The sequence below is a fragment of the Corapipo altera genome, unplaced genomic scaffold (genome assembly GCF_003945725.1).
Source record: "Corapipo altera isolate COAL_440 unplaced genomic scaffold, ASM394572v1 65, whole genome shotgun sequence".
NCBI lineage: Eukaryota > Metazoa > Chordata > Aves > Passeriformes > Pipridae > Corapipo > Corapipo altera.
In genome coordinates, this window is record NW_020884891.1 from 13,194,240 (window position 1) to 13,338,418 (window position 144,179).

The 144,179-nt window shown below is 38.1% G+C and overlaps 1 protein-coding gene and 1 long non-coding RNA gene across 4 annotated transcripts; both read left to right on the forward strand.

Annotated features, from left to right (window-relative positions):
* The first annotated feature begins 23,493 nt into the window (after positions 1–23,493).
* Positions 23,494–75,648, forward strand: LOC113948147. Its single transcript, XR_003528012.1, has 4 exons — positions 23,494–23,566; positions 57,854–57,963; positions 68,296–68,354; positions 75,578–75,648. It is a non-coding gene; the product is annotated as an uncharacterized LOC113948147 (long non-coding RNA).
* Positions 75,649–131,077: 55,429 nt separating this feature from the next.
* SLITRK4 (SLIT and NTRK like family member 4) lies at positions 131,078–140,356 on the forward strand. Of its 3 annotated transcripts, none has more exons than XM_027645410.1 (2): positions 131,078–131,152; positions 133,856–140,356. In XM_027645410.1, the coding sequence occupies exon 2, from the start codon at positions 133,906–133,908 to the stop codon at positions 136,417–136,419; it is 2,514 nt and encodes an 837-aa protein (XP_027501211.1). In that variant the 5' UTR covers positions 131,078–131,152; positions 133,856–133,905; the 3' UTR covers positions 136,420–140,356. The 3 variants fall into 3 exon arrangements, with proteins under 3 accessions (XP_027501211.1, XP_027501210.1, XP_027501212.1); XM_027645409.1 differs by lacking the exon at positions 131,078–131,152 and adding an exon at positions 131,349–131,538; XM_027645411.1 differs by lacking the exon at positions 131,078–131,152 and adding an exon at positions 131,829–132,021.
* Positions 140,357–144,179: the final 3,823 nt, after the last annotated feature.

Sequence of the window (144,179 nt, forward strand, 5' to 3'; positions counted from 1 at the left end):
CCCAGACAAGAAGAGGTCATTGCTGTAGGAACAAACTGCACATGGGACTGCATTTCTTTGAAGCAGATGGTAGCCATGTACTGCTGCAAACAGACAAAGCTGTCTTGCTGCATCCATGTGCAAATGTGATGATAAGGGCATTCTTCTGGCATGGAAGAGAAGAAGATATAGATTCCTTCAAGCTAAGTGATTTTGTGATTCTGAGTTTCCCAGCTCCTGACCAAAAAGCTGCTATGTGGAAGATAATCACAGGCATAGCTACTGATACTATCTTTGCTTAAAAAAAAAAAAAAAAAAAAGGGGACTGATCGTTCTGCTTCTTAAACAAAACAAGCAAGCAGAGAGCAGTTTTAGGAAGAAGCTTATTCTGCAGAGAGGATTTTGGAGTCAGGACCCTGAACAATGCCTGCATGCAGCCCCAGGTGAGGCCCCTACGCTTTGGAGAGAGGATGTGTCTGTATCTGTTGTCTGATTGAAAACTTCACTTTCCCAGATCCAAACTATGGGTTTGGATTTTACTCTAGCAGGAAAAGTCCTAAAATGTGAGGTGTTGCACCACCTGATTGCAGACACACTGGTCATTCCTCATGTGTCTGACCTTTGTTATTTCCTTGAGATGAAAAAAATGCCAAAATTTTCAGTAGTTATTTATCAAACTAATAAGGCAAAGCAGCTGGGCTAAACTGCTGTGCAACAAACATAAAGGAAAAGAAAGTTTTTCCAGTTGGCTGAAATGACCTTTTGATTTAGGGCTGAGATTGCCTGTGTCCTCAGACTGGTAAAAATGTCATTAGCCAATAGTCCATTCCTCAAAAGTTGAAACAGCAGGGGAGTAATTTGCATTAGACTATCTAATAGATCATGAAAGGTCATCGTTAAAGCCTACGCCTTCTTTTTTTTTCTTTATTTTTTTCATCTTGGATCATAAACATAAAACCTGCACATAAAATTCCCTGCCTTATTTCTGACATCCCACAGAGATTTGATTCACCAAAGTCTTATTCTATCTAATCTGACAAGAGTCCAGACTGCTTTATGCATAATAAATAAAGGTATTTGTGACATAACACAACCTGTGGTCCCATGCCCTCTGCTATTTTTCTGGGACATACGGAATGTTAAAGGTTTTTGGACTTCTGTTTTTTTGGGTTCTCTTCCTAAGATAGTTGTGCTCAGGTGGCTGAAGAAAAGTGTAATTATCTGACATGACAAGCAGTAGCTCATTTGAATCCTAAATGAAATGTCAGTCAAAATAAATGACAGCCTTATGGAGTGATAGTACCCTCACTGAGACTAAGGTTTGAACTGAATTTTCATTATGAACTATTGATGATGGATACAAGATTTTCAGGACTCAAAAGGGAACTTTTGAAATCCTAGTACTCAGATAAGCAGCAAAATCCTCTTACAAGTAGTGAGGGTGCTCCCTCAGATGCTACAAGGCTGAAGGAGGCACAAGGGCTTAATGAAATTTTTAGGTTCTCTTGAGGTCAAAGATAATATTTGATGTGGTGTAATTCTTATTCTTGTAACTCTCATTCTTCTGGAAGTGACATAATTCTTATTTGGCAGCCACATAATGGACTGTAGGTACGAGCTATGTTAGAATCTGGTTTAAGGTAGTGCAGGGCTTTTTGTGTTGGCTCTTCCAAAACAGATGTTTGACTTAGTGAAGATCTTGCGAGTTCTAACAGCCAAAAGAAAAAAAATTGCACTATTACCCTGACCACAGCAATCTTTCATTGTTAAATACAGCATTGTGTACCTACAGATTTTTTTCAAATACTTTCAGTAAATTTTTGTTATTATCTGACTGCACATCATTGGGTCAGTTCACATCCTTTATGTAAAAGTGGAACAGATCTGAAACAAACATTGGGATTTCTCGTGCCTTACATCCCTTCATAAAAGTGTGTGTGACTGAGCAGCAGAGAATCAGGACTGATTGCATTTTCCCAGCAGGCTTGGGAACCACGTGGTGCCACATGTGTCTCGGGGCCACACAATTATTATCTCCAAACTAGGCAGGTAATAAATCTTCATGCAACTTCCATAGCTGATTATTACTGTAATCAGGAAGAAATCTTTTTCCAGCATCAGAGTCATAATGTTTTCTGTCGTAGCATTAAGTTGCTATAATGTAAATTATATTGTCAATGTCAATAGAAAAAGGATTCCAACTTTAATATGCAGTAGGTTGAGGCACTAATGGGAAGCTCTCTGGTGTGGGCTGGAAAAAATTCCAGACACTGTCTTCATGATGAGAGTGTTTGTCTCCTCAGAATGTCATCTGGTAGACAACTATCACCAGGGTGGTTGTGTTTATCAATATACTTTTATCAAAGGCAGTGGACATAAGGCCTAATAAGGTTGTTAGAGGTGTGTGGCAAAGTAAAGCACTTTAGTTCATATTTGCTTCATTAATCCAGGTCCTTAGTGTTCTTTGGTAAATTGACAGATTCAGATATACCAAGATATCTAAGCATTTGTATTTAATTCAGTGGGAGTTAGTTTCTCTAAGTTATGTCATCTGTGAGAATCTGGAACTTGCCTCCCTGGGCCTTTGTTCCCCCGAAAGGAGAAGAGGAAGAGAACCTATGGGAGAGGGGGGAGAATCAATGTGTCAGCCATCAGAAGGGGCTCAAACACTGTAGAGGTTGAGAGGTATTCAAGATAGAGTAATAACATTAATAAACTGATTAATGACAAATGATGTCTTGGTCCCAGCTATCCAGTGCAACTTGGAATAGGTTTTTGATTTGGACTGTGGGGTCATTCTAGTACTTTGTAGAGCTTATACTCTCTTGGAAACCTTCCCTACCTGTGTACTACCCTAAGAAAACTTAATGGAAAATTCAGTTTTTCAGGCTGGAGGCATCCAGTAACCCCTTTGGAATTATTAGCTGCACGTGTTTTAGAGCCAAACATTTCAAAGATTTTCTCTCTTAACTGAAACAACCTGGGATTAATTGTCATATTTGGTGGCCACAGCCATGCCCTCCTTTTTTTCTTTTTTCCCTATAAGCAAACCAGCACTGTTGAAAAGTGAATGCATCAGTAATGTTTCCACTTGCTTTTGATAGTATTGTCACCATTGGTAGTGGTGATGACATTTTTTTGGAGACCTGCCCTGTGATTAGGTCCACTTGGACCCATTATCAAGGTTTAAGGGATTATGCAACCTACTTCCTTCTTGTTATATTCCCTTGTTACACATTATCCATCTGGCTTGGTAGAAGCTGCCTCCTAACAGTTTTTCATAACTATGCCAAATTTCTGTTCCCATGGAAACTGTTTTAAGAGTGCTTTAAAATTTGAGAGGTACCATTTGCTATATAGAATGGATCCTATTTCCATTTTCTTCAGCCTTTGTATTTTCTTTTTATTACTGGTTAGTGTTGCCACTTGTTCTGAACCAAGAGGAAAGTTGTGAGTTTGGACACCAGTCTTGTATCTCAGTTTCCACTTCTTTACCTCGTGAAAAACAGCCCTTAAAGGGTTTATAGTTGCTTTATTGCACCATTTAAGAGCCAGCAAGGAAATTGCACACATTAATAGGAGGTAGAACAACAACAGTTTCAAAAAGGTGTAGTTTTAAGTTCTTTAAAGGGCATTCTGGAAACCACTAATATTGCTTTCACTACCCATGATTAGATAGGATTATTAAATATGAAAGGAATTGTTGTGATGGTATCTCAAAGTATGTGCAGCATGTATACATGCACAGAGCTTTCTATGCAGGCCCTTTTCACAAAAACGTTTTCAGAGCTATTCAGCTTTGAAAGGTGTTACCTAGCAATTCCACGGAAGAAATAAATCTTTGTTTTCCATTTACAGGAAACTGATCTGCTGCATTTGTTAAATATTTTCTAGAAAGAGATTAAATGTTACAGTGCTGAGGTCTACTCAACCATTACACTAAACCAATGCATTACTTCATAATCCCATCCTGGATTCCACTCACGTAGCCACAGACTTGTGACTAAAGAGCAGAAAAAAACCATTCAAATTTCAGAGATGTCTTTCACTCGTGAAGAGAGCAAAGGTTTTGAATAGTTCTGTGCTTACACGTTGCCGTAAGATGCTATTTGTAGCATCCCATAAAAATGTCATCTGTCTTCTGCTGTCTGTTGACACATTTTCTATGAATTATTTACATATATGCAAGTTTCAGAGAAGACTCTGTGAGGATCAGGAGGGAAGAGGTAACCTGGCATGACCGTATCTCTATTTGGACTTAATATTAAAAGATTTAATATGTGATGTATTTCCTAACCAACATAAAAAATGCTGCTCACTGCTAAAACAAAGGTTTGCTCAAGGTGCTTAGTGGGTAGAATACTAATTTCCAGACCATTGTTGTTTCCAGAACCTTAGTTCCTCCCATGAATCCTTCTTTTGGAAAAGCACTTAATGAAGGAGTTGAATTAGAGCCCAATTAAAAGGTGCTATGAGGCTTATGAATGTTCTTGAATATTTTAATGGACATTTCATGGACATATTTTCATGAAATTAGGAATCAGAAGGGTTTTGCTAAATCTCCAGTTGTTGGAGCAATCCATGCTCTCTACTGTTTTTCATCAAGAAACCGACACAGGAAATTGTGGGTGTATTGGATTTGTGAAGGTTTCAAAAGCTGATTCACTCTTTGCTTTAGCCAGAAAAAGACAAAACAAACTACTTTTGCATATTTCTCTCTTTTGTCTGTAGCATCTTCTAATAAGAGCTGTTTCTTCTGAGAATCTTGGAATCCCTTCCCTTCTCTCTTGCACAGTTTCTTTTACAGTCAAATTTCTGCTCTCTTCTGTTCTCCTCTTCTACCATAAAAAGGCAAAGAAACCTGCCTGTTGTAAACCTCACTTTATGGAGAGATTCTGAGACCAGTCTCACTGAAGTTACATTTCCCCTCCAGCCAGTTTTGATTGATTCCCTCTTCTAAAAGATCAGAATTTAAACATGCTTTACCCTGGGCTTTCTTGAGAGTGTTACCATTTAAATAGATTATAATAAAAATGGAGAGATATTCTATTGTTTAGCACAAGATACCAGTAGAAAGGCAGAAGAGGAGGTAGTGAAGATGTAAGCTCAAAATGGAGTTTGCATACTGAAACAGAGTCTCTGATCTCAAAAAATATCTTGTACTGGGATTTCTCAAGTCATCGAATTGGTGCACCAAACTAAAGGTCAACAACTGCTATTTAATCTGTTGGGAAGCTGGGATCTGGTATAAATCTGAAGGGCAAGACAATATAATTAATTATTAACCTTTAAAAAATTGTGTAAACAGAGAAAAATAATGATTTCAGCAAGCCCTTGAGTAAAATTAGGGATTTTCATGCCTGCCACAAAATGTTAAGAACATATAAGTCTGAGCAGAATGTAAAATCAAACATTTTTCAGCACACTTGGAGACTTACGTGAATTGTTTATTAGATCACTGCTACAAATCCCTCAGAAAAAACCCTCAACCTTCATGGAGCTTTAAGTATGTCTAATTAACTGAATGAGACAGGAACTCTTAAATAACAGGTGCAAACAATTAAGTAATCACTCGGGCTGTTGTGAAAAATAAGATTTAAATAAGATCCAACCTGATTTTTGCAGTTTTGTTGAGGAAAAGAAAGAGATGGATCCTTAGAAGTGCAATATATGCCCTTTTTAAATAGGACAAGTAAACATATATCAACACCACTTGTTATCTCAGTGAAGGGGTAGAGGGCAGGATGGGACTTGGAGTCCAAGGGGAGTATCAGATGCACAGCTTGTACTTCTGCATCTTTTCCTACCATATCATGTGGAAATTCCAGGCATGTCTTATACAGTTGTTAAAGTTTAGGAGGAAGAGAAAGAAAATAAAGCACAATGAAGTCCCAGAATAACTAAAAAATAATTTCTCGCCAAAAATACAGGAAGAACAAGTGTAGGAAGAAAACTGCAGTTAGTGAACACCAGTCACGAGTCAAGATTTGTTCTATAGCCTGGTGTGCATTACTGGAGGATATCATCTCTGAGCTGTTCCTGTGGGAAGTGCCCAAGAGCAGGGAGGAGCATCTATATGAAAAAGTTAATTGATGGACCTGTTATATGGCAAAACCCAGCACTGTACAACTGAAAGAACTGAAAGCCATTTGTTCTTAATTTAAATTACACTTTACAGACTTTTCAGTCCCTTTCCTGTGCCACAGCAGTATCTGCTTTAACACAAATTAAAAGACGCAAAAACATAATAAAAGCAGTTCATATGAGAATAGTTGAGAAATTTTTGGTGATGTTCAAATGCACAGGAAGATCACCCAAGTGTGAAAATTAAATTAAGAGTAAAAGCCGGGGGAAGAACGAATAGTTCCAGCTAAGGTTGAGCTAGAAAACATTCTTTAGAGTAGAATGGGAGAATGTATTGTAATCACTAAGGCTTGGCTGGGTACACTGCTGGGGGAGAGAAAAAAACAAAACTGCAATGTATTTTTAGTAACAAAAATATCTTCAGGAAGCTTCCTTTCAGAACTGACTGCTGTTCTCATCAATTCGTGTCCTCACGTGCTGTTTTGATGTGGTAATCAATGCCCAGCACATGGCAGTATCCATATTGTACAGCAAAAGTCCCCTCCTGTGTATGAAGGCACGTGGTCCTAGAGACATCTGTGTTCCATGAACAAAAAGCAAAATTGAGTGTACAACAATAAAATGAATGTTGTGTTAGCATTGTGGAAAGGGTGTTGTGAGCAGCACACATGAGAGATGCCTCTCTACGGTGTATGAACAGCAGAGTTGCCTGACAGTGTTTCAACTTCAGTGGCAATCACTGGATTTTCAAAGCAATGTAAGTCTTTGACCTGATTCAGGCTCTACTTGTAGTAATAAAAGGGCTTTCTAAGTTATCAGTGTGTGGGTAGGGATGCCACTTCACTTGTGGGCAGTTTCTTACAATGTTTTAGAGGAAACACTTCTTTGAAACAGTTTAATTTCCCCTAAAGTGTTCTGTTGTTCCATCTCAGCTGTGTGCTATATTGTGTAGGGGCAATTAGGATACTGGGAATGAAGCCCTCTCTCCTACCCATGGGCACTGCACTCACCAGTTCTGGTCCTCTGCAGTGGAGCAGACATGTAATGTGAGTTTGTGTGAGAACAGAAATCTGGCTGTTCTTGAGCCCTCTCCCTTGACTTGGAAAGTGAGGGCTGATTTCCACACTCTGCCTCCTTCTTTCTATACCAGCCTTAGCAAGACTCTGGAGCAAAGGCAGCCCACCAGACTTGGAGCAGCAGTGTTGATTGTGGCTGTGGAGTGGAAGGCAAATTTCATAAAGGTGGAGAGCTGGTAGAACCTGGTAGGATGCTCTGTGCCAAGAGAGTAGTAGGACAAGTCACTGAAGCCAACACTGCTGGACATGCTGGGCATTTACTATCAGGGTTCACATCCCAAGCCTGAAAAGACTTGCCAAGGTTTAACTTTGTAGACCCCTTTATCCTGCTGTTGGCACAGACTGGCCATTTAGAGACATGTAATTTTTGAAGGATCAGAGCTCTAATTCCCAACAGATAAAACCACTGCCAAAGGAAACAACTGAGCCATGTTCAGAGATTAAGATTCAGAAGGTGGCATGCCAGTAAGAGAGGAAAAATAGAGGGATTCAGAGCTACTTAAAATGGCTTCTCTTTCCATTTGAAGCATGTTTCATCCTGTTTGTGTTTGGATATATTTTACAAAAATGCAAATCTGGCCAAAGATCTGGATTTCTATACGTACAAGATATGAATCAGAGCTTTAACCCGTTCTTGGAGAGTGCTGTAAATATGCCAGCATATTTACCTCCCAAACTTTTTTATTTTCCATTTAGGTACATTTCATTTAATTATCACAATTGTAGCAATTAAAGAACAGCAGGTTTTCTCATTTAAAGTACTGTTCCCTTTAAGGGATAGTTGTAAGCATAACTTAGGAGCAAATGCTGGGAAATATTGTTATTCTATAGGAAAAGAATACATTATCATACTGCAATTACATAATCATGAGTGCAAGTAAATGGCAAATGGCTTGGAAAAAATTGTGGGTAGAAACTGCTTCCAAATAAAAAATAACCATTCCTAAGTAACATATCTAATTGTTTATATGCTTGACCAATCCCTATGGAATAGATGCATAGGGAAGAATTTACTAATTGCCCCAGCTGCTCTAAATTCAGAAAATAAAAAGGAAAACTGAAAATGAGATAGAAGATAAAACCTGAAGTGCCATTAAATTACAAAAACATTTCTTCATAGTATGTCATTTTAGTGACTTGACTGTGGCATAACTGCCCTCTCAGGGTCCTGGTGGATTTAGCTGTAGGGGACAATTCTAAGCAAGGTTGAAGCTACTTAGTAGTACCTATGCTAGGATATGAAAGTGATTTTTAAAAAAATTTAAATTTAAAGAAATAAAAACCACCTCTTTTTATACCAAGCAAAGACTTTAATGCAAGACTTCTGTGAATAGATGCAGAAGTTTCACATTGGGTTTCAATTTTTTTGTTTACAGAGACAGCGAGTTACCAAAAATCCAAAAGTGCCCTACTCGTCACTTCTACCTTAGGTATGAGAGTTAAGAAAATAGAAGAAACCTCTTCTCTTATCCCTCCATGTACCTAGTCAGAAGCTTTTTCCTTGGGCAAGGAGGTGACTCTAGAATAGGGCAAAAGGATGCTTTAGATACGGAAACATTTAGAATGAAGAGCTTAATTTCCAGGCATCAGCTTCATACAGTGTTTGAGTAGGGAGGTCTGATTGTAATGATGGGAATGGAAGAAACACCAGACTCCTGTCCAGAGCAAAATACTGATCCCAGGTGAGTACCCAGCCTACTGAGTCTTCTGTGCCAGCTGGACCACGTCAGTAATGGCCATTTCCCAGAAAGGGATACAGACATGTGCCAAGATTCAGCCTTTGGCTGTTTCCCTGTGGAGCCAGCCAATATTTCCACCTGTTCACCACATGGTAGTATTGGAACTGATAGAAGAAGCTAATAGTAGTCAGCTACCCGCAGATGATTGTCATCTGTGTCTTGTTAAATTCGGTTCCTAAACCCATAAACTTCCTATAGCACTACCTAGGAACTGGGAAGTGTTTGACTGGCTTCCTTGCTTATCACTTGTCCGAGTCAAATCACAGGTAAACATGAGCAAACAGAAGGAAAAACTATTCATTCTTTCTTTCTTTTTTTTTTAATAATATTCCATGAAGGAATTGTATGTACAACATTGGAACTTGTAGCTTCCTTGGGTCTATAAAGGAGAAAGCTGTACAAAACTCTAAGGTGAGGCTGAATTCCCCTTGCCTTTGATCTCAGCACAATGAGTTTCAAGGACATTCAGTCCTGAGAAGTTTGGAGGTTGCATGAACATAAAATCATAGTGCAAAACCAATTTGACTACTGAGTCTCACCTGGATTAATTTCAGAACCTTGTGAAATGGCAAATTTAACATGTCTTTACAGCTAGGGTTGTAAAATGGGCTAGATTTAATTGTAGCTGGATATTAGACTGAAATTCCTATAGGAGTGAATGGGAGGTGTCTTTATGTGGTTTCATATATTATTGTCCACATGGTGGATTTTTATTACTGATGTCAGAATACTTTAGGATGTTTCATGTTTTCAAATTAGATCAGTAGACAAAACATACTGACACAGTCTAGGGATGGAGCTTTCAAAATAAATGTCTTGATTCACACTGTTTTAACTGAAAGATATAGTGACACTAAAGTCAGATATTGTATACTTCTACTCTTTGGTCTTTTGAAGTCTAGAACCAGGTTGGAAGAAAATAAGTGAAGGTAGTTGCGAGTTTTTGAGCCTTGTTTTGTTGCTGCTCAGTGACATTGATTTCAGAGGTGTCTTTCAAGAGAATGTTTGTATCAACAAGTGAGAGAGGTTGTGTTTGCTGTGACATCATTGCCACTGAAAGCATGTCAGTTATACAATGCCTTTTCATAAGCCTTTAAGGGGAAAAAAAAATCCCTGTCTGAAATTTAACTGAGAGTTTGATTTATATATAAGATAGCACAAAAAATATTAACCTTTCAATGTCTTTATTCTGCCGCAAGCTGGGTTTGATTTAATTGATTGCCTCATTGCACTGTTCTGTGAGTAGTTGGCAGCCTCTTGCTCCTGTACCCAGCTGAAGTAAAGCAGAATTTAAGCCTCCATTTGTCAGACAAGCCCACCAGTGCTTGTTTGAGCCTCTTGTGTACAACTCACATCAGCTAAGATAATCTCTCTAATGTGATGGAAATTACTTCACCTGACAAAATCTGCTTTTGGCAAGGTTACCAGAATGAAAAGTGACTGAGTGTGAAAGTATGAATAGGAGCTGAAACCATATGTCTAACTAGTTAAAGGAACTCATACTGTCAAAAGAATGAAAAGGATGGACTGCATGAGGGGCCCGGAAGATGAAGCCAGGCAATTTCAGGTCAACACTGTGCTGATTTTGGGGTAGCCTCGTACCAAAGTGCTCATCTGGAAACAATACGTGCCTGATTTCAAGCATTGTGCTTTCCTGCAGTGCTCAGGAGTCCAGAATTCAATGGAAGTGTGTGGTCCTTTGGTGCAGCATCAGCAAAAGAGCCAGTCAAAAACAGTGTCACTTTGGAAAACCGTCTCTAGGTGTTGTTATAAAAACAATTTGTTAATGTTGGGTGGTCTCACAACAAAATAATAATAATAGTAATAATAATGTAAAGAACAAGAAAAAAAATGTCTCTGGTGATTCAGATTTCAATGTACAAAATTACATCTAACTGCTGTATTGAGATGCAAGAATTATACCTGGGCAAAGCGAGGCAAGTTTTGCTTTTTCAAAGCACTGCACAGACCAGTTTAGTCCATACTGTTGGCTTGAGTAGTATTGAGTATTTCAATAATAACATCAATTGTAGAGTCAAAGAATAGTTTAGATTGAAAGGGACCTTAAAAGTTCCAACTCCTTTGCAATGAGCACATTATTATAATTTGTCCTTCTTCCACTGCTGAACACCAGAAAGCCTAGGGTACAAGTTACTCCTGCTCATACTGCATTTCATGTCTACCTTTCAGCTGTCCCAAAATACACAATATTCTAAGTTCTGTGTTTCAGGAGGAAAGAGCTAGGGAATTCTTTTTTTCCTCTGGAATGGTTGGGAAAAGCTCCAAGGCTTATTTAATTCTTTTTGTTCTGCAGTTGTACTGTCCATCAGCTGCTTGATCTTACACCGTGGAGGACACTGTGATTTTTCTTTTGTCTGTGATGGAAAATAATCAAATTCCATAAGACAATTCACGTGTGCGTTTTATTTCCAGTTGCATCTGAGAAGGCAACACATGTGATGATAATTTGGTGGTTTGATGAGTGGGGAAACATCCAGAACAATATTTGGCTCTGCAAATCCCATTTGTTTAACCACTTTACATTGGATAAGTGACTATTTCATGATATAACAGCTCCCAGGTAGGAGGAGAATCACGGGTTGTACACACTCTTTGGCATCTTTACGTGGCATTTTTGGAGGTAGACGTAGAAACTCTCTGAAGTGATGAGAGTTCTTGTGACTCCCCCTGATGTGGCAGCAAGCCCAGCTCGGTGTACCACCCTCCCAGCAGAGCTTGGCCTCAGTCTCAAGCCAAATGCGTACGTGGCTTCCGGCTGATCCGTGGCACAGGCAGCTTTCCATCTGTCTGCTCAGTTCTGGATGGACATGCCAACAACAGTAGCATGCAGTAAACAGACAGCAACAATTCTTGAGGTAGTTTTGCTGGAAGTGCCTGAATATTGAGATTATAGAATTAGACAAAGGGATATTTGTTCATTTGGTTCAATCGCCCCCTGCTTTGAGTGCATAGCTAAGACAAGCAGACAGGAGAATGAATTTCATCTGATGCTGTAAATGCAAATATGTGACTCCTAAGAAAGCTTTTACAAGAACTGCTGTATTAGTCCAGCACTGAGGGCCATCTTGGCTATTATATTCTTTGCAGTTCCAACCAGAGACACTAAAACAGAGAATGCCATAAATATCCTGTGTGTAGAATGATTCTTCTCTGCTTCCACTTTCTACCGATCAGTGATTTGGGGATAGGGAAAGACAGATGATGTTTCTGACACTTTTGATGAAGGAAACATTGATGTTGGCCTATTTCTTCTAATAAGGACATTGCATTTTCAGCTTGCTTGTAATTTCATTGCGAAGTTCAAAGGTTAAAAGTGTAGAGACAATTGAAGGTTAGAACACTGACCTTGAATAAAGAGAAAGGAAACCTGCAACTTCACTGATTGCTAATTTAATAGTGCCATGCTTTCTGTTGACATTGTTAAAAACAAAGCAAATAAAGCCTCCCTTCCTCCAAAGTGCAGAGTACATAATTCCTAGTATTTATGTTTGATACCTGAAGCCTCTAAGTTCCCTTATTAATGTGCTGAATTAAATGTATAGTAAGCATTTTATAAGTCTTCTATAGCTACAGGTCACCTGTGTGCTTAGTGTATTGTACAGGTAATTTTTGATATAGTTCAAGCAAGATCACTTGTTTTACTGTCCATTTTCTGTGCTTGTTTCTGTAACACTTGCATGATTTTTCCAATAAGATGCTGAGAACTGCCTGATTATCTGAGTGTACTTGAACGTAACATAAATTGGTTACTCTTATCACATATTAGGAATTGCATGGTGTTTTGTGGATCTAGGCCAGTAACTGTGCTAATATTATCTATTTATCATTCTGCAGTAGCTCCAAGGTACCTCTATAGAAGACCAGAGCTTTTTTCCTGCTACCTGCTGCAAAAGTTTAGTGAAAAATGCACTTATTTACTTTTCTTAAATCACAAAGAGTATTTAGCAGCTGCTTGCTTGTGGGTATGTCACGTTTTAAACTGCAAAGGAACACATTTTCAAGTATTTTAATGCTGTTTTACTATTTCCTGCTTCTATATCTCTTTCTGTAGGGCTTTTTCATGTTATTGCTTTCTGCTGTCTGATGCAATAACCACTGTTTCATTTCAAAAATGAAACTAGCAGGACTATAAGTGCCAGTATTTTTTCTGAAGTAGTGTTATTGTACGTTAATTTTACTGTTTGCTTATACAATAGATGGAGACTTGGCATATTTTGTGCATTCAACTTCTGTTTTTACTTTAGTCCTGAGACTCACTGCTGCTCAGGAGTCCTATCTTCTTTTTCACTCTGTTTCTTGCACTGAATGGATTTTCCTGTTGTGGAACCAGAGGTATGGAAAGATCGTGTTGAACATGTGTGACTTGGAACATCTGTCATTCTTTTCAGCTCTGCTTCTGTCCTCTTTTAGAAAGTAAAGACATGTAATGAACACACAATATCAGTGAAAAACACATATAAAAATGAATATTTTTGGTTTTATTTTCAAGTATGAAGTACAAATGAACATGACATTACATCATTATCTACATTTTAGTCTGGGCAACCAACAGTGTGTCAAATGTTTGCACTGGACTGAAGTATCACCTGTCCCACAAGCGCATAAGAGAATATATATATTTGTAAAGGAACTGTAAAGTAGGTGTGAATCAAAAGGACTTCATATCATTATGTTTATATTTAATAGTGCTACAGCAGCAAACATAACAAAACCAGCAGATGAACATAACTGTCAGTATTCTGAGACTGTAACCTTGAAAAATTAAACCATCAAACAAAGAGAAATTTTTCATGAGATTTCTGTATATCTATAAACAACTCCTAAATTCATAAAATTAATAGTTTGGGTCAGGGATTTAATGCAACAGACATATCCAGATCAAAGTAATTCACTATAGTCTTGATGAAAGATCTAAATAATAATAGAGAGTTGTGTATGCATCTGTAACACCTATTAAGCTTGTTAAATACACCTAAATTCAGATTTTTGATGGGTGTGCTTGGACTAGAAGGAATGTGGGTTTTAGTTAGTTATCTTTACTTTAAGAAGGATCATTACAAAGCCTTTAGTGTTTCTTGAGCATGCAGAAAACACCACTATTAGATAGATACCTTTATGACTTTGAAAGGTAAACCCTGTTAATTGTTAGGGAATAAGCTCTGCATGTGCACACAAAATTATGATGTAGCAACGTGAACGGGGGTCCTGCCACCCCGGGAGGGAGGGAGCCGTGGTGCTTTGCTGAGCTTTTTCTTCCTCCCCATCTGCAGCATCCATCCCTCCCAGCAGAGGCTGCTCTCTTAGGTAGCAAGGAAGGAAAGGGAACTCAGCCACCTGCCTTAGCTGAGACAATACAATTAACCCAGCTAGTGAACTGTCACAGCATGACAAACTCGGCATCTAATGGCCAGAGAGATAGTTAAGACTCTTCCAGCAGGCTAATTTCTAAAAGATTCTGGGTTTTGGTATGTTCCTTGGACGTGGCAATGAGGAAGAATCTCCTGGCCAGACTCTAATAATTGTCCTGCCGTAATGGGCCTGTCAGCACTTTTTTCACCCTGGTGAAAGCAACTCCCTCCTCCCAGGGACAGGTTAAACATCACAGCACCCTCAATGCTGGGAGTGCTGTCAGCTCACAGCTGTATTTCATACAAGTGTCTGAAGGGGAGCAACTCTTGCCGTGTGTCTCCAGCTGCCAAGGAAAGCCCAAACATGACCACGGCTGAGCAAGTCCAGGGTGATGAAGGACCTCGAGGAATGACATGGAGCCTCTTGTTGAGACTGAGGGGGGACCATGGTACATGTCTTACAATTTTCTGAGTGAAAGATGATGCCCTAATGTCGTGCTAATACATAGGAAGGCATTGTTGCTCATGTCACAGAGATCTTGCAACTGGCTGGATGAGAAAGATTTTGAGAAAAGAGTATCCCTGCTCAAGGGCAGCTAATAAAACACGTTCTTCTGGCTAAAATTTCAGTAATCAAAGTAAAAAAATTATATTAATCAAAAAATTACATCACTATATTCCATTTTAGTCTTTATTTTAATCACTTGCTAAGTAATGGTTAGATTGTGATTAGCTTGGAATACAGAATTATGAATTATTTTATCTTTTCGCTACATAAGAATAAAAAGTATGTTTTGCCAGAGGTTTGGGGTTTTTTCCTCCTCTTTTTAGGTAGCAATTTTTAAGCAAATAGAGATAATCTAAGTGCTGAGCAATATTAATTGCATATGCTGACATTTTAAAGAAATAAAAATCAAATCTTCCTTTGAAAAAAGCATAGTGAAATCAGTGGAGATTAATTAATGAGAATTAATCTGGCCTAGTGAATCCTGAGGGAATAAGTATTCAAAAAGAATATCCCAATAACCTTAATTTAAATAGATCTTGGCATAAAATTAATTTTTAATTTCCCAATAAATTTTACAATATTTCAGGTCCTGAATTGGAATGAATATTTAAAAAAACTTATTTTCTACCAAACAAATTTAAACTATTGGGGGGATCAATTGAAACATTTCTGCATGACGAGAACAGAATATTTAATTAATTTTGACTTTTCAGAACTTTTGTTCTAAAAAAAAAATAAGCTGTATGTTTTTGTTTAAATAATTCAAAAGGAAAAATAAAAATTTCAGTTTTCAGGTGCTCCTTTTATATTCTGGATACAATTTCAACAGGATAGCATTAAATTTTTAATTCATATTTTGTTAAAATGACAACATTTTTTATCAGATTTTGTTTTAAGAGATTTAGTGCCTGGATTTTATTGAATAAAACAATCAGCCCTGAGGTCTATTTTAGGGATTTTATTTTTGTTTATAGAATCTGTCAAAGAAAAATCGACCATAAATTCATGCTTTCTGAAACACAACAATTATTTTAAGAATGTTGACCTCTGAGATAATGGGCCAAGTTTTCAGCTGATGTCAACAGATGTCACTTCACAAAAGACAAAGCCTCTGACCCGGAGTTGATGAGGGTTTGGTATCCTGGAATTTCAAGTATATGTCAGTGGATTTTCTGATGAAGCCTCTTTATTCCTGGAGAGTTGGTTGTAATTCATAAAAATATACACCCTGTCAAAAAAAAAAAATAGAAGGAATGATTTGGCACAGAAGTGCTGTTGCAATAATAAATGTCAGAGACTTCATTCTCTGTGCAAAAGGAACTGTGCAATCAATGTTTGCCACAGAAGTTCCCAGACCATGGTCCACAGAGCCCTTGCCTGTGGTCTGGGGAGAGGCAGCTGGTCAGAGGGAGCTGACTCTCCTGGCTTCAAGCTGACAAAAGATGTTAGAACATAACTAAAATAAATTACTCCCCTTTGCCTTTGAAGTAGTTGCTGCAGGGAAAGGGGAAAAATGTCCATGAACCTGTGTGGCAGCACTGCTGGCTGGAAAAGCGTGAGGAATTCAGTGCTTTCAGGCCACCTTTGTTTATGCCGATGAGATTTCACTTTCTAACACTGAAATCCCAAGTTGAAATTGCTGTGTGTTCCTGTTAGGTAGCTCTAAACCTTCTTAATAAGCTCATTGCAGAATCAGGCTGAAAGAGACCTCATTTATAAATGAGCAGGTTTTTTTTGCTGTGGAAGACTTTGTCAGCAGATTTAAGGGTGCCTATAAACACAAAATGGATCTTTACCTAATGAGTTACCTTCCTCCTTGTCCTTTATTTTCTGCATTGGCTGTCAATCCTATAAAGAAGTTGTTTTCACCAGTGAATGAACGTTTGTCATATTAATTGATAAACCATCCAACAGAAACCTGAAATTCTTTATTGCCAAAGATGATGTTATCACTTTTTTTACTTCTTAGAGCTTGGCCCACTTTCACTGCCCTGAGTAATCCCAGGGGTGAAGAAAAGAAAAAAACCCTTTAACAGAAAACATAAGTACTCATGGACCTCATATCACCAGCATCAGCATCTAGATGAGTTGGGTGCTCAGATGTAGACTTCTGAATTTCCAATGAACTCTAAAGAAATATTATCATCAGTGGAGCTCTGTTTCCATCTGCAGTTTCCATACCCAGATGTGTGCATAGCCAGTTGATTCCATTATATCCATCTCCTCTGTACTGAAGAACTTGATGTTAGCTTCTGCATTTGCATCTTCCCTGCTGTTGTTAGCAAGGTTCTGTGAGCACTGGATGCTGTGAATCATTAGCTAACCTACTTTTTATCAGCTTTTATCTGGTGCCTTCTGGCTTCTTCAGAATATGAGCTTTTCTCTATATGTGCCTCTCTCACTCTCTCTTTCTCTCTGCTTGGTTTTCAAAGATGTTTTTCTCTCCAAAATATTAGTGAGAACCAGAGGGACAACAACATCAAAGTCAGTATATATTTCTTCTTTGTTTTTGCAGTTGTGCTTGCCCTTAGGTAATGTTTTGGAATGATTAATTGATAATTATAAGGGAGGTTGTAAGGAAAATACTATAAGGTATGTTCCTTTGGAAATAGAAGTACTTCGTGGTTTTAATACTGGTTTCATGGAGAGAATTACCTGTACAGACCTGGGACCTCAGGTTGTGTCAACTGTAGTCTTAAAGCTGATGGATACTTGCATAGAGGTGAGTTGCTGATATCTGAAAAAGATTCTTCTCTGCAATAAATAATTCTGTCTGTATAGTCTGCTAATATTGTCAGTAAAGCTCCTATGTGTGGCTGTTCAATGCATCCCATCACAAGAGCTTGCTATCAGCATTTCTTAGCTTTTTTAAACTTGTCACTCAGTATGAAAATTGCATTGTCAGGTATCTGCCCAAGGCTGTATTTTTCCTGTGTCAACCAGAATGATTCAGCTGTTTCAGGGAATGAATTTAGTAGAAAATATGTTTTATCCTCCTTTAATATATAGATTGAGACAGGCTAAGACCTATATCTTTAGGTAGGCATTAGAGACTTAGCTAAAGTGCTGCTCTGATGGCAGAGAAGTGCCTTCTCTTGTCTTCATTAGAAAAAAAATAAGTTTTGTTAATTTATGAATCTAGTAGGGAAAAGAAAACCAGTACATACTAATCTTCAAACAGACTACACAGATCTTGTTCCAGCCCAAGGCACCAGGATCAGAGGACACAGTTACCCTGCTTTATGTAATGTGAAATGAGGTGTCAGTGGGAGAAAACACTTGGTAAAATAGAAGAGAGAAAAATTACAATCTGGTGAGAGAGAGAAGTTGTTCCTAGAAACTGGAGAATCAGACAAGTTCTAATTGGATAGAGAAACTAGAATGGAATAAGGTAGGAAGCTGAGAATAGAGAATAGGAAGTAGAAAACACAGAGTGTGAGTGTGAATTATGAGGAATTTGGTATCAAACTTCAGGATAATTCACATTGAGTTATTTTGGTGCTGGATCAAGGTTCTGGCACTCAAGTGTGTCTTGTGTCACACTTGACATCCCCAGTGTAGCAACTTCCATGCTCGGTTACTCCTTGGCCACTTTTCCCTGGCAGCAGCTCCTGCCAAACGCGGTCTCTCGTGACATCCATGCTCTGGCAGGGAGCTGAGCTGTCACAGCTGAATCCCTACCATCCTGGAAAGCCAGGCTCCCCTGGTCTCCCGTGCTGCTGCCCCTCCTGTGGAGAGTGGAGAGGGCACTGGCCCTGGCAGCTGCAGCATCTTCCCATCTGTGCTGCCCGGCCTCCAGAGGCACCGGCAGCCGCTGCCACGTCCCAGTTCGGGGCAGGAGGAGGGAGAGCCTTTTTGCCTAATTGAGCAGTGCTCGCTGCTGGGCAGCCTCATCTGCTCTGGGGAAAAGACTTGGCTGGCAGAAGCCTCCAGCAGGCTGGATTTGGTGTCCCAGGCCACCCCAGACTACATCTCTTTAGACTTTATTTACTGTGCCTTGTGCAAACCTTAGAGTGAAGCCAAGATCCTTAATGTCCTCATGGGCTTTTCTCTGACCCTCAGCACTATTGTTGCTGAATACTCAGGCAAGAGAAAGTCAAACTCTGGTTGTGCTGGCCACTTTGGGGACAGCATTTCCTGATTCATGTGTACTTGACTCTATAACCCTAATACCCTTGTAACATAGAGGTTATCTCCATGTTCTGAGCCTAGAGCTGTAGTGGGTTCCTATTGATAAATCTCCATAAAAATGTCGAACTAAGTTTATAGAAGTCCCCTTGTGGCCTGTTTTTATAGTACATATACTACTTACATAGGGGACACTGTTATTTGAACAAAAAGTTTCATGGTTATTTTGGATACATAATTAATATGATTGGAAACTCACTGCAGAGTGATGAATAGTTATAGTTCCCTTAGTGCAAATATTTTAAAAATGAATTTTTGTATTTTATCCACAAGCAGGATGCTATGGTAAAAAATTAATCTAATTCTCAAATTGTGTTAATGCAAACGAGAAAGAATCAGAGATTGGCATCTCATAAGCACAATATATTTTAGTTTTTTCCCGGTGATGTGGTTAGAACTCCTAGGTATACACTTAAATTTACTATAATAAAGTTTTGTTTTATTAGTAATTTTTATTTATTTACATTTCGGGCTAAAGATGTCTGTGTAGATCTATTGAAATGGGTGCTACTCTGGAGGCAAGCACAGTTCTAAGAAACCAATCAACTGTTTTGAAACTAGCAAGCTTCATCTCCAAACTATGTCTATTTACAGAGCAGTGGTGTATCATTAATTAAAATTTGATGATGTTTCAAACACTGCTAGTTGCCACAGAAGCTTCCTTCCTTAATTCCTTAATTCCTTCCTATAAGACTGGTTCTATTAGAGGAGAAAAGATGAACTTAGGAGCTCCCGACAAATTCGGTAACAAGATTTTTTTTCGCTACTAAAAGAAACAAATAAGGGCAGGGGAAGGGAGCTGGCAGGTTTATAAATTAAAATAACACCGGATTCAGTTGTGAAATAGCACCAATGTAGGCCAAGAGCTGCCTAGTCAGCTCACACAGGGAACGTGGCACTTGAGCATTGCTCTCCCCTTCTCCTCCCTCCAGCGACGTCCATCCCTCTCTCTGCAGCACAGCCAGAGCTGCACTGCTCTCCTCCTTCTACACTGATAAGGCAGATGCAGTAGATTCCCTTTGGCTATACTCATCATGCTGGACTTTTAAATTCCATATTCCCCTCATGGGTGCATATGCTGTGTTTTAAGAAGGCCATGCTGAATGTCACCACTATGGAAATGAAGGCACCATCTTCATAGCTCAGCTGCTGCTAACAGAGCGTGACTGAACAGCACTGCAGAGCCAACTGATCAAAAGGAAACCCTGACAAGCCTCATTGTGTATTTAAAAAAAGGAAAAAAAATCCTTACAGGTCTGTCTTTAGCTGGTTTAGGAATGTGTATTCCAGAGGCAGTGAAACAGGAGTCTAATGCTATGTTTATTTACGTACTCCAAAGGTTCATAATAAACATTGATTAGATCTGCTGGAAGAATAAAAGGCATAAAACCTAAAACATTCTTTGTAGAGGAATAGACTTTCATAAAACACCTTGAATTAATGCCAAGATGTAAAACAGTCTTCATATGTGCATATGCTGCAGTAAGGCTCATGGAAATGGCACAAGGAGAAGCTTTTTGTGCTGCAAAAGAGAAAAGTCCTGCATGGCCCTTTCTTGTAGTCTAAATTAGTTTATTGAAAGGTTTCTTTCAGTTCTATTATTTTTAAATTATACTTTTCATTTGTAAGATATGTCATACCACTGAATCTCAGGGCATTTTGCCTGCATTTATGAAATCTCAAGACAACCTTAAAATTGTTGGTTTTCTCTTCCAACAGGGATCTTCTCTTGCTGTGTTTGTGCCTGAGAGAGCATAACTGAGCCCTAATTTTTGGGTGCCACACCGGGCCCTACTGTAGTACAAATTATTGTCAGTAACATTCATAATACTGTTTTAAAAATCACTCTGAGATAAATATTTGGATTACCATTTTAGAACTGAAGAAAGTGAATTACCTTTATCTCAGACATTTGTGAATCAGATGAGGAAAAATGTAAAGTTTACAGCAATGAGTAGACTTTTATCATGCAGAAATTGATGCTGACTGAGACATTAGCTAGGGGATGCATTGATGTGACAGAAATTTGGGAAACCACTTTGTTGCTTGAGGCAAAGATGTACATAAACCCAGAATGTGTGTTTTGGCTAACCAGGTAAAATTAAAAATTGTTGAAAGCTATTGAGACTTTTTCCTTAGTGTTAATTATGTGCAGTAGAATTAAGTGAATAACCTTAATATACACTTAAGGAAGATTTTAAATTATGGACCCTGACACTAGATCTGATTCTGTGTGAAAACCACAATGAGGTATTTTTTAATATTTCTAATCTTTGTGAATAAAAATTGTTATTAGTCAAATGTCAAATAAATATCAAAGTTATTAAAGCTCTATTTCTATGTTTGCTTTTCACAAAAAATCAACAACTGAGAAATATCAAACTGTGAGATTCTGTATTTCAGTTCATCTGTAGATACGATTTCTTATGTGATTTTTAGAGTGGATATCACAGACTGCCTAGAATGAAGAATCTCTGTTTGTGGTTTTTTTAAAGATCATAAAGTGACTGGTGATGGTGGGATCTGGGATAAAGGCTCTTCTGTGCTGCCTTGCCTTGTCTCTCCAGTGATGGGAAAATTGATAAGGGTCCCATTCCCTGCCCCATATCCATGACCTTGTAAGGAAGAGGCAGTGAGGAGCTCGACAGCTTGAACATATTAGAGATGCAAAAAATTAACCATGGCAGAGGTAAGGGCATAATTATCTTGTGGGAGAGTCATTAGGAGAAAGAAATCTATGATTTTTGGGAAATGACAGACCAGAAGAAATGCCTTGTTCTGCAAGTGAACAGATTTATCTTGTTCCCAGTGATATGTGCATCCTTTATTGATGGTGGTGCATTTTCCTAATACTGCACACTGATGCATGTCACAGCCTGTTCTCTTGTAATGTTAGTAGACAATATGCAGGCATTAAATGAAAACTTCTTGTTCCTTAGTGCAGTTTTGCTTAGGAAAAAAACAACCAATTAAATGTAATAGTTTTGGTGACTCCTTATAAGCTGCATCCAATGCAAGATATCTGTTACTACCAGGACAAAACACTTATTGTAAGAAAAGCTGAGGGAAAAAAAAAATCAAATAATGTCACCTGAAATGTCTGAGTTACTTGTAAGGCCATACAACCTACCTGTCTCTATCATCAAACTTCTTTACAGTCACAGCAGCATTGATATTTAGCCTTTGTGCTTGAAACAAACAGTCTTTTATTCTAGAATAGTCACACTAGCAATCCTATTAAGCTACCTTGGGTGACTTAGCATAACATTGAACTGTTTTACTGCATGCCTTTGTGAAATTAATATATTTTGAGCTGAGAGATGATCATGGTGAAATAGAAATAAATATTTGAATAGGTAAGGTAAAAACAGAAATGCTGAAAAAGGAAAGTAGAAATGGAAAACTTTCATTCATGAAAATAACAAGCTCATCTAATTTTAAACAGCTGAGATGTACAGAGAAGAAATGCCTTCAAATTTTGGAAGCTAAGCTAGAAATAATATTATAATAAATGAACCTTAATATTATTGATAATCAATATGACTTTGAGTAGCATGGCTCAGAAATGATCAGACCACTTATTTTCAATCAGCTGTAATATGGACAATATCATGAAAGAAAGAGGAAAACGTAATTAGCCCGAGATATTGTTCATTTGTCATACTTTTAAAATGGAATTTTTGCAGAATTACTTGTGTTTGTCTAATATGTGCTTTGAAGTCTATTAGTTTGCACAAGAAAATAGTTCTCCTGGGTAACTCCCTTACAGGAGCCAAACTTTAGAGGGCTGTCTGTGCCAGAGTAAGTTAGACATGAGGTATACGTTGATTAGAAGCCTTTTAGGAGCTGTCCTTGCTTCAAACAGCCTGTGTGTGGCTGATGCAATGAGTCCCACCTCAGCCATCCAGGTTAAACTCCAAGGAAGTGTAAGAAACACAAGGATAGTTACTCTGTGGTCGTACAGCTCTTTCTAGAAGCCCCAGAAAGGTAATCCAATGCAGGACCATCTGCTCTACTTTTGCCTAGAGTGCTGTGCCCAGCCCTGCAGGTGGCTGGTACAGGGATATATGCACACCTTGAGCTTTATTATCAGCAGGCAGACCTATTGCACATGGGGAACAGGCTTCCATGGTGCTTCCCCTAAAGCAAACACATGCCCATTGATTAAAGGGATTCAAGTCATAAAAGCAAACATGAGGAGCATGGGGGAGCTTTGGAGGGCTGGAATCCTCCTAGGGGATCAAGTTGAGGATTGTTCTCTCCTCTGTCTTGAAAATCAGAAGAAAAATATAAATAACTTCTTTTTTTGTGATATTTGAAGTGCTGAATCTTGCATGGTGGAATTACAGTGTTGCAACACTGGGAGCTGTGATGATTTGATGTTTGGGACTGCCCAAGGTTAAGAAAAATTGTAAAGTTCCAAGGGATTCAAAAGCAATACTCAGAGTCCTGCAGTTGCACAGAGGCAAGCCCTGAGAACAAGCAATACACTTGATTATGTTACATATTGCTGCACTTGAGAACTGACTTAATTCCACATGTCTTGCCTCCAGAGTCTTCAGAGACAGTTGATCTTTTTTGACTTCTCGTGGAGGAGAATAGCCTCTGGATGCAGTTGGACAGGTAAGCTGATGACATTTTAAAGGAACTCCATATTTGAAAACCTAGAGTCTTTTTTTTTTAAAAAAAAAAAAGAAAACAAAAAGCAAATATAATAGTAACAACTTGTTTGGTAAAAATATGAGCTCCCAGCAAAAGAACTTTTCAAAGAGCACTCCTTTGTGTTTTCAGAGTAGAGTTGGACTAATGAGGTGTGGATAGTAGGGGACCATAGTTTATGAATGGATGACCCTTCCTTAAGCAATGTAAAGTTTGTATATGTATTGGTAGGTTCTCACAAGTCATCCAGACAAATCTGTGACCCAGTTTTGCAGTCTCTAATTGACTGAAACCAACGGCAGTTTCTCTTTCTCAAAAGAAGACTGGAGCAGAAAACTTTCTAATAAAAAACCAAGTCTTAACTGTCTCAAAAGGGTTGGATTTCAGTATTCCAAACTGAAAAACTGAATGTCTCCGGTGGGTTGGTTGTGCAATGAAATGGTATTCAAGGAATGAAAAAGGTTGTCAGATTCTGGCTGGTGCCCAGTGGTGCATGTTTACTGAAGCCACGTGTATCTCACAGGAAACGTTGAGATATCTGTTAGTACCATTCTACCATTAACATAAAAAAGCAATAGCTAAAAATATCTTATTGACATTTTATTTTCAAGGAAAAAATAAAGACAGACAGTGTGGGGGTGTTTGTACATGTGAGAGATGGATCACATGGATGATTTGAAATTCATGTAATTTCTAAAGAAAGGTTATTCAATCCATGGCCTGTGGCCACTGCTGGACCCTCAGACAAGAGAAAGCCATTCACACAGTAATTACACTCTGCTAACTGCTGACTATCCTAGCTCATTTGCAAGTTGTAAATCCAGTGATTGTGCTGAGAACTATAAAATAATGTTGTCTTTAATTCAGTTGTCTGAAGTACTAAGAGTACGAACAGCCTTACCTTCATGGCTAGTAAGCGTAACAAAAGAAGGCAGATGAAGAGCCAGGAACAAATCTGAAGATTTTTATATCAATATTTCCATAGAAGCTCAATCAGGCTGTGATGGTGCATTTCCAAAGTGGAAACTTGCCTGTTTTTATCCTGGTGTGAGAGAAGTGAAACTCCCAGCAAGAAAGGTGTTTGAGCTCTGTGTTACCAAAAGTGATTACACGGTGATTGGGGTTGGAAGGGACCTTAAAGATCACCTTCCACTAGACCAAGTCTGAATTCTGTTCTTTGTGACTGAAACATGATTTAGCGCACAGGAACTGAAAAAATATGTCTTTTCCATATACATCCTGGACAAATGCAGTGATATCTTTTAAAGCCAGAAATAAACCAAATTTGTAATGCGTAAAAATGTCACACTTTAACAGTTCTGCTGTTGTGTATGAGAGATTGCTATAGTTGTCTGAGCCCTACAGACAGCACTTTTTTACCATTCAGGAAATCCTCTTCTATTAATATACTAAACAGAGAAATGAGAAGTGCCTTATTTATACAATGATTTTAGAATAATTTGCAAGGAACCTTCCTAAATAAAGCTCATAAACTGTCACCACCTCTTCCAAAGCAGACTTGCTCTATATTTATATCCTCATAAATGGGACCAGACTCTGACACAGTGAATCTGTATCACTGAAATGCTGAGAAATCAGCAGGATGTTTCTGCTGACTCAGGCCCCTTGTACAGTTGTTTGCTGTCCCTATGCAAAGTATTGTGCATGAAATATTAGAACTCAAGACTGGACTGTTTTCTAAACTATCTGTCAAACCAAAAAAGCCTCTCTAAAGTTTCTTGGCTTTGTGTGTGTGGGTGTAATACATAGATCTCCAAATGGGATACTGTTCCTTTTGCTGCCCTGGGTGTGTGTATAGTTATGACACCACTCTCCAGGTCTGCACAGCATCACAGCCACCCCTTTCAGCTGGTTCATCCTGGCAATCAGAAGCGTCACAATCTACACCTCTTTTACAGAAATTATCTTTTTCCTGTGTTCTCATTTTTCTCCTTGCATAGATTGCTGTAGTAGCATTTCCTACCCTCGGTGGAATTTTCATGAGGCAAAGCTGAATTTTTATCTTAGCTGTGCAAGTAATTTTGCTGGATATCCTCCTGTTTTCTATTTCTGGACCAACAGTGCTGTAAGCTACTTAGATAAATGCTAAACCAGGTCTTGAGGTAGTGTTTGGTAAGGCTGAAAGTGATGTTTCCTCTTTTGTAGTATGGTATCTAGTCTATCATTGTGCAAATGTCAGGTGTTTTGTTATAGCAAGAGTGAAAGAAAAATAAACATCGTGGTGGTGGAAAAAAGGAAACGTGAAATCAAATAACTTGTAACATGTTAATCAAAATATACCTGATTTGAACTAAAATAGCCTTATAATGATTTTACTGCAGCTGCTAAAATCATTGTGTTTAATAGAATATTATGCAGACTGAGAAAAGATACTTTTGCTTTTGGGTGCATTTATTTCTGCAAAGAAAAAGTGTTTTGCTTTCCTCTGCCATATACCAGGATACGTCCACATGTGAAAAGAGAAAATCTCTTTCTTTTTTCCTGTTGTACATTTTATGCTTCTGAATTACTTAAATATGTCCTAAAATGAGATTTCTGTGCTGTGTCCTATTTGCATTCAGGAAGGCTGAAACTATTTGTGGTGTAAGGCATCTGTGCTGAGCTACATTGAGAGCCAGCAGCGAGTGGAGGCAAAATGTTGTGTGTGAGTAGCATCACACCTGAGTGGCAGAGGTGCCACTGGTCTGGCTGTGGTTTAAACCACCTTTTGGTCTGACTGTAGTTTAAACCATCCCTTACTGGAATGGCCTGATTTTTTTTTAATTGATTATGAACTTGGACTTTCAGGCAAGCATTGATATTAGACGTCAGCACGATCTTCTGCATTTCAAACTCTTCTGGGGGAAACATATACGAGCAAGTACTTATGTATGCATAAGTATCAAATTTAATCTATGCAGGAGGGGGGCTTTGCAATGAAATGTTGCTCCTAATGAAGTCATACTGTTATTCCTTGGACAGAACCAATCCCTTCCCTTTGATGAAACTCTTTTTAGCTGCAGGGCCTGGCATGTCCTGGATCTGTGTGGGGAGATGGGCAGCCAGCCAGCTGCTGCCTTTGAGAGTCCACTGAGACTCCAGCAGAGCAGAACTTCTGATGTAATGTAAACAGATAAAGTTAACAAAAATTTATGACTGATGTTTGGGGTTTAATCATTCATGATTTAATATAATCAGATATATGCTACATTAATTAAATCAGATTCCAGACGTATGCATCCCTAAAGAGAAACATTGATAGGGCAAAGAATTTGGTATGTTTTCCGAATGTTTTTTTTGCATTTCAGAGTGAAACCTATGTGATTTTTTGGAGAAAATCCACTTAAAATTAGACATCAATTGTTTGGGGTTTTTATCCTAACTATATTTCTGGAGAGTTTCACTGCACAGGGAATATGATGGTTATTTTTGTATGCTTAAGGGTAACTTATATGGATATTTAGTGACTTACATAGAGCACAGTTCTGTCTTTGTTCACCTATGATCTGCAAATTGTTGCAAATGTAATTCTTCATGAATAGGAATTTCAGATGTGTCTTATTCATATCTATAAATGAAGATACAACAAGCAACAGGTTTGGTGCAAAAGCTGGACTTTATGTACTACTTTATCATGTTCTATCACAAAGAAAAGCATCTATATCTAGTGTCTTGCTTCTTGTGATCACAGACACAGTAAAGATTGAGAATCCTGGGGTTCAGGAATATTAATCAGTCTAAAATACAGTCTGACTATGTCTTATCATGCATCTTTCTGAGTGTAGCTGACCTCCACCTGGAAAATGTTTCTTTTTCTTATTGTTTCTTGGTAAAAACTGTATTGCCACAAACAGGCCACAAACATCTGGCCTGTTATTTAGAAATAAATAAGGAGGATTTGTGGGACAATCATCTAAAATGTTAACATGTTATTTTTTTCTGTGTTTCAAGTGAATAGAGTGGACATCCTTCCTGGCCTCCTGGAGAATGCAAGTCCTCTAGGCCCTGGCATATGCAACTGCAATTGGTGTCTGAGACTTTATGGGAGTAGATCGTATTGGCATTGTTTGTGCATTCAACTGCATTCAGTGGAATCATACCTATGAAATGAGGAAGTTTTGTTCTTACCTTGAAGTATATGTAAAGCAGAAACTGAAGAATATTGTCCTTAAGAACAGCAAGAGTAAAATTATGCGACTTTTTAAATGAGTAGGCTTATTGCTTATGCAATTTGGTAGTAAACCAGAGCTCTGCATCCATGTCACTATAATCAGTTTTTCACTCCACACCTCAGAAGTCTGATTTTATTTGGATTTTATTAAATGGTCTTAAAATACCTTGCTTCCTTCCAGCTAAATCAAATACTGGTTGATTCCCAATCCTCCACTTCATCTTAATTTAAATTTAACATGTCTTTTTGGTCCCAGTTGGGTTAAAGTTTCTAATCTGTAGCTCAACCTTTGCTATTCTAGTGTGTATATATTGCAGAATCCTCCTTCTTTGCTATATGATGATCCAGATCTAAGATTTAGCAGACTTGTCTTACAAAAATATAATTCAATACATTCACATACCAGTGATAAGTTTGCAGACAATTTCCTTCTTTTGAAATCTTTGTATGAAAAGAGCTATTAAAGTGGCAGCTACATTTGGGTTGCTCACTGTATGGTGAGATTTTTGCATTCTTCTGCATAGAATTAAAGTCATTCTGCTGTTTTACTGGAATATCTTTTGGAAAAAGGCATAGATGACAACATTTAGCATTGACATTCTTAATATTCCTTGGGACCAAAATCTTGGCTATGATGAAGTCAACAGCAAAGCTCCTGTTGGTTGGATCTGAACTTGATTTGATGAGTGAATGCAAAGGAAGCACCTGGTACTGATGGTGAGGGAAGGAATTAATTAATAGACTTAGAAGGAAAAAGAAGATTTTACTTAGTGTTTGAAGAAACCATCAGAGCTTTGCTTATTACAGCAAATAGAGTGTCCTAGAGTAGGAGGACAAGAGGAAGCTCTTAATATGAAGACTTTGAGAAAATGTTGAAATTCATGTTGTTTGTGTATACTCTATAGAGGAAGGTCTGAAGAATTGAGCTATTTCCATTGGCTGGATGTTAAGACTGAATTCTGACTTATTCCCTGTCTCTACAAATTTTAAAATAAGGATTGATGTTGACTTTAAAGATAAATTTGATTTCCAAATTATAAGTGCTTATTAGAAGACAAGAATTTTTAGTGAATTCAACGGTGTGAAGCTATTATAATCTTCTAACATAACATATAAGAGTACAAAAATTGGCTGGATTTTATTACCAATTGATGGTTGTCCTGATTTTACATGGAATAGAGTTAATTTTCTTCTTAGTGTCTGGTACAGTGCTGTGATTTGGATTTAGTATGAGAATAAATTGATAACACACTGACGTTGATGTTTAGTGCTGGCTCTCAGTCAAGGACTTTTGAGGTTCCCATGCTCTGGCAGGGAGCAGGTGCACCAGAAACCAGGAAGGGGCATGGGCAGGAGAGCTGACCCAGCCTGTCCAAAGGGATATTCCATGCCATGGAACATCAAACCCAGAATATAAACTGGGGGGAGTTGGCTGGGGGGACTCCGATCGTTACTCGAGTACAAACTGAGCTTTGGTCAGCAGACATTGAGCTGCTGTATGTTGCATCACTTCTTTCTCATGGGTTTTATTCCTCTCTCTTCCTTTTATTAGTATTATTAGTAGTATTAGCATATTTTGGTTTGTTTCAGTTATTAAATTGATCTTATCCCAACCCACAGGTTTAGCTTTTCTTTCCCATTCCCCTCCCCACGGGGAGCGGAGGCCGGGGGAGGATGGTGTTCTGCTGGGGTTAAACCATGACAATGCTACACTAATTAGCTGGAAACTCACTTTATTTGCTGTAATCCAGCTATCAAATCCTCTCCCCCACAAGTACTCTCGAAATGCCAACCATTCTGCCAAGCTGTTTCTTATGCTTATTGTACTTCTGGCATCCTTTCTTCCACGTAGGAGGAAAAATATTGTCCTAAACAGTACACTTCATGGATCCTGTAAATAATATTAGAACAAAGCTTGCATTCCAGTCAGACTTGGGGGTTTTTTTGGTTTTTTTTTTTTTATAATTGATTTTCTTCTCTTTCTTTACTTTCAGTTTTAGGAATGGGTCAAAGGGGGTTAATTTCACACCAAAATATTAACGTGCATGTTCTTGACAGAACAAGACAGTACTTTTGAGAAACACCTTTATTAGTCAGAACTGGTCTAGTATTCTTCCTAGTCCAGTAATGTAGTGGTCTGAGTAGAATTTCATGCAGTGTGTAGAGGATCTCTTTGCATTTACAGATCCTTTTAAAAAGCATGAAGAAGAAATAATTTTGCCTTTTCTCCATAGAAATTCTAATATTGAATTATTTACCGTGGTTTCTTTGGCTTCAGGTTTAGCAAAGAATAGGTAGTGCAAGAATTAAGAACATCTACAACTGTATTATGAGCTCATCATCTGGAAACTGGTAGGACAGAAAATCTGAAATATTTAGTGTAAACCTAGTTTAATTGGATTTAACTCAATATGCTATCAGCTCATATTTCTAATACACAAGATGAATGAAAATCAAATAAAAAGTTGTAATAATTTATGAAAATGAAGAAAGTAGTTGTGGCTCCCAGTCTGATGACAAGTAGTGGGAACCACAGTAGAAATACACCTTCTTGAAATTAATTAAACTGTTAGGGTTATGATGGAGAAACTAAAGTAAGAACTTCCATTCCTTGAATCATGACGCATAGACTCTGTTTTCTGCAAGAGTAATTAAATCTAAATCATAAATTCAAAGTGGTGGTACAAGTCTATAGGTCTTTTTTTCTTGGAGTGAGCAGAAATTAGAGGCAGTATTTTACATTTTTTTTCCCTTTCTCCAAGGGAAAGATTTGTGCTATGATAAAGATGTTGAAACCTTCCAAGTGGGGTGTATGACTATATTCTTGTGACTAAAATACAATTAGTAGAGCTAAACTTAGTTCTCTTCCCTCTAGCAGAAATGTGTTTAGCTCTATCTGCAGTGGGAGAGGCAGGCAGCTGGTGTGCTCAGACCATTGCCAAAGTAGTCAGACACATGGCATTATTTTTTAATGTATGGTATCAAGAGCTTTGCTTTCCTGGCCTGAAATACGAGTGTCTTACTATTAAAGCCAGTCTGATAAATGGGATAGTTTTGCAGAAAATTTCAACCTTAGCACGATAACGTTAAAAAAAGGAAAAAAAAAAAGAAAGAAAACTGTCACCTGAAATCCATGAGTCTGAATTGTAACATATTGATTCAGGTGTCTCCAAGATTTGTCAGGCTGGTGCCTTCTGTGTTGTTGAAGGTGTCAGTGAGTTCAAGAAGTGCCCTGGCTTCTCTTGCTCACCTGTCTTGTGTTTTTTGCCCTGGCTGTGATTTTCAGTGAAGATGTGAAACATGGGACAGGGGAGAGGATGAAGGCATCTGAACTGCATTCCCATATAGTACATTAGAGATGCTTAAATTGCTTGTTTGGCATGAGTGGGGAATTCAAAGGGGGAAAATGGGAAAGGTCAGGAGCTTAAAACAGTCAATCTGCAGTAAAAATTACCTTTTTTCTAAAGCACACTTATGTGACAAAAAGCACTCACCAGTCATGAAAAAAAAAAAAAAGAGTTGAAACTCATACTTTCCATTAAAGTCAGTTGCAATGAAAACTTTCTCATCAAAATTTTTACTGTGTACTCTTTGATTTGGCTCAGAGTGCCACATGCAGCTTATTGACCAGACCTTTGAAATGGGTTTTGTTTGAAGCATTCATTTACTTAGCTACTGGCAAGAAAGACTTCCAAGAAAGCTTCCAAGAAAGACTTTCTGGGGATTTTGCCATTCTTGCCTAAGTAAAAGTAATAATAAATAAATAACCGTGTAAAATGAAATAACCAAACCAAGAGATATCCAAACTGAAGGTGTTGGAACCTTGCTTTTAACAAGGCCCTTGAGGCCTGCAGAAGAGAAATACTCTCATTCTTTGCAGTTTTGATGTTGAAATCACATTGCCAAAGCTACTGCTTCAAGTTTGCATGGAGCAAAGGCAGCATCAAGGTTAGTTTAAACAGCAGAAAGTTTGGTTACCTCTCGTTTCTGCATTACAAACACCAAGAAACAATTTAAGAAAACAAAATACCAGTGCAAATCAATATCTATTTTTCCACTGCAGATTACACTGTAAAAGAAACCTTCACTGCTGCAGAACATTGCTACAAAAATAAAAAAAAAAAAAGGCAAATACATTCCAAAAACTATTCTCATGTTAATTCGGAAGTAATGATTCATCTACTATGATGGTTGAGCCACCTTTTGAAAATTAATTAAAACTGTAAGATCATTTAAAAAGTGAACAGGTATTAAAAGTGATTGCAAGTGTTCCTAGGTAGATAGTGATTTTGCTATCTTCTCCTTAAATATCAGTTGTATATATGATTAAGTATGTATCAGTGGAGGAAAAAAAGAAACAACTATGGTTAGAGTTCAAAATAATGTCACTTTATGAAATTTGAGTACCATTTCCTATTTTCTGAAAGTTGCAGCTGAGGTTCATGCTACCTTTGGGCTTTCAGGAAATCAGTTAAAGAGTAGCATATGTCCTGTGTCCTTCCAAATTACAGTTAATTAATACACTGATTCTTGAAAATCAACTCAAAAAATGAGACTACACGATGGAGGAAATTTAACTCTATCTCTTGAAACTTTGCAATTTATTAATTTATGCAGAAATTTTACACTTTCAGGCAATATCAATAATCTCTATTAGAAACTGGACTTTATTCTCTGTCCAAAAATGCACTGGGTAAGCAGTGCAGGTCCTTAATGGAGGACTAAGCAATACAAGGACACTGAGAAAGAATGTCTGAGACTGATAAAAAAGCCTACAAATTTTAAATACTTAGAGAAGAGAAGATCCAGGCAGTGTCCTGAGAGACCTGTATCCCACAGGTATTTGCAGTGGGAAGGTTGGGTTGTGAGCTTGGGCACAGGCTCAAACAGGGAGACATATGGAGGGAAAAGGATTTTTTTGGGAGAACAGGGCATTTTTATGTCCTCAACACATTGCGAGCTCTGCATTCACAAATACTTTCTGGAAATGAGCAAATTTATAGTTTAATCTCCCAAGTTTTTTCTCAGGCATCCTTCCCCATCTCCCCCCAAAATCCACAGAATGCACCAAATTCAAGCTTTCTGAGCAAAGAGTTTTGGTACCTGATCAGTGGTTTTGTTTTCTATTTCACCCTGTACCCTTCAAATCCTGCAGCAGGCATCTCATCCAGCAGCTCTTTTAAATATATCCACAGTTTGTGTCTCTGAGACAATGAAGCAGAATTGCACAACAGTTAAACACATTCCTTCAATCATTTAATCTTCAGGAGGACCAACAGTGACAACAATAAATACCTATTTTACAGGGGCTTGGAGTGAAAAATACCTTTAGAAGGGCATTTCTTAATGCATATCTTCAGGGAACATTATTGCCTGCCTTAAAACATGCACCTGGTTCATTGTTGATATTTATGCACAATATCAACTTTAACGACCACTTATTTTAATGCAGTGCATTTCTGGTTTCCTCAAGTTGGCTCTATGATTCATTGTAGGCATAAAAAATTAACAGGCATCTAATTAAACATATAATTCATTGAGATTAATTGTGGGAATTAATCTCAGTAAAAGTGTACATCCCAAAGTAAGATCTTTTCCTTCTGAAGACATACACCATGAAAAATGGTACAATATATCTTCTTTTATCATAAAATCAGATAAAAGTAAAACATGGTAATTGTTGTTTGTTATAACAAGACATAATAGAGAAATGAGAGAATTAAGGACAGAAAAGAACATGCATTATCCTACCAACTGTTTGAAATCATGACTGGTTAACATTAGACCTTGGGATTAAAAAAGTAAATCTAATCTTTCCAGGAAAACTACTGCATTATATGAAATATGTAAACCAGGGACACTGAAGGTTTATTGAAGGGTAAGTGAGTGCAGATGGAATGGAACAGGACTGTCCTTGGAGATGTTTTGAGTGTCCTGGCCAAATGGGCTTGTCCTTGACGACACTCATGTTGAAGCTGACAGTGGTTTGATTAGCCAGCAAAAGCTGATCCATTTGCCAATGGATGTATTTATATTTCCCAGTTTTTGCTGCTTCTATTTTCACCATTACCTTTGTTCCTTTTTGATACAGGAGCTCTTTGTAGATGAAAAATGTTTTTGCAGTAACAACCTACGGTGTGACCTGAAAGGGCTTTTAAAGTATTTTATTGAGGTCCTAAAATGATATTCTAGGTTTGCCAATGTTTAGACTTGCCCTGGGTCAGGCTGTATTGGTGTTTAGAAACCACTCACAGAAGTTCACAGCAGTGGTTTTCGCCGCAAGGTGTAGAGATCATTTCAGTCCACACCTTGTGCACTGTTGCTGAGGTAATTCTGCAGCAGTGTACGGTCCTGCTCCAGAAAGGGGACTGGAAATTGTAGTAGCTGCTTGAAATAGCAGTGGGACATTTAAAAACTCAGAGTGCAACCACTTGTGCTGGACTTTGAATTTTTACTGCGTGTCTAATGACCTCAGCTGCTGTAGATCTTTTGTGTTTCAGCCCAAGTACAAGAGCAACTTATCAAATGCAGCATTTCCCTGCTTTTTATGCTGCTGGCTGTTGGAGTCTTGAGGTCAAGAATTTTCAAGTTGAATTTGGTCAACACTTTTCAAATGTCAGCATTTTGAAATTATTTTTCCTCTCTTCCTTCCCTACATAATAAGAGGAAAAATGGTTCATTTTTCAGATCTGCTCACAGGGTCACATGAGAAGCTGGACCAGTGAGACCAAGGTGTATTCAGTTTTTGACCTTCTCAATGGTTCTAAAGCTTAGATATAAATTTAAAAAAAAAAAAATCTTGACTGTCTAATCCTTATCTGGGAAAACATCTTGAATCCTGCTTAAAGAATTTCCTTGGAAAAAATTTTTTTGGAAAATGTTGGAGAGATATTGAATCATAGGGCAATAGTATATATATATATATTTTAGTGTTGTTAAAAAGATAATTCAATTCAACTTAATTTAAAAATCCTTATAGTGAGTTTAACTTTTCTATTTACCTTATAAAGGAGACATTATGTCATTGCAAAACAAAGGAATTTTGACAGGTGTAGCTGGAATAAAGTTGGGTTTAGGGGAGGTATTCTGAGAAGGAATGTTAGAAAGTATTTTGAAACTAAATAATGTGATCTGATAAGGAGGATCAAGGTGAAAGGAAAAGAAATCAACAAATCACAAGATTTTCAATGGCTTTTTCTGATTTAAACTAATATGAGTAAGCCTGGCTTCTTGGAAAATAGAAGGCTGAATACAGTAGAGAGGAGAAGTCTGTGTACAACATCACTTGTGAACTGTACAGCAAAAGGTGAAAACAACGTGGAATGAAAATTTGTTTGGGTTGGGAAAAAGAGCATAAATTTCAGAATGATTATTAAGCAGGAAATTGAGCTTGAGATATATTAGGTTTGACTATAAGAACCAGTATTAGGTGGAGAATGGAGCCACAAAGAGGTGGGGGTTGCTTTTGTAATTGCAAGTTGATTTTCTAGAAGTTGCTGCTGTGTGTCCGAAGGAGCAGATTTGTCCCACGGTTGGCATTGCCCCTGGCCTTTCCAGTGTTAGGCACCTCCTTTTGCTGTTCCCTGGGTAGACTTTCTTCTGCCAGGAAATATGGTAAAAAATATGGCAAAAAAGGAATTCATGGTGCACTTCAGCAGGTTCTCTGGTCTTCAGTACTCACATGCCCAGCATTGCAGGACAGTTGCATCCTGCTTGAAACCTTAATCAAAAGAGCACCTTAACTGGTATTTTTCTGGATCTATACATTAATTATATCCTTAACTGTCACATGTGGAATTAAAACAATGGGGTATTTCTGCAAATGAGTTATTCCTTTCTGAAAGCAGCATACAGCACTCCTCAAACAAGGTAATAAAGCTGTGTTGAGATGTTGTAATTCTCTTCTACAAGGCGTTGCTTGCTCATTCTGGAATCATTAAAAATCAGCCACCAAATCAATGAGTCTCATTAGAAATCTGTCTTTTTGCTTAATGCTGTTGATTTAATCTGTTTTAGAAATCCCTATTAACCATTAGTTAATTAAACACATGACAGTTATATAGATTGGGTAAATCTGACTACTGTGTCAGGGAGCTCAGAATAGATTAAGTGATTATCATGTAAGATGCTTTTAATTAAAAGACACAGTTTAGATACCTTGTACCCTCTAAAGCTTATATGATAAAGTCTTCAACCAACAGTAATTATATATTAGTAATACATGTAATAATATAAAAAAAAAAATATATACATCTGATGGGTTAAAAAGCAGTTTGTGCAGCTGACATGGTGTTTGACCTGTATAAAACTGAAAGGCAATGATTTGTTGGAGAAAGTTATTTCTGTGTGACAAATGCATAATTCCTAAGCCTTGAACTCAGGTTCCAATAGGTCAATAATGTGTAGGTACAACTGGTGGAGCCCCTTGTACTGTTCTGAACCTCTCACAACATCTACCACATCATCTTTGCTGATCCTGGTATCCAGAGGGTTTTCTTTTGACTCTGATCTCCAGTTCTTTAAAGGCTGGGTTTATGTGTTTGTCTCTCAGAAAGGTGGGTGTGAACTGAGGAAACCTTGTTTCTTCCTCCTGTCTCTCCGTTTTTGACACTTTGGTCAGCAGTTAATAGGGGCAAATGGCTCCTTCTCTTGCAAAAAGCAGGAACCAGGACTAGGTAGTCTATAAATCCCATTCCACCACCCATTCTGAGATGCGAGAACCTTTCTAGTAAAAAATACCTGTATTTCAGTGATTTTTTCAGAATAAGAATTCAAGTAATACCAAACCTGGTAGAGAAGAGATTTTGTCTGGGACACAAGCCTGAGTTTTCTAAACAAATTACATTTTGAATATTCAGTAATGTTCCTTAAAAACTTGCCTATACCTCCCATTTTCATCTATCTTTTTAGAAAAAGGGAGCTGAATACTTTCTTTGCATATACTCAAAGATTTAAAAAGAAGCCCTTCTTAAACCATTGTCCCATTCTTTAATCCCTGTTTGCAGAGATTACAAGAGAGGAAGAAAAATGTCAGTTCTTGTTTAGTTGTGATTACCACATAATTGTACTGAATTGTTAATGGTTCTTTGTGAAATCCAACTGAATGAAATGTCCTGAAATAGTAGTGTTTGCTCAAAAGAGGTTTCATTTCACGTTTCTTGTTCACTAATAATTTGAAAGAGGACACTTTACTTGTGTGGAAGGTTTCCTCAGCTCTAAGTACCCTTTCTCTCTTTTTTGAGTGCTTTTCAAATTAAACAGACTGTGTTTCCATTGCAGAACACAGTGTACTGGGAAGCACTGTTGGAAATTAATTAATTGAATAATTTCTAAATAATTTTTTTAGGCTTAAGCTGTGAAAAGATTTGGGTGCTGAAAAGCTCAGCACCAAAGCTGATATTTAAATACATTTTTAAATTCAGTCTGTAGTCAAATTAGGCTAAAAAGCATTTAGTGCTTCCCTCATTAACTGTTCTTAGTGACACTCTTTTCAAGGCTTTCTTCCTTCACATCACAATTGTAATTATACTATACTACTATCATACTGAAGTTAAAAATGTTCCTTTGTTTTTGTTCCATATGCTTTTCTGAAACATCCAATTTCTTCCACTCCAAAAAGGATGGTGTGACATATATATTTCAGTGAGAACTACAGACACAGGGGTTTATGACTTCTGTAACTTGCATTAAATGTCACCAACAGAGGGATAATTTTTACCACATGCCCTCTTTCTCCCCATCTCTACCTATATATACATGTGGGTAAAACCTTCAGGGCTTTACAAATGTGGGTTTATCATATATACATGTGTATAGGCATATATGTATATATATATATATGTTTGTGTGCATGTGACCTATTGCTAATTTGCAGGTTTGTGGATTCTCTGAAATGAAAAAGGCCTGTCACTCTGGAATTATTGCTGTAATTGTGCAAACTGTTCTAACTGCTGGTGTTCTTTCAGTGCATAACTACTTTTGTGCTGTAGCCAAAACTCGTACCAGCATTTCCTGGATAAAAAAATTTGTGCTGGATTTTAGATATCCCTGTTCACATGCCTACATCTGAGGCAGCCATCACAGCTCCTCTCATGGAGGGTAGAGTAAAAGTGGGCACTTTCAGGGATGTTTTATCTTATCTAAAGATGGATTGCTAAAATAATTCTGCAAAAATGTGGATTTTCTTTCCATTATCTATAAAGGGATCAGACATAGATGGTTACATCACAGAAGTCTAAAGTTAGGTGATATGAATCCCACGCTAAAATTTGGTGTCTGCAGAATTTAGGTCTAATTTTAAGGAGTGCAACACATTTTGAAAGAACACTTTGAAGGGGACTGGGCCACAGATTTCTGTATTTTTTTTTCACTTTTTGCTGAAAATTACCAACAGTTTTGATTTCTCAGTCTGGATCTTGCCCATACAAGAAACGTATCAGCAGCCACAAAAAAATGAAAAGTATTTTTTTGTGCATATTAACATAAGCAGTTAACTAGACAACAAGATTTTATAAATAAAACAAAGATATATAATGTGCATTAAGCAAAGAAATCTGAAATTTGACATAATTTCAGTGCCTGCATGGACACAAAAATCTACTTCTGATCATAACCTTACAATGCAGTTAATGCTTTGGTGCTGTGTAAGGCATGGAGAACCTCTTCATGTTAATAAGAAAATCAAAGAGAAAAGTACCTCTGATTGGCAGGAATACCACATAATTAACATGTTTGTCACAGGCTTTCAAAACTCACTCTCTTAGGTGGCTCTATTCCAAGATATCTCTTTCTTTTTTTGCCTCCCCCACAAGTAACTAAGAGAACGTCCTGGCTCTACTGAAATCTCTGTGAGTCTCAGCCAGTTGAGGTTTCTCTCTGACTGAAGTGGTACAAGAGCTCCAAAGGCTGATGTCTTAATTTGGGCTCTGCTTAACAGGAGGCTCAAGAGAAGGCCAATATTGTGGGTGTTCCAGATCAGTCAGTGCCACTTTGTGAGGTACTTCAAGAAAACAAACACATGCATGCCCCTCTCAACCAGAAACTAGGACTTGTTCTAGAAATTGGGCATTTTGAGTTACAGAAGTTATCCCAGATAGTTTAAAGTTTCTCATGATTTATTAACTGGCATCTAGGAAATGAGGGAAAAAAAAAAAGCCAGCTGAGAGTCTTTGATCTGTCTTATTCAATACAAAATTGAAATACAGATTAAAGCTATATTCAATGTTTGCTCAAAGATCTAGAGATGAACTTCCTTTTGATTCTGAAAGTAAAATTAATGCCCAAGAAAACCACACCATGACCTTTAGATGTCGCTTCCATTATTGAGTATGTCAGGTTAGGCTTAGTAGAGAGTAAACTTGATTATGGAGAAAATTTCTTTTTTAATGTACAAACAAAAATGTGTTGGTTAAGGCATTGCTTCAGATGCTTCAGGTGTCCTCATGGCAGATCCATAATTATGGAGGTGCTGAGGAAGTTAGAGCACTGGATTCTGCCTGACAGACTTGGGATTCAAGGATGCTGTTGCAGGGGAGTTACTGGGAGGTGTTGGACACACTTCAGTCTTGGACTTCAGTGCTATAATAGTGACTCTGAGAAATTTTAGATATTAGTTAAGTGGAACATAAGGTCATAGGTCATGTGTTTTACATTCCAAGAATCTTTGGGTAACACATGAAACAGGTGCCCACTTGTCTTTCTTCCAGATGAGATACTAAATACCGAGTGAATAAATCATATGTTTCAGGAGAGGTTTAGATGTGATATTGGGAAAAATTTCTTCACTGAAAGGATGGCCAAGCATTGGAAGAGGCTGCCCAGGGAAGTGGTAGAATCACCATCCCTGGAAGTGTTGAAGAAATGTGTAGATGTGGTGTTTAGGGTCATGGTTTAGTGGGGGACTTGATGGTTGGGTTGTTACATCTTGTTCATAGGTGACTATGAAACACGGCATGGCAATTGTTCAGTTTAAAATAGTGGGTTTTATTAGAAGCAGATTATTCATAGGTGTGTCTCAACACTTCACTAGACCAAGTTACTCAATTTTCCAGTTTATTTATTCATAAAGTCTGAAGTGCTCAGCAAGAAATGAAGCAAAAATGTCGAAGTACAGCACATTCTTCATTTTGACATATCTATGACTTATGCTTGTCAAAACATTAATCTTTTATCGATGTTTGAAATAAAAAGGCTAGTGCTCATTAACTACAAGATTTGGAGAAATAGTTGTGGTTAATTAGGAAAATGTGACTTGTTTATGGATGCTGAAAAGCATTTGAATGTCCTACATATTAAAGATGTTGAGAAATTATTTTTTATCGTGAAATATCTTGTTATTTCTTGTGATTCAAAAGTTAAAACTTTAGTTCCAGATTCTTAAATTTATTTGGATCTGCAATTTTACTGATCTCCGTAGGATATTGTTTCAAACTAATTATTTTCTAGGAATTTGCTTTCTCTCATCTCAGTCATCCAAAGAACTGTTTCCTGCAGAAATTACCACTATTATCTGCCTATGTTAAACACTTATATGTCTCTTTATTTATGAAACTCAATTTATATATGTTTTGTTTATACTTCTTAGCATTTATCACAGCAATTCTGTGGTATAAGGAAACTTATCTCCTTTATATACCTGTGGAAACTGAGTCACAGAGACTCAGTACATGTTTTACATGACCAGGACTAAAAATTGATTGCAAATCAGAGTTAGTGGCTATTCTTCTGTCCCTCAATGTCTTTATTTCAGTGTTGTTAACTATTTAAGCATTCAGGTGATTTAAGATACTCAAGACAATGTCGACCTTCCTCCTGATGGGGTTGTTGCCTGGTGATAGAAGAGGAATGTCTTGTACAAGAAAAAGAAAATAAATTAAGGGATTTACACTGGAATAATTATCAACAATTCAGGGACCTGAACTTTCTAAACAAAACCAACCTACACAACTAATTATGACTAATAGGCAGACCTTCTAATTCTACACATTTTCATTACCACTGTGTCCCCTGAGTGGTTCTGGTTTGTCTTTACAGAGAAGGGCCCTGAGAACTGCAATTTGTTCCCTTAAGCCCGTGCCATGTGTTATCCGTGGTACCACCAGTAAGACATGGGAATGCACAGTCAGTCATGCAGCATTCCATTTTGTCTGGACCTGGATCTAAAACGGGTTACTGGTTTTAGTGGGCCTACTGAGTTTCATGCAGTTGCTGACCCAAAGTTATTTGCAGGAGCACACCACGGGAAGGGAATGGATAAAAAGGAATAGGCGACCGACACCAAATTGTAGGAGAGCTGGTCTCAAGAGCAAGCAGAGAAACAGGAAAGACTCTGATTAAATAAAAAAACAATAAATTATCTCTCTTGAAATGCACAGATCAGAGTAGAAAACGAAGGTCATGGGCTAAGTCTACATAGCCCTTAAAATATTACCAAGAATGTTTAACATTCTGGATGAAAGTCGTGCAAAACTGAACAAGCTCATTCAACAAAGGTATGTTTACACTGTCTTAAAACTGCTACCAGGGGCTTTCTGAGCTTGCTGATGCATGGACAGCCCTCTTGCTTTTCTCTTTCAAAGATGTATGCCCCTAGGAGAGAAAGAAGTAAAAAAAAAAAAAAATCATAATAAAAACAGTCTCTGCAAAGCTCATCTTAAAGGTCAGAAAATGAAGCACTCACCAGGATGCACCTTTTATTGCAGTACTTTGGGAATAGTTATTGGCACTATAGCTTAGCGTACCAGTGTTCAATCTCCAAGTGCTTATGCCCAGGTTTTTACACACTAATTCCAGCTATTAGAAAGATGACCTGTGTTAGATGGTGACAAATTAACCCTAAACTTCTAAGACAGCTGTATCTCTTCCTCTTACTACTAGCTCGCTATTAGCACACAAATCAATAATTGCAGAGGGGAAGAGTACCCACAGAAATTCTTATTTTTGGTGCAAACCCTTGGGCACTGACCCAAGATAATCAGCACAATTCTGTGAGCAGGCACTGGAGGAAACTCTGGTAGAAAGGTACCAGTGAAGGTTCAGTGGGGTGTTATCAGGTAGGACGAGGTGATTACCCACCCAGAGCTTGGCCTGGCATCACGTGTCACATGCACAGAGTATCTCAAAGGGGAGTAACAAGTGGGTTCCCACTCAGGATAGCACTCTATGCCCAGATGTCCCTTTGTCAGCCCTGGTCTTTGCATCTCTTTCTGAATCAGCTGAAGCAGAACTTTGCTATAACTTTTACCTTATTTTCTCTGAATTACAAACATTTCATTTAAGAACAATTTTGGAAGCCTGCATTAAAGAGTTCTCTTTGCTAGGTTACAATAATATTGGCTATTCTATACCTTTCTGCCTCTCCTGCTGATATTTCATCTTTCCAAAGGATTTCTATTCTGTATTGAATATTATGGATTCAACTTAAAAGCAGAGCACAACTACTCAGCAGCTCTTAGGTTGCCATCAATTTTTTTCCTCATTTTTAAGGGAAATGAATGTAATTTGAAGAATTTGAAATAGTTCAGAGTTACAGTATATGACTCAAAAGTGACATATCAAAATTTGTCATTTAACTTTGGCTTGTGAGTTCATAGTGTGGATTGTGAAATCTTGTTTCTTTGGAAAAGCCAGAGGAAATAGAACAGTAAACAAGTAGGATGTGGAGACAGGTCCTTTTATTTCCCGTGCTGCTCTAGTGCCAGTGAGGTCTATTCCCAGCCATTTGCAGTTATTGAACTCAGTGTTGCATAAACAGTTCAGAGATTTGCACTAAGTAGTTTGGACTTGACGTTTATGGCAGCAGGCAACAGAGGAACAGAAATAAATTTGGAATTTGGAACAGCTATAAAGGGGAAAGGGGTGGGAGCTGCAACTTGTGGCTGCTGGGCAGATGCCCCAAATGTGAGAGAAAGTATGTAAGTGTTAGAAATAATAAATCAAAACATACCAAACAGAAAAAGATAGAAAAAGATAGAATCTCTCATCAATACCTGTTCAGTTACATAGTATCCCTTGAAATATCTGTTTTCATTTTTCTTTTCTTTACTTGGAACACCTGTAGCACTTGAATTCTAGGACAAAACTGGTAAATTGCTTCAATTTGCAGACTGCTAGGAGTGGCTTTTTATCTGCACTCTAAATACAAACTCCACCACGTGTTCTGCATTCCCTCTTTTCCTGATGCTCTTCCAGAGCCCTATGTAGGTGCTCCTACAGATAAACTCTAGGACTGAGTAATAGTGGGAATCATGCTCTGGAGAATGGTTTCTTCACTTGTTTTTAACATTTAGATCCTTGGATTTAGGGATTATGCAAAAGATTTCAATATAATTTGGAATGGTGTGTCGTGGCCTTGGTCTTCCTGTTCGTACTCCAAAGTCTGGACAAATGGTTCAGTAAATTTTTAAGTGGATTTTTTGGGCTTGTTTGTGTTGCTTTGTCGTTGTTGTTTTGTGGGTTTTGGTTTGTTTCGGGGTTTTTTGTTAAACATGCAAGTAAAGATTTATAGAAGTATATATCCCATACCTAACTTATTTTTGACAAATTTTGTAGGGAAAAAAATTAATCAGGGCATACCTGAATTTTTGAATACTGATTTTCCTCTAGTAAACAGTTCTAGGAAGCCCTGAAATTGTGCTACTTCTTAAAAGAGGGATGATCCATGTTTGGGAGAGAATTCATCTCCAATTAGGTTTCCTTAAAAAGCCCTATAAGACATAGGGTAGATGATGCAAGAATAAGTGTGATCGGAGAGTTGTTGATACTTGTAGGCAAAATCTATTTAATGAGTTTGTAGGTCATGTATAACTGAAGGTACTGAAAGCAAAACTCAGCCAGGGCTCTAGAGTAATTTTATTATTAAAACCCCAAATAAACAAACAAACAAAAACACACACAAAAAAAACAATCAAAAAGCACAAACCCAAAATAAAACAAAACCCTCAGACTATTGGTACATAAATAAAGATCTTCTCTAGGTATGTTCTCTGAACATGTTCCAGCCATTGGCATTACTAAGACAGAGGGAGAAAACATGTATTTCTATAAAAAGCAGAATTACACTGCATATGTAATGAAGCTGCTGTGCAGGTAACTTTAATCTGGTGCTCTCTAGAGTCTGATAGCTTGTCTCTGCAACAGGTTAATAATATTCAGAATTGGATATAAATTTTATTCGTAAAGGACTAAAATTCACATAGCATGATTACTAGCCGAAAATATATTCTCTTTTCCAGATGGTAAAAAAAATCCTATTAACAGGCATGGATTTTTTTTTTTAATAGATTACTGTGTACTGACAAGCACATAGGTTTTTGTTACCTGGCTTTTTTAAAAACAAGATCTTAAATTACTGTCTTCTAGAGTAGAAAATGAAATCAAGTTATTCAGTAATTGTACATTCTAGCCATCAGCTAGATGGCTGTAAATCACAGTGAATGGAGCTCTGCAGCTTTCTTCATTTTAATAACTCCATGAATTGTTGTTCAGGTTTTGACACAATTTTAGCCACCACACTCCAGCTGGAATAAAGTGAAAACTAGAAGAATGAAACACACAACACTGGTCAAAACCCTTCTGATCAAATCTTTTGTGCAAGCAGACAAATTAGACTTTGCTAACTTAACGCTTGAAAAACTCACTTTGACAACAGCAACAAACCAAAAAAAATTGCAGTCGGTGTTCTGGTTCAACATTTCAGAACACAGCAATTTTTCTGCTTTAATTGGAAAACCAAACCAGTTTTAATTTAGAAATATCATATTTAAATATGTCCATTTCAAGAAAAATCAAGATGCTCATTCAGATAGGTGCACTGTCTTTGGGCAAATTCTCTTTGAGATGAGCCTCTTGTGTTTCTTGCTTCCTTGCCTTGTTGCTTTGCTGTTCTAGCAGGAGCACTTCAATCTGCTTACCTGAGTGTTATGCTTGACTTCTAGTACCTTGAACTGTGGTGTGGGGCCAGGCCCAAGCTCAGCTCTGCCCAGACAGTGCAAGGCAGAGCTGACCTCTAGAGAGAACTGGTTCTGTGTCCAAAGCACCAGCACTTTTGTCCTAGTCTGGCAGCATTTCACTGGGCTGTGTCACCACTGCTCACAGCTACAGGTGTTTATGGACCTGTGTCTGTGCAGGGCTTCTTTTTTTAAAGTTCAATTTAGAGCTTTGGATCTCAATGAAAAAATGTGCAATTCATTCTTCTCTGAGATCTTATTTTGATCCCAGAAGGTGTCAGAATAAAAAACTTTGTGGCTCAGCATCCCATCTCTGCCAAAAGCTTTGAGGAAATGCCTCATGGAGAGTGTCAGAACAGAGCCAGCATATGTTGTCTCCTAATACTTCTCATTTCCAGCAATTTTGTTTTAACAAAATTCCTGAGCCTGATGTGGCTCAGGAGTGTTTCTGTTTACTCATCATCCATTGGTGAACCCCACCTACAAAGAAGAGGAACAGCTGCTTTTTGTTGTGTACTTCAATATTTGCTGGCTTTGCTTCCTTTGGGGAGGGAGTGAATCATCAGTCCCACTTCCCCTTCTTCCATGCTCATTGTGGATTTGAGAGACTTCTGTCACATCCTCTCCAGTCATCTCTTTGCAGACCAAGGAGTTTGTCATTGTGTAGGTGCAGTTACATCAGAGAGGCTGTGGTGAATATGTGGTGGATAAACACAGTGCATTTACAATCATGGAATAAAATCAAATTACATTAATTCTAAAAAAAAAATACAATGTGCATTGGGATGACAGTTACTTGTCTTCAAGAATGAAACACATTGGGTGTTTCTGGATGTAAAATTGTTCAAATATGCACTAAAATTACAGATGTGGCAGCTTAATGATACTCAGCATTCTGCTAAATGTGGGTATTTTATCCAGATATAGTCATGTTAAGCTGTGTCAGTCAGGAAAGCAGTTAGAATTGTTTATATTCATAGGGAAAAAAGTATAAAGTAATATGTGTTTGTTTAAATTGTTTCTAGGATCTTCTTTGTGCCTTCTTTGCTACACAGTGCAGGAAAAATTGTGTCTGCTCTGTTGCTGCTATATTAAAATAACTTCCTCATCTCTTAGGTCTGTTCATCATGTTTGATGGCTTTTCTCTAAGCTCTCTCTCACGTTCTTTTTATTATGAAAGAATCTCAATTTTCATTAAAACAAAACCAAAACCATACAGCTTTCTTGATGACAGAGGGAAGCTGCAAGTGTGCACAATGTGCTTCAAAAGGTTTAAAAATAAAAGACTAATGAAAAGTCCAATTAAAGCAAATATCATGACTTCATGAGTTCTGGCCTAACAAATTTCTGAGCAGTTGGCAATTTTTCAGTTAGACATCCTATATAAACTTAAGATATTACTTTGAATTCTGGCATATAAGGATCTGCAATTTCACAGCTGGAAACTTGAGTAGACTCCAAATGAAACACTTTACAATTAAATCATCCTTCAAGCATCCTTCTTCAGCTTGCAGCCTCTTAGATCATCACTGTGAAGCAAAATCCTGCATTCCTCTTGAAAGAGAAATAAAGATGAGGGAGGAGAGAAAAATTAAGATTCAGCTGTGAAAAGGAATTCAGATAAGTAAATGGGTGGCCTCTTTCTCTTTCCTAATCTTAGTACAAATGCCGTTTAATAAGATACCAACAACATTCAATTAGCATTGATCTATGCAAGATGCTACAAACACATTTGTGTGAGGTCGCACTCATTTTAAATATTAGAGGTGCAATTACAAATGGGTGCAACTGGTACAATACATTTATTTCACAAGCATTTAGAAAAACATCAAGAAAATGTCCCCATCTGCTGTATGATCAGACTAATTTTACTTTACACCAGCCTTCCTGTTAGAACAGTCACTTTAGATAAGAAAGCGAGATGTTCATATCCTCTGCTGTCTTTGATTTGCAGTACACATACTCTGCAGGATTTCAGAAGCAGTAAATGAGTTACAAGTAAACACTGCCCTGCTCTTCAGGGGATTTGCACCTGAACTATTTAGTTGTTTCATGGATTTTTAGTGAGGCTGATTGATCCAGCAGCAGAAACTGAATAGGAAAGCCAGTACCCAACAGGTTTGAAATTTGTGGCATTTATTGTGTAGCTGATTTGATAAGAAAACTGGATTGGAATTCCATTCTTGAGGAATAATGTCATTTATTGAGTTATAGAAATAAGTACTGGGTTCTATGAATCTTTTAATCCATTTACTCCATATTGATGCAACTGTAGTAACTTAAATGCAGTAGTATTTACATTTTATACACAAATAAGGTGAAGAACAAGTCTCGTGTATCTCTTGTAGCACTAACAAAATCTATTCTTAGACTTTTCCATGAGGCCAGTTTTGGCCATAATTCAAATTCCAGAAACATTTAAAGCTTCACAGAGCTTTAGTGGAGACAAATTAAAGATGTTTTTAATTCATGTCCACATTGAATCCATAAAGGAACTTTATTCCATTTTCCATGATTAACACACTGCTGTGTAGTGTCTGAGAAAAATACCTTTGAGATTGACCAATTTAACACATTACTTGCTCTGCAGTTAATCATTATGGCACATTTTCCTCTAATTATATAAAAAAAAAATAACCAAAAAGATAGGAAGAAGTAGTGAAAAAAAAGACAGCTGCTACATGCACAGTAAACTCTTTGCTGGCACAGGATGACTAGAAGGGGAGGGAGGGATTTCATTTATCATCACATATTTGATTAAGGAATGAGCAGGATCAAGTCTTCTGGGCTATGATCTGGCCAGTACGTGTATTTTATTTTTCCTATGGCCAGGCTGATCTCCATGTTGTCAACAGTAGCTTATTCTTGCTGTTAATGCTTTTAGAAGTCGAGGAGCCATTCACACACACAAATTCTGCTGTGCAATAAATGTATCTGCTTGCCACAGGATGCAGCAATTTCTGAATACAAGGACCTCCATAGTTCACAAGCAAAACTCTGAAAACATAACCTGTGTTCAGATATGTCCCTATCTGTGTGCTTTATAAAAGTGTGCACTCTACTTAAATAGTGGCCTCTTCTATCTACTGCAGAAAAAACCTTCTCCCTCTTTCTCTCTGCTAAAATTCTTATACACTACTTGGTCATCAGATGAATCAATTATTTATAAGGAAGGAGGCTATAACCTTTTTCTTTTGGCCTCTATATCTCTAGAGTATTAGACCTACTCACAGAAAGTCACCTCACTTCCCAAGTTCCTCTTTTTGGAATCAAAGGTCAGGAAAAACCTGCACATTCACTCCATCTTGAAGCACGAAGTTGAATGCAAGTCTGGTTGGGACTGTATGATTTTCCTCCCTAATTTCATAGGTGGAAACACAGAAGCCTTCAGCCTTCCACAACAGAAAGCCTTATGCAAGGCTAAAGTCCCATAAGTTTCAGAAGTCAATTATTTGTTAGTAAAATAAAATAGAAAGGAACTTGCCCAGCAGTAGTGGATTAATGAGGTGTGTTGTTCACAGAAGCCTCTGTTCTAACAGGAGGATGGAGGGATGACTGTTCTTGCTGATCAGTCATCAAGACTTCATTGATCAGTACTAGCACTGAAGTGTCATCAGATAATTTAGTGTTTCCCTCTTGAAAAGTCCTGTTAAAAAGTAACAAATGATAACACCCAAAATTTCAAACCTATAAGCTTGGGGGCAATGTCCCGTGTCTTGTTTGTGCTGATAGAGCAAGAAATAAAAAGAAAAATTATTATAAGCCATCTGCTCCTTTATCAACTTTGTCTGCATATTCTGCACAGATATCTGTACTTGAGCATGTTTATTCCAGTCTGGCAAATCACAGAAACCCCGTTTATATTAGTTTCTGTAAATAGTAGGCACAGATGTCTGAAGGAGAAATTAAAATATGAATTTGTAATTATTTTAGGTCTCCAGTAGTCATCACTGTGAAGCTCCCTGTCCAGTAGAACAGACAGAGCAGGGAAGAAATATTCTGAATGTTCATTGTCTTGTTTTTATTCCCCTTCTTCCAGCTGTGATATTTGCTACCCAGCTGCTATGCACACAGCTTCTTCCTTTGTCAGTGATCTGTGGTTTATGTCTACAATTTCAAAGGAAAAGTGTGAAAAAATGTGTGATTGTTATTCGAAGGAGCAGAGTTTGAAATAAATATTATACTTTTCACAGCACTGAGGGAAGGTTTTGTTCACAGAGTCCCCAAATATCCATTTGTAAGTAGTCCCAATTTGATCTTTTTCTGTCTGGAGTGCAAAATGGGAGATGAGGTCAATCACCCTATTCGTAAAGCTTTGCTGGGGTAGTTTAGCATCACCAATTTCAAGTGTAAATAAGCAGTACTTTAGGTACTTCAAGAACATACAGTGAAATTGAGAAAGGCCAAAATATGTAGGTTTTATTCTAATATTTTTATTAAACAGAAACGTGGCTTATTTTCAACTCTATTTAGAACAATTCTTGACTTCAGTGGTTTTTTCCTGTCAAGCACAGATGTGTTTGTAAAGAAGTACATACAGCAAAGAGAAGTATTGCAGACCTAAAAGATAATGGAGAAGGGGATGAAGGAAGTGGAAACCTATACTGGATGGGCATTTTGTGTCCATATCTACATATGGAAATTTATCTCATATTTCTTGTCAGTTATGGTGCTTATCTTGAAGACACCTCCTATTTTCTGTTTGAAGAGGGCATCCAAAACAAGAAAGGATGATTCAAGAAGGGAAGGGTGTAAGAAGGTCTACTGAATAAAAGTGGCAAAGAAGCACAGGTAAAAATAAACCATCTAGGGCTGAAAGTAATACATGAATAGCTGTTATTCTAATCTTTTGAAGGCTGTCACTGATTAGGAGTCTTTGTTATACCCTAAGATTAAATATCTTTCTATTTGACTCACCTTCCTTTGCCTAGTATCATGTTAAAGGTTTCAGTCATTGGACAGCTCGTTTTCTTTTCTTATATTAAATTAAGCTGGAAGCTATGACCTTTTCATTAAACTTCATATTTAATTTGGTGACTTATTGTGAGCTGGCAGAAAGCACAGTGATAAATTCCTAGCATCTTGATCACACTTGGGGACCTCCTTTCATAGCAAAATAACTCCAAATCGCCCTGAGGCATAAAAAAGAAGACTATTTCTTCAAAACATTTAATATGGCTTTTAGATGTTTACTCTTTTGTCAATTGAACAATACTTTCATTAGTATTCCAAAAATAACCTTCAGGGCACAAAACTGCATAGTATTCTTTAACTCAGCAATCCATCATTGTTTGTTACTTGTCTGACCTGCATTATTTCACCTGCATGTTCTTCATCATGGTCAGTATGTGAGCATCTTTATCTACAGCAATTCATGATGACATTTATGTTTTCAGTCATAATGGGGGGGTAGTCATATGGGGGCAGGTAGTGAAGGGTTTTAGTGCTCCTCCAGCTTGATCAATGAAGTAGAGTGGAAAACAACCTTCTTTGAGCTGCTCAAAATCTTTTCTACATTCTGTATCTTCAGTAGAGCGAAGTCTGGACCCTTGTTGGGGGAAGAGAGCAGATCCCAGAGGTAATATAATCATCCAGCATGTGGAGGAATCCCCATGATGCCAATGCTGGCAGAAATGCTTCCGCTTCTTGTGACCTATTTTTCACTTCAACACTGTGACTAATGTAGCTTTGGGCCTGGAAATGCTTGCATACCTTGTGGGTAGAAACATGTACAGTGATTCCACTGATTTCCTTGAAACTATTCTTAGGAGTGAAGTTATTCATGCAATTTATTGCAAGCTTACAGTTTGGGGGTCTAATTTCACACTATAATGAATAACTAACCTGATTATTTCACCTTCTTCTTCCCTAATGTTTTTTAGAGTTGTGATATTGTGTCAGGTATGAGCTGTTTGTACCATGCTTGGTGTGCTAATGAAGGCTTGATGTTTGCTATTTATACACAATAATTCCCTTTAGCATATTTAATATATAGCAGAATATTCCTGTTAAGGTATGAAGATGTTACTGATGTGCTTCAATAGGGATTCCCACGCATCAGCAGTTTTATAGGTCACGAAAAGAAAGGACCAAGAGAAAACTTATAGTCCATCACACCCACATTCATCCCCCTATGTGGAAATAAGTCTTTTTAAGTTGTACAGAACATTGTTGCCCACCCTGAATCTATTCTGTGATATCAAAGCCCAGAGCATCACTCTGGAAATCATTTTAGAACATTGAAACATCAGTCTGAAAAAAAGAAACTTAGAATCATTAACTACAAAAGCTTACAGAATGTAGTCAGACTACAGTATGATTTTTAAATTCAGAAAGTAAGCCAGAAAGGGCCTTTTTTAAATTTTTCCTGTTGTTGGGGTCTTCACAGATCCTGCTCTTCAAACCCCTCTCAAAATAGCCCAGGTCCTCTGCCTGAGAATGTTTTTGGTGGAGATTTTTCAGTTTGTAGACAGAGGATTCCACACTTAGAAACACATTTTCTTCCAGTGCTTTATTTAAATGTGAAGAGGGTATGTAAGGATTTTCTGGGAAACGTAGCACTAGGGAATACAGTTGATCAAGAAATAAAATAGCTAATTATGCTTTGGAGGCATGTTAGAAATTAGGTAAAGCTTATTGTTTGCTACCTTCTTCCATTACCTTTTCTTTTAAAGTCTTCTGCTGTAAAAAGTCTGGTCTAATATGCTCTGACCATGGAAGGTGGGTTTGCTGCACTGCTTTGACCTGGGACACAATTTCATTTTTTGATCCGCTGAACCTTTTGTGTTTTCTAAACTCTCGTTTGTTGAAGGTTTGATTTAAATATATATTCTAGGGAAGGTATCTTAACCCCAGAGTATTTTTGTGTTTAACAAGACCCAAAGCAGGGCACACTGACATATGTCTCTCCTTCAGAGTTCTCTGTGTGGCTGGTTGAGATTGTGGCCATCTGTCATTTAGTGCCCTCCAAGTGCCAGCTCTGACCGTGGCACTGGCCCAGCAGCCTTCAGAGCAGTACCTGCTGTGGGCAGCTCTGCAGCCACATCTGAGGTCAGGGCTGGGATTGTCTGTCATGAAACACCAGAGGGATGAAATACAGACTCTCCCAGAAAGCCCTTTTTTTGTCTGCACCATCACTAGAGAGAAGTACGGAAGGCCCACGTTCTGGAGGGTCAAAATCCTCATTAAAATATCCTGGGTTGAACCTGTGGAGCTCTGCCTTGGCCATTCATATGCATGTTCAGACTGTCAGTGCTGGTTATAAGCTGGATATAAATTGTTTTTCTCCTTTCTTAGTCTGCAGACACAGTGCAGTTGTCATCACAAACTTTACATTATCTAATAATAAAAAGAGATTGCTTTAACTTGCAGGATGGCTTATAAAGAGTTTTATCACACACTATCACAAGGTATGAAGCTCTTGTGATAAGCTTTAGGTGGTTTTCTCACTCAAAACAAATGTCTGTGTACCCCAGAGAGCTCTCTCAGCTGGAGCCAATAGTAATTTTTGACAGCTATTTTTCTTTTATAAAATATCTATTTTTCCATTTCACTACTTAAATACCCGTTCCAGAGTCTAGACAAATGGGAAGAGTTGAAGGTCATGACTTAACTAGAGCCTTCTAAAAGCAAATCCAGATTCCAGAACAATGTGTCAAGTGGAAAACTATATCTTAGAAAAATATGAGCCAGATTTTAGCTGAAAAATTTCAAAACCAGGTAAACTCACTGCTAAGATTTTTGGTTCTTAATTAATTTTAAAGACAGCTGGTAGTTACACTCAAGCCTGGAGTGCTTGAAATCAGCTTAGTATCTGAGGGTGTTGGAATAACACATTTTAAGTCCCTGATCTGATGTCAGATGTCAGGGACTCAGACAGATAATTGACCTAAATGGATGCAAACTAATGTACCTGCATCATTTCATCCTGTGAGATTCTTGCCCTGTAACTTAATGAAGTGTTTAACTTCTGAGTTTTGTCAGCCCATAAACACATAAATGATCATAACCTGATCTGTAGCAAACTGCTGCCTCTGGTCAGCAGAATTTAATAACAGTATCTTCTTCTGGGAATAATGACCATAAAATCTAACTCCTGTGCAGCCTTTTCCAGGGCTACAACTCCTACTAATTCCTATCAGGCTTAAAGAACAATTTTCAGCTTATATAGCCAGTACCATTTGATACTCCAAAGTAGGTATTTGTATCCATATCTCCATGGGCACTTTGCAAATTCACAGAAACTTGCCAAGTGCAGTAAGTTGAATTCAAATTAAAAGAAATTGGTTTGGAAGTGCAGCTTTCAGGTTAGATATAAATAGTCCTGTAGCATTATTAATAGATGTTGAGTTGTCTGGTTTTCAGTTGCCCAATTTGCATTTCTCTCAAATGTTGGTAAAATGCAGGTGAAGCACCCTTTTTGAAAGAATGAGGTCTTTGTTCTGTAAAACTGGGCATTTCTGGGGATAACTGACTGGGGAATAATGCACACTAATCCACCTGTAAGAGTCTGATTCAAAACCTATGAAATTAAGGTCTACATAGAGATCTGTGTTCTTTTAGGTATTTGTTTGCCTATTTAACCCCTTTATCATTCTGTGAGGTGCAGGGTGGTGACAGAGGTAGAAATCAGTCTCCTCTTCCCCTTTCTTACGTCTTCTTTTCTTTCACTTACTTTTACATCTGTTAATGAGGTTCAACAAAATTTTTAATGGGGTAAAATCTTAAGGACAATGTTTTTTCACCAGTCTTGAAGAACATCATTTAGTGGTTTGAACAAAAGAAAGAGACTTCCATGGGTAGGATAAGAACTGTTGTAGACTGTTCTGCCCAAGCAGTGTGCATATGCTGGTGGACTGAGCTGCACAGAAGCTGAGAGAAATAAGTAGAGGTTTTACAAGTCAAAATGTTTTCTTTTCAGTTAATGCCTCCATTTAGCCATAGGTAAGATGCTTTAGGTAGAGGTCTTTCCATTGAAGGATATGGGTTAGGATCATTTTCTAGAAAATTTTATTAAGTAGCCATTATTTTCCTGTGACTAAAGAGATTCCAGTATCTAGAAATGTTAAAATGTCAAAAGTATTTCTGAATGCTTATGAGATATAAAGGGTCAAATGCATGTTAATCTCATAGTTTTGTGGATTAGTACAATGAATTAATTAAAATCCAGCAAATCAGAACACTTGGATAGAGGAGATGGGTTGGATGATCTGTCATCCTAGTTTATAAATATTATTATAAAACATACCTGCATAAACACAGCACTGAATGAAAAGGAGTTTTTAAGGATAGAGTGCAATGAAGAATGCAGTTAATGTATCACAGATTATCTATAAACACTTTGAGTCAGCTGATTTTTCACCCTTAATGAGTGCAACCCTCATCCCTAATAATCTGCAATTTTTCATGAAGGGAACCTTTTTTATTTTCTCCAAGACCAGCTCCTCCACAGCTTGTCACTGCATATTTCATTCCTTCTGCCATAACAATTGTTCCCTCCATGATGACTGTAGGATGCTATCACAACATTTTATCAGCTTTTTCTTAACCAAGAAATATGATTTGCTAGTAAAGGTCTCTATTGGAAACAGAGATAGAATTCAGCATCATCAAACACAACAGAATCCTAAGGTGTTGCTGGAAATGTTGACCTTCTTGACTCTGGCTCTCCAAAATTACTTGGATAACTACCTTAAGCTTTAAAGATCCCATGTTTTCATCTTTCCAGGGACCTAGGGCAATCCTGCAGAATTTTTAGCAGCTGGAAATTCAGCAATTTTGTCTGCTCTAATCTCTGACTATAGTGTATTATGTTTTCCAGTAGAGACCAAAATCTTGCTATTTGCTTTTCAATTACCTCCTTCCCCACACCACCCCCTTGAAAATAACTGTGAACAATTGTAAATACTGATGCTTTATTTACATATATAGTCTCTTTACAAATAAATAAGACAATAGCAAGATATCTGGTGGGATCATTCAAAGAGCAAAACTACTGCAGTCCACCACAAAAGAAAATGTTTTGGCATCCTTTGGGCTGGTGTGACAGCAACTCCCATGATCTGCACAAGCTGCACTGATAGGCAGATAATCAAGCAGTGAAAACATCTGATAATCAAACCTGTCTGAAAAATGGCACAAAGACATATAGACACCATGTGGCTTTCCTCAAAATCTAAAAAAAAAAAAATAAAAAAAAAAAAAATAAAAAAAATAAAATCTCTCCCCCGTAAAAAAAAGTTATTTCTATCTTGGCACACTTATTTTAGACAGCAAATATTTCTGTGTTTTTCACAAAGTGTTTTTCAAAAAGTTTCCACCAGTGCTTGGAAGCAAAATCTGATATTCAAATGTTTGCTTCCTATGGGCAGATGAAGCTGGTAATTGAAATGTAAACCTTTTGTCATGTAGGACTTTCCAGGTTTTCAGGCAAGAGGCTGTTCCATTATTCCAGGATAACAACCCTGAGGAGAAAACCACAACAGTGTGTCTGAAAATTTGCTGGTAACTTAATGCTCTAAAATGTACCTGGTACTTGAGACTGCCACTATGTTTCTCAGGGTTAATTTTTCCTAATAAAAATAAGCCTTTGTGAATGTTAATAGTGTTTAAAACACAGTAAAGAGTGGAGGGAATGTTTAAGGTTTCAGACCTGTTGGCACTGCTGCCTTTGTAACAGAATAATATGAAGGTTTAAGGTTAAGAGAGCTGTTTATAGGGTTTTTTCCTGAGTTTTGGCCACTCATTGCTTGCTGATGATTATTTCTGCAATATTTTTGGACAGCTTGGTACCAGGCAATTGGAGCCATAAACTACTATCAAATCAAACTCCTAAACAGATGAGTTTGATGGTGCCAGGTGGCCTGAACTTATGGAGTTGGTGGAATTGCAGCATCCATGACAGCAGCATTTATTCCTGCAGTGAAGGTTCACTCTGTGTTCCCAGCTACCAATAACTCAGTAAGTGTGGAGCTATCAGGGCATGTCATCATGACTTTGGTAGATTTATTCTTCATCTAACTTGCCTGCAACACATGTGTGGACATGCTCATCACCAGAAAAAAATCTTCTTTAGTGCAACTTTACTGATGTAATCCTGGAAAGAAAACTTTGTTGCTCTAATATTCAACCGGAAATAATATCAGTAACATTTTGGGGGAAGAGAGGTTGTGTACTCTCTCCTTAGGATCTCTCAAAGATGAAATATTGGGTTTTCTATAATGAGGAATACTGTTTTAAAGTAATTCAGACAGATTAGATGTGTTTAATAAAGGGGCCTTTCTCCATTTTTCCCTATTACATGTGTAAGAAATTGGTTTGATCATGGGTATGATTCAGAAAAGTATGTTTTCAGTGATCTCTTTATAAAACACCTGATGGTACCACATTTCTTTAATTATTTTTGACAAGTTGTGTTTTAAATACTACTGTATAATAAATATCCATGTTACATACCCTTTCTTATATCCTAAGGTACCTTTCTTAAATCCCAAAGGACCACTGCAAAGATGATCTCCCTTACATTCTTTCTTCTTTCTTTTCCCCAGTTTCATAGAATACCTGACATTTATTCTATCCATATCCTGAAGAATTTATCTTTCCTTACTGATTGAAAATATTGAGTACGTGTCTATTTATATGTCTAGTACTAATATAAAATAATTAATAAAATAAGAAAAGAATTCTAATAATAATATAGAAATTCTAATAAAAGAAGTACCTGGGTCCTGGTCTGCCTGTGTATGCATCTCGTACCCCCCTGTGTGAAGTACTGCACAGATGCTGTGCTCAGGCTGTGTAAAACAAATCATTCCATGGATAATCAAAGAAAATGGATGCCAGGAAGAAAAAGGTAGACCATCAAAAAACAGGGAGTGCAAGCATTAACAATATGAGGAAAACTCCTGGACAGGATTTCAGTGGTGGTGGACAGGCTGCATTTCTTCTTGGAGCAGACTGTAAATCTCATTCCATGGATGCAGCCCCCAGGGCGTAAGATACACCTGTGGGAGGGGAAAATGGGCACAAAACCCAAACTGCAGCCAGGGGATTCTGACATTTCCTGAACTTACTTTGTTAGAGCTTTTCAAAGACCGTGTCTTTTTTTGTTCAGTTTGGTTTTCCTGGTTTTTTGTGTTTTGTTTTGTTGTGTGTTTTTTTGGTTGTTTTTTTTTTTTAAATTAAGATTTCAGGCTAAAGAAAGACTGACGAGCTGAAATTAGGCTCCTGGCCATGTTGGCCAGGATCATCAGGCTTCTGGATACTGGCTCGTGTTTCCAACTGTAGAACTGGGCTGGGAATTGTGTATGACAAATCCTGCCAAAAATTTCCTGAATCTTTACTCGGTTTTAAAGCTGTGCACAGCAAATGAAAAGAAGCATAAGACTCATCCACTTATAAAAAGATGCATTTTGCTGAAATTTCTCCTGGAAGAAAATAATAATAAAAAAAATTTCCTTATATATTATATTTTAAAAATATAATTTTTTGTATATTGTTTTAGATATCTGTAAATCTTAAAATGTTTTGATCCATGTAATTCACATCCAAATACAACCTTTCAGTGCTGCATATAAACATAGGTGCAACTTATCCCTTTCCATTTTTGTCATGTACAGACTCTTCAGGACTCTCTTCAGTCACTGCTCTACAATATCTCTTTCAGAGGGAAACTTATTTTGAAACTAGGTAAATTATAATTAGAAATAACCCCTTGTACCATTCTATTTATAATAAGATTATTTCTAAAACCCAGCCAGTTTAAAACTGCCAGCTGATTTTCCCAAAGATTGTTTCAGTTTCAAAAAGGAGCTGCCCTTACCTTACCATTTCCAGTCCATTTTTTCCACCAATTATTTCCTCCATATTTTCCATATACCAAACCATTTCATGGTTGAAATTCTAGTTCAATGGGGAAAAACAAAAGGACATATAATGCCAGTGTTAGCCCTCACATCTCTAAGCACTCAGTAATTCATATACATTGACAACATATAAGATGTTCCACAGAACAAAGAAAGAATGGAAATATCTCATGGAAGTTGGTTTAGAGACCTCAGAGTTATTGAGGATATAAAGAAACCTGTGCAAACTGTTTTTCTCAGTTTCTCATTGTCAAATATCTTTCTTTTTCAGTACAAAAGATGGTTCTAGTGGACTGGAAGGCACCAAATGAGAGGACCAAGGGAAATATTAGTTGCAGAGATCTGTAGAAAAGAGTACAAGAGTTGGGAGCAAACAGAAAGGTAAGTCTGAGAAAGATGAAGCAATAAAATATCCTGATTTATAACCAAGTCAAGGTCAAGCGCCTTAACTTTCTGTCAAAACTTAGAAATTATTTACAGTAGTAAATAAATAAATAACAAATAAACAGATCAACAAAAATGTGGAATAAGTGTTTGGGGACACTGTACAGGATTAATTTCTTTTCCCTGGTCCCCGTTATGCCTTCCGAAACAGAGCCAACATTTTTCTGTTTTCTCAAAGGTAGTCCCTGTGCTTTTTAATAAAACCATTTCTCTTCCCTCGCTCTTTTTCTTCTGTCCCATGGGTGGGAGGTATAGGCCAACTGTGAGATACACAATGTTCCAAATTTGGGAAAAAAATGATACAGCAATTCACCCAGCTCTCATGAAAGGTGCATTGAAATCCTGCAATTTACTTACTGCAACTTTAACAACTAATATTAACATTTAGATCCTGAATATCAGCTGTTCTAGAAGACTGAACTATAAATCTACTTTCTAGGAATCCTGTTTTCCTTCTGATAGATGGATTTCATTTCTTTTAAAAGCCATCACAGTGCTTTTAAGACATGAAACCTCAGTGCAGACAATACAGGTATTGTGTACAAAGGAAAGAGCCCACCAGAGCAGGGAGTGATCTCCCCATGGAATCAGCTGGATCACAGGTCTCAACTGCTCATAATGACATGGCTGTAACATAAAATTCCTGGTCTCCATCCATGCTGATGTGTCCTGATAGCAAACAATGCCCCACAGTAGTTTGCAAGCACTGGAAAAGGAGCACATCGTAGGTAGGGAGAAAGGGCAAAGGAAAGCTATTCCTGCAATCCTCACTCTAGCAGGCAGTTTTCCAGGAAATGCTTGTTCTCTTGGGGTTTGATACAGGGCTTTTCTGACAGTCAGACCCCCCAGCACAGGTACAGAGGCATCTTTGATTCTTTCATGGCAACACACAGGATGTTGTGGCGTGTCCAGTCTTTAATTGTGGAGCCCAGAGTGAGGCACACTGGGGGGAGGCTGCAGCCCCCAGGAAGGACAGAACCTGGAGTGATGGTGCATTACAATGTAGTATTTTTAATCTGTTTAATATGTAGTCAGTATTGCCTCCTGCTGCTGCACAGCTACTGATTCTGCAATGGTGCCAAACCAGCATGGCTGTCCTTTGGATATAATGACTTATCTTCAAAATACAGAAGGAAATCTCTCTCAGACATGCAGTGCTTTAGAAAATTAAATTCTGCTGCCTGCAATTACAGCTGAACCTTTTTTAGTTGCTGTGTCACTTCTGCCAACCTCTTGACTTTAATAACTGCTACTTGTGCACCTCAAAGTATGAGGGGACCATGCTAACAATTAAATATTTTTTCCAATATTAAAAATTTCCCCAAGTCTGTAAGTGAACAAAAGTGTTTACAGACAGATTCTACACTGAAAAATATCATCTTTGTAAACAGCATCCAAAGAACCTTACAGCACATCATTTGCTCAGCTAGAATATTTTGGGTTTGTCCAAGAAAATGCATTGATAGGTGGAGTAAAACTACTAGTAGTAGTATGTATGTTGGATTAGGGTATACACAAGGTAAGACCAGCTCCTTTTAATTTGAATTATTCTTAGACTCTGGATTAGGCTTCTTAGAGGTGATGCATCCTGTCTAAATTAAGGCAGACCTATAAATTACAGTCATCTTGATGCTGTTTCAGAGAGACTGCAATCTGAACTGGATCTAAACTCAAAGGAAACTCAGATGAAGAGGAATAGTGCATGCAATAATGCACATGGCCCAAGGGAAATGCAGGTCAAGGTCCCTGTTCTAGCACACTATGTCAATAAATAAATCAGTTCCTTCCCGGTGTCTCTATTTCCTTATTTGTAAAGCTGGGATTTCTCCTGTGGAGTGCTTTGAGATCCAGACATGATGCAAGGTATTTATATTGAGCTAATTAATTTTTATTAGCTTTAATTATAACTGCTCTGGATTGCTTGTCCAAGGAGTAGGAACTGAGTGATATTTGGCCTGTTATTTTGTATCTCTTGAACAACTGTGATCCTTACCTATTGTTGCATGAGTAATCAAGGTTGGAACCTAGTTGTCAAATAGTGGTTGTGATAATTTTCAGCATCTGTGTCTGTCTCCTAAAATTTTGGTGAAAAGTATATCAAAGTGTATTTACATGAGCTTTAATCAAAAGCTTCGCTTAGAATTTATGCTACTTTTCTATGAGTTATATTTATTTCAGTCTTTGAATAATACTCATACCATTAGGAATTACAAAGGTAATGGACATCAGTACTGTTTAAATTGTTGTATTTTCCTCTGCCGTGTCTCAGTGGGAATGCTGAGTGCCACACAAGAGCTATAATTGAGAAATCCCTTGCTCTCTGTGACTCTGATTGCTATTATAATTGGAATAATTTGCATTTTTATGAAGATACTATTCTGTCTTCAGGCATCCATGACTGTGCTTGATGTTTTGAAGATCGTTTGAAAAGACACACAGAAATTATTTGCTTTTAGTAGAATGACTCTTTACTTGCAAGCAAAAACAAATTATTTGGGTCAAAAGAGATATAAAAGGGTCATAAGTATCTGAAGAAGGAGCTGTTGGTAAACAACATCTCCAGAAAATGATTCCTCCTCAAATGCCTGTAAAGACACTTTACTAAAAACTTTCAGACACACCAAGATTCTTGCAATCTTACCAAGCAATAAAATTACTGGTAGGGTTAGAACCTTCCACACCAGTAGGTCACTTCATCTCTCTGTTCTCCTTGTAAATGTTTATTAAAGAACTTGTGGATTTTTTTCCCTTTGGAAGCCTGAGGCTCTGACCCTGTGGCCTCTGGCTGGTTTTAATATTTTCTTAGTCTCTGGTATACAGGAAACCATGAATTAGTGTTACCACACTGTAACTGTCACTCTCTGTTGTCAAAAAAAAAAATCCACACCTTTTAAGAAAGCAGACTGAAATAATACAGCTGAAGCTTTTTTGGTACCCCTTTCACCCCACTGAATTCACAGTGAGCAATAGTTTGTTGTGCACTTGAACTATGTTGAAAAGGGAGTGATTAAACTTGAGAGAAGTTTTATCATTTTCTGTGACTAAGTGCTAAAATATGGTTCTCCATTACCCTGCAATCATAGCTACACATACAGAGGAAAATGCATGTGCAAATGGAAATTACACACCTCTGGCTAACGTTCAGCAGAGCTGAATGGTAAATGTTATTTATGGGAATTTTTCAATTTCGTAGAGGAGGGAATTTATCACCTCAGAGCCTGTGAAGTACCACAGTCAAAACAGTCAATGTAGATCAGTTGGCACTTATCTGTTGTCTTTAAACTAACATTAGAGACCTAAAAATTCCCTGGTATTCCATGTGGTAAGAGATTTTTGTGCGTAAACCTAATAATTTCTGTTGCGCCCCCCTCTTTTCCTACACAGAGGAAAGAAACTAAAATCTCACCCATTTAGAAAGAATTCTTCTATTGTTGACTCAGGACTTTCTAAATTAAACAACTGTGTCCCAAGTGGACGTCTTAATATTGCTTTGAACAAGTTAACTTTTGAATTAAGTGTATAGATTGCAGAGAATTAGTTAATTTAACTGTAGTGTACGAATGCAGTGTCCATTCCAAGCCTTGGCTGCATCACTTACCAAAACAAGTTGCATAACTGTGAATTGACAATATTCATTTTCTGTCTTTACATCTCTCACAGAGGTGCTCCAAATCACGATTAACAGAAATTCATGTGTGAATGTAAGGTACAAAGCATTTTCAGCATTGAAGGCCCAAGGCAACTAATTTCTGAGTGAATATAACCAAGCACTTGGTTCATCTGTAGTGGAGAAGTCATCAGGCATATCATAGACTAAATGACAGGTTTTTTTCCCCACTAATTTTATTACATTGTCCTTCATGCCCTGTATAATTAAAATTCTGTCATCATCTCCATTATGGACCTCTATTTTTGCTGGTTTATAATTTTGTCGATAATTTACTCTGAAAGGGAGGCTGTGTTATGGGATTTTGTCAAAATCAGGGGTTCTTCTTGCACTGACTAAAAATAAACACTAAGATTTTCGGAAGTGATGAATCAATTGGAGCCTTCTGGTTTAACCTGGGAGGAGTGTTATGAATTTGCAAAGTGGGCAGAAGAATCTGGGTTTTTTCAGCAAAACAAGCCTCATTGGACACCCATTTTAAAATTGATGCACCTGTCTAATGAACAGAGTAAATTTGTTCCTTTTTTTGAAACAAAGGAGTCCCCAGAAATACAGTATTTGGTGCCAAATGTCACTGCAATGTTCTGATACACAGGACCCTTCTCTTTCCAAATAGAATTTACCATCATTGGCTTCTTTTCTTCTTCTGTTTAAAAGCAAGCAAAATGTCTGAGAGAAAATATATAACAGGACAGTCATAGCACATAATTTAAATATGAAATACTAGTATTTCATACGCCTTCTGCACATATAGATATACAGATTAAGGACTTCCTAAATGAATACTGACACAAACCAATAGAAATGTTATGAAGATACAGTCTGGTTATTTTATGATTGTTCCTTGCACAACTACTGATTTTGTAATGGCATATGGTGAAGCCTTATAATGGTTTGATAGAATTGCAATTGGTCCTTCTAGGCCTGTTTTTTGCATTCTTCTTTGGCAATGAAATCTGAAACTGTTCTGAAAAGGACACAATTGACTGTCTCTCATGATCATGACTAAGCTATAAAATGTCCATTCTTTTGTAGACCATGATGTTTTAAAATGCTTCTGGTTTTCTGTCACTCTGTTTATCCTCTCATATCTCAATAACACCAAATGGTGCCATGATTTCATACCAACAGCTCCAAGTCTTCCTTTTTCTAATGGGAATTGAATTAGGTCCAAGATAATGGTATTCCTATTCTTCAGAGAGATTGACAGGGTGAGTTCAACTTTACACCTTTTTGCAAATCTATTCAGTTACTTTACTATCCTTCAGCCTCAAATCAGAAGTTTTCCTAAATTCTGAGCCACAGTGGATCATGAGTTATTACTATGGCCACAGGTATTTTATGGGAAGATAACAAGGGGGAAAACAGTGAGTATTGTGAGGAAAAGATGGAGAAACAGGAAGAAGAGGAAGGGAACCTGTCTCGTTCTCTAGTCCTGCCTGCATTGGAGTGGAGGAAATTCATGTCTTTTTGGATGTCCTCACTGCACTGCCTACTCCTGACACGGTCTGCTTTGCTGCATAGTATGAAGTGTTGCAAGAGGAATAGATATATGAGGCAGAGAAGTACCAGTTAAGGAGAGTCATATTTAGAATAGAACTTCATGCTGTTAATTCAGCTGAGCACTTGAGAATGTGTCTGGGTCACCCAGTTCCAAGAGGTGTGTACTCAACTTTTGGCACACATTTTTCTGGATATGTGGAGCATTTTTACAAGGTTTTTGAGCATTTGTGGTTTAAGAACTGCTTAAATGCTTTTCTGAGTTGGCACTGAAATGAAAAAGTAGTCACAGAGAAACTGTGAATTAAAATACCTGCCTTGTTCAGATGGAGTCCTTGAGCTCTCAGTGCCACGTTGAACTGGGGTGTGCACTGTTCATCAGGTCTGTGCTCCTGCACTCTGACAGAGAGGGCATCTAAATAAGGGGCACTTGAGAGCAGCAGGGCACAGTTCTGTGTGCCTGGCAGAAGGGGAGTGGCTGCTTGAGAGAGATGGAACAGCACCCACAAAGGGTTTAGGGTTGGGTTCATTTGGTCACCTGCCTGGGACTGCCAGTCCAGATGGATCCTAGACAGTACTGGCATTGATCTAAGTCTGTAGCTGTTGCAGTAGAGAAAGTCTCAGGCACATTTTTAGCAGAAACATAAAAATGCTGACATCTTTCTTTCTTTCTTGACTGCTCCATACATTATGTTGCTAATAGATGCCTCTCTTGAATTTCAGACAGTAAAAATAATTACCACAATTTCTCTTTTGCCTCTCCCCCTTCCCTTCTGATGGCTTCTGAGTCTCTTTGAATGAAGGTTTGGCTGCATAACTAGACCTGCATAAATCACATCAGCCCCTGTGTCTGTGTGTGGAACAGCAGCACAGGCAGGTCTCCTACGCACAAGAGAGGATTAAGAACAGATTAAGCACATTGATTCTGTTATTCCCCCAGTGTGTGCTTCATCTAACTATTGCACTATACACTTGGCACATTTGTGATTAAAGTCTGGGGAACAGATGAACATATTGTAAGCAGATAGAAAGAAGGTAGCTATTAAAATTTGTTTGAATTACTCCTCTTGCTTGTAAAAAATAAAAGCTCCCCTCAAAACCAGATCTTTTATCATGAATTCTAGAAGCAATCAGAAGTGTTTCTAAGTATCATGTCTTCCCAAATAAAGAATTTAAAGGAAAAAGTCATGTAGGAAGCTCAAAGAAGACAGAATGAGAAGGAGAAGTAATTCCATTTGGGACTGAAAACTCAATTTTGGTCGTCAAAGGCAGGTCTTCCTATGTGTTTATTCTTTACCATTTTCAGTCTGTGAGAGTTGAGGGAGCTCAGTATCTCACAGGATGTTCCAAAAAGTTTGGAATTAGCCCTCTGTGATTGCATTTCCTATTATTGAAGGAAGATGGTCTAGAACTAAAAAATTTGAATTTTCTTTGTTGTCACACCTACACTGTGTAGACAATATGTATGTACATTACCAGCTTGAAAATTTGTCCTTGGGTAGTGAGTTGGCCTAAATTCTGGATCCTAACAACACTGTGGATAATGGTAAAATTAAATTTTCATTTTACTGCTTATCCTCCAATATTAGCCTGACATTATCAGCAGTATGCCTTTATGGCATGAAGGTTAACTGCATTCTGGCTCCATTTATAAGAATGCAGCTAGGTGGGTGAAACATGTGCTTATTCCCCTCTATTCAGCACTTGGGAACCTTCATCTAATACAGTACCAGGTTTGGGTCTTCCCAGCCCATAAGATACATTGACCAACAGGAATGAGTCCAGTAAGAGGCACTTGGTGCCTCGGAGAATGTAGCATATAAGGAATAAAGATTGCACAAAAAGGCTGGGTTTGTTCAGTTTGAAGAAATCATCTGACTTCAGCTGCCTAAGGAATGGTTACAGAGAAGTTGGAGTCAGAGTGTTCTTAGAGATACAGAGTGAAAGGACAGGAAAGAACAGTCACAGCTGCAACATGGGAAATTCTTATGCAATAGGGAGATCCATCTCCTAGAGAGGCTGTGCAATCCCCACCCCAGGAGAATTTCAAATGTCAGTGCCCTCAGCAGCCTCAATTCATCTGAACTTGCATCAAACTTCAGTTCCCTTTGCTTTGAGTGGTTAGACCAGATGACCACCAAAGATCACTTCCTACCCAAATTATTTTGTGATCTACCCATGTACAAAGATTTTGTTCTCGCTTACAGTCAGCGAACCAAAATTTTGCAATATTAAAGAGAAAAAAAAAAAAAAAAGCCTTCATACTGTGGCCTAGGTTTTTTTCCAGTTATTTTCCTCCATTTTTTCCTACCCCAGTCTTGAATTCATAGCCTCTCCACAAAGTCAAAACACAAGGACAACTAATCAACTATTAATGGTAGAATAAGCTCACTGGGCTTTTCTCAGGAAAAGAATCACAAGTTGGTTTTGTATTTCTAATTGATTTATTAGTGTGCCTATTTAAGGTCATAGGATCTTTATTTGTTGGTTGAGAGGGGTTTTTTTGTTTGTTTAGTTTGGTTTGGTTTTTTCTGCCAAATTCTTTATTCTGACATTAAAGAAAAGTACTAGGAAAATTGCTCTTCCCTCATTTCAGTTGTTAGATACCTCTTCAGCCTCACTGCCATTTTTTTATTGCAAGTACCAGCTATTAAATACAATTGCAAAGGGACTATAAATTTTATTGCTGTCTGTGGAAGCCTCTTTCCATACAAATATGCTATCCAGGAATTTATTGTTCAGTGCAGAGTATCAAAAACAGTAAGTTACTTTACCATTTTGACACTCCTGTGTTTGAAGTGGTTAATACCCAGCAAGAAAATGCCACACAGATTTAAAATGGAGTTAATGTGGTACAAACTAAATTCTAAACCTGACCAGATGGGATTTTTGGGAGGTAACCATTTTAAATCCCTCTATCTCTGTTGTTTTAAAAGCTTAATGGACTGGGGAAGATAGGTAAAGTAATTGACAGATGTATCACCACCAGAGAAAATATCCACATCCTCCTCTATTATGTCAATCCTACAGAATTAGCAATGGTAACTCAGCTTTTAATTATGATACCTAGAAGGCTGTTGCAAAATACTTAAGTGAGGGCCATGTTTATGGAAAATAGAAGAAAATAAAATTATTAAGATTTTTATACACACTATGGACATTGTGCAAGCATTAGTCACCTTCCAGACACCAGGAAAACAGCAGTTTTTTGGGCCTTTTTTTTAACAGATACGGAAATTTTAGGGTTAGATGAAAATGAACCTTGTCTCTCCATCTGAACTGAGACTCAGAATAACAATAAAAAGCCAACATGAATTCCTTAGGAAGGAGGCTGAGTAAAATTTCCTGACAAAATAGACACTCATAACCTTGCACCTTTCTAATACATTCAATGAACAGTTGAACCTAAAAGATAAGCTTAGGCTTATCCCAACATGTGTTTTTAATTGTTATCCTCTTTTCACATATCCCATACTGTGTTCTTGTTCACATAAACAGGAACTAAAGACAGCCACCTTCTCGAGAGATAGTTGTAGTGTGCCAAACAAAGGATGGTCTTTCTTCCAGAAGAAAAAGCATTTATACATATATGGATTGGGTTGACTCTTGTTTTTCTCCACCTTAGCTCATGAACCCTGTGTACATTTGTTTAATACGATCTTTAATGATGTGACTAGAGCAGGAGAGTGCTGAGGACCATGACTAGGAGAAAATAGCAGGAAATGCAGCTATGGACTGCAGCTTTGTGTGAAACCTCTGCAACTTCTTTCATATTTTATTCTATTTAAAAAATGCTCAATCCCTCTAATGAAATTCTTATATGAACCACAGTCACTAAAGTGGTTGTGGTGCTTTGAAGTTTGACTTAATTAATACGACTGTAATTTGCTTCAAAGCAAATGTTATCATTCACAGCTAAAGCTTACACAGAGAGAAAGATCTAGAAGGTGCTTTGAGATGTCTTTTTTGTTACCCTTTTAGCCCTTCTAAAAAGAAGCTTCTGGTCACCTCCAAATTGCAGGCTTCCTAGAAAAAATTGCTAAATTTCTTGATGGCTAATCTCTTTCCTGGGCTTTCAAACCATAACAAGGCTTTTCTTATAAATTACTATATCTCGTACGTAGGGTAAGAGCAGAGTAGGAGCATCACGTGCCCTCATGTGGATTTTGCACAGCACACCCAATCAAGGCATCATTGTTTGCATGCTCTTTCTTATACAATCTTATCTCACAGTTCTGATTTAAGCGACCAGTTCTCAAAAAAAAAAAAAAAAAAAAAAAACAAAAAACCACAACACTAAAGGAAACTTTCAAATTATGCTGATTAAACTAACGAGCTCGCTTATTATACTGTTTTGACAATATTTCCTTTTATTTAAGCAGTACTGCGAGGCAGCACCTCATGGGGAGCAGGCAGGATGCTCTGGCTGAAGACAGACATGAGAGCACAGCATCACAATATGCTAATGGTGAGCTACCTCTGCAGCTGCAGAACAGAAACTGTGACTCAGCCACAGCTCCTTCCTTGCTACTCTTAGCTTGGGGGAAGAGTGTCAATTAGCTCCTCTTATTGTCCTTCCTGGAGCTGATTTTTGTCTCTTTGGATAAGCAGTTTATTGCTGCCATAAACAAGTGTTTCTCAGCTGACAAAAAAATACTCCTTCACTGAAGACAAAGTGAGCCTGTGTTTAATCTAAGTTCCCATGAAAAGTAATTTTTTAAAAGGACTTTTATTTAATTTCCCTTGGCTGTGTTACTAATAATACTATTTGATATAGCAAATAGACTCCTTCAAATTTTTCATTGAAACAGAAAAAAACCTTCTTTCCACAGCATGTATTTAATAACTGTTCTGCCCCCTTAAGATGTCATTTGGTGTCATTTACAGTCTGCTGCTCAAATCCCCTGGAAATAGTAAAGCAGGGGTTGGATATTTACTTTTCACTGGTTTTAAATAAAGCCTTGTTTAATCCCTAAGTGAAAGACTTGGCCTTCTCCTCGAGGAAAAGGAGCTGATAATAACTGTGAATGTGTAACTTCTGTGTCACTGTAAAAAGATCTTCACTACTCGCCTTAGCACCTTTTCCATTTCTCTTGCTGTAGGTGTGTAACGGGTGTGGAAAAACATTTGCTAGTCAGCCAAACTGCTGCATGATTCGACTGTAAGCAGTCTATATCAAAAATATTAAATTTTTTGTGGCTAACCACTCAACAGTTAGCTACCACCATAAACCAGCAGCAATTCTGGTGTGTGTTCTGAGCTGCCTTGCACCCTGGGAAGATCAGAACACCGTAGGTGGCCCAGATCGATTAAACACATTTTATTTGGAAGAGGTGTCACAGTGATTCTCCTTTCCCAACCTAACAGAACAGTTGGCAACCTTTCCAGTGACATAAAGAGATCTTTTGAAACCCACACGCCTACATAAACTCCGAACATCTTTGGTTTAAAGGAACCATGTTATAAAAGAGAAGAGGGTGCACGTGGTTTCAAAATATTTTCCCTCTGATTCTTCTTACTCCAAAACAATTCCATCTACAAATACATTTTGATAACTTACACATTTTCGTATTATCTCAAGCAGAGGGGAACTGGCATTTTTATGACCTGGGATTTGCTTGTTGGCACTTGCATTGCTGGGGAAATGCTCATTAGAACTCCAGTCAACACATTCCACTCTTTCCCAGCCTAAAGTCATCAAAGTTTAACACAGAGGCACATTTCCCAGAAACACTATTATGTCCAAAAATCTAATTTAAATTAAAAATAAAAGAGCTGGATTCAAAAATTCATGTTAAAGAAACCTCAGCATGAAATGATAGCAAATAAGAAAAGTAATTTACTAAAATTAGCTAATACCCTGTATTCATTTGTGTTCAGTGGCTGATTTTACAAGTAGAAAAGTGCTCACAGAAAGGGAATCATAAGTACAATGCAAAGTAACCATGTCCCATGGAGACTGAGTGAAGGCAGGAGGATTATTTTGTGTGTGGGCCCAAAACCATCATCCAGGGACAGTTCCAGCTGATTTCAAAGTGTTTCATATTCAAGCAGTGGAAGGCATGCCTGTATCTATTATATTATGTATGTCTTTTTGTCTGGCTGTGTCCTGGAGTGCTCTGCAGAGTGGCTGGAGAGAGTAAATTGGTAGAGTTAAAAATTAACATTAGAGGGACAAAAAGAATTAAGGACTGTGGACAAAGGAGAAGGCAAGGATATGTTTTGGAAGGGGTTAGAGAATCAATGAGGTAGAAAGAAAGAGGGAGACTACTTTCAGCCAGTACGTGTTGAGAAGGAATGAACAAAGCAGTAAGAGATCTTATGAGGCAAAGCAGAAAGAATGATGCAGAAAATACAGAATTAAAAGGAGGATATAGATTAAGGCAGACCCTGAGAGAAACAGGAGAATCACCTTAGAGGATTTTGGAAACAAAATGGTAAAATTGAGTGGGGATTAGTATTTCTCTGAAGCTTTGTCTTAAAAGAACTGCTCTTAAGAAGCACCTTCTTTAAACAGACCAAGGCCACATTCTGATCTAATTTTCACTTCCTCTCATGTAAGTTCCACTGAAACTCATGTAATTCTATGCTTACAAAATATTAAAAATGGATCTGAAGGCTGTATGAAGCCACCAGAAATATTTTGAACTTTTAAAACTGAGACTGCAATTAACTGTTCATTTGTTTCTCAAGGAAAAGGAAACAAAACGTCTAAAAATTTTGTTGATATTCTAGTGAAAATGAGTACAAAAGGCAGAAGTAAAGCAATCTCTCTTAAATAAGCCTTTCATTGAACTGTGTTCATTCCTGAATCCTCCATATTCTGCCAATTCAGATTATTTTTTTTAAGCATTTCTATATAAAAATAACTTTGAGTAGAAAACCCAATGCCTGCATTACCAAGCAAATGATTAAGGGCCAAGGTAAAAGCAAACTTTTCCCAAGTTTGTTTCTCAAATACCCTTAGGTTTGCACCCTTAGGAGGCAGGATGGAGCCCAGGGTGTGGGAGAAGTCAGTTTATGAACAGGGTGGTAGTTCTGTCACTCTCATGTTCTTGCCCTCAAACTATCCTTCACTTCAGGGTTTGCAACAGCCCTCTTGCCTCATAGAAAAATATGGATCTCAATAGCACAACCAGTTCCTCCCACCAGTACAAATATGACCTTTAAACCCACATATTAACTGTGTGCCCACAAGCTTTACAGTTCTCTCGTTAAGCATTTTAATTAAAAAGATGCAGCACTTGTTTCATCTGACACAACGCATTCAGCAAAGTACAACAGTGTAGGCACATCTGTATATTTGCATACTAGAAAAGTCTAAAAATACTTGTATAAAAGACAAAAGGTGGCTTTTGAACACATGACCCAGTCCTAGCTTCAATTATATGTTTCAGCATAAAGTATTATGATTTTGGTTTTAGCTACATGTGCGTGACTACCTAATTACAAGGCAATACTTTTAAATGAAAGGCCTTGATTCTAGCATTAACAAAGGGGTAAATGAGGACTACCACTGTTAACTAGAACGGAACTGAGCTGGTGCAAAAGTTTCTTGAAATAAGAATCTTGCTCAAAGTTTTTGTCTGTTTGTCTGTATCTGGAAGCGAAATGTGGCAAAATCCAGGTTGGCAATCTCAAACTGGCTTTTGGGATTTACACCATTAATCTAAAAACTATGATGCTTGACTGCAAGGAGCAAATGATGACAGTGTAGTTAGGCCTCAGTCTGTTACATGGACTCAGAACCATATGTGTTCCTTTATACCGAGTTTCTCTTAAGTTTGTTCTAAGAAGGGAACAGAAACAAATTTTCCATTGTAATGAGTGAACTGCATTTCTCAGGTGTTTGCTAAAAAGTACAGCAAGTACAGACAGGTGAATACATTTGTAACTTGCACAGTGTTCATAGAATACAGAGAAGAGCTTCTGAAGGAAGAGAAGTACCCTCACCAGTGGGAGCTAATGAATTAGAATATACACTGAATGGGCATAAAATTGTCCCTTCTTCTCTCATCTGATGCTGCATTTAAGTTGCACAACGAGATCTGTACAGAACTATTTGATTAAGTTCATAAGATTTGTGTGTTAAATGATTCATTAGTTTAAAACATTGAAAATAATCATATTACTCAGCTAGTGTCTAATAACTTAGACATCTAAATGTCAGGTTTTTTATGTCACAACCTCTTATCTAAGGAATATTGTATGTATTCTTCAGATGGACATCTAACTGTCTAATCCAAGAGAGGATGTCAGCATAGCCATAAATGCAAAGCATCTTTTTTCCTGAGACTCTGACAAAATAAAGCATATTGCAAATATTTAAATAAACAGTTGGGTTGGGTTTTTTTTCCCATGTGTTTTATCTTTTCACTTTCCTCTGTAAGGTAACCACTTTTGACTGTGGCGTATCTGAAATTCCTTTATTATTTATGAACACCAGTGAGCTGAGAGTATCTCTCAGGAGGGAGGGAGAGAATCAGTAGTTTAACATTTGAAGTACATCTTTCACATTCAAGATTGCAGTGGATGACTCACAGTGGGTGAATCACGTGGTTAATGTCTGGCAGTCTGGAGCATTTTTTATTACCTGAGTTCTCATGAGAATGTGGGAGGCAGCATTATGCACCAGGGCCACCCAAAGCATGCACCCAGCCTTTAGACCATGAATTTTCCTTTAAGAGAACTAAAAGCTGGGTGCTGCATGTGATCCCAGGTCTGCACTAGTTCTGCTGCAAGGGGTTTATGGCAAAAATCTGAAAACACTCTTTAGGGACAACTGGTTTATTTCACTTTGCCTGTGTGTCAGTTCTGAAACATCACTGGGATTTATTTTTTTGATTGTCACTCTGAATTGTCAGTCTTAAAGATCTATTCAGGTGTTACTTGGAGATTTCAAGATAAAAAGCATGGGCCTACTGCAAAGCCTGCTAAAGTCAGCATAAAGCTTTCCATTAATGTCAGTGGACTTCAGATCAGAACTTAAAAATATTATTCTTTCTTACCTTTTCTTTTTACTAAAGAGCTTTTTCAAGCCAAACACTTTGATTTGTGCTTAATTTTGAGTATCTATAAGTCTTAAAACTCTCACAGCTTGAACTCATTGTGCTTAGTATAGCATTCATTCATTTCTGTTCCATGATTTAGTGAACTACTAGAGTTGTATTTGAAAGGGATGGTTTGAAGTAGCTCTCTGTGTATAAGCATGCATTTGTGCATATACTAATAGACTTACAGATCAAGCATCACTTTTTGAGCTTCTTATGAATTTTCTCAGTAGCAGGATTATGGAAGTGTTGACTCCTGAGATTATTGGCAGGAAAGGGAGATTAGATAAAATTCAAAAATCATTTAAGGAGATTTAAATGTAAATGTCCATAGAGGAGTATATTGTTTGTCACTGAAAAGAAGTAAAAACAGGTTTCATTTCAAATAAGAAGTAAAGTTATAAAGCATATTCTAAGAGCTTGCTCTTAACAACTAAAAAGTAAGAAAATTACATTTTGATGATTTAGCTTTTTTTTCCCCTCATGATTGTGATGAATGAAGTTACTGTTTAAACAAGATATGCTTAATAAAAGTTTTTGTCAGGATGGATTGATGTTAATGGCATTGGTGTCATTGTTTTTCTAGATGAACAAAACTTTCTGACAGAGGAAAAATGTTTGCAAGGTTTCATTAGGAAGTCATGCATGGAGTTTTGCAAAGTCTAGACATATTTTGATGCTGAATATATAATGACATGAGTGTGGTGTGGTTATAGGCTGTTCTTTAATGGCAGTTCAGCTTTACAATGAACTTTTAGATTTTTGTAGTTAATCTAGTATTTTAATAGAGTATTTATTCATGAAGACAAGTGAATACTGTGAAAGTGGTACATAGTATTACTACATTGCCAATATCTCTAATTAAAATAGAGGATAATTTAACAGTCAGAAGTATATTCTTATCTGTGCATGGTAAATGTCATGATATCCCTCCAACTGACAGGAAAACTGATGCACATATTTGTGATGTATCCAGAGTAAATCAGAGGCAGAGCTCTTAACAGCTAGCAGAAATATTTCCAGAAGCATATTTCCAGAATATATTTCTACATATTCTAACAAAAACAGAGCAATATCTTCACAGTTCATATCCATACTTAAAACATGTAGGCAAGATGTATGAACCAATTTCCCCAAAATGACTGCCACAGTTCAGTAAAAATATTGTTTTCTGATTTAAATAGATGTGCTCATGTAATACCAGAAGGCATTCTTTACACTGACTGCCTGGGAAATTGTCAAATGTTTTGAGTAACTTCTTTGAGCATAAATCCCCTGTCAGTAATATAACTGGCTACAGTTGTACCTCAAGCTAATAGCACTCTTGCCCACAAATGGACTGAATGAAAAATATATTAGAGGCCATTATAAAGTCCAACTTTTAATTTAGTTTCTTTGGATGGCTCGTGATAATTTGAAGTCTTTAAATCAAAAGTAGTTAGCATTCTAAAAGACATTATAGCTCAACAATTATGAGCACAAAGTAAGAACTCCTGGGTGATGTTCTTTGGCCTGTGGGAGGCATGAAGTCGGAGTAGATGATGGTAATTGCTTCTTTAGCTGCCACATCTATGAATCTAAAGTACCTTTTCCACAGTCCTGAGGGGAGGGAAGAATAGATGGTCATCAAGGAACAGTGGTTTCTGTTAATGCAGCCTTCCAGCTACCATTTCTGACAGCAGCTCTCTGTACAGACATCACCATTCTGCTCCTTTCCATCAAGCATGGAAGTGATTAAAAACTTTTAGAAATACTTGTATAAGGTGATATTCAAGATATTGACTTTAGCTAAATGATAGTTAGGGTAAGTTACACCTCAATATCATTCAATCTTTCCATTTTACAACTCATCCTAAAAGTCATTTTGCTAAAGGAAGCAGACCTATTACTGCTGGTGATTTATTCAAAGGAGCTTATTCTGGTTCCCTTGGGGCTGTCTCCAGGTGCTTAAGGCATATTTCCCTAACCAACTTCATACTCTGTAAAATCTTTTGTCTCTCTTTACCTCTCTTATCCGGAAAGGATCAAATTTTCTCACCTTGAAACAAGCTTGTTCTACCCTTTTGAGCAATCATGGGAGAGAGAGGCATCATTTAGATATTCTTACAAGTAATCAGGAAGGTAATTGCTAGATTAGCTGCCACTGCAGAGTTCTCTTCAAATGCAATCTTACTTCAAAAACAAGGGACTCCCTGACCTCTGCAAAATTAATAATGTCTAAAATCCACTTAGAAACTCCTCAGCCTTCATGTGGGGGTTTCTCAGATTTCAGCCTTTCTAGAAAAACAGGTAATATTCAAAATCTTTCCTCCCACTCATCCTTCAGTCTTTGGAGCTGAGTGTGAAAGCATCTTGAATTCACTCCATTTAAGCCCTACCTGAATTCCTGCCTCTGGTTTCTGCACTGCAGTGCATATCTTAACCTTTACTTCTTGAATTTCTCACTTTACTGTGGATCAAATATCCCAATAAATGTGCCATTGAAGAGCATAATTAATTTAGGTGATGAAGCTGTGGCTGTTGCAACCACACAAAGTTCTAGACAGCAACTCTGCTGTAGAGCTTCACTGGACGTTTTCTGTGCTGCTGCTGGGGAATTCATCTTTTATTGAACATGAATACAGTAATGAGGTCTATGGCCACATTTCTAAATCTTACTTGTGTGTAAAACTTTTTGTTTAGGGATAATTAATTTGTGATTACAGATTTATCCATTCTGGTTTATTTTCTCCCGTTCCCCTTCTGTGTCCCTTACTCAAAAAAATCCCACAAGAAATTTTGTATTTATCCCCAATTTCTTTCTGCTCCATTGAAAACTCTTCCATCTGGCATCCTACAGTAAGTTCTATATCCCTTTGGGCAGTAATTCCTTTTCATTTCCCTGGTGTTCTGGAGGGAGCTTCATTCCTTGGGTCACCTTGGAGGGTTTCCCAGTGGGGGTAACCATTGTGCTCAGGTGTCCTTCATTCCTCACTGACCACATTACTGGGGTTTCTCCACCTGTTGCCAGTTCTGTGACCTGTGCAGGGTCTTTGTGTTTAATATGATTAACCTGTAGTGGGATAACCCAACATCATCAAATTTAATTTAGTATTCTAGGCAAAGCTGGCGAGGAGGGCAGGGATCTGGGATGTGGCATTAGCAATGATGGTGAAGGAGGAAGGGAGTAAGCAGTGGAGGAGGTTTATTGTGTAGCTGGGAAGCAGTATGGATGTTTTTTCTCATCCTGTAGCAACAGGAACTGAGGCAACTGCCAAGAGGCACCTAATGTCCCCTTCTGGCAGCACAAGCAGAAAGACAAGAAGTTCACAGCTTGATTCCTTGCTTTTGGCAGCTCAAAAATGATAAATACAACAGGAGTGCTCTGGAAAACAGCCTGATGAAAAGGTATAATTAGACATCATTTACCCGTGGCAGACAGAGGAGGTATGTACTTATAGGCTTACAGCACTTTCCATACTGCATTCTTTATTAACTCTTTGTTCCTACTGGAAAATTTAAATTGGCTTTAAATATGCTTGGGTACCACAGTGAGAAAACAGTTGTTCTGTAAGTCAGTCAAGTGGGTTTGAATAACTGCTCAGTTAATAGTTTGGAAACGTGCTAGCAGGTTTTGAATTGTTTGTTGTTCTTCTCTTTTGGTGATGCACAAATAGCTTGAACTCTTTGAGGAAAGTATGATGAACCTATCAGCTGTGGCAGTAAAATGCTGGAGATTCAGCCCTTGCCTTGTTCCTTCAGCTGGGAAGATAAGAAAAATCTCTTTTGCCAGGAGATAAGTGAAGAGGTGCGAATGGGTGACTGCTCAGTTGACAAGTGAAATTCAGTGGAGGATCTGCTCTGTCAGTAGCTGAGGAAATGGCTGTGGCAGTTTGTCTTCTCAGTGATTTGTTGCTGCCCTCCATTGCATCCTGCACAGTAAGCAGCAGGAGTGCTCCTTGCCAGAGAGTAAAGTAAGTTAAAGCTTACCTTCAGCTGCCAAGGAAAACTGTTAAATTAGCCTTGTTGGTTCTAAATTGCAGTAGCTGAGGAGCATTATTCTGAGCCATTCTCCTGACTCAGCTGAAGGTAGCAGTGTGCTGGTGAGAAGGTTGGAGCTTTTTAGATCAGGGTGGAATGGAACCTTCATCTCACCAAATACAGGCCAGTGGAAGACAAACACTTCCTTCAGACCTGTCTCACCTGCAAATAATAGCCTCTCCGAATTTTTTTCTTCTGGAAGACTAGTGGGATTTACACTCTGTTACGCTTTATGACTCATGGCATTTAACATGGTCTAAAGAAAATAACGTGATTTATATATTCAAATAAATATCATTTATTGATTCACAAAATTAGACACAAAACTACCTAAACGCAGAAGGGGAAGAAAAAAAAAGTAATTTAAAACTTGCTTTTTGTCTAAAAATAGATTTGATAATTGCTTTTTTTCCTTAGCCACTTCTGTATCCTAGATATCCTGGAAGAAAAAAAAAATCACCGTAGCTGCATTTTTTTCCGACCTCCCTGTAGTAAAATGGCAGTCTACCAACAACTGTCAATTTGCAAATAAAGGTGAACAAGTAGCTCTTCAGCTGTCAGGCAGCTGATTTCAGGATGTTAAGTAAGCCTTGGGGAGATGCTGGGATGCCATGCTGTCCATGAGGCAGCCTTGTTTAGAAATGGAGGAAGCACTACAGACAGCAAAAAAGTCTCTCTGGGCTTTACACCTGCTGTTTAGGGGGCTCTGTCTCCTGCATCATTCCCTAAAGGAATCATATGAAGCGGTAAACTTGTAAAGTCCATCTGAGGCAGAGCAATCAGCACCTCTCAAAGGACACTATAGCATGGAAGACTGGCTTATATGCTTCTTTCTGCCTTTTTTTTCTGGGATTTTGGTCTCAACATCAGTTTAGCATTAACATGAATTTTCTCAATATCACTCAAGCTGTATTCCAGGTGTTGGGGTTTGGGGACCCAACAGACATAGGTAGTACATCTATGTGAATGGTATTCACATTTCTTGGTTGACACTTTGTTGGTTCTTGCTTAGCTTGACTGGAGTAGCCAACTCAATCTCCTGGCAAGCCAAGTAATGCATCAGAGTGCAGCTGCTTTGAATATGTGGCTGCAGAAGGTTCACCCTGTGCTGCCCAAGGAAACCACATCCACATATCAGTAACCAAAACATGCAGCTGGAGTCCATGCCCAGCCTTGGAGCTGGAGCTGATCAGTGCAAGAGCCAAATGCTTCCAAGTACACCTGGTGAATGTGTGTGCACAGGAGGATCAGTGGGCCCATATGGACAGTCCTTTCTCCCAGAATTATGCTGGAAAACTTTTCTTCCTAGTACATCAATAGTGACAAACTCATGAACATTGCACTAAAAATCCCAGGAGCCCTTGTAAAATCTCTTCAGGGAATCAAATGCTGATTTTATTTTTTATTTTTTTTTTCTTTAGGATGTGTTCTTTCTTTTCTCACTTATGTAAAAAGAATAATGTCCATAGCACTGGCACACACTTGCAGTAAATTACTATTGATTTTATCAAATCACTCAGCTGCATACCAGTGCTCAAGCAGCTATGGGGGCATTTATTACTTCCTATCAAGTATTCTGCATTGATGAGCATGGTGTGCTGGGAACGGTGCTATTTACATTGTGGAAGAAAATCACTCTGAAAATATAGCCAGTTTGTTAATTGCTAAAATGTTTTCCTTACTGGTAATTGGTTCATTCCTCTCTCCACACCCCAATATGAGAATTTACTGACAGACTCTTTCAACAAGGAGGGAGGTAGGAAATAGTAATGAAAAGAATAGATAGGTTGTTACTATAAAAAAGAAAATTAGTCTTTCAGAATGCTATGGAAGAACTTCATACATTCATCTCTAGTAGATGTCTCTGAACCTTCATTGTATTCTACTCCCTAGTTTATAGCCTGATCTAAAGATATTTTTCTGTCTTTCTCTTTGTGTATTAAAAAGAACATTGTGTGTGTAGGGGAAGTTCAATATAGTACTTGGGTTGCACTTACTGCACTTAGAAGTGATTTAATTCCAATAATCTGAAATGACAAGTACTGTATGGGTTTTCTCTTGGCATTAATAGGATCAAATCAGAAGTGAGATATATACTGACAGAGAGGCAGGAATTAAGGATCATAAAAATAACATTTGAAATGGTTCTTAAATTGAAATAAAGCTCAAAAAAAAAGTGCAAGTTAAAAAAAACCTAAGCAGTGGGAACAAAGGAAATGTACCGTTCACTAAAAGAACTAAGGGTAGGAACAGGTGAAATAAAAATGGCAGAGAGAACCAGTCTTGCTAAATATGAAAGGCCTATATGCTGCTAAAACTGTATCATGCTGTATAGTTTGGAAACTTAGATAATACTTTTTGCTCTCACAAAAAAGATCTGAATAAATCAGTGGAGACTGAATGAACTTAAACAGCAGTAGCATTATTCCTTCATCCATACAGACTCTACAGAGGGCTGTAGGATGAAAGAGATGTAAAAAAACATACAGATGGATGCAGATTAAATTTGGAATACGATCAAATAATCTTTTATGTTCGAACAGTTTAATAATATCCCATGTTTTAGTTCAGATATAGCATCTGACAACAGACATGATGCTAATCCCTTGTAATGAAAAGAAAATTATTCAGCTATGTTGCTTGCTGGGAATTCTTGTATCCTGTTTGTTGCATCTTACCTCTTCCTAGGTCAGCAAATTCGTGGTAAAGCTGCTAAATATACATAGTTAAAGTTCATTTAGACTCAAAAGTAGTTCTGGATCACCTTTGAAAGTGGTGTTTTTTTACCTATTAGTTGTTCTAGGCCTGTTCCAACAGCAAATGTGAAAGAATTCAAACGGGCATTGATTCAGGGTCGCTGCCTGCAAATTCCCTCTATATCTACATCTCTCTCCATTACCACAGCCAGGTCAATTTTCTCTCAGTGTAGAAAGATAAATTATTATATCAATATAGAAAATATCAGTTTAAAAACTCCCATTACTGCATTTCAGCGCCATGCAGAATAATCAATACAGAATTGCTCCCTCTCCAGTACCTGTATTCCTTCTGGATTTCATCTGTAAGTCAGGAGTCCTTTTTGTACTGTGATTATGGAAAAAGATTTTCTTCAGGCTTGGGAAGAGCAAAGACATACCAGGAAGAACTTGTGTTTCTCTTCTCTAATCATGCAAAATTCTATCTCAATTACTTTTTGTTGATTTTTTGGATCTTTCCTTTTTCCAGATCATTTTTAGTAAGTCCATACAGCACTCTCTGCATTTCTGTTCACTGCCTTTTTTGGAGAAACTTTAAGTTGCAGTACTAAATAATATGCAGCTCAGCACTAAATAAAAAAATTATTAACATACTGTTTCAGTCTAGATATTAAAATTAATTTTATTCTGTTTATTTATTAATTCAGACCTTCAGCAGTGTGTTAGAACGATTCATACCAAAAAGACCCAAATGAAACCAACCAAACCAAAACCCAAAACAATCACAAAACTCAAACAAACAACTAAAAACCCAAACAAAAAGCCAAACCAAACAAACAAAAAAACCAAACCACCACAAAACAGGTCATAAACAGAAAAAATCATATTAACCAGCAGTGAAGTGGAACTAGTCTGAGCAATTTCCCTTTGAGATGGTCTTCTGTTCAAGTAGTACAGTATTTTTCTAACTATGAAAATGTGACTATTTCAAGCACTTAAATCCTCCTGGTATTAGTCACATCACAAACCAGTTGGTCACATGTAACTCTCAAAACTGCAATAGGAGTTACACTCCTAAGTCCCCCTGTATCAGTTAATGTGATACAGAGTGTATGCAGAAATCAAACAGCATGAAAGCAGCAACAGCTTTTCCCAGCTTTATTGAGGTTGATTGTTAATCTTTGCTCCTAAAAAAAAAAAAATAAAAAAAAAAAAATTAAAAAAGTATTTGCTGCAATCCAGTCAAAAAAACACTTTAAATTTGACAAAATAGGATTTACATGGCACTGTTGGATGTAAGAACCCTAGAGAAGGCATTACAGAATTATTCAGGTCGTGTGTATTTTGATGTTCTATATTTGGTTTTTTTATCTGACATCCAGTGTGCCCAGTGCCACAAAGTTGGTGTCTGCTGTTAAATATGGGATGACAATACTCAAGAGAGGTACCTCTATCTAGACTTGTCACTTCTGAAATAAACCCCACAGTGTAGGGGATTCAGGTTTTCTGAGACTAAAATGAGAAATACACAGTGGTTATTTGGTATTTTTACATTTTTTCATATTTTTACATAATTTTACATGCCCATCTCAGCATCCTGATCTGTAAGTCCTCAAGCTGAAGGCCTCATTTTCATACCTTGTAACCTCAAAATTCTCATTAACTTCTGTGAAACCAGAAGGCAGGCACTCGGCCTTGACAATCAGGCCTTGGTTCAGACTCTCGGATACAGAAACTAAACATTAACGCACAAAAATTACTGAGATTTGGAGCAAGGCACTTTTCCAATAGTCAGTGGAAAAAGGTGAAAGTTTATTCAAGTTCTCAGAATATTTATACATTGGAACCTGTTCTTGAATGTTCTGAGGATTAGCCTGCAATTTTGGCACTTCTCCAGCTTTTTGTGTACCCTTTCTCTAGTTGCAATTAACCCTTTATTTCTTCATGTTGTCTTTCATACCTACACCAACAATCCTTATTTGGCTTTCTTTTGCACCTCTGTGTAATTTGTCTTCTCAGAGTAAAATGGAAAGGTGTTGAAAATTACACAGGAAATTCTATTTTCCTGACACAATTGCCTGGATGTCATCTTGAATTGGAGGCCGGAATGTCAAAGGTGTAAAGGAGAGGATAGGCATAAATATCCCAAGAGCTTTAGAAGGCAAGTCCTGGAAATTATGCTTATAGTAATGTTTGGTGTTTAACTCCAACGTGATATTGTAAAAGATGCTGCTTAAAGTTTAACAAAGTTACATTGTTGGGAAAATAGGCTAATGTCAAAAGAAATATTTTGGGATATGAAGAAAATCCATACATATTTTCCACCTCGGCTAAAGCAATGTTTCTAGACTGTCAAACACTTTCTACTTCAAAAAGATACAGCCAGATAGTCCAGAATCTAGAATTTAGTTAGTTAATTTAGTTAGTTAGTTGACAATATAAACTGTTGATGAAACACTGGTTTGCTTTAATAGAGAAAAAACTTACAGAAGATGGGAGATTATTCTGTAGGAGGCTACCGGAGCTTTTGAGAACACTGCTTTTCTTGTCCATTACAAGACCTGAATTTCAGCAGCAACAAGGGTTTTTGTGTTAATAAGAAAGATTTCTGATTTCTGATTATTAGGGCTGGAATAAGAGACTGGAATCTGCACCATTGATCTGAAACAAAAAAAAAAAAAGAAAAAAGAAAAAAACAAAACAATCAAAACAAACAAAAAAACCCAAAACCAAACAAACAAAAAAAAAATCAAAAAACCAACCAACCAACAACAACAACAAAAAAAACCCTAAAAAAACCCCAACTAACAGTTTAAACAGCATCTCTTGTCAAGGACACTCACAGCTGTCTGACCAGAAGAGGCCTGACTTGGAAGACATTTCAAAGCCTATTTCACATTAATTTATGTAAATATCTCACCATTGCTGCCATAAACTCTTAGGCACTAATAGGCCCTTGTTTGCTTAATGGTTGCCCTAAACATTAATCTTTATATTAGCAATGTTAATTCCCTTGTGAGAATTTGAATAAGAAATTCAAACTTCACGCTGGCAATGATGTCACCTGATTATTCCTTGCCACAGGTTCTGAGGTGCCTGTTCTGAGCTGCTACTTTTCACAGCTTTTCAGTGGCTGCTCCAGCTCTTGTTCTAAACTCATCAGTCATAGTCATGCATGCACTGAAGTCAAAAGAGTCACCAAACTCATTGTGCAAGACAGATCCTGACACTGCAGATTTACAGCACTTACAGATTTTGTGTCGGTGGAAGGTGACTGCAACTGTTTATTATTCACATTAGATGGGTTATGACCTTTAAGCCAGCAGGAAAAATATCTTGTGCTGCTGAACTCTGTAAGGGGCTGGTTAGGGAGCTCGGTGAGAGGAGTGACAGAACAAACCCAAAAAATCAGAATGAAAGGTTAAATGTTCAAAGTGCCCAGGTCAATAATGGAGACCATCTATGTGTTTAGGGAACATGAACAATGGAGACCATCTATGTGTTTAGGGAACCTAAATATGATGCTTAGCACCCCAAAATGCTAAGGTTTCTCAAATTTTATTGGAGTGTGTGAAAATTACGGGTTCTCAGAGTTATTTTTTAAAAAAAACCTTTAATTTAGTTCCCTTTATATGTGGTTATATTAGGTTCCTTTATATATGAAGTGCATAAAACTAATTTTAACCACCTGACTACGAATATTTTAATAAAAATATAATTAAAAATCAGTCTACTTGCACACTTTCTGCAGAAGGGCTCTATTTTTTATAGCTAGACGGTAAGAAGTTAGGAACTTTAATTTTGTGCAGTCTTCCCTTTCCAGTAGTGATCTGATAATGAACTTTTGTCTTTATGAGGAGAATAGAATTTAATAATTTTTTAATATATCCATCATCAATATATAAATTAATTCTATTAAATTTGTGTTGTATTGTTAGTAAAGAACAATACATCAAGCCTATCTTTGATATACTGATAATTATTTCATTAAAAGGACATTTATGTATTCAGCATCAAACTAGTATTTCTCTCCTTTTTATCTTCCATTTTGTTCCATTCCATAACTTTAAAAAAAAAAAAATCCAGAAAAATAAAACCTGTGAATAGAACTGTCAAGGTGTAAATTTACTTCTGTTTAAAAGCTGTGGTATTGATTTTATTATGTGTGTGAATCCAGATGGCTTTGGTTCTTTCCCTGCACAAGAATATGTTATTGGGTTGAGCTTGCTAGGTGACTGTCTGTAGTTAAAGGAAAAAAGCTTTTTCCTGGAAAATGTCAGTGTTAGTAAAGTGTTCTGCAATGATTCTACCTAAATGGAAATGATTCATTAAATCAAAATGGCACAAGACACTTTCTAAGTGATTCAATGTAAATGTATGGTGCATTTTCTCAGCTTATGCATTGTGACGATTGTAATTTAGGACCCCACAACTGGGGGTTTAGATAGAAAAAAAGGATTGCTTTAAATGTGTCATAAGAGATACAGTCTCACTAAAAAACCTGGCCTATAGTACACAGTGGGATGTCATGCTCCCCACCTGGAAATGGAGCAGAGTCTACAAAGGGCATTTTTTTCCACAGACACCTCCAATGTCAAATTTTCTCTAATTGCAGAGCGAAATATCCTTTTATAATGTAAAGAGTAGGGGAAAGTTCAAAACTCATCTATTAAAATAGAAAAGCTTATGAAAATGAGAGAAAACTGTCACACACCACGGGCTGGGGTACCTTTGTGAAAGTTATTTGAAAACAGGAAATATCTCTCAGCTGCCCTGTGTCTGAACTCACATTTTGCTCCTGGTGGAGATGCTGTGTGTGGTGCTGCTTTCTTTAATGCTTCTGCCACTCCTCCTACCGAGGTCATTCAGAGTGGGGCACATCACTTCCTACCTACACAATATGTGGTGATAAGAGATTAATTAAATATTTTTACAAGTGTCTTTGCTAAAAAACGCACATAGGAAGAATCATATCAAAGAAATCCTAAGAGGAAAGGGAATGGAATTTGGAACTGGATATCAATATTCCTCAATGCCTATTATTCCTGAATCCCAGAAACGTAATAAATAGTCCACAATAGCCACATGTTTTATGAGCAGCAGATTGCTGTTTTGACTGTAGGCTTCAGACGTGGAGTAAAGGGATTATTTGTTACTGTCTTGGTCATCTGTGACTTACAAATAAATGCAAATCTCTTTTCTCTACTTGTCAGTGTATGATAGGTCTAGGTAAAATCCCATGGTGATTCCAGTATGTTTAAGAAAAGGAGGCATTTTGTATTTCCTTGATTTTGATTTTCAGGATCATAATGACTGTTGACATTTTTCACATCACTTGGTGTTGAGTTGTACCTTTAGATATTTAACAGATTTTTGCAAATGGCTGCAAACTCCAGCACCCACTGAAAATGTAAATGTGGTGTTAAGGGCAGTCCAGAGTCCCAGGCAAGTACTTTAAGAGTGAAACTCCAGCCAGGATGTTAGATGGGGAGGAAAGTTGTTGGTCACTGACAAAAGCACTGTTCCAGCAGCTCCATGGGGCTGTTCCAGCAGCGCACAGTTGGTCTCCACTGTCTCACATTCTCCACACTGACCATAAGCTTTTGAGCACGAGCTGAGCAGCTTCAGCCTGTTCTGCCGCAGCCTGTGCCAAGTACCTGTGCACATTCCCAGCCAGCATTCCCCTCTCCACCAAATGCAAACCTGCTCTTTGTCAGAAAGTCCCCCTGTGGCCTATCCAACATGTGCTGCAAGGGTAATGTTTTGTAAGTGAGGAGGAGAGCAAAAAACAGAGGGAAGCAAATGTCAACCAGCAAATAGAAGTGGAAACACCTGTTTGGCAGTGAGGAACAGCTGTACATGTGCAGCTGATGCTCTCTCTCTCTCTCCACAAGCACCACGTGCTTGTTGCTTTACTTAAGGTTGACCAGGTTCTCTGTTGATCTGGAGGATTTAGTTGATGCTATTTAGAAAAGGAGACTTCTTTACCCGGTGGATTTACTCAGCTTTAATAAGAACTCCTGGGGCAAATAGCAGATTTATAAAAGTTGTATCTATTTTTTAATTTTATTTCCACTAGAGAAGAGTTTTGAATGAAAGTTTTCTTACCACTGATCCTTCAAATAAACCAGGGGTGAATTTTAGAGAATGATATGAGCACTAGATTTTATTTGGGTTTCTTTTTTTTTTACCTTCTGCCTCCATTTACCTTTTAACTGACCCTGCAAGCACTCTCATTCATTAAGGATCTACATGAAGTGATTGTACTTGTTGGAATCTGTATATGATCTTTGTTTTTGGAGTTTGTCTTCTTTATTTTTTTTTTATTAGGAATTTTTTCCTCTTAGAAAATGCAGTTCCATTGTAACCTAAATGCATCCTAAGTTACTTACATAATCACTTTTATTACGATAGTTTATTCAAAATTAATAATACATCTTTCCTGCATGCCAGAAAAGAGCCATTCCTCAATCATATGTGGGCACTTAATTCCTACTGGAGAGTATCCAGCTCACAGTATAATTATGAGCAATAGCTAAGAACCATCAAACTCTATTGCATTGAACCATGAAGGATAGAAAGTATGAGAACACAGGTTTTGTAGAGATATGAAAGCTGGAAATAATTGGCCTGCAAGCTGAGTGTAGATGCTGAGACGTCTTAAACTGGGCAGAGTAGTCCAATCACAAAAAGAATTAACTGTTTTTGGACTCCAGGCCACCACTTATAATTGTAATAACCAAAATCAGCCTCTCTCTGCGTTTCTTTTTCTTTCTTTCTTGAAGTGTAGATGTGTTGTATGCCAGTAATAAGTAATTAGCTTAAAGATAAGTAACTTGTGAAAATTCAGACAGTTGAAAATCTATAGGCATCACTTAATTTTGCCACGACATACACAAATATAATTAGAAGTTGGGAACATATGGGATAAAAACACTAGGGCATTTAGTTCATGTGAAATTCAGTATAGATCCATTCTTCTCCTGAAAAGGTAAAAAAATAAATGTGGGAGACATTTCCTCCTGTCCTGCCCCTCCCTCCCACCCAAAAAAAAAGGTCTATCACAATGGTAAAGAACAGGATGATCTTTTGTAAAATATATTATTGGCAATGATTTCTTCCATTTCTCTCTGCCAAGTCTTATGACAGTGTACATAAAACCAACTGTAAAAAAAAAAATCTTATAATTAGAGTACTCATCATCTTGCGTTAAAAATTGGTACAAAAAAATAAATCCCTTTAGTGGATAGCACTTAACTCCAGTTGACAGTAGGCTCAATCCTACATGTTTTACTCATAGCTTTAATGTTGGTGACGTCAATGACTTTTGTACAAGGCCAGCAGGGTTTGCTCTGAGGGAATAGACATAAAAAAACCCTACCTTAAAGGAAAATTATAGTGTAATCCAAGTAAAATCTCTGAGCTTCCTGTTAAAGAAAGGCATTGTCTTTCCTGTGAAGGAATCATGCTCAAAGGCCTTTTTATATCTGTATGCTTTAGGTATGCTGAAACACACTGAAATATAGCCTCCTGTCCTCACTTTACACAGCATTTGGAAAGCATTCTTGTATCAGCATTCCTCCAGCATGCACACCTCCAGTGAAGTGTAGTGCTTGGCACAGCATCCTCTTCTCTGCATCATGCTGCAGTGATATGTCACGAGAAAATGTCCCTCTCTGACACCCTGCAACTCTACTAATTGGGGCCATGGTGTGCTTTCCTGATTGTGGCCACTGACAAGAAAAACCTAAACTGCCCCATGGTCCCTCCTGGGAAATAACCAGAGAAAGGGAGGAAAGGAAAAGAATCCAAATGATCTTGCTCTGTCACACTGACAGAACTTTGGAGTAGCTCTGTTCAGAAAATCCTTTTGCTGACCACAGTTTATGACTGGGAAAAGGAAAAAAAAAAAAAGGTCTACTTGTAGAAACCTATGCCTTTGCCTGAGGAATGTTAACGTGTTTGAATGGACACCTCAGGAGGGCTCCTGAAGCTCAAGATCTGCAGTTTGCTCTGCTTTACCACACACCCGCAGCTCCTTGTTCTTCCCAGTGAGTTGCTCCTTCAGGCAGCCCCTGGAATGGTTCTCAGCTGCCTTCCAGCTGCCTGTTTGCCACCCAGCCTTGTGTGGAATGCTACCTGGCTTAAAATGCTTTGCAGGTAGAATTTAAACCCTCTTTCCTTTTTTTGCCTCACTCTAAAAGTCAACAGATGGATCTACTCTCAGCCTTGTATCTTCGAGCATCAGCATCAAACTTTGCAACATCATGTGTTTTGAGAACACCTTTTTATTCACTTGTTCTTGATTGTCTCTATTCTATCCAGGCTTACCTTAAAAACACTGTTCATTCAGTAGCTTATTTTCAGTGCCATTTCTTTGCCATTTGTTTACCATTTCAATAAAAGCAGGAGAAATGACCATGGCAATTAACAGCATGTATTGTTCTCTAGGACAATCCTTGTAATTAGTATGTTAATTGCCCACAAATATGACCAAAGCTATATGAGCAATCAGTATTACCATATGCTTCTGCAAAGAAAACAATCATCAAATTGTTTAACAGTCTCCTGGGAAAGGAGAACAGAAGATCTGATTTTGGACAATATCATGTCTTGAGAAAATTACACTGTGTCCCTGTCATATTTTTATCTATTATGGTGCTGTCTGCTGATGCATTTCCAATTGAAGAGTGTTATAATTTATCATGCAAGTAGAAGTTATAATTATGAATTATGGCTAGTTAAGTATCAGTAAGCAGCACATCAGAATCTGCTGGAAGTGGGGCAGAAAGCTAACCTCTAGCTAAAGGTGGAGTCAGCCCTGTCAGACCTACTTGTATGTTACTATAAACCCTCAACATAAGTTGTGGGGGTTTTCTCTCTTTTTGGCAAAGAAATTTGGACAGTAATTATTGAATAAGATTTTTAAAAACCATCATTGCCCTATATTCTCTCTTTACTTCTCTATATTGCAATACAGCCCAAATTTGTTTGCCATATCTGCTCGTTAAAAAAAATCCAGGAAATATCATTGGGGTTGGCATAAACATCCTTCTGGGCTCCTGTAGCCTGGATAATCTTAGATATTTTCTGCTGATTCAGGTTCTTGTGATGATTATTTCATCTTTTCTCACCCTGAAAACACACACATTTGTCATCTAAACTACAGAGTGCAAAGGCAAGCAATGAAGTTATGCCATATGCTGAGGAATCCATGTGAAAGGAGCCTGGAAAATTGTAGCTTTGTTTGAAAGGAGAAGTCCCTTTCTAGGCACTTGGTCCCTTCCAAGTCCAAGTAATTCTCATCAAATGGGGTAGGATGGGAAATGTTAGCCCATTTCATGTGTACTTGTTTTCCAGATTTTAGAAGGATTCTCTGCAGTTTTAAGTCTTTTCAGTTTCTCTGGTTTTTTTATTTAGAGCAAGTTACTTTCTCAGTGGCATTAACATTCTGGCTAAGGAAGCCTAGAGGAGCAAGTTAGGCAGAATCTAAATATACAGAATACCCTTTGGCTGCGTCAGCAACTCTAGCTCTCTGTTTCTTATAGGTACATAAGACTTTCTTTCAGAGACTAACCAAAGAAAAGGCTGAAAATCTACCTTGAAAGAACATAAACTTTGAGAAAAGGCTCGTAAAACCAGTCTGCAATCATGTTCTCTTTTCCTTGCGTGGCTACTCAAGCGGAATATTTTCTAGCCTTTTGTTCCTATGAAACTGCACTATGTATGCTGAAAGCCTGGAGATTGCCTCTGGATTGGGGTGGGAGTATTCTTTCATATGATTTGATTTTTTTGTAAGAGGAATTTGAAAGGAAAAAAGAATGTACTGCAGGCCCCCAAGAGTCAAAAATCGAAAAATGCCGTATTAGAGCCGCATGAACGTTTGTGTGAAAAATACACCTCCAGTACAGCAGGATAGAAAAGGTTTATTAATTCTGGTTTATTTTGTGGGATTGTTCACTTTGAATCTTAATTTTCCCAAAAGTTCTACAAAATCAGGTTGCTCTATTTTCCTAATGAAGCAGTTTGACATTTCACATGAAGTCTGTGGTGTTTAGTATGTTAGTGGCTTCAGTATTAATAGTAAAATGCTAAAAATCTAATGAACGTAGTTGTCTCCCAAGCAATGGTTATACTTTTAAAATAATTTATCTAATCCGATCTTTTTTTTTACTGAAAATTTTATTTATTCATCTCAGATGCACATCTTTCTAAAAATCCAAGAGTTTTGTCCAGAGACTGTAGGAAACGGATACAAAGGCAATGGTATTGGTATTATTAGCAATTTGTTTCCTGATTTAAAAAGCCGGATTTGACAAAATTTTCTTGCATTAAAACAGTCCAAATATTATGGATAAACATGAATTCAACACTGATATTGATGAAGTTCTGTCATGGGTCAGAGCTATTTCTGAACAGCAACTGAAGAAGCTCAGAGTTGACTCATTTAAGAGACAAGACGAAGAGGTTTCTTTTTCAATTTAGTGACACAGTACTGTGTGTAATTATGTACTTCTCTTTTTTTTTTTCATATTTGAGGAGTTTTTGACACTTGTATTTTTAGCCTATGGCATTTCCCTGAGATCTACTTCTCTGATACCACAAGGACTTCAAGTCATTGTGGATCAGCTGAGGTGACAATGTGGAGTCTGTGCTGAGAGGAGTCATCCCACCAACTTTGCTAAAGTGGGAACATGGTCTATACAAACTGCTCTGGCACTGTGGATATTTTACCACCTGTGGATTTAATATTGCAAAAAAAGCAGTTTGCTGCATTGTTTTAAGTGAGGCCACTGACCAGAAGGAGGAAGAGACATTTGTAGATATTCACTAAACTGAGTTTAATTTAGATCGAATGAACAAGCTCAAGTCCCCATTAGTAAATCTGGATCGATAACATCAATGTTTTCCCAGTGTATTTTAAAAGGATATTATATAAAAAGGAATTTAGAGTCAGTCTGAATCCTCCTTTATAAAATGTCAGTAGTTCAAGATCTAATATAATTAATTTTTATGTGTATTCAAACATACCATACAACTGTGTGAAAATTCCCTTTTATTATATGCCATTTCAAGTAAATTTCTATCTCACAGAGCAGGTTTATAGCATTTCTCAAACATATAACCCTAGTTAAACCATGCATTGCAAAATATAAAAGGGGTTAACTTTTACATTTGTTAGAAAACAATTAATATTAAATAAAACAATAATACATTTAAAAATTAATTTAACCCCCTTTTAGAGTAGTTGGAGAAGAAAACACTCTGAGACACAAACTAAAACAATCTAGAATCAAACTAGGGAACTCAGTATCAAAACACAGTTTGCAAAATGAAAGGGTAAGGAATATTCAGCAAATGTAATGATTTGATTAGTTTAGCATCAGTGGGTACTTCATCATGGATAATGACAGGGAATGACCTTAGGTGTCTAATAGTTGTTCACATGCATTTGTTGCATTCACCATGACATTCTGAGAGACCATAATGTGTGTATGCAAATTAATGACCATATATTTCCAAATCACATGTTCAGAGTGATAGTTCCAAATCATATTGTCTTCAGAGTAAAAGAACATATTGTTAAAGTATTGCTTTCCTAACTGCACTATAGTATTGGTGCTGATTTTATTTTAATTATTGAAACGGCTAAGTTTCCGTTTCCCCTCTAAAGAAAATGTTAATGTCATAAAATTTCTGTCTTTTATTCCATGATAAATGTTAAAGGAGAACTGTATTCTTTAGAACTAGACTCCACAAAGTAAGATCATGACTCTTTTAATTACAAAGATACTATAGGATGTAATTACATTGAATTAAGGTAACAGCTGGACCATGGTTTGCTTAATTTTCCTGATTTGGTGTGATAAAATGACAATCCCTTCCTTTTGGAACTAAAGTGTGATTATGCTGAAAATACTTTACAACATATACTTGAAGCCTAGATTCCCTTTCTGAGGATGTGGTGGATATGATCACATCAACAATACAGTCCATACTTATAACTTGACTACACAAACTGATTTTAGATATAAACAAAATGTGCAAAACTGTTTTTCTGCATCGTCCTAATCAGTTTAATTTCATTGTGGAAAATTAATTTATGATAATATACCAGCAAACCATTATGCATTTGACCTTATTAAACTGAAGTGGAATCAAATTGTATACTATTGACCTTAACCTTGGCTCACTGTGCAGATGAATGAAAATAATTGCACTTGTAAAAATAATCAAATGGCTGCACACAGCTCTGCAGATTGAATGGACCTTGGCTCAGTGCTATTAGGAATGATATTGCCTATAGAAATAGAGTTTTGTAATTAATGAAGAACAGGGACAGGAAAAAAATAAATAGTATTCCACTGGCTGCCTTTAAGCAAGAGTGGATGGATGCAATTGTGTTAACAGGCATTTGTTGTAAAACTGAGATTGGTTTTAAAAGCTGAAACAGAAGAAATACACGGCAGGATGGAGATGGAAATTATGACTAGAGGCCCAGAATGAGGTGGGTTTGTAATCCAAATTAGACCAGTAAGTAAGGAACTAACTATTACTCCAACTAAGAAAATGGAGCTATTGAGACTTGCAGCTTTTGTGACTTTGGTGAAAATTTGGCTCAGTAACTGTGGCGGGGAAAAAAAAAAAACAAACTGGAAAGATGCCTTCCCTGAGGTCAATCTTCATTTTACATATTTGCAATTAATGCTGCTGGGCAGTGGAACAGGTTTGTGGGTTTGTGTATGTGGTCACTTAGGTGGAAGGATATGCAGTCTGTCTTGTTCCAGAACTGATAAACCAACAGCTTCAAGACCCAGAAACCCTATTGCAGGGATTGGCATTTAAGTGGCACAGTCTCCTGAGGCCAATTGAGGCTTGATTTTAAACCTATTATTTAACAAAAATAATATGTTTCATGGTTGTTGGGTTTTTTTCCTCCTCCAATTGCTGTTCTTTCTTCCAGAAGGGATAAAGAGTCAAGTTCTACTTTGTCCTATTAATTTAATTAGTATTGGATTGATGTAATTGAGAACAGAATTTGTCCTGTGCTGTTTAAATTAAATGAGAGCTCCATCAGGCTGATTCTTTCATATTACAGTGTGTCTTCATTACAGCATCGTTAAATTCCCTCTGTGATTTCAGCCCTTTATTTCTTTTCTCATGCAGAGTATCACTCTGATACCATCAGTCAGGTAGGGCATTCTACTGTTTCCTTCACAGAATTTGGCCATTTCCAAAAGCAAAAGGAAAGGAAAAAAAAAAAAAGGAAGGGGGCAATCTTGATGAACTTTTCACATTTTGCTTTTAATCTTTTCATATTAATGCTGCAAGATTTCATTGGCTAATACAAGCATGCTGAGAAATTTTTCTGTGGCAGGGCACTGCAAAACAATGTTTACTGTCCAGCTGTTAACATGAAAGGGGGGACATTGGCTGTATAGCCAGTGCACAGTTGGCCTCCTTTGCTAAAGTGGTTTCATGCCAAACACATGAAGTTTTAATTATAAGCAGTTTGAAATATTTATACTCTTTGAATTTCCTTATTCTTGCACAGAAATGAGACAGAAGTTCTTTTGAAATCCGATGACAGAAAGTATTTGACACCAACACCATGCAATTGTGCTGGCTAATTAATTAGTCTGAGTGAATAATTATGTTGTTAGGTTTTCTATGATTGTATTCTCTGCTTAGTGACACCTTAAACCAAAAAGTGTAATTACTCAAAAAGACATGAAAGCAATAATTCTCCTCCCCTCCTTCCACACCTTTCTTCTTCAGTCTAAAATTACAGTTTGGCCCATTGTGGGAATGAAGCCCCATTGCACATGTGTGTTTTTAGGAAGGAGATCTGCAGTTCTGAGTGAGTCACTTCAGCATCCCTTTCAGTGCTTATGTTTGAAGGTACATTTACCATCTAAGATCCTTTTCTGCAGTTGAACACCCACATTGGTGCTTTTGAAGGCTTAGCTAAGCTCCCAGCTCTTTCAACATCACAGCTGGCACCACGATGCTGTGGTTACTTTTGTAAAGAGTATTTGTTGGTAGCACAGACACCCACCAAGAGATAGGACTTGGGAGTTATGTCCTGTTGAGCCTTGGAGCTCTCCTGTTTTCTCCTGTTTGCCAAAACAGCTCAGACTCATTGGCCAGGATTGGTGAGAAGATATCCTAGAGCTGACTAAGAGATGAGATGTATTCTACACCAAAACGTGTTTTGTGGTTTTATGACCTAATGACTGTGTAAAGTAAAACATAGAAACATTTTCTCCTCTTTCTGGGGAAATAACTAGTCATTTGACTGATGTGCATGTGTGCATGTGTGTATGCATATATGTATACATATATCTGTGTGTGTATATATATATATATGTACATATAAGTTGTCTTTTCCTGGTTTGTTTTGAATGATTACTGTGAGCCCCTTGTGAAGCTCACTCCCATAAGTGCCCATCAGGTGGGCTCTGAGTCTGCCTGCTGGGTCAAACCCTGCAGGGAAACTAAATGAAAGAATATCTTAGGTGCACAGATCGTTGCAAATTCAACAGGATGTTTGAGAAGTGTTATTGAAGTTATGTGCTTAGGTCCTTTCATGTATTTGAACTCTCATCTTTACAATTGCTCTTATTTTCAGAACAGGTACCATGAGCTGAAAAGTAATTCTTCACTTTTTCCCTCTAGTGACAGGTTCTTAGTGCAAGAGAAGGAATCAGTGCTTTCTGATGGGAAGCAAAATGTGATGAGCAACAGGCAATTGTTGGAAAGAACAGATTTGCTTAGAAGTAGAATTTAAAAATAGGAAATAAAATAAATAAATAAGCAAATAAACCCAGAAATATGGGTACATGCGTAAACTAAGAAAGACTTGTCTAATTCTGAACTGTAACTTCTCCAAGATGGAGGATCTGCCCCTGAGCAATTAACTAAGTTTAATAACAATTCCATTTTCTGTTCTTCATTAAAGTAACATCAGAAAAAGTGTCTATGCTGCAGATTGAAGTGTACTGCAGCCATACCTGAGTTTTAAATGAGCTGTCTTGGATACTGGGAGTCATTGCCAAGGTCAAGATTAACTAATCTTCCTGATCTCCTCTTTGTCATGGTTGTGCAGCTCTCATCACCCAAACTAGCTCCTATAGCGTTAACCTGGGTATCTTCTTAGCTATGTGTTTCCCACATTGCAAATATATATAAAATCAGTGTACTTTTTCAGTCAGCCAAGAAAAATCCAATTGCTTATTGTACAGTCCAGTCAGAATGTTTCCTGTCCCTGCAAGTCCCACAACTCCTCTTATCCACCTTTGACCCACGCTGGATGCAGTAGAAACATTATCTGCATTTTTATCAGGTCTCCTGATAATTTGCTGCCTGATAAGCATAGTTTTGCTGTGGGTTTTTTTCTTTCTTTTTTTATGATCAATATTTCAGGATTACCATGTCCCTTACAGCTGAATATCATCTCCATTTACTTTGTACTTCAGATTATCTTCTACAGATTGTAGGATTTGATAATCTCCCATCTTGCCCCATGGCCTTGCTCGAGCTCTGAGCCTGGATGTCCCTGAATGTCCAGTCTCATGAAGGGGATAGACAGATTGCTTGACAGCCCACTGGATTAGTGTGAGATTTGAGTATTTTAATTTGAAAAGGGAAAGAAGAACAATGTTTAAAAGTTTGCTTTTGGACACTTCTCACTGACTGTTCAAAGGTTTAAAAATTGGAGCAGTGAACTGATAAAATAAAAACCAAACACACAGTGAGTATGACATGATAGGATCAAGGAGAAAAAGGGAAAAATACCAGAAAAAGACCCCAGTAAATACAATTTACCATTAATATATATTTAAAATATGGTTTTATTTCATATTGAAACAGTGCCCAACCAACTGCAGTGCCTCAATCTAAAGAATCATATCTGCACTGTGGCTTTCCTTGCAATAGGGCTCTACTGCCAATATCCCTGCAACTGGGAGATCAATCCCATCTATGATCACTTGATGATTTCTTTATCTCATGAGGCCTTATCTCTTAGGCTCTTTCTTCCAATAAGGAAGGGGGGTTTTTTTAGTGCTAAGTAAGTAACTTTTTCTGTTACTGACATCAAACCTCTTATTTTTTCTAATTAAAAGGAAAAAGTGGTGTCATTGAAAAGAGCTTTTACAAAGCCATCATCTTTTCTCCACCAAAGGGATTCAGAGGACCAAATGACGATACACTTCTCTCTAATAAAAATGTTGCTTTACAGAATACCTACCCAGCCCAGAGCTGTGAAGCCCCACCGACTGGGGAAGGGAAAGAATTAATCAGAGGACATCAATAAACATTTATAAGTGCCATAAGCAATGTCATATACATGGCATTGCACAGGGTGAGCATCTGACTGAAAAAACCCTGAACCCCTTAGATGAATAATCAGGATGTTCTTATTTCCTAACACAGGTTATATATATCTCAATGCATCTTTCCTCCTTTTTTCAGTTGGTTGTCTTTAAAATGAGTTCCAATTTTTTATTTGGTTCCAAAATATTGATTTAAAGCCTCACAAAGCTTAAGAAGCTCAATTCTCTGTTGCTAGCAGTCCATTCTCGATGACTTTCCTTGCAAGTCAGGGTCTAGAGTCAGAGCCTTGCAGGTAGGAAGCCCAATTAGAGGGTATCCTAAAGAGCTGGATGTGCTTGAGTGCCCCACAGTGTGAAAAGTCTGGTAATTCCTGTGGTGCTAAATCCTTCAGGATGCTCTTTTGGGGAAGGAAGAACAACATATCAAGGAAATGATGCTGACCTTCTGCCTTGCAGGCAACCTCAGAGATGACACGTTCTCAGTAGGAGGGTGGATCCTCAAGGTGAAGAAACATGTTCCTTAACAAGACTTGAGTGAAGATATTAAGTGTCCCCTTACAGTCATTATCTATGCACATATTTTTCAGCCTCTGATTTACTTTTAATTAAAATTCCATTTGTTACATGTAGCTGGTTAAGTCCTGCAGACTACAAGATTTTGTCAAACTCATGAATTTGCAACACAAAAATATGTTTCATAATGCCTTCCCTTCAGCTTTCTTATATTTCATAATGCTGGTAAAATAAGACACAATAAAACATGGTAGGTTGCTTGTTCCTGTACATTGATGTGAAAGCAGAATGCAATGAATATAAAAGACACTTTAAGCAAGATCATTGCAGGAAAGCCTGCAGCTCTCAATTTCTTATAGTGGTTTTTCCTGTACAGACTCATAGAAGTTTGATTTTTAAAAATATCTACATATCTCAAAGACTTTTTCCCCCACACACATTTTTCTCTTTCTCTCAAATTTGTGAGAGTTCTTCCTTTTGAACAATGCCTCATGATCTGTGCTGCTTCAGCCCTTCAGGCCATCAAAAAACCCCTGTGGGTGTAATGCCTTATACTTTTCCAGTGGGATCACTGAAAGCAATTTTTCACGTGCTTCAATCTGGGCTACTGCATTAGTATAGCAGAGATATAGTGCCAGCAAATAGAAGTTTTATAAATTAATGTCCATTAAAACATAGATTGAAATTGATTAATTATTTCATATCAAATACTATTAGATCATAGTGCCTTTGAGTTGTGGGATGCAAAGCTGGACTTGATTTGAAATGGTCACCTTGTGATAAAAACCTCCTTATCCTACTCATTGTATTTCCACTTGCAGTGCAGTGCTGCACAGAATATAACCTCAGGCTGTGCAGTTTTGGGCTTATGTCATACCTCTTCCTTTCCCATGTGCTCTTTTTCCCTTTTTTTTTTTTTGAGAACAGTGCCACAGAAAGAACCACTGTGTGTTTTGGATTCTCGTTTTCTATTAGTGTTTCAGAGTAGTCTTGATTTTGCCATGTGGAAGAAGGAGTCTTCCATCAGAAAAGTTGTCAAAGCCCATCTGGTGAATGCATCAGCATTATTAAATGCATTAATAAGCATTTGCACATTTATCTCATGCTGCTCATGCCTTAACAGAGTTTGGCTCTTTTCTTCTGTGAGCAGGGAAAACCACTCTTTTATGGATAGTATGTTTTCAACGTAGGTATTTCACTGTCATCCTTCATGCTCTTTGATATATTTTGGCATTGTTTCCTGTTATTACTATACTTAAAGTTAGCATGTGTAATGAATGCCTAATGCACAAGAAAGTATTGTAATATTTGTTTGGTAACCTAGCTGGTCAGGGTTTTTTTGGTGTTTTGGTTTTGGTTGTGTTTTTTAATGTGTGGCTGCATCAGCTACAAACTAAATGTTCATTAAAGAAACTGGAAAAAATACAGCCTTGATAAAAATTTTCAAAACATAGTTTGATCTGGAGAACACCATAAATCACAGAAAATAAAAGTATAAACATTGGGGAGCCAGGTATGCCATATAAACAAAATCTAATATATATTCAAATCAAAATACTACTACTCTTTGAATTCTGCCTGCTCTCTTCATGTTCATGAAGATATACTTAGGGTGAGTAGTATCTTACTCCCAAAAAAGCCATATTTATTTCAGGAGAAGAATTTGAGAGGTAAGATATTTAAAGTACAGCTTCAAAGGCTTTTTGAAAGAGGTTCCCTCAATTTGGCTTCATGCAGTACTGACATCTTTCAGATGTAGTAGGGAAATCATTCTATAATAAAACACACAGATCAATCAAACTCTTGAGAGAAGCAGTGGGATGGTGTAAGGTTGCATGCATTACCCAAAAGCTGGATAGAGGATATAAATTTCCAGGTTCCTTGGAAGGAAATGCTTTATAACTAGGAAATCAATTGCCTTTATTTTATGAGTCTTACAGTGGCTTAGAGGTGTTTTGATTTTTTTTTTTAACTCTCTCTATAACAAGAAAAATGACACACTGATTCTCTGTGCCCATGAAGGATCAATATTCACTAGATATTGCATCCCAATTAGCATATTTTTTCAAATGCTCCATGTAAGTTGAATGTGCCAGCAGAATTGAATTAAGGTCACTTATTAACACACATGCAATTTAGTTTTGCATTCATGTGTAAGATATATCACACACAGTCTTATGTCTGATACATCACATCAAGTGTGTTGTTTTTCTATGGCTTCTTTTCTAGTCACAAAAGAGCACAGTTGTCAAACTAACTACAATTAAATTCTCCCTGGCATTTTAATTTCTCAACTTTGTAACCTGGCAATTAAGTGTTAACCTGCCTGGCTTAGCATTGTGTTACATCAGTCATACAAGGTTGAAACAGGTTAGATTTACTCATTTCTACAACCAATTACCAGGCATCTCATTCACATACACAATCTATTCAAAGCCATTACATGGTTCATTTCATATAAGCCTGCATTTGTGTTGCTGTGTTTATACTTTATTTTGCCTGTGGATAGGGAGAAATGGTTGTTCTGCTGAGTATTTTATCATCTTGTCTTTAGCAGATTGCACATTCCTCCTTAATTTATTTGGGTAAAAAACAAACAACAAACAAACAAACCTGTACAAAAAAAAGGCCTCCAAAAGCCCCAAACCACAAAATAAAGTTACTGGTGCTTCCAGAATACCTTGATGAGTTGTTAGCTGTAGCAGCAGAAGCTCCAGTGTGTGCTATTAATATGCACGTGTCAAAACTAAAAGGGAAAAAAATGCAACTGTTTTCAAAGTTGTGAATTGTTTCAAGATACGGTTCTGTCCTACCACTTGGAATATAGAATTCAGATTTCTTGGGCATTAAAATTGGTAGAACTAAAAATCCTTCACCCTAACTATGTGAGATGACACTCAAGAAGACATACTGTACATTTATTATCTCAGCATTCTGGTGGGTCCAGACTATGTAAGGGGTAGGCCCAGGACACAACTGGTCCCAAATCAAAGCATTACCAAGAACAAGGTGCACATGTTCCAAAAGAAGTACCACAGCTGGGGCTGAGGAATGAGTCTGGAGTCTTCATTATTACAGAAATACAAGTGGGAAGTCTTATACTTCATTTTAGCAGTAGTCATGGGTAGTTGATGAGATAATAGGAAAACTTCTGGATGCCTAAGTGGCAAAAGGATGATTTATTGGTCATAATGCTGACATTGGACTTTTGAACACCTGAGGAGTTTCACTAAGCTTGAAGAATGAAGCCTTAACTACTTTAGTCTCAGCACTCCAGAGCACAGTCCTGCATTCCACTGCCAAGCTTCTGCTGAGATCACTGAGTTTCTTCTGCATAAAAAAAAGGCAAGATCAAGTTCCAAAGAAATGTTTGAACAGAATCACTCTGTGTGAGACTCTGCTCCTTTTGTAAAGCCTTTTGTCTTTGTTTCAACCTAATGCTCAAATTCTTTTCTTTCTTGATGGTCAATACTTATGAAAAATGAATCAGATTTGTTTGCATTGAGCACTTCCAAGAGATTTTTATGTGCAAGAGCCATTTTGAAGAATATATGTGCTTTCATGTTCAGTGCCCACTCTAGCTTTCTGGCAGTTATGACAATTATTTACCATAGTTTTCCAGACTGTGGTTAGAAAAGAGGCAATAAAAATCCAGGTGAAATCCTGACTCCATTAAAATAGAAAGGACCTCTGCTGCTGATTTCAGCAAAGACCATGTCTCCCACTTTTCTTTGATTCTTGTTAGAATGAGAACTGCCTCGTGTGCAGTCAGCTCATTCAAAAATCTCATTCCCTTCTGAGGTCCTTTTTATGAGATGTTCCAGTTCATTAAAAAAACACAGGTTTTAAAAGCAATGCAAAATACACCTGAAAGTGCAGAAGAAAAAAATCTTATTTCTGCTTAACAGCTTTTCAAACACTTTAAATACTGCACTTTTTAAGGCAACAAATAGGTACTCAATACTCACCCCAAAGAGAATTTGACACTTGCAGCCTTGGTAAGACTATTTGTCTGCAAATTCTTTGTGGTTAATCAGTTGTCAGTGATGGTTTTGACTTTGCTACACATCATGTTAAGCTACATTATACCTGAAAATCACTGACATACTAACAGAGCTGTTCCCAAAGAACTGATCCAACCCCATGGCTGCCAATCTCAACAAAGGTCACCAGCACAGCTCTGCACAAGGGATTTCTACGAAGTAGCCAACAGAAAAGTGTGTTGTACATGTGCAGGGTCCTGGCCCTCCAGAGAAGTACAGTCATTAACCCAGATTACAAAATATAATAGAAATTGTGGCACTGACTGAACAGGTCCAGAATTTTTGTTTTAGTTCAATATATTTAAATATTTTAATTCAAGTTATTCCAAAAACCCACCCCGCTAGTCTTGCTTTTCAATCAGTTTTTAATTCATTCAGTATTTGGAATATTTTATCACCTTATGAAAATTTTAAAAATTTCTTTTTAGGAAGTACACTTTTCACTAAATAGTTCTTAGGTGAAAAATCCCCACTAAGTTTTACTGGCATCTGACTCTGCAAATTGACTGATATGATTTAATAGATCTATGTGGACGTGTTCATCTTCTGTTTCCTTTTAATTCAGTGCAGTCACTCCTTTACATGTCTGTTTGTGAGGGTTCAGAGGAAGCCTACTCTAATCAGTGAGATTTCATGTTGCTAAATTTAAGTCATAAACATTAATTATTTTGTATTTTAATAATCTTATGCTGCCACAGTTATATAGAAATAGTTTTAGACACCATACAGGTTGTGCATTAGATTGTCTTGTCTTTTCTCAGTAAGTTGCAGGCAGTCATTAGCTTCAGATAATTTCCATCTAATGGTTTGATATCATATAAAGAACAAAGGAAAGTTGTAATGAATCATAAAAGACATTTTCATTATCCCAGAATAAACTGGGTGCAGTTATTGTATGAGACAGTTCAGTGTTATTGTATTCTGGAAAATTTCACTGAATCATAGCTAAGAGTATCTTATGCCCACAACTACGTATGAGCAGGAAAGAGATTTATGAAGCAAAAGCAATAATAAAAACTCTGAACTTGCCAGATTTAAAAAATGTATTGGGATCAACACTGGATTCCACTTACTAAAATAATTGCAGTCCTAGTCCATTTGATGGCATCTTATCTCTTATACAGAGGAGAAAAAAATAGAAATAAGAATAGAATTTTACAGTGTGGTTTGTCACGGATGACCAAATGTCTGATTTCTCTCCTGACATCAAGAGTGAATACAGAGCTGTGACACGTGGATCACATCTAATCTAAAAGCACTAACTTCTATGGCTGCAGGCATATCGTTAAAATTTGGCCTTTTATCACACCTCCCATTTCCATTTTCTCGATTCTAATCCAAGGGCTCATTGATTTTGCTTGTCTGTGGTAGGGAGACTCCAATAAACGATGAGAAAAAAAATGCACTCTTATAAAAATAAATAATCAGCTAGTGCAGTGCAGTGAGATGAATGCTTAAAATGTTCAGACCATCTGTTTTCCAAGGGAGCAATTCTGTAAATATTACTTGGTCATTGAAGTCAATGGGACCACTCAAACGAGTAAAATTTTTGATTGAATCCCAGCTTTGATCTTACTATCAACAGTATTTTCTTGCCAGCTACTCAGGAGCACTCATTACATTCATCCACGTACCCAGGTACAGGGTTTTTACAGGAGAAAAATCAGAAATCAGCAGCCTCTGCTCAGATGAGTTTATACTTAATAAACTGAGAGTGAAAGGTCTTGGTGGGGTAAAGATACTACTTTAGGAGAAATAATAGGGAGAAATTTGGGCAATGTTTTTGCTGGGAAAGCAATGTTATGAATGTTGCTGGTGGCTTTGTTTTCTTATTACGTGGAAACTTTCCAAACCTGGGCCTCAGGTTCTCTAAGTATTTCACTCAACTCTGGACAAGATTTCGAAAGACAGCTTTTGACCTCATCACTGCTTTTAACCCTTGCATGGTTGCAAACAGAGGGGTTCTTCATTCCAGGCACAGGTGGTGTGAAAACTATTTTCTCATGGCTTTTGTCTGCTTTTCATCTTTCCTTGAGGTACCTCATACATGAGACCAAACTAGTCATGGAAAACTAGCAAGAAGATAAAGTCACATTGCTTCCATCTATACTGGCATAAATCATCACTCTTCATTCTATTTTAAACTTTGAATATTACTATTTAGCCTAAGATATTAAAAAAAAATATTGTTCTGGTTCTTCTTTCTCCATCTGTAAAGATGAGATGGATCTCAAATACTTAAGCGCTTTTTGAGTGTTTATAAAAGCATAACCACAAAATAATATTTTATTATGTATTCATAATTGTTTATCCTTGTAACATATTATTTTCCTTCCTTGTTCTGGTAGAAGCACTCAGACAATCATATCTTACCAGTTCTGGAAGCATGGACAAAAAAACTTCTTACGCTGAAGCCATTGTAAAATTATCTCAGAGGCAGAATAGTGGTATCAGATGGATAACAGGTCTTACCCAGTGCAACCATTTCTATCTTCCTTTGTTGCACAAAATATCTGAAAAAAAAAACAGATCAAAAAATCCATAGAGGACATAGTCCTGTCTTTTTATTGACCCTATAAAGTGCTCTTCATGCAAATGATACTAATATTAATGAAGTGGTTCACCAGGAAATGGGCATCGTAATTTTTAAACCATTCTTAAAAAATCACAGCAATACAAAAAATAGAACTATACCATTCTTTCAAGAAATAAGGGAGAAAAAAATACATGCTATGCAAACAGCTGTTTAGAATTATAGGGTGTTGTTTGACATGGTAGATACTGTGCTTACTATGAAGAAAACAGCCCTTTTAATTCATAGGCATCTAGTAGGAAGACTGAATGAAGGGTCTGAAAGAATATGATGAAAGCTTTATCTCTCTCTTTTTGAAGTCTGTATTGATTTGGATTAAATCCTGTGTATATTGCACGATAAGCAGATTTGTATTTATTCGTTCATAAACTATGTAAAGCATCAGAATTCCAAATCAGGTGTGCTGGGCTTTATGGACATGGGCTCGCAGTAAAGCAGCAGCTACACTAAGCCATTTACCAGAGAGAATTGTTACTAAGGAGAAGATCCATTATATTTTTATAGAGGGAAATCATAAGCCCATACTTCACACTTCTGGGAAGGCCTTAACAATAAACTAGATAGGAAATCATTCAAAATGACATGAAGGAAAATAATTTTATGATCACTAGGGAACCTTGAAGAGGCTGAGAGTTACACTTGTAAAAATTATAATAAGAATACACCCTTAACAAATGTCTTGTAAAAGAAAAAATTTATTATCCTTGTTGTGTTTTGAATACCTCTTTTTTTCTGGTGATTTTTAGCAACTCTGCTCCTAGTGAAAGTTCTTTTTTTATTGTAATTTTTTTTTATCTCGGAGGAAATGATAGATAGTTTTCACATTTTTGACAAGGACATAGGAATGAATGGGATAATAAAAATTGGGAAATTGCTGTTTATTGGTAACATATCTCATATTTATACCCCACTTTCAGCAACCAATGAAAGAGAGATACATGTTTACATACACAGCAATCATCCACTTTTTATAAAGCTCAACAGCTGTTTAATACTGTACAATTATTTCACTGTAGTCAGGAACAGGAAATAAGTATTTTGACTGGACCTGCCACGTGTCTTTAGTTAATCAAAATATGCATATCTGAGATTTAATATGGACAGGCCTGTAGCTTCTGTGTATGCTAAAAATTAAAAAAAAATCTTCCAGATCTTCAAGAGGGTAGAAATGTGTCCCTATATCTCACTTGAGGTGACACACAGCTTACTGTTTGACCTGTCATGGCCCTTTCTTATGAATTTATGAGGTATTCACAGGAGAAAATTTAATATCTGCAGCTGAAAGGAGCAGGAGACTTCTTGAGAGAAAAGGAAAACAGTCATCTTTATACCAATTTACTTATATGAATACCCAGCAATACACCACTTCTCTGTTTGTGTGTATACTGTCCTTTATTGTCAAAGGGAACTCCATATGCCCTTTAGTGTCTATTGTGCTTTTCCAGTCACAAACCAGCAGGTGCATAAAAGCACTTAGGTATAGGTTTCTAAGTTCTTCTAATTTTCAATAAGTACTCAGAAAAATTGTTTATTTATATGCCTACAGGTGTCTGCTTTAGTAACTGTGGGTAAGTTTCAGAGTGGAAATTTTAACTTTGGGGTTGGGTAAGAACCTGACATCCTCTGTTTGGAAACATGCATATGGTAGCTAAATCTCATCTATAAATATCTGTAGTATCCAATTTGTAGATGAGTTAACAAAACAGTAGCATCCAGGGGTCCTGCTCTTTCTCACAAAATAATAGATTTGCCCTCACTTTAACCTCACAACATTCCAAACTAGGACTGCTGAAGTCAATAGCACTGAAGTCAATAGCTGCAATGAATTGCCCTGAGGTCAGTGGCATTATGCTGCTGGAAAATTGGCATAATCTTGAGGAGAATCTGTCCCAGGATCTTTAACTGTCAGCAGCCTCTTTTCTTCTGCCTCCTTCAATTGACAATGACTATGTGAGACACCCAGGAAAAGTCATCCAACACAGAGAGGGACAAAGGAAAGCCACAAGGACAAACGCTACAGTCAGGCTTATAAATCTCAACTGAGACAGGTAAATAAGAAAATGTTCTACCAGAGAGGTGATCGTGAGTGAGTAATGAAGCTTTTTTGAGGCTAAGTAGACAGTGTATAGCAGTTAACTAACATATGATGGACTTTCCAGTTGTGGTTTTATAAATATGCAGGGCTACTTCCACTCTTCTTATTCCAGGATGCCCCTTTGAGTAACTTTTCCTTTAAGTTACAGTAATTCTAGTCTGCGAAGAGAAAGAACAAAAATACAGAAAATAGGAATGCACAAATCTCAAGATAGATTCTGATACATGTCATATTCTGACAGAGCTTACAAGTAAATTGGCTTCAGAAAACAATTTTTTTAATGTTAAAATCAAAAGGAAGACAAGAAAGAATAAAAACACAACAAAGTTATATTTACTTATGTAAAAGGATGGTATATTCTGGGCAGCTTGCTTTGCAAATGTCATGTATCTACAAAATGGCTGATGAGTCTGAGCACCTCCATGTGATTTAAGGGCAACTGAAGGCTATTTATATTATAAAAATGAATACATTAAGGTCATAATGTTTTCTCCTTCTCTTTCTACTCCCCCAACTCTGATAGCTTTAGCACATTTCTCCAGACATTGGAGATGTGCTGGTGGTAAGTTTTTAATGGGTATACTGCAAGACTTGAAGAGACAAGTGACTATGGCCAAGTTTTTCTTATAAAGTGTTTTATGGTGACTCAGGTGACTCTGTGGACGAGCCTCAGTGCTGGCAGATGGATGAAGCTACATTCCCTTTAAGGGAGTCAGAGTTAAATACCTAATGGTCTGACCTTATATGTCAACAAGAGGCACATAAGGATCATAACCTCTTTGTTATTCTGGACCTTTAATAGACTTTCTTACTACTATACACCATAAGCATTAGAAATTTTTGTTGTCTCTCATCAAATTATAAATTGCAGTTAAGCAGGATAGATTTTTACCATGAAAAGTATTAAGAGAAAAATTGCTCTAGTTTTACAATAATTTCTATGATATAAAGAGAAGTATGCATGAAACTTTCAGAAAGTCTATTCTCTGTGTGCAATTAAATTATTTATATGGTGTATAATTAATATGTTCGGTGATTTTGGTAAAGAGGCTTAGCTTTTAATCCTTCTCTAAAGATAAGAGATCACAGGAATGAAATGCAAATTTGAGGTCTTATTTTATGTTTGTATTATAATATCAAGCACTTTTCACTGTGGTTGAGTATTAAGAAAAAAACAACAAGAAGCCCAGAAATCCCCACAGGCTAATGATTACATTATCAATGCAAGCAAATTCCTCAGCACAATACTGAAAGAATTAGGCATAACAGCAGATCAGTGCATGGTGTAGCAGATCAGGTTTTAAAATACCTTAGTTTCCCACAGGTAATTTGGATATCTAATAGGTGTAGCAACTAAATGCTCCAAATCCATTTATTTAAGGAAAAAATCTTCCCAGTTTCAGAGGCCACAGAGGCCTCAAATACTGCTGAACTGACAGTTTCATTACACAAACTTGGAGAGAGTGAGAGAGACACACAGACTCTAGTCTCTCATGGCATCACACTCTGCATGTGACGAAGGAATGTCATGCCTGTGATCCATAAGTGGGTGAAGCTGATGGGCACACACTCACACAAGGGATTAAAAAGGACCAGTGCCAGAGCAAATCCCGAGATCTGTGAGAGATAGGTTCTGACTGATTCATGCACTTCCACTGATACATTCACTCAAGTTGTAGAGTGCTGCACATGCATTTCCCTGTGATGTGCATGGATGTCACTCCCTGTTGTTGCAGCTCACAGTTTGCTTTGTAGAGCAAATCAGTTTGTAGAAACAGGCAAGCTTCTCAGTGAAACATCTGATTTCTTACTGATTCACTTACTGCTTTCTCTTATCATAAAAAGCAGCTCTCTTCCAAGCTCCCTATAATCATATTCTCCTCAACTATTTCCCTGGACAAGCATATCCTCTGACCATACATCCCTGCCCACCAGCCCTGACACAGAGAACCTGCTGATCCCAAGCCAGGCTGATGGTGAGAAGCTCCCTGCTCACTCCTGCTGCCTGGAGAGGAGAAGAGCAAGCTAAAAAAAAATCACTGCTGCCTTACCCTGACTGTAGGGTCAATGTGGGCCCTTATTGTTCCTGTTTGCTGCAGATTTCTGTGTAGGAGTTTAAGTTATGAGACCTCTGCACCTCTGTCAAATCTAGATGAGGTCGGACGATGGATGTAAGAGTTGTTTGGTAGGAGCTGACAGAAAAATATGCAGATGGACATCTAGTCTGTGTAAGCCTGACTGTGTAAACTAAGGAGATCTTAAAATGCCCTTGGGTTTTGGCTGCCTTTAAAAACAAGTCTCTAACTCTCCCCATGAAAACTGTGGTTTAGTCTTGAGCATGAAACAGGAGGAAAGTGGCGGGAAAAGTATCTGTTCCATGAAATTTCCAAAGCTGTTCTCCAAACCCAAGAAGTTTTGTTTGGATAACCCCAGGAACAAATTTGAATGTTGCCCATCTTTGAAATATTTTCTGTTATTAATAGAGGTGATAGTTAACAATCTGTATACAAACACCCCATAAGTTTGAGTAAGTTAATAGTTCCTTTTTCCCATGATAATTCTTGTGTGAGGAAGGCTTAGCAAGACACATTGTATATATTTGGTAAATGCAGATCCAAAACAACAGTCCAAGTTTTCCCCTTAACTTCTGCATACACTAGAAGATATTATGTGGCCTATTCTGTATTACTGTGACAATGCTCAATATTGTCAATTATGCTCTGTGTAAGGTTTTGGGAAAGACAGCTAGGAGGCATATTATCATTGCAGCCAAGTTCTGAATGGCCCTGCTGAGCTTGTATCCCACATGTTAACATATCCTTCATTTGATTTGACTACTGCAACCCTCATTCCATCAGTCCTCATTCCATCAATGATTAGTCATTTGGTGGCTGTAGGCCACTAATTAAGACAATGGAATAAAGCAAGAAGCTTAATAGCCAAAGGTAGTGAAAGCAACCAAGATTCAGCCACGTGATTGAGTGTTTACTCAGTTTGCATTGTTGTACATTATTAATATTTCTGCTGTCTAAAATATGTAATTGCAGTGCTAAATGTATCTACATAAAGCCAAAAAAATTCAATACAACACCACAACATTTTTGGGAAATATGAATTCATTAATTAGATGCATAAAGTTTACACTAATATTCTATTATCTGAAAATAATGAATACCAAAGAAGAATTTTGGTTTACAATACATAGGCAAAAAGTTACTGCACTTTGTCATTCTACAGAACACATCTCCCCAAAGAGCTTAAACGAGAAAAATTCCCAAGCAGCTGTCCATATTTTGGCAAATTGTCTGAAAAAGGTTGAAACCCTTTTTAGTTTCATTTGAAAAGATTTTGCATCCCCTGTGTTTTCTTTGAGGTTGAGACTCAAAGTTCAGAACAAAAAGGTAACATAAACACTGGACTGGAAATATTTATTCATTTCAGGTCAAAATACAGTGGATTTTACTCAGTATTCTCATTCATGTTTGTTGAAATTATTCTTCAAGATCTAGCAAATGCCATAACTTTCTACAAAACAAATGTCACTCAGTTGCTAGAAAGACTTGTTTAATGAGTAGCTGCATTAAATTAACTTTGGAGAATGTCCCAAGCATGTAATTTTCATTCATTCAAAAAACTCTAGCATCACACTCTGAAAAACTATTGTGAAATTAGTTTTTCCAGTAATTCTGAAAATCAGAGACACAAAGATTATAAATTCAGCCTTGTCAACACTGTTACTGTTGGAGTACAGTACATCCTGCTTTAAACACAGTGCAAAACAGTTGCATTGTTGCAAAAAATGCTATTTTATTTTGCCCATTCACATGTTGCAAATAACTCTCCATCTTTCACGAGGGCACAGCAGTAAGGAGTTGCATGTTTCTGTTGAATTCCTTCCCTGTGCAGACCAAAACCCATCAGTTTTCTGGTATCCCCTCTTTACCTTCCCATTTCAGCAAGGCTGCCAGATCCATAGTTCATTCCAAGTGGAAGAAAATAAGTATCTGCTGTTGGAGATGACAGTCACTGCTGTCTGCTCCATTATCACATCACAAAGTGTGATTTCCTCAGGACGCCAGGAAAAAGCCAATCATTGTGAGAGCTGATTTATTTCCATTGCTTTAGGTAGCTGATGTAAGAAACAAGTCTTTCTTATGTAAGAGCAGCTCTGGACAGTAAAGGAACACAGTAAAATTAATATAAGTGGTTCTTTATATAAAAAATTTCACTCAAATCTCAACACTAAGAACCATTTAAAAAATCAAAAGATGGCAAACTGAGTGAGTTGTGCTTGATAGTAGATTTTTAAATAGAGATTTTTAAATAAGGATGCATTTGTGTTTTGAAATAAGACGTAGATGAGCTTGGTGATATGGTTTTGTGGTGGACTTGGCAGTGCTGGGTTAATGGTTGGACTCAATAATCTTAGAGGTTTTTTCCAATCTAAACAATTTTGTGATATCACTACTTTTTTCTTTGCATTGTACACTTACAGGATGGTAATGGCATATTAATACATTTCCTATTATTTGTTTAAAAATATTAATAATGAAACAAAAGGCAGTTTTTATCAATTCTTCCTTCCTATCCCCTACCCTGCATGTTGGTCACAGTATTAAGAAGCAAAAGATTTGTTTAACTTAATTAGTTCTTCACATATCTCAGCTGTTGTTATCACCCAGTTATCCCCCAGCTACTTTCAAATCAATTGTTAAGAAACCATCCTTCCCAGTTAGTAAAGATTTTTAATTTTATTAAGTTTCACCAGGTGTGTATATAAGAGCACATAGGGAATTTTATTGAAAATTTACACTGTGTTACATGATACAGCCTTTTGGAAAGATATTCTCTCTTAAAATTCACATTATGCAGAGCTGCATCATTGTGTACAGAGAACATTGATGAAATAGGAGAGTTGTTGTGGCAATTTAATGTGAGGTTTAGTTTCGTTTCTTTCTTTCTAGGACTCCTGTTAGTACACTTGCTTTTAACAAGTGTTAATATACTAGGCTTTCAGCAAAACAAAGTAGAGAGGATTTTTTTTTTTTTTTATAGGACTGCTGAAGACTTTTTTTCTCATTTAAGAAGTGACATATTTTAGTCAGTCAAATTTATCACCAGTCTGTTACAAAACAGTTCTCATCTGTGATGTCAAGCCACAGGTTGAATGAACACATGAGAATTGTATGTGAGAAGTTTCCTTCAAACTGTTCATCAAATTTAGCATTTTATTCCTTGGATTTATGAGGACTTTGAACCTTGCTTTCACTGGAATCTATCTGAAATTTCCATTGAGTTCCCCGGTCACAGGGGTGGGGCCTCAGTGTGTCAGGGTAGAATTGCTGAATTTCACAGACTGTTGCTTCACATGCTTGAGGACTACTGTGAGATTTAAACCTCCTTCATTTTCACGTTGGATTCCCGTGAAATCTTTTGCAATTCTAACAGGGAACATGTTCCTCCCCCAACATTTTGATCATTTGTGAGTATTTCAGCAAAGATGTCTTCACGATGTCCACTAGCACAATAAAATAAAGACCACAAATAATGGTCAACATTTCTTGAAACGTGTAGTATTTCTTTCCTGCTGATCCCTTTTTTTCTCTCTGACTATACATCTTAAAAAGAGCTTTTGCTTATTGCAGGGAAATAACACAGTGTTCACCAAGTTCTGTATCTCTTGTTATCTGCACACTTATTTATGTACCTCTGTTCAGGCTCAAGGACATTTTCTCACCGTGTTCAAGTGCCTTTCTGGTGGCTGATTACATTGGTATTTTCCTATTCCATTGCTGGCAGGGTTTCAGTGTTATGTTTTTGCAAGGATAAGTGAAGTGTCAATGAATTAAACAAAAAGAAACACAAGAAATTAATTGTTCAGCTTTGGCCTTGTGGTCACCCAGTTAAGCATTAAGATGCAAATATTGTCTGGAATATTACAGAATAGCTGAACTGAAGTGATGCAAACAACTCTTGCAATTTGTCAGGTACAGCACTGAATTATTTTTATCTTCTGTTTCTAATTTTGCAGCAGTTCTACATTTCTTTTATGGTAACCTATATCATAAATACAAGACAAAAAGAAGGTATAGAAATGTGTTGGAAGAACCTGTTAAGTTAAATTCTCTTGCAAAGTTAGAATGATCTTTTAGACTAAATCCAATTACCAAGTCATAATTCTTTCCTGTGATCTTTGGTTGAATTAAATCTGAATTTTCACAGCCAATAGTGAGCTGTATAAGACCACAACCTAACAATTCCTCAATAATGTTACCAGCCACTGAAGTGGGACCCAGCACACCTGTAGTTTCCAGCATCATCCTTTTCGCCCTTCTTGAAAATCTGGACAACATTTGTCAGCTTCCAGAAAACTTGGCCCTCTCCAGATTCCCAAGACTGTTGAAAAATCATTGAGAGAGGCCTCACAATGACATCAGCCAACATTTTGAATCTTGGATGAATTAAACCCTGATGTTCTGCAGTATTGTTCATTTCATCAGGGTTGAAAACTTAATTCATTGCAAGTTTTTTTACTTCTCTGATTACTTTTTTTTTTTTTTTTACTGATTTGAAAATTATCTGCTAACTCAAGATTTAATTGGACGTGATATAGAGCAACAACTAGGAAAGATGCCCTTGTGCAGTTCTAAACCTCACAATTTAAGCAGAATGTGCAGGTCCTTGAGTGTCTCCAGAGGGCAGCAAGGCTGAGTCAATGATCCAGGCCTGTCAGGGTTTAAGAGGCATTTGGACAATACCCTTAACAGCATGCTTTGTTGGTCAGCCCCAAATTGGTCAGGCAGTTGAACTTGATGTTTGCTGCAGGTCCTTTCCAACCAAAATAATCTGTTCTATTCTCTTCTAATGACATTTTCAGGAAAATTTTGACTTTCTGTATTTTGATCAAGATTTCAGAATTTGGAAATATAGAGTAGCCTTTCTTTAGGTTTATGCTCTTGCTAAAAAATAGCTTGGTTTTGTGAGGCTTAGTATTTTTATTCTTCATAATCTCATTTTCTAATTTTGTTATTAACACTGAAGACTCCTTTCAAGGGCTCTTCTTGAGAAGAGATTTGGAGCATCCAAATGATGCATCTGATTTTAGGCAAGTAGATCATTATCTTTTTCCTTTTGAAGCATGACTGACAAAGAGTCAGCAGCCTGGATCAAGGACTAAACTCATATAATAGTCAACCCATCTATATTCAGACAAATCCTGTGGGTTTTCAAGCACTTTTGAAGGGGATATGGAAATCATTACATTAGGAAAGTGGTAGTTTTTGCTGCCACTCTCACTCTGGATGTATGCTTTAATAGCAATTCTCTGCAACTTTTTGGATTGTTTAAATCCTAGAGGAAAAGGCTGTTTACATTTCTTTCTCCAAGATGAAGATGGACAAATGATAATGTGCTTTGGTGGTTTCAGCCATAGCTACTGAAGTTTCAGGTGTGTATGGGTTGACTAAAATTACTGAACTAAAATTACATAAATAAAAGAAAATGGAAATTACTTTGCAGAGAAATTAAATCCAGAGCCAGGATATACCCAAGGCCAAGGGGATGATATAAATATGTATTGATATTTCACAATATAAATAATAACAGAAAAGTAGTAATATACTGTTCTTTTAAAGTATGTGAAAAAGCTGGTTTCCATGAAAACATTCTTTTTTTGTTTTGCTTTGTTTTATTTATTTTTTTTTTTTTTTTTAAATCAAGAATGTGCATAGCTAGGCGAGCTTCAATTCTTGTGAGAAAAACAGGACAATTATGGCTTGGAGAGGGTTGGTAGACAGGAAAATATAGATTATTTGCTCAGTGGTTGAGAGTCTCTGGGTTTGATATTCACAGTGATTTCAGCAGCCCCCTGGTTTTGGTAATCTCAGCACTGACCATAGCCATAAACAGTGACATGTAAATGTGTCCAGGTAGTGATGTAAGATCTGTTCAGCTTTTTTTGTTCAGACAGTTTTGGATTTTAATACAAGGTTTTATCTGTTTGATTGTTACTGCAAGTTGGATCTACCATCCACACTGCATTTGTGTGTACACCAAATAATGCCACAGACTGAATTTGTACTAATCTAACCATTGTATTTAAGGACTGCACCAGTACATATGGTTTTCTTTATTCCCTTCTTTCTCATCCATTCCTAATATCAACATGGGTATCTGCTGTCTCAGTGCAAAGTGAATTTTCTGCAGTGAAGCTCTTGGGTTTGATCTGTTGATAGCTGTCTGCACATACCAGCATCGCCTCTTACATAATTGCTCCAATTATTGGCATTGTCTTTGAAAAGGAATGTGTTTTTATTTTCAAATGTGAGCTATTTTATGGAGCTATTTTAGCATAAGCAAGATTTCTTGCTTAAAAAAAAAATAAAATGTTGGGAAAATATGTGAATGCTAGATAAAGAAATTAAAAGTATGGGATCATACAAGCATTTAAAATTAAGTCAAATTAACCCAGAGTGAGTCTGTATCAAAGACTGCATAAGGAAATGTCATTAATTTTCACATTTGTAAGATGTTCTCCATTATTTTCCTTTTTTTTTAAAGTATACTCTGATTTATCCAAATATGAAGAGCCCTACCTTATGGGTTTAGTTCCCTAAGAAAAGTGTTTATGCCTTTCTCAATATAAAAATTACAACACAGTAGCAGTTCTAAAAAGCTCCAGGGATCAGTAAATATATGAATCTCTCAGCTCCAAGGCCACAACTGTCCCTGGATGCTACAAACATCACCTGAAAGCCACCCAAAAACTTCTTGTCAGAACAGCAGTGTTTCCTCAGGGCAACTGAAGAGTAACAAAGTTGTTCATGCTTTTCCACATTAAACTACCTTTTTTTTCTTCTTTTCTCCTGTTGCAATCTGTGGTTGTTTTCAGTGGTTCATTTTACAATACTGCTCACTAGGGAGATGATCTGTGGAGAACCTGAAAGAGCATAAATTCAGTGGCAAGAGGAAATAATTTGCTGGGAACTTGATGCAGCAGTAATTATAAGTATTTGCATTACAACTGAAGCTGAGATATGATGCCTGACCCACATGGTTTTGTAGTAAGATTAATGCTGGAAAAAGCTACAAAGGTGAGATAATACAGACACAAGATTTAAGAGAAAAAATACCTCATGTCATGGGGAAAGAGGAAATTTTCATCAGGGATTTGAAAAATGCATAATGCTTGCCTAGTATCAGAAGTGGTTGTGCTGTATCCGTTTATCCCTCTTCTCATTTTCCAGCAGGCCTTGCCAGCCCAAGATATCATAAATAGTCCTAAGCAGCCCCCACAGCTCCCCCAGGTAAACACCCCTGAGTCCAGCTCTGGTGGGTGGTGCCCAGAGCCACTACAGAAGATGAAGTTTGACTCCTTATGAAAAGCCAAGCCCCTGGGTAGTATTATAAGGAGCTCATCTAAATGTAATAAGGTCACTGTGATGGGCAAATTGCTCAGGCTACAATTTTAAGCCCACGATTTGAAGTCCGTCCTCAAGAACCTCAAAAGTGTCATTAATTTCCTTCAGCCTGTGATGTTTTCTTTCAGGATGAATGAAATGGAATATAAATACAACCTGGGGCTACTTTGGCTGCTTTGCTAACAGTTTTTAACCACAACTGATGGCAGCCTAGATCATGTTATCCCATGTAGCCTCTTTGCAACTATAATTCTTCCCAAGGAGGGATCTGGGGTGACAATTTCAGACCACAATCACTGCTGAATCCATTCATTCCTTAAGCAAAAAACTCTTAAGTCAGGCCTTGTGAATAGTCTCAGATAGATACTCAAGAAAATCTTGACAATTAGCAAGCTTCAAATGCCACACACTAAGTAAGAAGGGTCAGTTTTAGCCTAGACATGTTTGTATCTCTCAAATGACTTCCCATTATCCCTTGTGAGTCAGTATTGCCTATAAGGTAATTTAACTTCCTGCCTTGTCTTCCCAGTTGATAAAAAAATAATCTCTTGCTCTGAGACACCTAACGGATGATCTGCTGAAATACATGCCTAAATAATTATCTGTCTAGGAGACTCTGTTATATGGTGAGTCATCATTCACTGTCACTATAAAGAGCTTGTTCTAATTTTGAGACCCTCATTAGATTTAAAATATCAAACAAAGTATATGCCTCTGACAGCTAGTCCACCAGAACTCCAGCAGGAAATTCTGTAAAGCAAGGAGAAAACAAAAAGTGTTCTGAGCCCACAAATCTAGAATATACAACATTTTCAGCACAGAGGGAAGTCAGAGTTCAAGGTACAGAACATCTGAGTTCAACCCTCTTGGAGGAATTTTCTCTCACTAATTGTCTGTAAGGAGAAGAGAAAAAATGTTGAGAAAAGCAAAGATGCAAAATATTGTACTCCAGTGCAAACTTCAATGGTACCTTCAGGGAGGGAACAGAATGTAAGTTACTAGATATAAAAAGCAACAGTTTTTCTTTTTTATTATTGTTGTGGAAGAGAAGGCAGGTTTGGGATTACAAGGGCTCTTATAGGATACTTTATTGGTTCCTATGCAGACTAGCATGGAAGAAAAAATGTGGAAAATAATCTAACAAGAATGTTGAATGATTTCCAGCTTCCACAGATGGCTGAAGTCAGGTTCTCATATTCTTTCTGCTAATTTTTTGCATTTGATTTCTTTTGTAAGACACAAATGTAGAAGGCTAGAATTAAAAAAAAAATATCCCCTGCCAGAAGCTAAAACAGAGCACAGTGTGACATTGGACTCCAGAAGTCAAAGTCGAAGAATGGTGGGAGGAAGCAAACTACAAAGTCTTGAGGAATTGGAATCGCCATAGAAAAAAACCTGCTCTTTGTGCCTAATCTCAGTCATTAGGGAGCAATGCTTGGTTAGTAGGATTTGTTTAAACCATCAGAGCAGTTCTTTGAAAGAAAATTTGACTTTTGACTCAAAAAAAACATTGAACTCGGAATAGATACTGGAAAGCTTTCAGAGCACACACCTCAGTCTGTGGATGAGAATAGTTTTATCTTAGTAGACTTAGACAAGTCAGAGCTTTTCCTCAGAATATTAGGGAGCAATGCAGAGGAAGTTTCGGGTACAACTGAAGATATTAAGGATATTAAAATGTGTGGGTTACCTGCTTATACAGCAATTGTGAAAAAGGAATTGTGTCAGCATAGTTCTGAGAGTCAGTTTATACTAAATATATGTGTGAGCTGAATAACCCAGTTTATAGTTGTGCTGCTGTTCTCATTGACTGGATTAGCTCATTGCACAGAGCCTTAGGTGGGTACAGCCCTTGCAGCTGCTCTGTCAGCAGTGGAAGTGTCACAGTGTGCAGGGGGTTGGTTGTTCTTGACCTCTTGGCATCTCTCCCCCATCCCAGTCCTCATCCCATCCCTTCCAGTCCCTCTGCAAGCCCCTGCCCTGGAACTTCCATTCCAGAAACCCTCCTAGCCCCTCAACACTGCTGCAGTGATGGTTGTAAGTTTGTCTTGTGTAGTATTTGATTCAATGGGCACATGATGCCACCAGTGTCTTTGAGTCATTTTATGACATTTCCTTTGCTGGGTTCTGTAGAGACTTCTGTAATATCTTATATTAAAAAAATAATTCCTAAAATATTTTTCTTACAGCCCAGATGAATGTGACATCCAGCTACCTCTGACTGCTATTAAACTGTGCAAGTTGCCAGCTCTGCTGAAAGTTTTATGAAATTTCAGCAACTTCTGAGTCAGCCTGTAACATTTGTGGGTTTATGTGGAAATTGTGCCCAATCAACAATGAATGTGAATGCACAGCTTTGGGCAAAATGTGGATATGTAAATGTATCTGCATCTACACTGAATAAAAATGTCCCCTTTAGTTCCCTTATAAGGTGAGTCTTATACAGCTGAAATGTAGAGCTATGAAAACGATGAGAAATTACATTTTCTTTGCATAAATTAAGAATGAAGATAAATATTTTTCTGCATTCTACAGCTGGATTAATTTTCTCCTGTTATAGTTCATCTGCACTCAGTCCTGTCTAGCACTGCAGTGGCAAACACAGTGCCATCTCGTGGGCAAAGACCTGTACTCGTAATAAAACATGGAGTTTTCTCCACTGGCTGGAAGTAAATCTCTCACGGTGTACAAATGTGACCCAGGACAGCAAGCTGCATGCACAGCCATTGGTGGGGTTTGACACTTCTTCCCTCCTGATACACAGCAACAACACTACTGGGGCTGTACCAGAGGGCAAGTGGAATCAAAACAAATATTTCCCCAGAGCATATTATTTTGAATTATGCTGGTGGTAATATGTAGTAGACATTTACTTGGTTGGTTTATTAATAGAGAACAATTTCCCGTAGTGGAAAATGTACCATTTTTATCATGGTATGTTAATTATAATATTTTGCATGCCAGTAAAGATCAGTCACAACTTATATTTAGAGAGAGTCTGAACGATTAAGAATCTTCCTGTATCTTATGTTTTAATCCAGTTTTGGAACAGAGAAAAAAATCAGTAATGCTTGCCTATTAATAGCTGATAACAAATTTAAGGAATGTTTTCGTGCAATCTGTCCATAAATTAGTTTTGTAAAAAAAAAAAAGAGATGAATTGCCATTCCATTACATTCAATACACTCTATCTGTAGTATTACAAACACACATATAGATTTCTCTGTGCCTTCTGAATGCTGGCCAGCTCCAGTAAATGGCTAAACCATAAACTGAAATCTCATCTTCTGCCCACATTTCGTGTGTCATTGTACCATTATCAGTTCCATATTGGCTCCATGGCAGACCACAGAATCAGAGAATCATGGAACAGTTCAGGTTGGAAGGGACCTTTAAAGCTCATCCAGTCCAACCCTCCTGCAATAAGCATGGACCTCAGCAAAGCCTGCCTTCCCCTGCTGTTCATGGCCAGTCCCGAGGAGCTGCTCAGTTGGTAACTGGTTTGAGAGGTGGCCCTTCATCCTCCTCCCCAGGCCTGCTCACCTTTCAGCTCTGGAGTCCAAGCTAAGGCTCCACAGTTTCCAGCTCAGTCCCTGGACTGGGCTGTTGTTTATCTGCCAAAAGGTCCCTGCAATTTAAAGTCAATTGGCTGCAGGACCATCAATCTGCAACACAAGTGTGTTGTTTTCTGTCCCAGAGCCCAATTCTTGACTGAGGATTCTCTGCAAGGCCTGAGCAAATTGAAGATAAGTAGGTTCTTATCAGATGGATCCACAGAAAGTTACCAAACACTGAATAATATCTAAAGGCTCTAGACTTGAAAAATAGGCTGTGGATAATTGTGTTCAGGAATGAAAAATTACAGATAAAGCAAGTTGCAAATAGTTGCTTTTCTCCCTTCTAATTAATAGGGGGAGTTTCTACTTGCATTTATATCATCATGTGTGCTGCATTCTTTCAGATGATCACTAAAGTGTTTTTGCTGAGCCAAATTTTGGTCGACAGATACTCTTAAATCAAACAAGGACCTCTTCAAACAGTTCCATATAGCAGTACCAGATAGAATTTTAGCAGATTTCTAGTTCCTCTAGACCTGTTTACAAGTGATTCTGTATAAGGGATAATACGAATTGTTCCTTGGTGTATTTCAGAAATTGAGTATATAAAAAATTGTAGAAAAGTTTGTGGGACCTCCTAGACATATGCTGTGTCTAGTCTCACTGATGCAGTTCTGTGAAAAGAAGTGAAGCAGACAAGATCTGTCAACAATTATTCATCAAATGCCTGATTTGTTAAATATTGCATACAGATTGCCTGCTGAATAATAAGAAGCAAATTCTGGAACTTGCTTCAGCATAATTCAGAGCTCCTCCCAATCAGATATTAACATCTGGACTTTCAAGTATGTTAGACCAAGCTATTATTTTAATTTCATTGCTGTCTTCTTATAAGTTCCTATCTAATTAACAATTATGATGCTCTTTGAAGAGCTCTCAGGTTTTTTACCCCACAGAGCAGCTTAGAAGCAGTGCTAGCTGTCTTAGCAGATCAGTCATTTGTTTTGATAACTCGGGTGATTAATACACTGAAATGCAACTAGCTTATTCCAGATTCAGAATCCTTGAAAAATAATGCACAATAAAAGGTCTTCAGAAAACGCTGATGCTTTAAGCATTCCACAGTTTGCCAGCTCTAGTAGAAGAAACAATGGAAATACTCAAGAAATATTTTTCCATTGTGAAATTACAGAAGAAAAACCCTTTTCACCAATGAATAGATTCCCTTTTCTTGATGAAACAAAGTATAGGTTTGGTCCAGCTGCTATTCCATCACAGAAAGCAAAAGCAGAGACTGCAACAGTGCATATTCCTTCCTGGGAATTAATGCATTAGTTAAATAGACAAAAATCCAAATCATCGAAGGTGGAGCAGCTCTGAGGGCTCTTTTAAGAGTAAAAATCTTACTAAAGCATTTTGGGGCAGAGGTTGATGCCCTTAAATACTTTTCATATATCTGTACAGGTAGCTTAACCTGTTCTTAACTCTAAACAAGGTTTTAAGATAGATCTGTGATGACCTCTGACTCACTCAGTGTTTGAGCCCAACTGCCCATGAGTTCTGGCATTGTTGTTCAAGGCCAGAGGAATGGTCCTGCAGGAATTGTGGAGCAGGTACTGCTGTGAAAAGGCCTGGGATCCCAAACAGGGGTGGCTGCAGAAAGCAGATTTACTCATGTAACTGTGACATGAGCACGTTCACTTTCTGAGTCTAATCTGAAACTTGTGACTGGAATCTTAAATTGTGAAACAGTTTGTGTCCTAAATTCACAACTTCATTTCCAGAGATTTTCCAGACCTCCAGCTCCAGTTCTGAACAAGGCAGGGAATAATGCACTAGGCCAGTGATAGTCAAACCTGGAGCAGCTCTGAGGGCTCTTCAGGTGGAAAGGACAGCTCTTGGCATTCACTTCAGCTGACTCCCAGCACAATTCCTCCATTTCTCAGAGGTGACAGGATAAAGTACTTGCAGATAATGCTCTTCCCTGACCCTTACCAGTATGGGATGCTCTGTTCCATCTTCCCAGGCAATGAGAAGGTGTTTACAAATAGCCCAGCTTTGCATTAGTTGAATCTTGGTCTGCAGTAGTATTGCAGACTCTAATTTTAACCAAGAGATTTTTGTTTTTCAAACTGGTTCTTGTAGGTTCTCTCTTTTCTTAAACAACCCCATAAGCAGAAAAACAAAAGCCCCCAAACCAAAGACAAAACACCAAGAAGACTTAATTAGGATTGAAAGTGAAGCTAGAAGGGAGATGGGAAGTGGGTTGCTAATGTTAAGTCCTACTGTCAGGAGGAGTTTAAGGCAGAGTAGGACACAATACTGGGCCATGAATTGACTGATCTTGGGCCATGTGTTGACTGATCCTGCACACCAATGGGGAGCAAACCCAGCCCTCTGAGAAGCAGAGGCAGAGTTTTTGTTGTCTTAGATTTGAGTGCAGGTTGGGTTCTTCTGCTGTGGTGTTCAAGTGTCAGGTTAAGGGATTCAGCAGATGTAAAACTGGAGCAGCTCTGCCCGTACCAGGAGCACAATGTGCTTCCTCTCCCCACCACCTCCCACCCACCTGGATGCCTTGCACAGGGACTAAATGCCACAGAGGTGCTGGCTCTGTGAACTGGCAATTTGCTCATCACCTAATTTGGGTCACAGGGTAGTCTCAGGGCCCCCCCTGTGTGGTGACATGCAGACACCCACTGTGTTCTACAGAGAAGTGAAACACCTCTGAGAATTTTCCAGACTGTAATACTGTTTCACAGGTATAAGGGTAGGCTGATTCCTGCAGTGTGAAAAACTTAGCATTTTTAAACAGCCATTAGGCAAATAATAACTCACCCAACAAATCACTGCTTGCCCTTCCTCAAACCCTAATTTGCTACCATCCATGGCAATGAAAATAATTATGTCAAAGGATGCATAACTAGTCCTTGTGTATATCAACATATACATAAATATTCTGCTGTGCATCCAAATAGATCTCTGGCAGCTTCACTGGGGCTCTGTAATTGCCTTTGATTAACCTAGACATAATGATAGGAAGCTGCAAGATTGTAATGGAGATGAGAATTCTATTTAAAAAATGGCCTTATCAGGTACTAGTCTGTATATCTGCATTTGCTGGCTCACTCCTGAGAAACACAGGCTGGAGAGAACAGAGGAGAGGTGTTGAAATAAAATCATAGGACATGTAAGCTCAAAGCACTTGAGAGATGCAGTGAACCACGGTGTTCTCAAAAGCACAGGTTGTGCTCTCTCACTGCACGTGTGTTCTGATGGTTCTGATTTACAAATTGTTTGGAAAAAGAGAGGATTAAAGTTCCTGACATTTGTCATTTGAAACCTTCAAGATAGTTCACAAATAAAAGTGATGTGATTTTTCTAACCAGACAGGCCAGCATAAAGGCAGATGTAGCAGGAACTGTGACTGGAACAAAGGACTGATAGTCAGGAATTTGAGAACTGGAATCCTTGATAATATCAAACCACCACATCCAGTGTTTATGTATACAAATAAGGCAATTAAGGCAAAAAACCCACATACCTAATGTTTCTTACCTGAATAAGAGTTCAATAACTAGAGACACCTGCAGATCAGAGTCTGTTCCCAAGATCATTGCATTAAGTGGGTCCTTATTCTTGATTATAAAAGATAGGCTCAACCTCTGTTCCTCAGTTTTTCCTTCTGACAAGTGACGGGGTGTTAAAAACTGTGATGATTCATCAGATGTGTTTAAGGAACATTATCAGCTGAGATGAATGTTACATCATGTGTAATATTTATTGTCAGAGCAAGAGGAAATGTTTTCTAAAATTTAAATTTCAGCTATGAACCTTGGCAGACTTTCAAATATTAATGATTTTTTGGGGGATTCCGTGCAGAACTGTTGATGTGTTTTCTGAATCTGGTTTTCTTGCATGTTCCAATTTATGTCTTTCCGTTTGCTTTCTTAATTCCTTTCAGATGCAGAAAGTTTTTAGAATGTATAAAGCCAGCAAAAGGTTCCATTTTCCATTTATATGTGGTAGCTCTGCTATGCTTTGGTCTGGAGAAGGGATTGAGAACCTCCTCTTTAATGTCCTTTTTCATAGAACTGCCCAGTGACACCACCACAATGTGACTGTCCCAGGATAAATATTTCGGGGTAATTTCCTTGCTCTGTTCTCCTGTACTTCATATCTGACATTTCTGCCTTAGGATTATCAGCTCTGCTTAGCATTAGGTATCATTGAAAATTAGGGTTTTTTTAAAAATAACATTTCTTTTAAATACTTATTTAATTAGAATGTAAATCATCAGGGAAGTACAACAAAATGATTAAATGTTGGGTAGGGATTTTTCATATGATAGAGTTGTCACTTCTTGAAAGAAATCCAGACCTGACAGAAGCTGACAGAATAAAGGCCACAAAATTCAGCTGTTAGCCTCTATGATGCACTTGGGGAATACTGATTCTCAACTCTGACTACAGTAATAATACTGGGTTTGGAAGGTTCAAGAATGTCCACATTCTAACACCTATTCAGTAAATTTATAGAACTGAAATACTCTTCACACATGAATACAAACATAAATAGAAGATGTAAAGGAGAGATGGACTTTTCTACTAAGCACAACAATAATGCAGGTGACTAACTACTTCCCCAAACTGGGTAATAAATAGTCTGACTGAGCATTATGAGTTTGACTTCACTGGTTTGCAGGCTGGCTCCTAAACTGCACTTTTTAATGCCCAACCCTATTTGGGTACAGGTAGAGAAATTCATTAACATACTGGCAAGCAGTTCCAAAAAATTAGAAGCTAAGCTGAAACCTGAATGACAAACTCACTCTCACTGACCTCAGCTGAAGTTTGGACCATTGTATGCATGTATCCACAGTGGTCCACCAGTTATACATCAGATTTAAGGGCCAAAGGGATACAGATAAAGACCTTTTTAGTTCCTATTATATTTCACTGTGCATCTGTCAAAACTGACAAGATACAACCTGAGGAGGGAAACAGTACTTGAATAACATTTCATGGTGTCAGATAACTTGTTTTTGAACTTGTAGTACGAGTTAATGCTGATTTGCACACCGAAGTAAAGTTTATTTTTGAGAAACAGTCATCACATAGTAAAGTAATTTACATACTAAAATAGGAAAGCATCAGACACCCTTATTTTAAACAAAGCTGACTCTGGCTTCATTGACTTCAGCAAAAGACGCATTACACCTTGACTTTGTCCAAAAATTACTTTACAACCTCAATGAAAACCACAGGGTTACTAGAAGGAATGCTGTCAGCAAAATACAGTTACCTCCACCACGATCCCAGTGAAAGTTTCCTTCAATACTACAATACAGAGAATGATCTTAGAGATGGAGGAAACAGCATAAAAAGAGCATAAGAAAATGGCACGAAGTCAATACAGTGTGTTTTCAGAACGAACTGAAAGGAGGCAAAATGAGATGTCTTAGATCCCTTGGCATCTGTAAACATCAAGAAGACATCACATTTGGGCTAATCTCAAGGAAAAGCAGCCATATAAAGTAAATCTACAGGCTTTCTAAAGTACATCTATGGGCTTTCTTGACCTTCTAAAGGCTGGAAGATAATAGAAGAATAAGAAGATAAAAGGAAGTCCTCTTTCTTTTTTTGTTAGAAAAGTTGCTTTAAAGTAGGATGGACTTTTTTTCCTCTCACTTTGTAGGATCTATTTTAAATGACCTATTTAAATGTTCTGCAATTATGGTGCTTTTGTATATTTTCCATGCAGAGTGAACAGAAAGGGAATCCCTTGAAGTCATGGTATTTTAACCAACCAAAGAATAATCTTCTTTTTCTTTCTCTCTGAATTCTTCATACAAGGTGTCTTAAAATAGATAAGACAGGTTCATTACTGTTGTCATAATTGTCAGCTTCTGTCAGTTCCATTAGTGGATAAAGGTGTCTCTGAATATTACTCATGCACTCCTAGCCAGCCTCCCAAACTCTGTACAAGCTTCCTAAAACCATCCCCTCTGCTGCTCTTTCCTGTCACTCCAGCCTGTTGTTCAGCTGTTCAGCACGATCCCTGCTCCAGTCCCTTCCCTGAGACACAGCAGTTTTTTCTTCTTAATCCTCCTTCACTGCTTCTTGCTTACTTTATTGATATGTTAACATCTGAATATCTTTACTGATATATTAATCACTTACATAATAAAATTTATTCCCCCTTATGTGTCAGAGCATGCTGGCCTCAGATTTGCCAGTCAGGGTATAACTTCATATCTTGGAGAAGACCTGAAATGTTGTATATCAAAAGAGTATTCAGGTTACAGATCTTCAGATTAAGCAGAGACATTGTTTTTGATTTCTTTCGTTATACTGAATGCGTCTACAAGCATATCCTCCTCTTGGCTTAAGAGGATTTTAATAATGCTAGAATTTGCCTTTAGACTACAATGTTACCATCGTTCAGGCATCAGTTTAGACTTTTCACATTAATCTGACTTTGATTCTTTCACTATTTAGTAAATATGCATAAATGTTTCTTCTGAAAATGAGATTTCATGGACATGTGGGAAGAAAAGATATTTTTCCTTTTTAAATGTTAGAAGGCCCAAGTGTGAGAAAATAACAGGCTTTGTTCTGGTGGAGCGAGGAAACTCTACAGAATTTTACTTTTCTTCTTTAATTTTCTAAATGAACTTTGATTAAAATTAAATTTACATGACTGTGAAGCTGCAATAAACATTGTAAAACTTCTAATATATGCTGTTGCTCTGTGTTTAGTCCAGCTCATTCTCCTCCCATAACTTGTCCCATCTCTGTCGCACCCCCTTAAGTATCTGGGTACTCACACCACTAATCATACATCAGCTTTAACACTTCTGGAGCACTTTACAAGTTCAGTTCAACAATTTGGCTGAAAATTAACCTAAACCAGAGAAGAAAAAAGCAGTTATTTCGAGGTTAGTGAGCTGGTTCAAGGAGGGTCCAATAAATGCCAGAGATCGCACGTGAGTACAAGACCCTTTGGCTTGTAATTTAAAATCTCCTCTATTTTGAATAATTATTTTACACAGTATAGAAATCTAACTTTAAATTTTTAAAGACATTTATGTGGTTTTCCCATCATCCTTTTGATGGTTCAGCTCCTGTTCCCTGATGTGTCCATCCAGAGGAGAATGCAGCAGAGCTGCCTCTACCTATTGCTGTGCTTACATCTTTGCTAAGCTAAGGAAGATTTCATTTACCTGCTTTTGGAGTAGTCTGGATTGGCTGCTGAGGCCTTGAAGACAGTTAAGTGAGGCAGCCAGATAATGGGAGGACATTCCAACCTTCACCCTGCTCTGAAATCCGTAAAGAGGGTGAGACACCCATCTCAACCACTGTCTTTCCTGAGAGAGAAGCTGTGTCCGAGGAGATTTAGGTTGGATATTGGGAAAAGGCTCTTCATGCAGAGGGTGTTTGGGCACTGGAACAGGTTCCCCAGGGAAGCAATCACAGCACCAAGCCTGGCAGAGTTCAAGAAGCATTTTGACAGTCCTGTCAGGCACATGGTGGGATTGTTGGGGCTGTCCTGTGCAGGATTTGATGATCCTTGTGGGTCCCTTCCAACACAGGATATTCTATGACTCTACGATCATTTTGATATGGTGTCAAAATGTTTGCTGCTAAAAGCAAACATCTCTTCTTTGGTTGTGAGTTCAGCATTCCTTCCCCGGAGCCAGTTTATATCAGATCAGCACAGGTGTTTCATCATTAGGTTAAAAAAATATCACAACTCAGTTACTGAAGTAGCTGCAATTCCTTTCTTGAAAGACCATGCTTCTACATTCCTCTGCAGTAGTCTAGAGGCAATAGGAAAACTACTATTGGCCTTCTTCTTTAAAAACAATAACAAAAAAGTCTGTAAGCTCATGAGCCTATGGAGGTTTTAATTGAAATTAATAGAAAATGCAAAAGTAGAGGAAATTAGGGCAGTTGCAAAAGAAGCCTCAGAAGCAAAAGTAGATTAAAGTAGAGCAATGAGCAAACCCATGCAACAACTTAATTTTGCTTCAGATATTTCCCTCTTAGTAACTTAATTCCTTAAATCGAGCAACAAGTCTAAAGCACATGGTTTCTTCTGTAGAGGCCTATTAATTCTACCACAGTGGTCTGTCAGCTGATGAGCACAGGAACTGCAGGACTTGGGGAGTGACTTTCATGCTGAGAGACAAGTGTAGCTGGCAAGTTCCTCTGTGCTTATCCCCTGCCCCACATTGTCACAGCTTGAAGCTCTTGGTCCAAGAGACAGCACCAGCTTAAACTTCAGCAAAAATAGAATTTTTATTTTTCATTCTACAGATTGAATGGCAGTTGTGTGATTCTCTTTTATAATATTTTGTAGGAAGCTTCATTCTTGAACCTTCTAAGAAATTAAGGAAAAGACTTTTCTGCTTGTAGGTAGCTTAATGAGGCAGTTATACCATCAACCCTTACACATGTGAGAAGTCCCATTTAGGTCTGTGGAATTCCAGAAGGTGATAAAAAACAGTCTGATGTGTGAGGAAAATATGGAGGAGTGAGGACTTAAATTAGAATATTCTAAATTCATATTCTGTTAATGTCAAGAGACCTCAACCCGTCTAGTCCTGACTGGAAGCCTAACAGATTTGGTATTCATAGCATAAAAGATTTCCCCTGCTCCACTGTTGAAGACAAAGTTATTAGGAGCAAACAAAGACCCATGTCTTGTAACACAGTACATTTTCTCCTCTTCTTTTTCCTTCCTATCCTCCATCATTTCCAACCACAGTCAATGTTCTTTAAATTTCCACTGCAGTACATGGGCATAGTTCTTTTATTCACTTAATAGGCTGTTCGCTCAGGGAGGATGAAGTGTTATTTCATGATTTGTTGTATTCAATAATGTCAGAATTTTCTAGCACAGGATCCTTATTCTAAAGATATTTCTCTTCTCAAGAAATCAGTTAGTGAGCAGTTTCCATGAGAGACTTGGGTAGGACAACAGCAGTTACTTCTAGGCTTAAACTTATACCATAAAACGTTATGGAAAAATATCCCAGGGATGTTCTTCATCCATTATTTTTTCAAATTTTCTTTCTCCTGATTTCACACTTGGTTGTCTCAGGGGGTAAGAGGATAGGCCAAACTTGGCTTTAGCCTCTGACAGTGAGCTGGAGGGTGAACAGCCCCTGGGTAAATGAGCAGAGAGAAGGAAAATAAGTAAAGCACAGGACATTTTGGAATTTAGTGAAATGAAATGCCTACCCACTGTGCTCTGACAGCAAAGTGCTATGGAAAGCTGGCAAGCACAGTGTTATGGAGCTGGACATCCCCACAAGCTGAGTTTACAAAGAGAACTGGTCAGAAGACCTGCTACCAGCAGCTGCCCACTTGATCGAACATTCGAGACAACAACTCATTGCAAATGAATAGCAAAAGATGGAACTAAAAATCCCTGGCAATCCCTGCTGAAGGGATGCACACATTCCAGCGTTTTCTCAGCTTTCCTGGGGGCAGGCGATGGGTTACTTGTTGCACATTGGAGAGGGTTTCTGAATAAAATGGAGTAATTTAGGTGGAAATAGCAGAGAGACAGGTAGAGACATATATCTGACAGTTTCTTCCACTTTATTTAGCACAGTGCTCTTTCTCAGTGGGTCTGTCTTCAGCCTACTGCAGACTTGCACTGTTTGCTCTCACACTGTACCTTTAAAGTGATGTACATGCTGGGGATCACTCGAGTACATACAGAGTTTTCAAGGATGCTCTTCCTCCCCCTCTTCTGACTGGCAGTCTCGCAAAATACACAGAAGACAGGGCCAGTGGGTGAAGTTATTGATTGGGGTTTTGGTCGTTTTTTTCTTTCTTCTTCAAAAGGCTATGTCCTTATTAGTTGAAGCTCTATTATAAGAAAGAACTGCACAGTCATTGTACTCTGCTGTGTTGGATGTTGTTTGCTGAGTATGGCAGTTGTTACTGATCTGTCCAGGAGCAGAAACATGCTGTAGAGCTGTTAAACACAAATTGTTTATCCACAGAAACCCCAGAAACAGACAGAGCCCATAAAAACCTTTACTTTCGTATTCAAAGAATTGTTAACCAGATTTCCACATGTTTGAACAAAACAGTTCATTCTTTACCTGGGCCCTGTGAAAAGGGCCAAAACATTAACTTTTGGGTTATTTTTAATATTCTTTGGGAAAAGGAAGGAGTAACATGTAGAGTTTACATAACAACTACAAAATAGAGTCTGATCCAAACGGTTTCCCATTAATTTCTGGAGACTTTTTATATAAGTTTCTACTCCTGCCATGAACCTTTTCAAACAGAGTGACTCCAACACATATGTGTGCACACTGCTTCTCTCCCAGGTGTTTTTTTGGCAGCTGGGTACACAAGGCTTTTTCACTGGTGGCCAGCACAGATGTTGGCACATGAGCAAGGAATGCGTGCTCCTGTGCTTCTCATGACAATTGCTATTTCTTGTCTTGGTCTCCTGATTCAAAGAGCCACGGATGTGTGGGTCATAGGTATCTTTGGTTTGGAAAAAGAGCAGAGAAGTGCAACTGGGTGCCTGTGGAAAAAGCCTTTAGCATGAGCACGTGTTCATAGGTAACATGAAGGTAGGTGGCTGGCAACTGTATGCAAGACACCTCCTCCCCACCACTCAAGTGCACACATACAGCCTGATTTCAGGTGCTGCATCTTAAATTGTACTTGTAAATGCCCAGGAAGGAGTAGGATGTTTAGCTCCTGCTTCCTGACAGTTCATTTCTCACTCAGAAAATTACTGAGGATGAAAAAAACAAAGCAACTTATTGCAGAGAACTTCCCAGCTGAAGTCCTATTTGCATGTGTGTCAAACGGTGGGAGGAAAATGCTCTCCAAGGTTTCCTGCTGTGAGCAGTAGACTCAGTATCTCAGCTGGCCTCTGCATTTTGATGACTCTGTTACAGGAAGCTTTTTCTCCTGACAGACTTTGAACACACATAAAGCTCAGTCTCAAGTTCCTGCATCAGCCCAGAATTAAATTGGGAGAGGTAGGTGACCAAGAAAGTCTGTGTGTTTAAAGGAGAAGTATTATTTAGAAGCTCTCAGAAAAACATGAAAAGAAATAGAATATAAGTAGGTTCTGAAACTTCTGAGCAGATTGAATGATGAGTAAAAAGTACCTTTCTCTCCCAAGAACTTCTACTTAGATATGACAATGGCATTATCAACAAACTAATTGTGCAATTACTGAATGCCACCCTGAGTGTGTTTGCTTGGGTGGGAAGTATTGTGTCTCACATTTCTACTTTTTCTTCAAATACTCTGCAGAAAATCCTGTTATGAATCTGTCTGCCTGTTAGCTTTTGCTCTCCTTAAGCTAAGCTGAAGAAGGAAAAATACGTGCTGCTGTGGCAAACAACAGACAGGGGAAAAAAAATCAAAGGAGATGAATGAGGTTCCATCACAGTAGGAAATTTAGGAAAAGGTTAGAGATGACAATATTGGGCATGGTGTGTAGCCTGAAGTAATCTTGTAAACTTCAGGAAACCAGACCAGATACTCCAACTTGCCCTGTCTGGCTCTGCTGTCTTCCAATTACTGTCTACCATCAGGCTACACAGAAAATTTCTACTGATAATGATAGAACCTCTAGCTGGATTTCAAAAAAGGGGTACAACCAAGTGATTCTTTAAAACACCCCTTAAAGTGTTTTATTCCTTAAGCACATCATCATCTTGGATCTCAGCCTTGACCTTAAGCTTGTGCTTATGTTATACTTTAAAATTATCCTCAGTCTGTTTTGGATTGTTGTCCTGACATATAAACCTAAATCTTAGTGAGTTTGACATGATGTAATGCTAGGGCAAGTAGCTTAGAGATCACTTAAATAAGATTTGGAGAAGTAGTTATTTTTTGTGACTGTAAATTAAAAACGAAAAAATATGACATACTAAAACCTTAATAATGAAATTGTGTTGCATAACTAAGTTTCCTTCTCAGATAAGTTCTACAACACCATAAATACATGCCATTGGCAATAGTCACTTATAATAGAAACAAGAATGACTTGCTTATAGTGCAATTTCAGTTCTCAAATACATACCCATATCATGGTTTACTTGGTTAAAATATGTTATTTTATTATGCTCCCTGCTTGATGTTTGATTCAGTTTTCTTAAGTAGTTGTCTGAATGGTGGTGGGAGTAGTGACCTCTTTGGAACTGTCAGTACTCTCCTTCACCTACTAAATAAGCAAGGAATGAGTTTAACATACCACTTAAGGTAGCTGCTTAAACAAAATAGGCGTCTTGATCCTTACACCTGCATTTCTGTGCCTGTCGTTAAAACAGAGCTATGAGCCAGATATCATTCTAAATGAGTTTTATTCTAGACCTTTGCTCTCTAATTCATTGGTTTATTTAAATAGAGTTTGAAAAATTCAGCTTAAACTATATGCAAATCCTTCTAAACCGGGTCCTTTACATACACACATTCCCTTTTATGTGAACAGTACTTTGTTAATGGCTCAATAATTAAGGGAGTTTACATTTTAAAGACTTCAGTTTTTAATTGGCTGAATATTAATCACAGATCAGTTTCAGTTCTGTTGTGATATGCAAATTATTGATGCCTCAGCTGCATTTGTTTTCAGGTATCAATCTAACCGCATAATGCAAAATAACATTCTGCAATTATTTCAATTAGATGCAGTCAGCCTTTGGAGTAAGCTATTTATTTCATTTCGGTAAATGAAGAAAGCAGTTGCTGTTTTCCATTCCCTGGTGTTTACTGCCCAGAACTAGGACTCACAACTGGTATGTGTACAGCACATAAACAGTTTTCTAACTGGATCACGTTAGAATTCATGGTAAAGGGCAAGCAATTGAACTCCCCTTGCAAGATTTCATTTGGCTAACTGACTCTTCTGCTTTGGAATGAGATGTCACCTTGTTTGGGGGTATTCATTACCATTTTAAAGTGTATTATGAAAGGTAGAGTCAATAAGGGTTCCTAATTAGTAGAATCTGTTTAGGATAAGTGCATAACATTGGAGGATTTTTTTCCATCAGACTGCAGCTGTTACCTAGGCAGAGAGGAGGAATTCCACCTAACCACAAAGAATAAGATAGACAAATAGCTGCGCTGTTTTAAGAACGGGTCGGGTATGTCTCCTCGCAGCGATTTCGCTCCATAATTGCAATCCACATTAAATGCAGCAAATGTTACCACCCTGCCCACTCAGCTTCCACCTCTACTTTTGTTTCAAGCGGGGAGGGAGACAGAAAAGGAAGGGGGGGGAGGGAAGTCCTTTCTTTCTTTCTTTCTTTTCTTCTCTGTTTCCCCGCTCCGCTCTCCCATCCGCGGTACCCAGCGGCTCCAGGCGAGGGGCCCGCGATGCCCCGTCCCGGCCGCGCCCCGGGCTGCACTTGTAGCTGCCGCTGCCGCCCATGGCAGCCCCGCGGCCCCGCCGGCCCGGGGGGCTCCTCCCGCCCCGCCGACCCCGCCTGAGCCCCGCGGGGGCGCAGCCCGGCGCCTCCCCGGCAGCGGCACCGGCGGCGCGGCGCCTCCGGGCGTGCGGGAGAGGCTCCGGCGGCGGCGATGCGCCGGGATTGCTCCCCCGGAGCGGCGTCTCCCTGCCCGCCGAAGCAGCGCCCGGGCGCTCGGTGCGTTGCGTGTGTTGTGTGTGAGTGTGCGGGTGTGCGTGTGGCGAAGGGGAGGGGGCTCACTGCGTGCAGGGGGTGGGCGAGAGCAGTGCGATGGGAGCGGGCGCCCGTGTGCAGAGGGATCCTCTCCCCGCATGTGTGCGGGGGACCGCGGTGCCGGGGCAGGGCTCAGCCAGGCTGCTGCTGCTGCTGCTGCATGCGGCGGAGCCCGCGGGGTACCGCAGCGCCGGGCATCCCCTCGCCCCGCGCGGCCGGGGTTGCTCGCCCCGGCGGCCGCCCGGTTGCCCCCGCCGCCCGCTGCGGGCGCGGAGCCGCCGGAGCCGAGAGCGAGCGGGGAGAGCGGCGGAGCGCAGCCGAGCGCGGCCGCGGCGACCCCGGGCGCCGAGGTAGGGACGGTGCCGGGCTGTCCGCCGGGAGCATCGCCGGGGGCGGCGGGCGCCCCGCCGGGGGTGTGAGTGCGGGCGGGGGTGGGGGCACGGCGGGGCCGCGTGTGCGTTGGCGTTTTAATTTCTTCTAATTGTTATGAAGGCTTTGTTTTCATTGCTGTAATAATTACTGATGCTCTTGTAAAGGGGAATGGGGGGGGGGGGGGGGGGTTGGCCACATGAGCAGGCGACAGTGGCTTCCTGCCGGAGCCTCTCTGCCATCGCGCTCGCCGCTCTCCGCAGCCGCCCGCCTCCCGGAGCCCTGGCCAGCGGCACCAGGAGCAGCGCTGCCCTCTCCCATCCTTCCTGGGAGAGCGGAGCGACCGGGATCGGGGCGGCCCGGCGGAGCCGGTGGAGGTGTGGGAGGGACGGGGGGAGCAGGATCTGCGCAGCGGGGCTGGAGAAGGGGGTGTGTGGATGCGCTGCGGGCTGGACTTTGCAAAGGTATCGGGGCGGCGGGGGTGGGGGGGAGGTTGGAGCGTTTGGCGGCGGGGACCACGGTGGTGCCTTGTAGCGAAGGGAGGGTGGAAGGGATGCGGGGCTTCTCCGCTCCCGGCTGGCATGTGCGCGCCTGTGTGCGCGCCCGTGTCCCTCCTGCCCTCCCCCGCCGGGAGGCAGAGGGCGACGGGGCGCCCACGACAGAGGGGACCCGGCACCAGCCGAGCCGGTTGCGGCAAAAAATTGCGGTAGTGCCGGTACTGCTGGTCGGGCTCGCCGCCCCGCCGCCAGCCCCGCGCAGCGCCCGCAGTGTGCCCGCTCGGCACCGGCCGGGGCCCCGCGGCTGAAGAAGAAGAGGGGACTCGAGCGTGGGCGAGGCAGGGATGCGGGAGGACGGCGCCTGGGAGTGGGAGGGAGATGAAGCGATGGGGCCGCGGGGCCATCGGGCTGCCCCTGGGGGCGCGCTCCCCGCGGCCAGGGTCGGGAGCCTGCGGGCATGAGCAGCGGCTGCTCCGCTGCCCCTTCGTCCTGTGCTCCCCCTTCCCCCCGTGCTCCTGCTCCGCGGCCTCCTTGACCCCTTCAGTCATCCCTTCCTCTTATCCCTCCTTGCCTCCTCGGAGCTTTCCTTCTCCCTCTTGTCCTTCTGTCCTGCGTTGTTTCCTCATCCCTCCTCTGCCCTCCCCTCCAGGTCCCCCGGCACATCCTCCCCTTGTGTCTCCCTCCAGTCCGGTTCTCCTCCCTCCAGCTGGCTCCTGCTTTCTCCACTTTCATCCTGACTCCCTCCTGCCAACGCAGTGGCTTCCCACAGCAGGAAATGCAAGGGACAAGTTGGGGGTAATGGGAAGATGGGGGCAGTGCAACATATTGATTATTGACTGATTTGTTAAAAAAAAAAGCTATCTTCTTACTCAGAGGAAATGCTGTGGCTCCAGTTCTGCATAAAAAATGGCAGCTCAGCTGGTCTGACTATATATGAAGGGTTCTTATCAATGCAGGAATAGGAGAAAATTACATAATGATTTAGAAAAAAACAGTTCTCAGGTTTCAGTAGGGTCAGGCTGGTGAATTGTGACTTTGTTTTGCCCTGCAAGTCAGCGTATTATTATTCCTGGGGATGGGGCTGTGTGCTTGTGCATGCTTCTCTGTGTCTGTGTGCTTCCATTGGTCACCCAGAGCTGATGTTCTTGTTTTGTGGATAGTTGTATTTCTGCAATCAGTTTACCACCTATTTATTTAAACTAGGCGTAAGAAGTGACAGAAACAATGTGTGTGCATGTCTATGTATCACTTGAGTGGATGTCTTTATTATCATACTGATAAATCTGTATGTGTTGATGCTGTAGATACATACATTGAGTACTGACATTGCTTTCTGTGTCTGCACCTTTATCCTTTCTGTATTGTGCTATCCCAGCCCAGATGTTTGGGCATGCATAACATCAGCATTTGTGTTTAATATCCCTGAAATGCACAGCAACATATGAGCAGTGCGGGATCGAGGAGAGTAAATATGCATAAAATTGGAATCTCCTTTGGTTATTTTACTTTGTTAGTTATGCATGCTTGGTGTGTAGAAGAGAGAGAAATGTATTTGACAGACCTGAGAGTTATTTGTGTTTGTCTACAGAAATTTACATTCTGTGTTTGAAATCATCCTAGCTCTCGTGTATTTGTTTGGTTGTTAAAATCTTTCATGTTATTTTGAATTCAGTGCTTGTAGTTTATCTATAATCCTTGGCAGGTACAGTAGCTCAGTGGTATACAATTTTTAACCCAAATGACGTTTTGGAACAATGTCAACTGAAAAATGTTTTCTTTTTTTCTTTCCTTCTTTCTTTAGATTCTTTATCTTTGTTCAGGAACCTAAGGTTGCTTGCTGATCACAAGAAGATGTTTCTGTGGCTCTTTCTGGTTCTGTCATCTCCAGTTTCTTCTACAACTGCAGATGCTGATATATCTGTGGAAATTTGCAATGTTTGCTCCTGTGTGTCAGTTGAGAATGTACTCTATGTCAACTGTGAGAAGGTTGCAGTCTACAGACCAAATCAGCTTAAACCACCATGGTCTAATTTTTACCACCTCAACTTTCAAAACAACCTGCTAATTGTTCTATATCCAAATTCCTTTCCTAATTTTACACATGCGGTGTCCTTGCAACTGGGTAATAATAAGTTGCAGAACATTGAGGGAGGGGCCTTTATGGGTCTTAGTTCATTAAAACAGTTGCACTTAAACAACAACGAATTAAAGATTCTCCGGGCTGACACTTTCCTTGGCATAGAGAACTTGGAGTATCTCCAAGCTGACTACAATTTAATCAAGTTTATTGAACGGGGAGCCTTCAATAAGCTTCACAAGCTGAAAGTCCTGATACTTAATGACAATCTGATTTCATTCCTTCCCGATAATATTTTTCGATTTGCTTCTCTAACCCATCTGGATATACGGGGGAATCGAATACAGAAACTTCCATACATTGGAGTTCTGGAACACATCGGGCGAATTGTTGAATTGCAGCTGGAAGACAACCCCTGGAATTGTACTTGTGATTTGTTGCCTTTGAAGGCGTGGCTGGAGAACATGCCCTATAACATCTACATTGGAGAAGCGATCTGTGAGACACCCAGTGACTTGTATGGAAGGCTGCTGAAAGAAACCAATAAGCAGGAGCTGTGCTCCATGGGGACAGGGAGTGATTTTGACGTGCGCATCCTGCCTCCCTCGCAGCTGGAGCCCGGCTACAGCACACCAAACGGCCACACCACCCAAACATCGGTGCACAGATTAGTCACAAAGCCACCAAAGACTACAAATCCTTCAAAGATCTCGGGGATAGTAGCAGGCAAAGCGTTCTCTAATCGCAATCTCAGTCAAATCGTATCCTACCAGACCAGGGTGCCTCCTTTAACTCCTTGCCCGGTCCCTTGTGTTTGCAAAACTCATCCTTCAGACTTGGGATTAAGTGTAAATTGCCAAGAAAGAAATATAGAATCCATGGCTGAACTCGTACCAAAACCTTTAAATGCCAAGAAACTGCATGTGAACGGCAATTATATTAAGGATGTGGATACTACAGATTTCACCGAGTTTGAGGGGCTGGATTTGCTACATTTAGGCAGCAATCGGATTTCAGTGATCAGAGGAGACGTTTTCCGCAACCTTACAAATTTACGGAGATTGTATCTCAACGGCAATCAGATAGAGCGTCTGAGCCCTGAAATGTTTGCTGGCCTCCACAACTTGCAGTATCTGTATTTGGAATACAATGTTATCAAAGAGATCCTAGCAGGCACCTTTGACTTAATGCCCAATTTGCAGTTGCTCTACCTGAACAACAATCTCCTCCGAAGCTTGCCAGCATACATTTTTGCTGGTGCACCACTTGCTAGACTGAATCTGAGGAACAATCACTTCATGTATTTGCCTGTAAGTGGTGTTCTTGATCAGCTAAAATCTCTTACACAAATAGATTTGGAAGGTAATCCATGGGACTGCACTTGTGATTTAGTTGCTTTAAAACTGTGGCTTGAAAAGCTAAATGAAGGTATTGTGGTGAAGGAGTTGAAATGTGAAACACCTGTACAGTTTGCTAACATAGAACTTAAGTCTCTGAAAAATGAGATCCTCTGCCCTAAACTTTTAAACAAGCCATCTGCTCTGTTCACTAGCCCTATGCCTGCTGTTACTTTTACAACACCACCGGGACCGGTTCGGAGTCCTCCTGGTGGCCCAGTTCCATTATCCATCCTGATCTTAAGCATATTAGTTGTGCTGATTTTAACAGTGTTTGTTGCTTTTTGTCTTCTTGTTTTTGTGCTTCGGCGCAACAAAAAACCAACTGTAAAGCACGAAGGGATTGGAAATCAAGAGTGCAGTTCTATGCAGCTGCAGCTGAGAAAGCACGACCACAAGTCAAACAAAAAGGATGGACTGGGTGCAGAGGCCTTCATTCCTCAAACCATTGAGCAGATGAGCAAAAGTCATACCTGTGGCTTAAAAGAGTCTGAAACGGGCTTCACGTTTGCTGACCCGCCAGGGCAAAAAGTCATTCTGAGAAATATTAATGACAAGGAGAAAGATTTGTTGCATGTGGACACCAGAAAAAGACTTAGCACAATTGATGAACTGGATGAGTTATTCCCTGGGAGGGATTCCAATGTATTTATTCAAAATTTTCTGGAAAGTAAAAAAGAATACAACAGCATAGGGGTCAGTGGCTTTGAAATACGTTACCCAGAAAAACTACAAGACAAAAAAACCAAGAAATCGCTAATAGGTGGTAATCATAGTAAAATTGTAGTAGAACAAAGAAAAAGTGAATATTTTGAACTAAAAGCTAAACTTCAAGGTTCACCTGACTACCTACAAGTCCTTGAAGAACAAACAGCTTTGAATAAAATATAGGTCATACAATCTTATTGCCTACAGAGGACATTTATTTAATGATGAAAGTGCCTTTTGTTGACTTTTAACTTCCAAATACTATATTATATTGGTAGGCATAGAGGCAGGTGTATCCAGGGGTGTCTGATTAACTGTAGCTGCGTATGATTTGTCGAGTAGAGGAGAATTTCCTTAATAGATTTTACTGCATAAAGCTCATGCCCAGTGGAATCCTGTAGGGATACTGCAAACTCTATTGCCAAAGGGATGCTTTATACACGTTACACTGAATTTAACCTCAAGAGGCATATATGTTTTGTATCTTAAATGCAAACCATCGTCTCCTTGTGATTTGTTAGAGCAAACACAAGAAACCTGGTACTGATATTTGTACCTCAGCTGGGTCCTTCATCCTGCACGTGGATTTAAGTTGGTGGAACTGGAGTAATCCTTTGATTTGTGGTGTTGTAATGGCACTGTTTAAAGCTTATCTGGAAAGTAACAAGCATGCAAAGAGAGAACATTCAATAGTATGTGTAAATTGGTTACATTTATGGGCTGCATCTTGAAACCACTGGAAATATAATGTTAAATTGTGCAAATATTTGTTTAAAATATACCATGCATTACATACCTATGGAATAAATTTGACCACTTGAAGCATACATGTCTATACAGAAAATTAAAAAAAAAAAAAAAGAAAGAAAATAGTTTAATCTGACTTCTGCGGTATTTGTGACATCTGAAGACAATATTTGATGTTTATGCAGAATCTGTTCTAAGACTCATCTCCAATTAAAACTAGAGTTCCTTCTCAGTTACGTGAAACTCTTGCAACCCAACAGGTTGTCCAAAAATGTCAAAGTGCTTACTGTGTGAGCGTGGCAGAAATTATTTTTGTAATATAATTCATATTTATGAAATACTTTGTATACTAAATAGGAAAGAATATGTACTCCTTAATATGTATTTAATATGCCTGACTTGTTTTCCTGATCACACTGCATTAATCATTCAGTATAAATAAAACCAGAACAATATACCAAACAGCAACCGGGGATGTAATGTATAGCATTATCCAGAATTAAGTGATCAGATATAATGATAATAATAATAATAATAAAAAAACAATTGTTCTGTACTATTCTTGTGAGATTAGCATATTATCTTATTTCAGATTTGTTACCAATGGTGCGTTTTAAAATAGATTCATTAGTTTTTTTAGTATTGTGTCTTAGGCAATTATTTGCCACCAGTTTTCTTGATTTTCAGGTCTCTACAGCTTAACTTAAATAGTGTTCACTACAAGTATTTACAGGAATTCATGCTAAGGGTAATATTTTAATTGGATATGCAGAAGTTTTCTGTTCTTGTTATCTCTCTGGCTTCTGTTAGTCAGCAAAACCTGATCAGAACAGTGAACAATATGGCAAATCATGTCTGTTTAAAACCACAGTGTAAAATGAATATAGTGGTCTCAGTTCAGAGTATTGTGTAGCTCATACCTAGAGAGTAAAAACTTGCCTTTGTGAAAGCTGAATCTGAATAGCTAGGGAAAAAAAAAAGTAGGAGAATGGAAAATCCCCACTGTTATCTCACTGATAGATGGTACTTTGACATGAGAATGGAGATATATTGGTAAAGCATCCCATAAAAAAATCTATGCGAGGAGATTAACAAAAGTTCTTTGTCTTCATGAGCTTTGAATAAGACCGTATTCCCTCCTTTACTTCCAGAACCTTTACCCCTCCCTACCTTTTATGATCAATAAGTCAGTTAAGATAGTAGGATATAAACGTGAATGTTTTTCATGAATTTGAAACTAGCAAAAATTAGAGCAAGACCCAATAATAATACTGTGGAGAAGGCTGTGTCAGCTATTTCCAATATAAACCTCTAATTTCAGGGCTTTATTACAGTGATTTGAAATTTTTATTCTGGAATGATACTTGGCAACCACTCTGCAGTATATTTTTAACAAAATATACCAAAAAAAAGAAAGCACTGCTTCTTTATTTAAGAGAAAGCAAACAAAACATTTCTCTACTTTTAGCCATGTGTTTATGCTCTTGTGGCTTAGAGAGAGGGTTGTTTTATTATTTTTCCCCATACTTCAAAGTATATACGTGACTTCAGATAATAGAATTATAACAGATAAATTAATGGCTGAGTTTCTTTCAAAAAGCTGTGACTATCTGTGCAGAATAATTAATGTAATTCAGAATGTCATAGGGATTTTCAGGACATGGATACTATATACATATGCACATCTAGCATGAAAAGTTCCTGATTGACCAATGATGCAATGCATGGCTAAGGCTGGAAAACGAACATGTGAGTTTGTTGTCTGTGGATTAAGGAGTGTTAATGATGCACTGACCTGGTAGACTCTGGTGGCTCCATCAGCAGGCTAAGGATGAGGGGTCACTGTGCCTGCTCCACTCAGTGCTGTGTGGTTTTGAGGATGTGTCCAAGTTCACTGGGATTTGCCAAAGCAGGAGGATTCTGACACACTCAGTGCATTGTCAGACTGTCATGTCCCTCTCCCTGCTTGAGAGAGACAGGTGTTAAAAATATTAAAAGTAGCAAATAAGCCAATACTTTTAAGTGATGATAAAATTGACATGCTTATGACTCATGTTGCCCTGAGTTAAAAGAATAATTATAAATGATTGTACCTTCCTCAGCTAAAAAATTGAGGGGGTTTGGTGTTGTTTTGAGGGGAGGGGTGTTGTTTTTTGGGGTTTTTCTTGTTTTTGATTTTTGTTTTGGTCTTTTTGTTATGGTGTCTTCTATTTGCTGATCAAGAGAAGAAGAAGAACTGATCTGTTATGCTGTACCATTACAGTGGGTCAGAGTTTCCTGACCACTGGGGTCCCAATCCGGTAAAAGTATTTAAGCTCAACCTAAATCCTGTGCAGAGGTACTATTCATGAGCTAGTAATTACACACCTGCCCAAGAGTGGGGCTTAGATAGAGTTTTGTCATTGACTTCAAAACAAGCCAACTCAGAAACATTGTATATAACACATAGAGCCCAGAGACTCTTCTGGGGTTATGCAGTTGAGTGTAGGTTCACCAGCATCACTAAAGGTTGCACAATCCGGACCTTCCTGTAGAAATCGTTCCTAAGTGTTTGACAATATATGGTGCAATATGTAGGCATAATAGTGTGAGTGAAGAATGCAAAAGCTGGCAAAACACTATATTTCTGTGAAATTGTCCCTTTGAATGGCAACCTTAATGTCAGTTTATTTTCTCCATGTTTTGAAGCGGTGTGTGTGTCTGCACAGCAGTTTTAGTGTAATGTCCATTCAAATCTCCGGTCAGTCTTTCTGAGAAGGTGACTCTTCGGATGTGGCTTAACAGGTCTGTCTGTTCATTATCTTGGTTTGAGTGGCCATGCTTGTAAAATGGCTGTTAAGACCCATAGACATAAACTAAACCAGTGAAAGTGTTAACATAATCTGTCGTCTCCACTGTATTATAAGGAAGTTTCCGTTTTTAAATGAAATCAATAAAGTGTAATTGTTTCCTTGAAAAAAAAAAAAAGAAAAAAATTGTGCAATTTTCTCAAAAGGCAAATACCACGGTGCAAGAACACAAGACCAGGTAATTTATGTTTTGCGTTTAGTGTTCAAGATTGATAATAATGCAGCAATCTAGTATAAAAATCTTTTTTAAATGCTTTTTTTTTTTTTTTAAAGCCATAAATTATAAAGGCATGGCCTTGTGAGTAATGTTAACAAATGTTTCAGAATCAAGAAAAAACATCCAGAACTTGATGGTGGTATAATATCTATAATATCTTTTGCATGATTTGTATGTTGATATTGTATGAAATGAGCACAGTGAGACTTTTTTTTTTTGGTTGCATCCAAAGAGTTAGGAAGGAAATATAACAAGAATGTATTTATAATCACTCTATTTTGAAATAAAGTAAAGAAAACAAAATGTATTGGCTTTACCCTGTTTTGATCATTACTATTATAGTTTAAGATAGTTACTTATGACATCCAGCCCAATGTAAAACACAGAAAGCTATTGTTTATTAATTTTGTTTGCCTTCATCAACATCCAAATACTAGTCAGTGTTGATTTCAAAATTTGTATGAAATATTAATAAAATTGTTTGGTACTATTGTATTTCTGAAACTAGACTTTGTGAAGTGGCTGTAATATTCTCTTTTGGATCATTTGTATATGGATGACAGAGAATCTATAAAGCAGTTAAACAGTAATGTTTTCTAATCACTTCAGCAATTTGTTATCATATTTTATGAAAGTTTTTCCCATAAAGTTGTCCAACAAAATCTTTCTTTCCTCTGTTATGCAAATAATCCCTCCAAAGTCAGTGACTTTTTTTTACAGTAATTAGACAAGCAGAATTTAGTTTTAGTTGGATTCTGAGTTCTTTCAACACAGAAGTGCTTAGAGGATCACTTACATAATGCTGGGGGTATTTGTTTTGATTCTACTCCTTTCTTATTTATCATTTTCAATAACAGTTTCTCAGAGGAAAGAAAAGTTAGTTTGTCCTTAGCAAAAACAAAAATGTCAAGCCATCTACTATTTCATAGTATATATAGTTTTATAACTGAACGTTGAAAAGATGTCTTTAGATAGTTTAACTTCCAAATTTATATTTTGTAGTAAAAATGGTTTACAAAGCCTCATAAAAATCTCCATGGCAAGGGAGAAGGAACAGAATTATATTATGTCTAGATCAAACATTCCCTGTTGTGTAGGATTTAACATGCATTATAATAGCAGTGAATGAGAATCAGAATGGGATATGGACTAGAAAATTGGGACTTGATATGGATTTTTTTTCGCTTCCAGCTGAAGTGTAACGTTAGGAGCAAACCCACAGCATTAGCTGAAAAAGGCCTATATATACATTCCACATAATTTCTTTCTAAAGAAAAACTTAAAAACCAAGAATTAAGTATTCATGTTTTGATAATGTGGGCACTGCTTTCCTGAATGGAGAGGAATTTGACAGTTTTCTTTTAATATGTTTTGTCATTACTGAGTCTTTATTTCCAATATCAGTTTACTCATCCTTATGCATTCTGATTGATGCTCTGTTGGAAAGTAAAAATAGGAATGTTAGTGCTCAGGGACAAACTCTTCTCAGAAATTTACCAGTGTAAAGCCAGTCTGACTGAGCAGACTTTGGAATCAAATCAGCCTTTTCTTAGTAAACAAAAAAACCCGGAAAATATTAGATGACAAGCTACCTCTCCATCACTGAAATAAAAATAAATAATTTTTTCTTTGAAACATAATATAATCTCTCTTTATGCTCTATTGATTTGTGTTGTGAAACTGTTACTATTTTCAAATTACTATAGGGAAAATACAGACTAAGTGGAGTCCTGGGTCAGTTTGATATGAGTGGAACTTTACAATGATTCAAGAACTGTGGACATCCTGAAGATGTACTATGGGTACAAAACTATTTCAATTTGCTGGTGTAATGCATTGACTTGGGATAGATCTCACATAAAATACAAATGCTTTCTTAACAATACAATTTATTTTCTTCCTATAATGGAACAAGGTTACCCTGCTCTTCTTTCTCGTTAAGTAGGGAGTTTATTGCAAATATATGTGTTTTACTGTTAATTTTATTTGTGTTCACTCATAATACTTGAGTTAATTCATTTGTTGTCTGAAAACAGTACACTTTGAGCAGTCTGTTGTTTTTAAAATACCAGTCACTGGTAACAGACTGACACTGCATTATATTGACTTTTCATTCCCTTGTTGGGAATTTTTATGGCCATTTAACAGTAAATAATTCCTTAAAAGCACAAGTAAAGATTAGATAAGAAAAAAAGACCTAGTTGCTACTAAATCTGAATTTTTTTACATGTGTGTATGTGAAGGCTTAACATTCTGTAAAACAACTGTGATGGGTTACGAGTGTTACATCATTGTCTTTGTTTAACCAGAAAACAGAAGGTGATCTCTTTATGGTAATTTTGTAAACATACAGTAGCAAAGAATATTCCTCAGTTTCCCCCATCCACCAGCATTTCATTTCTTGGTTTAATTCAATGTAATTTCCTGGAAATGTGTGCCGTGACCTTCCAGGGCATCCTTCCACTTCATGCTCTCACTTCACCTTCAGTGAGCCAGACTTTCCTACTGGATGTTTGTCTAGACTTCAGTTAGTAGCAGTTTCCAAGGAGGCAGAGGAGGAGGATTTATCAATTCCTAAAACCCAGCTAAAAAAGGCAAACTGTCAGAGACTGTCCTGGATGATTCCTGAGTCATGTCAGATGGTGTAGGATCCAAAACAGAGAAGTGTAGGAAATGGTTTAAGATTCTGTTGTGTAGATTCGTGCTGGGCTTTTGAATCTGGACAATCATGGCTTTCCATGACTGTAAGTTGGACAGTGCACCATAAATGTGATTCAGTCCATTGAATCCTGACAGACTGTGGGCCAAATCCTGCAGACACCTGCACCCACTTAACCCAAGCTAGGTTTTGGTGTCACTACTCAACTCAAAGGTCTTGGGCAAATTATTTAGGTTAAAGCACATGTGATGCCTATTTCTTAATGAGGCTGAGATGTGGATACACTTGGGTGCATATTGGGTGCTGTTTGGCTGTGGAGGTCAGTCTGTACCTAATGTTTGCTGAGGAATTGCTTTGGCAGAGACTCTCTTCACGTGCTGCATTAGTGCTCACATCTGAATATGAGACACAGTATGGTAAGTACATCTCAATGAGCAGAGTCACAAAGGGCAGGGTGTTTTGACAGATTTTGAGCTCTTCACTGCAAGAAACTGCAGGAAATGATGTACCATACAGCAGATTTTCTTGCTCCCTGGCAGGATTTCATAGACTCTCTGAGTCCTTCTCAGCAGGGTATTCTTCTTGTCTATACACTGCAAATAAGACTCCAGGTCACCACTCTCGTGTATGTGCAGTCTGTGTTTGCTTAAACCCAAAAATAATTTTGTGGATATGTGTAGGAAAAGGGCAGGAGAATATTTTTTTTTTCATTTATAAAGCAAATTGGGCTGAATTTGATTTTTTCCAAATTGAAAAATAAAAATGCAGATAAAGAATGGTCACATTATTGGTTAATATCTGTATTTTACTAAGAGAGAGAGAAATAAAGGAGTTGGGTTTATTTTTTAGCATGTAGCTTTTCAACTTCTTCCATTCTTCGGTTAGAATATGCCCCTGGGTGCCAAAGGGCTTACATGTGCATCTCAGGGCACAATTTAGTTGCAAAGATTCATCCTAAATATCTTGCTGCCTTTTGTGTGGTAGAAATTAAATGGAAGGTTCTGAATGTTCCCTGTCTGTTTGCTTTCATGGAAATTAGATCAGTAGGCATTCCTGAAGCTCCTGTTGAGTTGTCTGCAATTTGGTGAAGTTGGAAACAAGAGTACAAATATTGTACAAGGGGTGATTTCTTTGGATGGTGTTAGCACTTTGAAATAATTGGGGTTCATATAGTTTCCTTCGTAAATATCACCATTGGTTGCCCTGTTTTATACTCATGAAGATCTTTACTTCTGGGATCAGTTCAGTAAATCAGTGGTTTTACAAATGTGATCAGGAGATTGGGTCCAAAAAACTCTGCTTTTAATTGTCATGGTTTTCCAAGTTGTAAATAAAGAACAACAACATCATGAATAACCAAGATTTAAGATTTCTTTTTGTTCAGTGAAAGTGACTTTTGCCTTAACTAACCGAAATATTCAGGAAGTACTTTGGGAGAATTGGGTTTCTGCCAGCAAACAAGGCCCATATT

What these genes read in the sequence shown, in the direction of transcription:
- SLITRK4 (XM_027645409.1), top strand. Translation starts at nt 131,349, where the DNA reads ATGCGGCGGAGCCCGCGGGGTACCGCAGCGCCGGGCATCCCCTCGCCC. An exon ending in CGGCGACCCCGGGCGCCGAG is followed by an intron (nt 131,539 to 133,855) that starts GTAGGGACGGTG and finishes TTCTTTCTTTAG; the next exon opens with ATTCTTTATCTTTGTTCAGG.